The 144,179-nt window shown below is 34.8% G+C and overlaps 1 protein-coding gene across 1 annotated transcript; it reads right to left on the bottom strand.

The window, feature by feature from the left end:
• Positions 1-23,314: 23,314 nt before the first annotated feature.
• On the bottom strand, positions 23,315-63,247 carry RGS18 (regulator of G protein signaling 18). The gene is made up of 6 exons (XM_002809685.5): positions 62,960-63,247; positions 52,122-52,247; positions 51,548-51,649; positions 50,430-50,491; positions 27,852-28,018; positions 23,315-25,016 (listed from the first exon to the last, which is right to left on the bottom strand). The coding sequence occupies exons 1-6, from the start codon at positions 62,971-62,973 to the stop codon at positions 24,759-24,761; spliced, it is 729 nt and encodes a 242-aa protein (XP_002809731.2). The 5' UTR covers positions 62,974-63,247; the 3' UTR covers positions 23,315-24,758.
• Between the last annotated feature and the right edge of the window lie 80,932 nt (positions 63,248-144,179).

Consider the following 144,179-nt stretch of genomic DNA (forward strand, 5'->3'; position numbering starts at 1 on the left):
AGGGACTTACCTCAAAGTAATAAAAGCCATGTATGACAAACCCCCAGCCAACATAATACTGAATGTCAAAAAGTTGAAAGCCTTTCCCCAAGAACTGGAACAAGACAAGGATACTCACTTATATCAATTCTATTCAACATAGTACTGGAAGTCTTAGCCAGAGCAATAAGACAGGAGAAAAAAAATAAAGGGCATCCAAATTGGAAATGAAGAGGTCAAACTGTGTCTGTTTGCTGAACATCAATTTTTCTGATGGATCTAAAAAGGATTGTTGATCTTCAGTTCATTTAGATTTTTCTTGTTGTGGGTATGGAAGCGATGATTTCCAAGATCTTTATATATCTGCCAAGAAACCAGAAATAAGATTTATACATTTTAGCCAAGTTACTGCTTTCTCATTCCTCTGCTATATGTCGAGTGACCCACAATGAAATGATACATGGAGAAAGAAGTGCTGAGAACTAAAAGAGAGGGAAGAAAAATAGGTAAAGTATTTTTAAGTTGACCTTTTCATTATTCTTCAATTGTTAAATTCTATTTTCATGTTGGTAAGCTTATAATATGACATATAAAATATTTATCCAATTTGCCAAATATACTCCAAAACTTAGAGATCACACTTCAAGAACTTTGTTTAAACGTTATTTATCAGAATAGAACCATGGATATTACCCAGTGCATTGAATAAAGATAGTTCACACTTTTAATATCATAATATCATATGCTTTACCTAATCCCACAATAACCTTACAGTTTATTGTGTATTTTTAATATTTTTGATATTTTGTTCTAGTAACAACAACATGTAGATGATAAATATAATTTTTGTCTTGAGCATAAGAAAAAAATGTGTAAGTTTTCATTTTCCATTTTCTTGCTGCAATATAAAATGTCAAAACAATTGAAATTAAATAATGTCCTCCTTGGCTGTAGTATTTCTCTCTCTTACATCATATTCAGGAATGACAGTCTGCTTCTGATAAATTTCCTTTTGCATCTATATATATGATCACTGCTTGTTTTTAAATTGAAAGTGGAGAGTAAAATCAGACAGAAAACTGACATATAACCTTCCACTAGGGAGAAGCTAATAGCTATATTTAAGATTTTTTTTCTTCTGAAAAAAATTATACAAGTGATGATTTATATAACCACAAATTAGATTAGAAACAAATATTCCATAATAAAAAGAAATGTATTAAAATGTCTAAATCAGAGAAAATAAATTTATTTAGCCCAGGTTGTTTGGGGAGTTTTGTGTACCAATTGTAAAGATCCTATAATCAGTTAAGCCTTTTTGATAACATGTGTTTTATGCCATAACACTGCTGTTCACATTTTCAAAACACATCCTGACTTTATTCTTATGTGTTAAGTCCTGCTCATTGTATTTGGAGCATTTGACACTGTGAACATTTTTCTTCTTTTAGCTTTACTTCTTTGAGGACCAGGCACATAGTCCAGTATTGCTATAGATCATAATCCATTCACCTCTTTATGACACTTAAGTTTTTTGTCACATATATCCTACCAAATGGGAAGGCCGGTAATGTTATGTAATTGCAATTTTATTTTAAAGTCTATTTCTACAATGTAAAAACATCTAATTACTTATTTTTTTATTTGAGTTTTCATTTATCACATTTTTACTTGGATGGAATTTAGATCTCTATAAATGAAGTTAACAAAATGTTCTCAAAAGAATAATTATTTTAACATGTGAAACGGAGCATATGCTGTTGTATACTTCTAACTATAAATTCCTCCAGCTAAAAAGAAATAATTGAGGATGAAATATAAGTAATAATTAAACTTACATAATAGAGTGATTAGTGTGCGTAGCTCTTATGATGGGGTCAGAACTTTAAAGAAAATGTAAGCAGTTTCTCAAAAATTGGGAAAAAAAATAGTACGTACAATTTTAAACGTATTTATGGGCTGGGCGCAGTGGCCCACACTTGTAATCCCAGCACTTTGGGAGGCTGAGGCGGGCTGATCACAAGGTCAGGAGATCAAGACCACGTTGGCTAACACGGCGAAACCCCGTCTCTACTGAAAATACAAACAATTAGCCGGGCGTGGTGGCGGGCGGCTGAGGCAGGAAAATGGCGTGAACCCGGGAGGTGGAGCTTGCAGTGAGCACAGATAGTGCAACTGCACGCCAGCCTGGGCGACAGAGCGAGACTCCATCTCAAAATAAAATAAAATAAAATAAAATAGCAATAAAAATTAAAATAAATAAAATCAAATAAAAAATATTCGTGACTCTCCCAACCAGAGGAGATCAGAACCTAGAGATGTTACCTGGCCACTTAACGTTTCATGGATTTCAGGGGATTACAACACATAATTGTTATGAACTCCATGTTTGCGTTTCTCTAAAATTCTTATGGTGAAACCCTACCTTCTAATGGGATAGTATTAGGAGGTGGGACCTTTGAGACGCAATTAAATTTAGGTGAGATCGTGAGAGTACAGCCCCAGGATGGAATGAGTACCCTTATGAGAAGAGAAGGAGACTTGAGCTTGCTCTCTTGACCATATAAAATATTACAAGAGAGAAGCTGCCTAGAAAAAGTCTTGAAAAAGTTTTATGTAACTCTAGTATTCAACCAATGAGTATATTGATGTCTGCATTATAATATCCAGGGGCTATTCAAGACAAATTTTTAGATATTGTACAAGCATCTTATAGAAAATTTCCATGTTCGTGTTTCAAGGGAGTAGTTGTAACTACCATGGTAAAGACAGATTCAAAAAGCAAATATTGTGGAATCTAAAAAAAGGCAGTCGACGATGATCTACATCTGTCCAATAATAACTGTGTCTTTACTTTTCTATTGTTGTTTCAAAGCCTTATCTCCATAATGACTATCTAAAACCTAAAAGTAGTAACCCTGCTTTGGGAGGCTGCGGCGGGCTGATCATGAGGTCAGGAGATCCAGACCATCCTGGTTAACACGGTGAAACCCCGTCTCTACTAAAAATACAAAAACAAATTAGCCGAGCGTGGTGGCGGGCGCCTGTAGTCCCAGCTACTCGGGAGGCTGAGGCAGGAGGATGACGTGAACCCGGGAGGTGGAGCTTGCAGTGAGCAGAGATCGTACCACTGCACTCCAGCCTGGGTGACAGAGCGAGACACCATCTCAAAAAAAAAGTAGTAACCTGTTTTCATCAAGTTCTCTTAGTCATCCTCTGTTCTGCAGTTCTTCATCCTTGTTATTCTCTTGGTAGGTTTAATTTACAGTGGTTTTCCATTTTTACCTTGGGTTTGGAACATTGAAACTTTTATGGCAGAAACAGAATTGCTTCTGAATGCCCCTCGTAAGCAGAAAGAACAGAGAATGACACAAAATAGCCATTGGTAAAAGAAATCGGAAACAAAACATCTACCTCCTAAATCAACCTCCTAAATTCTGAAGGTAGATACTGTTCCAACCTTTGTTATATATGCGACCCAGTACATTGAGAATGCTTAGTGAATTTTAGTAATGGCAACAACGTCATAAGTGCACAGTGCCTATGTTTTATTTCTTCTTGGTTAATTCATTCTTATATTTTTACGGCCAAAATAGCTTGCTCTTAGATTAAATCTTTCTCCTTTGAAAGAGTATTAAATATTTATTTTTTTCAGCAGTTTGTGCCTATTAGCATATTTGAAATGAAAGAGAACTGTGTGTTGTTTCCTCTGATATTGTAAAAAGTAATTAGATTATTTGCTAAGAAATAAGAAATTACTCTTACGAATTAACTCTGTTTGTGGTTATTATTTTTCCCTTCGGCAGAACTTAACTCTTTTAATGGGCTTCCAGTACCTTTGGCAACCATATAAAAATTCTATGGAAGAATGAGTCAATGTTTGTACAAGTAAAACTTTAGAAACTGAGGGACAGTTATATATGAATTTTTGGAAATTGAAATTCTAGGAAAAATCCTCTTCTTAAATTATCCTTATTATTTATAGGGTGCTGCAGTTCTCCTGTGGTGTGAAAGGATGTAGATTTTTATTAGCTCTCTAAACTGAGAGTGAGATGCCATCTGTACAGGGGCATTGACAGAATATTATTGATTCTTTCTGTAATAAAGCCAAGTCAGGGCAACTATTGTGTGCTGAGCCACCTTGCTCTTCCACTGCTGCTAATTGTTTTCCTAGAGAATTGGGGTATAAAGTTGATCCTTATTAAGATTTAAAATTAGCGTAGGCTTTTTTTTTTTCATTTGTTAAAATAAACTGCCTCTGTGTCTTCCACACTAGCCTTCTTGACCTGACCATCTTTTGCCCTTCTTTTTCTACTAAACATATGAAATCCTTTTAAGAGGAACCATTTTCACAATTATGAAAGAGAACGAAGTCCCTTTACGTTCATAAAAACATATACTATTCCTTGGGATAGAGTAGTGAAACTGAACCCAGGTCCTGTGCAACCCGTGCCTACCACAACTGTGAGATGTTGGTGGAAGCTGTCTGGATTTTTCCTGAGCAGCTGATGTTGCAGAAGTGTCCAGTTGCTTCTAGGATTTTAAGCATAAACTTAGCTTCAGGAGTACAAGTATTGAAAAATTGATGTTAGCAGGGTGTCTTCCTCAGATGTGTCATCAGTCTTAACATTTTGGTCTTTCTAGTGTCATCTGTGGATTAACAACTTGGCTTCTAGGTAGACATGGCTTTAAAAATATAGGTGTCTTCATGCACACAATTTCCTCTGTGCTTATTTCACTCTCTAACCCTTCAGCATAATTCAAAGTATATTATGCTAGCTTATGAAAGATTTTGTGGATTTGGATGGGAGTAAATATAAAGCTTAGTGTTATTTACCTTCTCACTTTGATACTTTTTTTTGACTGCCATGCAGAGGTGTGGGTGACATTTAAAGTACAGTTAACTGATTTGGAAGAATCTTTTTTAATATAATTCTAGAGGCTTTTAAAAGTATGAGTGGGCTTTGCATAGCAGGTGGTGAATGACAGCTGTTTGGGCAGAATACAAATGAGAATATGAGACACCTCCACATTATAAAAGTTTCAGAAACAAAATATGTTGAGTCTGATATACGACAATGCATGTAAAATTATATTTGCTTTTTTCCTTTCTTTTTAAAGTTCTGGTTATTTTTTCTTTAGTTTTTATTTTTTTTAAAAATAAAAATGGTTTAAATAAAATTAACCATTTGAATTGCAAACTCTATAAGATTTTTCACCAATAATATAATTGTGGCTTTAACTATTTCAAATTTTGTACATCTAATTTGTTGATTTTGTAAGAAAATAAGTGGAAAGCATTGTAATCAGAAAACCTGAATTTAACGTTTGGATCTGACTTCTGATCTCATTTCAATTACTATCATTTTAAGGGAGTTAACAGAGGTGAATATTTAAAACTGTTTTTAGTATAAAGTCTTAAAATCAATTTCTTCTTTTCAACTGATATTTATTCATTCATTGATTTTTTTCCAATTTCTGAATATATATGAGACCGCTTGTATCCAGCATATGGTCTCATATAAATCATGTTAAAATTTTCAGTGAGCCTTTCATCCTTGGAGAGTGATAGTATGTGATATGTTTGACTCTGTGTCCCCACCCAAATCTCATTTCAAATTGTAATTCCCAAGTTCAGGGAGGAAACTGGTGGGAGGTGATTGGATCATGGGGGCAGATTTCCCCCTTTGCTCTACTCATGATAATGAGTGAGTTCTCATGATATCTGGTTGTTTTAAAATGTGTAGCATGTCCCCCACATGTAAAGACATGCTTGCTTCCTCTTTGCCTTCTGCCATGATTGTATATTTCCTGAGGCCTCCCTGAGCCATGCTTCCTACAGAGCCTATGGAACTATGAGCCAATTAAACCTCTTTAAAAAAAAAATTACCAAGTCTCAGGTAGTTCTGTATAGCAATTAGAGAACAGATTCATACAGTATGTAATGTAAATAACTATAAATATGTGTAGAGGATGATTGCATCACAATGTGGTCAATGTGTTTTTAGAATTTGGAGCATTTCTAATTGCCTGTAGTTGAAATGTGGAATTGGGAAGATACCTGTACTGTATTTTGAGGAATGGCTATTATTTCTACAAAAGAAGAGTTGGGAATCTTCAAAGAATGGTTTAAGCAAAAATTTGGACAATGGAAAGTATTGAGTATGTGCAGAGCAGTAAAAGATGCTTAACTCAGCAACAGGGATTGTTTAACAAAAAGCGGTTGATATGGTTTGGCTGCGTCCCCACCAGAATCTCAACTTGAACTATAGTTCCCATAATCCCTATGTGTCAAGGGAGGGGCCCGGAGGGAGGTAATTGAATCATGGGAGCAGTTACCCACCCATGCTATTCTCACGATAGTGAGTGAGCTCTCACAAGATCTGATGGTTGTTTTTTTGTTTGTTTTTGTTTGTTTGTTTTTTGAGATGGAGTCTTACTCACTCAGTCACCCAAGCTGAAATGCAGTGACAAAATCTCTGCTCACTGCAACCTCCACCCCCACGTTCAAGAGATTTGCCTTCCTCAGACTCCCAAGTAGATGGGACTACAGGTGCCTGCCACCATGCCCAGTTAATTTTTGTATTTTATTAGATATGTTGTTTCACCATGTTGGCCAGACTGATCCTGAACCCCTGACCTCAAGTATTCCACCCACCTCGGCCTCCCAAAGTGCTGAGATGACAGGCACAAGCCACCGTGCCTGGCCAAGATCTGATGGTTTTATAAGGGGCTTTTCCCCCTTTGATCAGCACTTTTCTCTCCTGCTGCCTTGGGAAGAAGGATATGTTTGCTTCTCATTCTGCCATGATTGTAAGTTTCCTGAGACCATCCCAGCCATGTGTAACTGTGTGTCAATTAAACCTCTTTCCTTTATAAATTACCCAGTCTCATGTATTTCTTTATAGCTGCATGAGAATGCACTAACACAGTAAATAGGTACGGCAGAGTGGGACACTACTATAAAGATACTGAAAATGTGGAAGTGACTTTGTAACTGGGTAACAAGCAGAGGCTGGACTAGTTTGGAGGGCTCAGAAGACAGGAAAATGTGGGAATGTTTGGAACAATCTAGAGACTTGGAGGGCTCAGAAGACAAGAAGATGTGGGTAAGATTGAAACCTCCTAGAGACTTGCTGAATGGCTTTGACCAAAATGCTGATAGTGATATGGACAATGAAGTTCAGGCTGAGGTGGTCTCAGATGGAGATGAGGAACTTGTTGGGAACTGAAGTAAAGGTGACATTTGCTATGCAAAGAGACTGGTGGCATTTTGCCCCACCCTAGAGATCTGTGGAACTTTGAACTTGGGAGAGATGATTTAGGATACCTGGTGGAAGAAATGTCTAAGCAGCAAATAGTTCAAGAGGAAGCAGAGCATAAAAGTTTGGAAAATTTTAGCCTGATGAATGTGATAGAAAGGAAAACTCCATTTTCTGGGGAGAAATTCAAGCTAGCTGCAGAAATTTGCATAAATAATGAGGAGCCAAGAAAATATATCCAGGGCACGTCAGAGACCTTCGTGGGAACACCTCCCATCACAAGCCCAGAGGCCTAGGAGGGAAAAATGGTTTCCTGGGCTGGACCCAGGGTCCCCCTCTTCTATGCAGCCTCAGGACATGGTACCCTGCCTACCAGCTGCTTCAGGTCCAGCTGTGGCTAAAAGGGGCCAATGTACAGGTCAGTCCCTTGCTTCAGAGGATGCAAGCCCCAAGCCTTGGTGGCTTGCATATAGTGTTGAGGCTGCAGGTTCATAGGAGTCAAGAATTGAGGTTTAGAAACCTCTGTCTAGATTTCCAAAGATGTATGAAAACACCTGGATGTCCAGGCAGAAGTTTGCTGCATGGGCGGAGCCCGCATGGAGAAACTCTGCTAAGGCAGTGTAGAAGGGAAGTGCCCCAGCAGAGCCCCCACACAGAGTCCCCACTGGACCACTGCCTAGAGGAGCTGTGAGAAGAAGGTCACCATCCTTCAGACCACAGAATTGTAGATCCACCAACAGCTTGCACCGTGTGTCTGGAACTGCTGCAGACATTCAATGCCAGACTTTGAAAACAACCAGGAAGGCTATACCCTGCCAAACCACAGGGGCAGAGCTGCCCAAGGCTGTGGGAGCCCACCTTTTGCATCAGTGTGACCTGGATGTGAGACATGTAGTCAAAGGAGATTGTTTTGGAACTTTACGTTTTACTGACTGTTCTGTTGGATTTCAGACTAGCATGGGGCCGCCCCTTTGTTTTGGCCAATTTCTTCAATTTGGAACAGACCTATTTACCCAATGCCTGTACCCTCATTGTATCTAGGAAGTAACTAACTTGATTTTGATTTTACAGGCTCAGAGGTGGAAGAGACTTGCCTTGTCTCAGGTGAGACTTTGGACTTAGACTTCTGGGTTAATGCTGGAATGGGCTAAAACTTTGGGGGACTGTTGGAAAGGCATGATTGTGTTTTGACATGTGAAGACATGAGATTTGGGAGGGGCCAGGGGCAGAATGATATGGTTTGGCTATGTCCCCACCCAAATCTCATCTTGAATTATAGTTCCCATAATCCATACATGTCATGTGAGGGACCTATTGAGAGGTAATGGAATCATGAATGTGGTTACCCCCTTGCTGTTCTAGTGATAGTGAGCAAGTTCTCATGAGATCTGATGGCTGTATAAGGGGCTTTACCCTTTTTTCAGCACTTTTTTCTCCTCCCGCCTTGTGAAGAAGTTTGTGTTCACTTCCCCTTCTGCCATGATTGGAAGTTTCCTGAGGCCTCCCAGCCATGTGAAACTGTGAGTCAATTAAAACTTTTTCCTTTATAAATTTTCCAGTCCTGGGTATTTCTTCATAGTAGCATGAGAATGGATTAATACAATAGGACTGATACAAAGGCTAAGAAAATAGGGGAGTTTTACCAGTACATGGCAAAGACAAAAATCAAGAGATGAGAGGTAGTTAAGACAATTTAGAATGATTATGATAAAATTAAAAAGCTTTCTTTTACTAAGTACTTTGAGTCTTCAACAGGGCAGATATCAAATATATGTTAATTGGAGAAATGTGTTCTTATTTAATTACCCAAACAATTATGTGTGGTAGAAATAATTTTCATTTTATAGGGAAAACTGATGAGTGAAAAACAATTAGCAACTTGAGAAAATCCTAAATTTAAAACAACAGTTAAGTTTTTGAACTGAGATTTAAAGTCATCTCATTAGACTCCAGTTTTTATGCTTATAACTAACATACAATCCTGTGTGTTCCAGAAAAGAATTCAAATACAGGCACTCATTGGCTCTAAGATGTACTTGTCATTAAATGACTAGAGTCCAAAGCAGAGAAACGATTTGATAGAAGTGATGTTCCAAATTAGTTGTCAGATCTACCACAAGAGTGGCTTGTGGCAGAGTTGATAATTCATTGATCTGAGGTTGCCATTCCACCTATTAGTCATAGCTAAACTCTGGGGTAGGAACAATAAGCTAGACAGGCAATTGTAACAGCCACCATTATTACAAAAAAATTCACATTATGTTCATTAAATGTGTTAATTTATATAGCAATAAAAGCTTGAGTCATTATTCCCTAATGGATTCTTCTTACCTGGTCTGTTCAATATACTCTTAACTGATCTGTTAGAATCCACCTAGTCTAGGTGTAAACCTATTATTTCATCCTGACTCATGACTTTCAAAACAAAACAAAAAGATTAACTGAGATAAATAGAATCCATGTTTTGAATAAAAAAAACCCATGCTTTAAATAAATACTGTCTATTTAAACAGTTAAATACACATAAAAACATATGTATATACCACATATAATTGTTGTGCAAATGAGATATTATTCGTAAACGTATGTATAAAATCTCACTATGTACATCTCAAGCCACCACCCTCCCCATCTGAATGTGGGTCATTTTAACTCAGTTACCAATATCTCAATACAACATGTTCATAATTCTCTTGATATTATTCAATAATATTAATGTTAAATAGAAGCATGTGTATTTTGTTTTAAATAGGCTACTCAATGAAATATATGATTGGGGAAATCTTCTTAGTTCTAAACATTGAGCACAAATGAGCTGCTAAAATTCAAACCACATAACCTGATTCTGATTCCCCACCTTCACCAATAAAACAACAACAACAGCAACAACAACAGCAAGAACAACAACAACAAAAACAGTATTTCAGCAAATGCTTTTATTTCTATATAAATATATTCTGTGTACTCAGGTGACTGATATTTACTTTTTGTCAGTATGAGTTTTAGGCACTATGGTAAGCTTTTTATATATATTATATCATTTAATTGTCATCTATTTTAAAATTATAAATTTGAAATCTCAGTATCCTCTGAAGCAACCTGTGGCCATATAACACAGTTTTGGCCAATGTGGTCAAGCAGAAGTCCTTTGGGAGGAGTCTGTACAGAAAAGAGGATGGTGCCACTTTTTGCACTTTTTCATCAACTCTCCTCTCTGTTGGGAAAGCAGACATCATGCCTATAGTTGATGAAACGTATTTCAATCACGAGAACAAATGGCACACAGGAAAAAAAAAAAGCTAAACCATTAAAGGCATCCAGGCCACTGATGTCATATGATACTACCAGAGCAACCCTAGTCTACTTATTATGTGAGAAAAGTGATGCTGTAAATTATTTTTTGAACTTTTGTGCTGTACTTTTATTTCATTTCATTTAAAAAAAATAACAGCTTTATTTAGATATAATTCACATATCATACAATGCACCTATCTAAAATGTACAATTTTAAATCGTGATTTTTAGTAAATTCACAAAGTCATGCAATCATTATTATAACCAATTTTAGAAAGTTGTTATTATCCCAACACCACACACCCACCCTTGTACCCATTAGAAGTCACCCCCACCCCCACCCCTAGGCGGCCACTAAGGAACTTGCTGTCTCTATAAATGTGCCTATTCTGGACATTTTGTATAAATGGAACTATATAATATGTGGTCTTCTGTGAGTGGCTTCTTTCACTTTGTATAACATTTTCAAGTTTCATCTATATTGTAGAATAAATTAGTATTTCATTTTTAATCATGGGATAATATTCTATTTTATGGATATGCCACTTTTGTTTGTCCATTTATACGTTGATGAGCATTTGGGTTGTTTTCACTTGTTGACTATTATGAATGATGTCATTGTGAACATTCATGTACAGGTCTTTGTGTAGACATATATTTTCATTTTTCTTAAGTATATCCCTAGGAATTGAGTTGCTGGGTCATATGGTAACTCTGTATTTAACATTTTGATGCTGTAAATTTTTAAAGTCACTGTTAATTTTTGCTTAATAAAATTACCACAGACAGGAAGTTAAGGGTTAGGATAAAACATGGGTATTAGTGACTACAAAGCCAGTATTTTTTTCTTATTTTGCCAAAACTGTCTGGGTTCATATCCTTAAGGAACACATGGATTTCATGGAAAGGTGAATAAACAGCTAAAGTAATAGTAGCTTGGATATCACTACAATAATAATTATAACTTCATTAACACTTTATTTCATGTAATTCTTCTTGACAGCATCCTGGATTTTGGAGAGCTAACCTTGGCAAAATTAATTTGCCCTTCAACCACCTTTTGATCTCTCTGCACTCATCCTCCTAGAATGTGTCTCCTAGAATGTGGGAGAAAATGTTTTTCACAAAGCAGGAAAATGTTAAAAGAAAAACTAGAGAAAACATTGGCCATTACATGAAAGATATTTTCTTTCTAAATTAACGTTTGTTTATATTTGTTTTCAGAGGTCATAAAATTATTTAAAGTGTTAATAATTTTAATATGTATTAAATAGTTGTTCAGAAGTTTAAGTGTTTAGTGTCACACAAACTGCTTATAAAACAGTTTTTACTCGGCATCAATCTGCAAATCACAGTGGCAGTAGATGTTTCTGGAAATGTCAAATGCTTTCTGGTTTAAAATCACTCCAGAACACCAATAGTAGCTCGTCATTGACATTTTACTATTCCGCTGCAAGCTAAAGACAGATGGCTCTTTATATGTGTTATATGAAAAGCAATGTTCTTTTTAAAATCAAGTCATAGTAAGGTTTCACTCAACTTTTTGAAAAGGTGTGTGACTTCTTGTTTGCATGTTTTCCATTCTGAATTGCCACATAACTCAAGAGTTTTGCTTCTTTCAGTCTTGAAGTATGGCAGAAAGCAATTAGAAATAAGAATTTCAATATAAACATCATATCTTTTGGAGGCCTATTGGAATTAGTGGTAAAGCAATAATAGTGATTGGGTTAAACAATACTACAGTCTGTCGCCTGTCAGGGGAATTCTAAGTTTGAATATTAAAGTTTGTATTTTAATGTACTATACATACTACTTGAAAGTATAAAACTATAATTAACTATAAGTGTGACATCTGTTGAAATTAAGGTTAAAATGATGCTTATAAAATGTCATTGTTTTCCATTTTTAAGCACAAATCATTGCCTAGCATGTTTCAAAAGATGGAGGAAGATATTTGATCTGGTAAAGTAACTAAAAGTTGTCAGTTTTTAAATAAATAGGACACCATGGCAGTATATTTGGAGAGGAGTGATTTTGTAAGTATGATCATTAAAGTGGCTTTGTTAACAGCAATCCTCTTTTGCATTTGCAAAGTATGCTTCCTTCGAGAGGCTTAGAGTGCTTTTTTAATATCTTTGTACTGCTTCACAGTAACTGTGAAAAATGAAGCAAATCTCTCCAAAAATGTCATTGCAAAAAGAATTTTCTCTATGGGAATAAATGACCTAACATTGAATAAATAACCAAAAAAATCTATTGCTACCTTTATCTATCTCAAAGTGTGTAGTCAGATCAATGGTCCCATTGAACTTTGCATTAGTCTGAAATCATTTGATATATTTGATCAATTTTGGGTGTAACATTTTAAAAAGGAGTTGTCAATTATGTTTAATTTATCAGTTTGTGTATTCTCAGTACTTCTTATATGTGCATGATATATAAGAGTTGTTTAATACCTGAATTAAAATCAGATGATGACTGTATACATGCAGTAAGAGATGCAGAGGTTTCTTGAGGTTTAAAAAATGTATTAGTTTTCTCTCTATTGTTGTGTGACAAATTAATGCAAACTTATTGGTGGGCCAGAATTCTGGGCAGGGCTCAATTTGGTTCTCTGCTCAGGGTCTCATCAGGTTGAAATCAAGTTATTGGCCAGGGCTGTGTAACTATGGGAGTCACTATCCCATCACAGTTTGCTATGTAATATGACCAAAGCAAGCATGTGACTACCCAAATATGCACGTGTTAAGCCTGCACTCAAAGATATATGGTTGTAAGTCCTATAAACCAGGGAATGAGAATCCTGAGAAACTTGGAGGCCATCTTGGAATTCTGCCTACCATAAGAAGGACACACACACACATACACACAAACACACACACACACAAACACACATACACACATGCACGCACGAAGGCCGCATTTGAATTTTTTTTTCTGTTTCTTCACTGTTATCTCTTATTAGGAATAGAGATAAGGAAGAGGATTAAAAATTCTCTGCTAGTTGTAGTTCAGCTATCTGAAAATTGACTCCTTTGATGAAATAACATCTAACATGGATTGAATGCTTGTTATGTGCCAGACACTCTTAAATTTTAGCTACATTAGCTCATTTAATCCTACAAAAACTGTGTAGAAAATGTAACATTATTGTAACCTTTTTCATAGTTGAAAGATGTGAGGCACAAAAAAGATTAAGTTGTTTAATCAGGTTCAGAATGCTGGTGAGTGGCAACGATAGGATAATATGCCAAATATTTATTATATGCTCAATAAATGTAGTTATTATTTGATTATTATTTAGGATCATTAGAAAAGGAAATAGTATAGAATAACCTAAAGGACACAAACATTTTGCTAACTAGCACTGTTGGTCTTTTATATTAGAACTAGTGGAGGATTGTAGTCATCCTCATTCCAGAGAAGTACAAAATCAAGTTTGAAGAACTTCTAGTTCAAAATCACTTCTGTTTAGCAGTGCCCATGACTTCTGTTTAGAAGTTCCAGCACTGCCCACCTTCTCAGTGTATTGACTAAGGAAATGCAGGGAAAAAAAGACAAAATCTTATAATGATAAAAAAGAATTAAAACAGTATGGCCAACCACCACCAGGTAGAATCTTCATTATATTTAAGAAAGAAGAATGATGATGAAAAGCCTTCAGCCCAGGTTTGATTCAGTGGCATAACCTGACTTTGACCTCATGGAAAAAAGCTAACAAAAATAATGCGAGATGTGTTGTTTCTCTCAAAGCTTGATTTTGGTTTTTCCAAAATAAATAGCCACAATACTGTTTCTTTTCCTTGACTTCTACCCCGCTGTCCTCTGCCCTCAAATACTGATTGTATGGACATATTATGTTCATCTAAGCAGAGATAACAAAGCCCAACAAACAGCTAGGATTTGGAATCTGAATCAGGGTTGCTCTAGGGGGTGAAGAGGGCTGTAGAAGGAGAAAAGAAGCTGCAGCAGGCAGAGGTGTAAGAAATTTGATGCCCAAGACCCAATGCTACAGGAAGAAACCTGAGAGCAGAATATAACTTGCAATGTGGTTTTTCATACATTGCAGCAATTCAGATCAGCAGAGAAACATGCTCATGTCCATGAATTATTATAGGACTCATCAGAAAATTTTAAGACACTCTTTCACATGCTCAATACGGTTTCAGAAAATCTGACTTTCTTTGTCAAGAAATCAGAGAATTGCTACTTATTTTGATTTCAGGAGAGTAGGTTAGGTACCAGTTGAGACTGTAATTCTATGACAATTTTACTAAAATATTTTTAAGATAAGCAATGGATCAGCAGATGTCTGCTACACTATTGTGAATAAGAATGAAATTTTAATCTTGTTCAAATAGGTAAGCATGGGACATAGTCAATAGAGAAATGTGTATTGGTTGCCAGAGTTAAAAAATATTACTCATACAATTGATGAGATGCAAAGAGATAGCATAATTATAAAGTCGACTTGGAATTACTGGATTAGTAGAACTATTGGAACTGTGTTTGAAGTTGAAAACTTGCACTGATACATTTTCTGAAGCCAATTAACATATTAATGAGGTAATACAAAGGATTGTTAATTCTTAGAGTTTGTTATTATTCTACAGAACTGTCTCTTCATGTCTCTCAGAATGAGAGCATATTAGTTGACATCATCAAAGAAAAAGTTTGTTGTAATTGTTGAGTCATTCCTTATAATAATTGCTTTTATAGCCTTGAGGTTGGCTTTAAAAGCTTGAATTATGAATATTTCATATTATATTATTTTCATGTTCCATGTGCATAGCTCATGCAAATTAATTTTCTTATAGCTTCACACTGACCTTTACTTCACTGAAGGAAATTAAATTGTAAAATGAATCTGCTTGGGAAAATCTTTTTCAGGAAATATCCCTTCCTCTATTTTTGTAGAGGTTTAACAGAAGCCTTTAGCATTCCAAGTTATCAATCTTATTATACAATATAATGAAATAAAAATCTAGATATTTAATAAAAATATTTTTTTAAAGATTAAAATGAAATACTAATGTTTAAAATGTTGGAATACAGCAGAAATGAAATGTAGCTCTTACAATTAGCTCTTAATATTTTCAGGATATGAGGGTAATTTTCACAACATATACTGGCTTATTTGATGTTTTTCTAGGCTGTTTAAAATTGATAAAATACACATTAACATAGATATTCCATAAATATCTAAAAATCTTTAATTTGTATGTCCAATAATATATTTACTATGAAGAAATTAAAATATACCTTAAACACCTAGAAACAAAGCAGACATATTTTTTACATGTAGTTATACACAATAAGCTGTTTTTTGTCTTATCTGAGGATGGCTTTGAAGAACTTTTTACATCTTTGATGATTTCAGAGAGAAAATAGACTGAGGATTGTGTATTTTCTGTTCATAAAATCTCAACTACCTACTAAAATTCACAAATGTAACCTTACAATGGCTGGTGACACTGATGTCTTGTATACAAAAGAAGGGGAAAAACTTCGAGCTTCCCGTGCATCATTTATTTTAAATTCACTTTGCACTTTATTTTCGGAACTCTAAAATCATATTACATGCACATTGCCTCCTTTATCTAAACATTATGATTCAATTTTCATATTAAAGTGTTTTTCAATGTAACATTATGCATGGAACCAAAAATAGAACTCTGGTGTTTATTCTTACACCAAAGAATAGTTTTTTTTTTAATAAGCCAAATTTAAAGAGAATATGTTTATAAAGAGAGAGTCTATGGATTTTAGAATAATCTCAATAAACAATTAGTTTAGGAAGATGAAGCCTGAGAGATAAAATAACCAAATCCATAAAATCACGAGTATGAACACAGACTTGTTTACTGAATCCAAAGTAAAACAAAGACCTAATTAGTTCTTTAAGAAATTTCAGTTTTAAAAGAAGTAAAAGAATAATAATGTCTGAGGTAGTAAAACTGTTAAACTTGTTAACTTGAGGAGCTGTCAAATACAAAATATAAACATCTAATAATGGTTTAATAAAGTCTATGATGTCAGTTACATAAAATGTGTTAAAACACGTACAAAATTCTTTCTTATTTGAACACATTTTCATAGGGATTATAACTTACATTCAAATACTGTGCCAATTCTCTGGTTCTCCCAAAACCTCCCATCCCTACCCCAACCTCACTGTAGTATTTCTGTCAAAGCTTAAATTTAATTCTCTATAATTTGTTGCTTTGCTATATTTTCATAATTCTTTTTTATGTAGCACAATTTGAATTTTAAAAAAGAATGTTTATAAAAACCTGTAAAAGTGTCATCATAATTTTAAATTTGATATCAACCTTTTTTTGTTGTTGTTGATGTCAAGTCTGGTCTAAATCATTACTTACCCTTTGAAGGTACAGATACAAACCATTCTGTATCTTTGCCAAACAGTGAGCCATATAATGTGGAAGGGAAAAATTAACCTCTGTGCTCAAACTTACTAATATAATTTAAATGTTCACCTTTTATACTATTGATTTTAACCAGTGTTAGTAATTCTAGTATTTATTTTATAGATGAATTAGAATCTTGGAAACAAGCAAATACTAGATACTTTTCAGTATTTCAGTATATGTAGCATATATAAAACATTAAAGAGAAGCAATGAGGCATTTTATAAAACAAAAAAATAGATTAGCAGTGCCCATTGTTATAAAATTATTTAACCTAATATCTAAAAATGAAGGTGGCTTATGGTTATAAATGAACATAACAGACATATGAATACATATCTTTGGCTTTTAAAGCCAAAGACAGAAATAACTTGGTATTTAATAATTGAGTATTTATTCAATTAAATATGCAATTTTAACATAAAATGTATTATTCAGTATCTAAGTTCTTATAAAACTCTGAAAGTCTGAAATTATATGAACAGGACATATGTGTACGTATGTGACTAAAATTTTAATACGGTTGTGTGTCATGCATTATGTCTTACATTCAAATACTATCCTAATAAATATAATTAATTTACTTCATTTTTTCATGAAATAAAATTCTCTAAATGTTCACTCTCCCAAAGATCAGCATTCAGTTAAATGGTAGTGTTCTTAGTGTTTTATAAATAAAGTTTAAAAAAGTTAATTTTAATATAGTTTGCATTTCTTTCAATAATTATGTACGTGTATGTTTATGAACACATATAAGCATAACGTTAGCAAAAGTAAATTTCGAGGAAATAATGTAGTTTCATGTTGAGTTTTGATTAATGTTTAATTTCCATTAAAGTAAATGAGATAACTCTTGTGGCAGGATAATGAACATATCTAACATTTTGTTTTATTAGAAGAGAATCTTGATACTTTGTGGGTACTAATAAATTAATGGTTGATGAGAGGAATACATAAATGATATTGGTTGATATCTGAGTGACATTTGTACTCAAATTCTTTCTTTATTAATGTTTTAAATTAGTCTAGAAATGACTTCCTTATTCTGCTCTACAAAATGTGAAGGTTTGTTGGGACATGAGCTCTAATTTCCTTCCAGCACTGGTGTTTAAAGATGAAATAAAATTTTTAAAACTGCAGAGTGTCTTATTCAGCTCCCAGTAATGAAGTAGATTTCCCTTATCAGTAGAGTGGCATGCTCTTAATAGACAATTCAAATATTGCAAAACTTTTATTATTCAAAATATACCACAATGTGCATTATTTGTAATGAAACACTGCATTTTAGAACGATTACTATATCAATATTGTCTGTCAGTTTTTGGACTCTATTTTTTCTCATTCTTTATCTTCATATCTTTTATAATCCAATTCTTTAATATATTCTGTCTAGGATTTACCTCGAATATATAATCACTTTTCCATTTTGAGATTTGAATATGTTTTATTCTTAACTTCGATCTAGTTCTAGTGCATATTGATACCATACAATACATTTTAAAAAATAAGTATTTTTTCACACATTAATACTATCTTTAAAGCTTAATTTTTGTAATTAATATAATTCTATGAAAATTGATATTCATATTCATAATCCATTGTTTCGATGACAAAAATTTGTAGATTTTTAAAATATTAGAAGAATATAAATGTTAAAATGTTTATTTCTAGAATGAAAAATTAGACTTCTTTTTTAGTCAACTTATGCTCCTCATGTTAACTCTTCAATATGTACACTGTATAACCCTTTATAAAAACCATGGGATGATTTTAGAGTAGAGATCGTGGTTCAGAATATTTTCACTTTTCTGTAATCTTTTTTCCAGAATATATACTTTTTTTTATTGCCAATATATATGTCCTTGAAATTAAAGGATTTTCCCCATGTAACCTTTTTTGTTACGTTAAAGATCATTTAGACATGTGTCAATCATTTGTTGAAAAATTAGCTTTGAAATATTATCATATGCTATAGTAGTTACTTAACTCTGTCTCTAGAGATGTGTTTGCTGACTCAGCCATTCAAGAAAATGGGACTTTCTATCTAAAATACTCTTAAGTTTCTAAAGGCCTCAGAGACTCTGTATGAAAAATGAGAAAAATGAACATGAAATGGCTCTCTCTTTTTCCTCAGAAAGATAACGGCAGTTGCTGGAGTGAACTCCATCAATAATTTGCAACATTCAGTGATCAAAATAATGCTTATTTTTACGTGATTTTAGAAGCACTACAACTACTATTTTATTGATTTCTCCAATTACTATTATCAGTTATTTATAATCCCAGTTTTCTCATAAAAGTCTTCTGAATGATATAAGTGTTGTCTTATTACATCACTCCAAACACTTCCCTAAAGACTTTCTTTAATGAGGAAGAAATACTGATATTCCACAGCAGAGAAAATACACTCTTACCCAATTGACTAAGAAATGATTATAATAATTATATATTACCTTTCAAAAATCAAACTCTGCGTGTGTGTGTGTGCGCGCGTGTACGCGCGCACATGCTCCTGCGTGTGTAGCACACTGAAAACTTCTTTTATTTACAAATTTTTGTCAAAGTAGCTGCCTGGAGAAAAGATAAAACAGACAAAAGACAACAGAAGAAAATATATGGTGAGGTGATTACTAAATAAAAAATATATAATGGGACCAAACTGCAAGATTAGTGTTCCCTTCATGATCATGCAAACTTTTTTAGATAATGTGTTTATTATATTTTTCAATAGAAGTGTTTAAGAATAATACAAATAAATAGAATTTCATGAGTTGAATCATGATTTTCCAGTGAACTTATTTAGTTGTCTCAGTTATCATACATATATAATCTTTTGGTTGATACTCATTTATCAGTATCTCTTAATATTCTTTCACAATTCCATCAAAAATTTACTTCCAAAGCCTCTATGTTAAATAATTTTCTGTTAGTATAACTTGAATACATTTCTGGCAGCTTGCATTCTAATGTGAGTGATGCTCATTTATGAGATCAATTCTGGTTTCTAGAGATTATTTTAAAGCAGATTTGAATATGAATATAGCAATTTAATACCTAATCCCATACTATAAAATATACTCATACATATTGTGAAGGCACAGCAACATGACTCTGCTGTTTAGCTACGTTGCATGAAGTTGTCTTGCCATTTCTTAGACACAAGGATGTCAAGATATATATGAATGTTTCACATGTCACAGTGAAATGACTGATTTTTGTGTTTGCCTACATAAGAACACCATTCATTGTAATACTACAATGATAGCCTTTACATTATTTTATTTGTCTTTGTGTCACTACTGTTCCATATAGTGACTGGGACAGAGGTGAAGCATGGCAAACATTTGTTGAACTACAGGACTCTACGATTAAATAATGATAAATGAAGTATAAGATATTCCAAACTATGGATTATTAAATACATTTATTCCTGCTATCATTGATACTGATTTGATCTCACTTGGATTCATGTTTCTATATTTCAGTTTCTTCACATGTAACAACAGTTCCATGTTGAAAAAATGATTGTTGGGTTTTACATGTTGATGGCAATCTTTCCTAATGTTTTTTATTCACTTTCTTGCTCTAGTAAATAGCACCTAATAAAAAGAATTTTGACATTTTTTAGTGGATCAAAATTTAACAATGATTCAGTCTTTATTTTTCCCACAATTGTTATCTGTTTGTTACAGATAGATAACAAAATCAGAAATAATAAGACTGTAGACAAACTATCTAAAATTTAATACTGTTATTTTAGCAAATGTCTGAAGTTTGAAAGAGCTGCTTTGCTTATTACTTCTAAAAGATTCATTTCTACTCTACAAAATTTAGTAGGTAAGATTCCAGGTAAATGTATATATTAACTATTAAATAATTATGTCTTTAAAAACACAGCTCAATCTGATTTTTAAAAAATTTTCCAAATGTAATATTTTACTACCTGTGCTGCTAAATTTGTATTGTTTCCCAAGTGATTTAATTTTTTAAATGTTTCTTAAAACTTGTGTTTTTTCATCTTCAAAAGATGTTTCTATAATTGGTTGATTTATAGGGCAACATCAATAAAATGAGATGACCAAAAAATCCAAACCCATAATAAAATGTATTTATATATACGTACACTTTCAGTTCTTCTTTTGTTTTATAAAAGATGCACAAAGATATGTAAGTTAGTGAATCTTTTGTATTGTCCTTAAATAAATGAGGAAATTAGTTACTTAACTCCTAGTTTCAAAAGATAAATGGTAATCTGCACAATTGGTCGTAGAAGGATTTGGTATTTGGGATACATAAGAAGAAAAGTTTAAAACATGGCTTTCAGCTGCGTATTGCAGAATGCAAACTTTATCAGAGAATATACCATGAAGAGAGTTTTTCTTTCTTTCTCTTTCCCTGTCACTCCCACTGTTAAATTCACTTTTGAATGCCCAGAAGCTAGCAGTAGCAATCACATGAAAGTGTTCAATAAATACTTGTTCATTTATTCAAGTTATAGAACATGAGTTTTGATAAGTTGTAAGAACTTTTACTTTCATTGTTGAAAAGGCTTCAAATGACATAGCTAAACAAACGTGGTTACATCTTGGTAATTTTTTTTCTTTTTTAGACAGATGATAAAGAGCCAGGAAATTAAATATAAGACCAGTCAATGTGGCACAATGAAAATAAATTAGTCTTTTTAAATGTAGTTAATGCCACAGCTAAGGCTTAGCATCTGATGAGGTGGGACGGGGAGGGTATACATCTTCACCATGCTTTGCCTTTTTTTTCCTCTTAAAGAAGAGCTGCACTGCACATAACTAAAAAGCTAAGGGTTTTTTTAAAAAAGCTTTTTCTTTAGAAAAATGCTTATGCTTAAAATGTTCCCATATTTTAATTTAGCTAAAATATCATTTTTATGAAGTGCAAATTATAAAAGTTTTGATGAGAGCAATAGTCATCCCCATACTTTAGTCAAGAAAAGTCTCATTATTCTCAAAGATATTTTTTGATTTGTAACAAGACATTATTAGAAAAATTTATATTATAATTAAAATGTGGTACTTAAACACAGGGAATAATTTCTAAAATCCATCCACACAGTAAAGTCAATTAATACTGTGGTTGGCACTTTGCAAATATTTACAATTTAATCACCATAAGAACATTGTGAAAATTTTATTCCAATATTACAAATAAAAATTGAAGATAAGAATTTAGGTAGCTTTCTCAACAAAGTACATTTGGTAGCTAGTAGAGATAGAATTCAAATAAAAATGCACCACATATTGAAGACTTTACTCTTTGCTGAAATACTACTCTGACTTCCTTATAATACTTCCTTTTGATTTCACTTGACTTTGCGGTCACTTATTGAGCTTTTATTATGTACATAACTTGACAGCCTAGGTATTTACTATTGCTTATGGGCTTCAAAAAATGCCCCAAATTATCTAGTTCAACCCAATTTTATTTATCATCCATTACTTTAAACACATTGTTATCATACATTTGACTGGTCAAAAAAAAATCAAGCTCTATTTCCTGTGGCTTCTTTCCTTTCATCTATTTCTGGGTTTTCTATAATCTTGTGCCCTATTATTAGACAAAAATCCCATGTTAATTTTTAGTCTTAAGTTTTCCTTCATTAATTATACTTATTTGCCTCTTTTCCTTACTTGGATACAAGTCAAGAGTTGCTTCAGAGAATATCAAGTGAACAAATTAGAATTAATGAGTGTGGAGACCATAAAGAATACTAGAAAGTGTGAGTCTAGATCACACTTTCTTTCAGGATTTCTAGAACACTAGAAATCCCGAGTCTTTATCTTAAAACGAACGTGGATGGAAGAGTCCTTAGAAGTTATATAAACTTTTGAGGATCCCACATCCAATTAGGGAGCTCGCACACTGGGCTTCCAAGTCTAGTTTCAATTTGTATATTTTGCCATCATTCAGCCAACACTCAGTGCTTTCTGTGCATCTGTGCTTGGCTACTTTCAGTTGTCCAATTATTTATTTTGTTTCTGTATTTGTCCATGTTGTCTCCTCCAGAGAGTGCAAACTTTTTGAAGTCAGTCATTAATTTTATGAAGAAGTCCTGGTGTGTTTTTGAAGCATCTCATTGAATATTTCATAATTTAACGAAGAGATCAGATGATTTTGAACAGTATTATATACGGAAAAGCTACATGATACATATTTGTGGTACCAGAACAATGCTATTAAAATCAGCCCATGTTGTTGCTGATGAGATTGCAAAGTTTGTATCGAGTCTTAAGTCTGTATATGAAACAATTAAATTTTATGGAAAGAGACTGCCACAGAAAAAGAAAATAGGAATTAATTAAGGAAAACATAAAAATCACCTTTTTAGTTGATTTTTGAAACACAAGATACTTTGTTTTTTTATTCGCAACAATTTAAACAACTGATATAGCATTAAGATCAATGATACTATAACTCAATTATTACTTTCTATCCCAATATTACTCTAAAAGAAGAAAATGTTTATTCCTTATTACATAATAGGAAGGATAATCAACATTCGGTCAGAGCTTTTATTGTCAGATAAAATTAACTATATGAATGAAGTTAAAAATATTTATTACTACAAATGATCTAAAGTTTTTACATTTTACATTTCAACTAACATTATATTTCCAAAGCCTAATGCATGGCATTTTTAAATACAAATATTTACAGACCATGTAACACACATTAAAAATTAAATATGTCTTTAAAACAGTGACATATAGATGTGTTAGTATAATCTTATTTCAATAATAATTACTTAAGGAGATTTGTTTAACAAGAACATAATCAATGAGATAACACTTTCTGAATATGAACCAATGCGGCAGATGCCCAAATCGCCAGGGCCTTAGACTCCTTGCTTCTTCCCCTCATCTCATTTCTGATTTCTACCCCAATTTTAAAGGGCCAAACATGAGACATCCTGGGCAAAACCTCCTCTGGTTTTTATTCTAGCCATTGATGGTGTAATAGTTTAGTAGCAAGTTTTCTTAGCAGGTGATAAGGTAGTCTACTCAGTTACCTACCTGGAGATATGCAAAATCTGGTCATGTTTCTGTGACCAACAGAAGTACTTCATATAACTGGGTACATCCATGTTCACTTAGGAATGAGTTCAAATGTGGATCTTATTCTCAGTCATTAATCTAGATTATATTTAATCTGAAGTTCTGTAGAGATGAATGTGTCTTCACAAAAGTTCCTCTTGCTGGCTTATAACTAGAAGTGATATTACGATATTACTATTCTTGGGACAGGGTTAGTAGTAACCCAGTAATAAATGTTCTTCCTCTCCCATTGTAAGAACCAGATCACTTCTACACTATTACCAAAAAAAAAGAGAACATTCATTATGAAAAATGCTATCTGAACATTTGGATATCTGAGTATTATTATGTTTATATAACACATATTATGCTGCTTTGGTAAAAAATCCCAACTAGATTTTTGTTTGAACTTTTGACAACTTTGCAAAAGCTTAACTGTTACTTAACTCTACAATCTTATAAAACATTATTACTTTTTTTGTACTGCCTTTTGATTAAGAAATAAGTTTTTTTGATTATAAATGGAATGACATCAAATAGAAGGTTTTACAGAATATACTGGCAGATACTGTATATATTTTGTTAGCAAAAAGTTTTGTTTTTACATTTTTAAAATAATTTCATATGACATATTTCAGTTTAAAGGATGGGACCAAATCTTAACATAAACATGTGATATGTTAGAAGCATATGTATAAGTTTGTCATAAAAATGAGCAAAATCAATTTTCTTTATAACCAAATGGCAACATCTGATTGTACATCTTGGAATTCATTGCAGGTAAATGAGCGTGATCGTCTCCTAAGATTTATTGGTCTCTGAGGTCTTCCTTCCATCAAGTCTAAATAGATGTCAGATTTCAGAAAACGTGTATAACTGTCTTGTTCCATGAGCTGATACACTCTGCTTTGTGCAGCATCAAAACTGTGGAGGGTAGGTTGAGTAATGCTGTTTGTAACGACTTCTTTTGTGTGAAAATCAAGGTTAACCTGGATAAACAGAAAAAAAAGTGTGATTATAGTTAATATGCTTATATAAACAACTTTGAGAAACAGCACAGGACTGATGCAATGTCGGAGTGGGCATAGTGGGCTTAGAAGCTCATATAGTTTGGATGTGTGTAGCCTGCCCAAACCTCATGTTTAATTGTAATCCCCAGCATTGGAGGTGGAGCCTGGTGGACAGTTATTGGATCATGGGGGTGGATTTCTCATGAATGGTTTAGCACCATCTCCTTAGTGCTGTCCTCACGATAGTGAGTGGCTTCTGGCAAGATCTGGCTGTTTAAAAGTGTGTGACACCTCACTCTCTCTCTCTTTTGCACCTACTTCTGAAATGTGAGATAACTGCTCCCCCTCTGCCTTTTGCCATGATTGGAAGCTTCCTGAGTTCTTCTCAAAAGCAGATGCTGTTAGGCTTCTTGTATAGCCTGCAGAACCATGAGCCAATTAAAGTTATTTTCTTATAAATTACCTAGGCTCAGATATTTCTGTTTTTTAGCATGTATCAAAAACTTTATTCTTTCTGTGGCTGAATATTCCATTCTATAGGTACACCACGTTTCATTTATCCATTCTTTTGTTGGTAAACAATTGGGTTGTTTCCACATTTTGGTTATTGTGAATAGTGCTGTTGTGTTTGTTGCAGTGCAAGAATGTCCTAATATAGATGCTTGGGTATTTTCCTCTATTCTTGACTAGCATTTCATCTGTTTCTTCTCTCCTGGAATTCCTGGTCCTTCTTACTCTCTATGAATTTAGAATAATGGAATATTGAACTGCTAAAGATCATAGAAATAATTAAAGCATAACTCATTTTCAAAATAGGTAACTAAACCTCACAGAGGTTAAATTATTTGAGTCATGGGAAAAATGAGTTGGGGCATCTTTGAGATTTTAATGTGGGGCTTCTCTTTATTTCAGTGCTCATTTCATTATGTTATGATGATTTCCTCCAAGCAAACATATGCTGTAGTATGAATGTCTTTTAAAGATATAAAATTCTTTCATGCCTTGTATCATAGCACTGCATATATATCTGGTTCTGATGGTGGTTAGGTTTTCAGGTAGGGGCTTTCTTTCCTCTTGTCCATAACACAATACAACTAGCTGCCTTTTTATAAAAAAACTATGTAAAACGTTGGTTTTTGGAGAAGCACTATTTATAAAACACGTATTAGAAACTTTGAAGCTCTACTTAATTAATATTTTAGGGCAGTCAAGTCATATTTGCTAGTCTTATACCCATTTTAGCAATTGTATCACACAATTACTTCACATTGAGTTTGGAGTAAAAGAAAATCTCAATTGTTTTCCACTTGAAAACTTTGCTAGTTAGGTTTACCTCATCTCTCTATTGTAAGATTTTTCTTTTAACCTGTCTTTAAAGTAGCCCTAAAGCAAACAAAACTCTGTATAAATAGATGAGCCAAAATTAAATTGGTATATGATGCAAACTTCTTGATGTCTCTTGACTTCATCACTTATAGAAATCTTTAGTTTCTATGAGAGGTTGCTTGTGCTAAAGTGATTACTATGAATAAGTGAATGAATCTAAATGTTGCAATTTATCATATTCACTCTTAGTCTAGAATGAAAATAACTCTGAAAAGTGACTCTAATTGTACTTTTCCTTCTGTGATAGTATCTTACAATGTCTTCCATTTGTATGGATAAATATGTATAAATAATTATCTTCCCTCCAGCAACATCATGAACATTCTGGTAGAATGTATGAGGGTACAAATTTGATAAAGACAGATTATCTAAAAAATTTAGCTCTGAATTGACATTTCTCAAAAACCACATAAAGTGCCATTTTGGACAAAATATTCAACATCATTACCCATCAGGGATATGCAAGTAGAAACCATAATGAGATACTAACTCCCTTCGGTTAGAACGGCTTTTAATGAAAAAGACAAAAAATGACAAATGTTGGTGAGGATGTGGAGAAAGGGAAACTCATGCATTGTTGGTGGGCATGTAAGGTAGTTCAGCCATTATAGAAAATAGTATAAAGGTTCCTCAAAAATTAAAAATAAAACTATCACACGATCCAGCCATTCTACTTCTAGGTATACATCTAAAGGAATTGAAATCAGCATGTTAAAGAGATATCTACACTCCCATGTTTATTGCAGCATTATTCACAGTATCAAAGAGCTGGAATCAACCTAAATGTCCATCAAAGGATGAATGTATAAAGAAAATGTGGTACATATGGAACACTATCGAGGTATTAAAAAACAAAGAAACTCAGTCATCTGTGGCAATGTGAATGAACCTGGAGGACATTATGTTAAGTGAAATAAGCCAGGCACACAAAAATAAATACTACATGATCTGACTTGTATGTGGAATCTAATAAAGTTGCTCACATAGAAGTAGAGAGCAGAATAGTGGTTACCAAGGGCTAGGTAAGGTAGGAAGGATGGGAGGATAGAGAAAGGATGGGTCAACAGGTACAGAGATAGACAGGAAGAATAAGTTCTGGTGTTATATTACCTAATAGGTGATTATAGTGAATAATAATACATGGTATATTTCAAGATCGCCAGAAAAGAACATATTGAATATTATCATCACAAAGAAATGATAAATGTTTAATTTGATGAATATGCTAACTCTGATTTTATCATTATACAATGCATACATATATTAAAACATCACACTGTATGTCATTAACATGTATAATCATTACATGTCAATTATAAATAAAATTAATAAAAATAAGTTGGGAAAAATATCATTCACAATTTAAAAATAAAATTATTAAAAAATTTTGAAAGCAATTATGCATTTTTACAGTTATCTTTACTGTACCTCTTTTGGAGCATCAGTCTGTATAAATTTCTCATATATTGCTTTTGCTTTAAGGTGAATTTGTTGAGGTCCCTTGCTTTTCTTGAAATCTTCACAGGCTATCCAAAATTCAATATTTTCCTCACTGAATTCAGTTTTAAGAAATCTGGTAAAAGCCTCTAGTCCATCTATCAAGAAAAGAAATACTATAACTATAAAATAGTATTAATGTTGGAAACATTTACTGATTGATAATAAAACATAATTGCAAATATTAACAGAAAACCTACATCTTCCCTCTAATGCAGCACTGCAGCACACATCTTGCACAATATACATGAGAGACCCTCATGTAGTTTTCACAACTATAAAAAGAAAGTATTATTCCCACTGAAATAAGGCCAGTATCTCACTCAGGCTTAAGTTTGACTTTAGGCCTAAGAGTAAGAGGGACCCCCTACAGTGGACCTCACTTTATGTCTCTTTTATCCATTCCCCTCCCAGAGTGTGAGGGGTGATTCCACAGAGTCAAGAAGCCATTACAGTTGGAACAGATCCTACCTACTTCTACACCATGCCTTTGGTATTCAGGATCTTGAGATTCCCTGACTAAAAGCTCTATGCTTCCAGCATTTACACAGCCTTTTCTCCAAGTCCATCTACCAAAAACACACTGACTCACTGGTATTTATACCCTTAGGCCCAAGTATGAACAAGGCTTCAATTTGCAGGCTGGAGTGTGTACTCAAATGTGCAAAGAGCTGCTCACAGTGTGAAACCAAACCATGGGGGAAAAGAAAAAGGTGGTAGGTCATGTTTATAGAGTGGAACCGTTCAGTGTCTGAAAATTTTAAATTCAAACATAATCTTCCAAGTGGCTTACAAAGTATATTTGTCAAAGCAGAAGGATAGCAAATATATTTTAAAGTTATTAGTTTCTATAGCTCCTAAGCATTTAGACATACAGCATGGAACCTCTTTTTCACTTTTTGTCTTGCTACATAAATGTTAGGGGCAGGTATCAAGTCTTGTGGAAGACTGTCTGGGCTCAAAATAGTGTTCATTTAGTTACTATGTGGCCCTGAGCATATTACCTTTTCTTTCTGTGTCTTAGTTTTTCAGTATTTAAAATTAAGATAATAATGATCCCTACCTGATAGGGCTGTTGAGAGAATTAAATGTGTTAAAATACACCAAGTGTTTGGAACAGTAAGGGGAACATTAAAAACTCCATAAGGGTTTTAGTAATGGTGGTTGTGATGATGATGGTGATCCTGATAATTTTTATTTAAGGCTCACTAAGATGACATTTACATAACTAAAAAAGTGGCAGACTTTGGATTCAACCTTAAGACAATGTGACTTCAAAACTGGGCTCTTTCAACTATCTTTTTTAACTCTATTTATTTTTAAGCCTTGTAAAAGTTAAACTTTTTTATTTTGAGAAAATTATAGATTTACATGAACTCCTAGGAAGTTCCTAGGAGAGACCCCATGTACTCTTTATCCAGTTTTCACCAGTGTAACAACTTGGAAAACTACAGTGAAATATCACAGCTAGGATAGTGACATTAATTAATGTAATCAAGATACAGAAAGTTACAAGTATAACACGTTGCCCTTTTACAGCCACATGTACATCTCCCCACATGTAATTTTTTTTAACTCCAGGGAACCACTAATCTGGTCTCCATTGCTATAATTTTGTCAATTCAAGAATGTTATATAAATTAAATCATGTAGTATATGTTGTTTCAGATGTTTCTATTTTCCACACAGCCTGATTCTCTGGAGATTTATTCAGGTTGATGAATGTATCAATGGTTTGTTTCTCTTTGTTGCTGTATTATATTCCATGATATGGATATACTATCATTTGTTTAACCATTCTGCCATTGAAGGAAACATGGGTTATTTTTTTTTCAGTTATTACAAATAAATCTGCTATACACATTTGTGTATAGTTTTAAAAAAATGAACACAAGTCTTTATTTATCTGGAATAAATTCCAAGGAGTGAAATTGCTTGGGTGTATGGTAGTTGCACTATAGAAATGTTGAGGGAAGGGAAATATGTTCCTAATGGATTTTTCAGATAAACTTTCTCAGAATAAATCACATTTGAGTTGGATTTAAATGAGTTTTAGCAATCTTTCTTTAGATTCACTCTCACTCTCTAGTTATAGCCCATTTCTCTTTCTGCTCTCCTTATGTAAGTTATTGCATAAGGAAATATCATGAGTCCCATCTGGACTTCCCACTTGGCAGCATCTGATAATACTGACCCCCTCCTTTTTCAAATACTCTTCCACATAGGATTGTAGGATGCCATATCTCCTAGTTCGTACTGGGTGATCGTTTCTTTGTGTGTTGTCTGTCTAGGTTTAACTCCCTCTGTTCCCCATTAAATGTGCTATTTGCTAAAATTCTGTCCTTTGCATTCTCCTTTTCCTTCTTCTTTCCTTTATCTTCCCTATTTGCCCATCTTCTCTGACATTTTTCCTGAACTCCTTTTTTCTGACCTTCAACTGTACTTTGTGCATATTGTTAACACCTGTAGACAAAATGAGGCATTAGAAACAATTCTGAAAAACAATAAAGCTTTTGTTTTACATGTTGATATCATTAAAATATTTTAATCTTCTTGCAAGAAATTATTTTTGAAATCATAACTTCAAATATTCCTCTAGCTACTGACATATCTTTTCTCCTTACAGATATAAAATCTTTGATTAAGTTTTCTACACTTAGTCTCTTAATCCCCTCTATCTCATTTACTTTCCAACACACAAAAATATGGTTTATATTCAACACTTTACTTAAATTATTTTTGCCAAATTGACTTAATGTTATAGTTAGTGAACATTTTTTTTCCGTCCATATGTTATTTCATCTCTCCACAACAGCAGGCACGGTAGAGAATTGCCTGTAATTCTCCTCAATGGCAGCTAAACTCCAGAGTTTCCTATTACACCTCTTGACTATTGCATCCCCAAATCCTTCTCAGTTTATCCTTCTTCATCTTTCCCTTAAACTCATTTCCTGAAAAATTACTTCAACACCCAAATACAATCAATATGCAGATGATTCTTAGAACTTATCTCAGTAGTCATTCAGGAGCAGGTTGTTCAGTTTCCACCAAAAGCAATGGCAACAAAAGCCAAAATTGACAAATGGGATCTAATTAAACTAAAGAGCTTCTGCACAGCAAAGGAAACTACCATCAGAGTGAACAGGCAACCTACAAAATGGGAGAAAATTTTCGCAACCTACTCATCTGACAAAGGGCTAATATCCAGAATCTACAATGAACTCCAGCAAATTTACAAGAAAAAAACAAACAACCCCATCAAAAAGTGGGCGAAGGACATGAACAGACACTTCTCAAAAGAAGACATTTATGCAGCCAAAAAACACATGAAAAAATGCTCACCATCACTGGCCATCAGAGAAATGCAAATCAAAACCACAATGAGATACCATCTCACACCAGTTAGAATGGCAATCATTAAAAAGTCAGGAAACAACAGGTGCTGGAGAGGATGTGGAGAAATAGGAACACTTTCACACTGTTGGTGGGACTGTAAACTAGTTCAACCCTTGTGGAAGTCAGTGTGGCAATTCCTCAGGGATCTAGAACTAGAAATTCCATTCGACCCAGCCATCCCATTACTGGGTATATACCCAAAGGACTATAAATCATGCTGCTATAAAGACACATGCACACGTATGTTTATTGCAGCATTATTCACAATAGCAAAGACTTGGAACCAACCCAAATGTCCAACAATGATAGACTGGATTAAGAAAATGTGGCACATATACACCATGGAATACTATGCAGCCATAAAAAATGATGAGTTCATGTCCTTTGTAGGGACATGGATGAAACTGGAAATCATCATTCTCAGTAAACTATCACAAGAACAAAAAACCAAACACCGCATATTCTCACTCATAGGTGGGAATTGAACAATGAGAACACATGGACACAGGAAGGGGAACATCACACTTCGGGGACTGTTGTGGGGTGGGGGGACGGGGGAGGGATAGCATTGGGAGATATATACCTAATGCTAGATGACGAGTTGGTGGGTGCAGTGCACCAGCATGGCACATGTATACATATGTAACTTACCTGCACATTGCTCACATGTACCGTAAAACCTAAAGTATAATAATAATAATAATAATAATAAAAATTAAAAAAAAAAGAACTTATCTCAAGCCTCTTTTTCCTGAGCTCCAAGTTCATATCAACCAACATGTGAAAAACATCATTGAATTGACCACTGAATTAGTCATATGAACGGTGCATTTATCATCTTTACCCAAAACCTTCCCTGCATACATTTTCCATTTAATGACGCTATCCACTCAGGGATGTAAACGGGAACCCTGGCATTTATTCTCAGGGATATTTAATTTTCCCCTTATCTCACACATAGCTGATAATCAAATCTCAAAAAAAATTCCCCTTTCATATATCCTACATCTGTCTTTTTATTTTTGTGCAATCTGTAATTACTTTTATTTAGACTGAAACTATCTCTGACACAAATTATTATAAAAACCTCCTAACTGGTGACCCTGAATTTAGGTTTTCCTTGTCTCTTCCTCCAACCTCCAAGAGTATTATCCACATTCTCATCAGTAATATCTTTCTGCAGTACAAATTTTATTATGATTCTTCACCATTTAAAATTTCCCAATAGTGTTCATCTCTTCCTACTATGTTTTTACACTGATTTAAGCTCCACTCACAGAGAAACATGTATAGTTGCATTCATGTGCCATGTTCCTGAATCTCTTAGTTTTAGCTCCTGTTGAGAATACTTTCCCTTCCTATTCTAAATTCATAAAGCAATTTTATTAATCTAATCCATACAGCCTATATTCATTGAGGTTGAAATTACATTTCATCTTGTCTGGAAAGACTTCACCAATCTCTAAAGAACGAGGTGGGTGTCCTTCATATATGGCCTTCTACTGTGCCGGGTAAACTTAAAATATTGTACTGCAGTTGCCTGTTAACTTTTGTTTTCCAGGCTACACTGTAACATATATAAGATTCAGACCCTTGTCTAACTTGTCACCAAATTTCTAGTACCCAACATGAGAAATAACTCAATAATTATTTAATAATACTAAAATAAATTATCAACAAATAATTGAATTAATTATAAAAATACAGAATTATATTAAAAAACATGAAACAGCTCTAGGAAATATTTTGTGTATTAAATGAAATATCAGACCTATCATATTTACAACAGATATGGATGATCAGAGCTGGTAACATAAAAAAGCAAAAAAAAAACAAAAAACAAAAATCCACAAAATTTTGTCCTATTGTGAATATGGACAAAAATATGTAATTAAAAATATACTAGTTTATTAAAAAAGTTAATTCTTAGCTTGATGACATTAAACATTTAATTAATATTCTAATTTCATGCTTGGCAAGCAAAATTTTTAATACATTTTGGCTGCTTCTTTGGTCATATGAAAAGGTAGAGAAATGGCTATCGGTGACAGTTTTATTTGTGAATCTATATTATTAGTTTGGAATTTAACCTCATGAGTTTTGCCAATGTGAGCCTTCTACTGAGAGATGGGTCCTTCCTGGCATGCTAACAAGATGACAGCATCAATTTTGAGAACATGTGAAGCTGGAGTTTGTGGTAAATGCCAGTCTATATAACTTTGGACAAGCTGACAAACGTTTCTGGAGGTACACTGCTCTCTGTTGGATATCACTATGAGTTATTGAAACATATAATGTATTCCTTACTTTGTTCAACTATTTTATTAAATATTTTTGTTTGCATCCTGAACTCCCCACTGAATAACTCATTAATTCATCGAAACAATATTGATCACATGCTGTGTTCCAGACACTGGTCTAGGTACCAGAGACCAGCAGTTTCAGAAGCGGACAAAGCCCTTGATTTGATATTTAATCTATAGAGCACTACCTTAAATAAAAGAACATATTACTACTAAACTATTAAGAAGAGGAGAGTCATTACAAAGTAATGAGAACCAGACTTGTCCTCCTACCACAAATAACAATAAAACTAGAAAAAATATTGAGGCAGTAGTTTTCTTTTTTTTTTTTTTTTAAATTGATTTGTTTAAATGAGAATAAATGCTATTTTTCGCAATTCAGTATTTCTTTTTTTCTTTTTTTTTTTTTCAAATTTTTTTTTTCTTTTTTTTATTATTATTATTATTATTATTATTATACTTTAGGCTCTATGGTACATGTGCACAACGTGCAGGTAAGTTACGTATGTATACATGTGCCATACAACTGGCAACAGATAAGAAGAAAAACACATGAAGTGAGTGCTAGGTTTGTTCTGGCTTTCTACCTGGGGGCATTTTTAAGACTGGAATGCATGAAGACGGAGCCTAACCACATGAAGAAGCCTTGCTGAATTGAGGAGGCAGAGATAAGAGTTTGGGCATTATGATGTATTTGGAATTTGTGGGTCAGGCTACTGAAAAAAGGAAACATGCAGAAGGGTGTGGGACAGTTTGAGTGACTTTGTACCAACTTGTTCCCTCTTTTTTGTCACTTGTAGTTCTCAAAAATAAATGTACAATGTGCTGACAATGCAACACCTGAGATAAGAGAAACTGCCCAGAATAACCCTGCTCTGTTCCTTTGTCACCCCAAAATAGGATCTTCTTTGACACTTTAGCCCAGGGATACCTGTAGTCCCTCGGACATAAAAACCAGGACAGGCTGCTTTCTGGGATCCCTCAGCTGCCATGCAATTGGAACATCATAGACAAAATTTAATTCACTCTTAGCAGCTTTCCTGAGTGTTGAGGGGGCAGCTCATTATGAATACTAGGCTTCTAGTATCCCTTGCTGCCTATTTTCAAGTACTAAAGTTGCTTTGCCTAACTAGTTGTATCAGTGTTCTATCACAGTAGATTTGTGCAAGTAATCAAAATTGTAGCCCAAGATATAGGGGGCTTAATTGGTAACCAGTGCAGAGTGAATCTGCTTTATAAGGGGACCCAGAAGCCTGCATGCAGTTTTCCTGCAGAGCCTTGACTGAGGGCTAAGCTGCACATGGGCAGGGCAAATTTTGTGAAGTCTAGAAGAAGACAGATGCTATGGGACTGAGGTAAATGGAGATATGAGAGTTTTGATAGGTTTGGATGACTTTGGATTTCTGGCTCAGCCATAGAAGAGATACCAAAGAAAGGTCATGTTTCTGGTATAAATACTACGTCTTGTCCTACTACTAAGAAAGGTCTTGTCCTCATACTAAGACAATTCTGAGAGATACCAGCCTTAAAGGATCAAACTGATCAGAAAAAAATCAAGAGGATACAACAGTGATTTAATTCACTTCCAGAAAAATGATTCAATACTCTATAAGGGAAGACCACATAATTTAGACTCCTATGTCTTCCTCCATACTCACATACAAAAAAAAATTAGTGATGTAAGGAACTTTTCATGACTTATTATCAATATTTTGTTTGTTGATAAAATATCAATAAAAACTGACCATGCGGTATCTAAAATGTTGGAAACAGCAGACAAAAACTTTAAAAAAGCTCATATAAATTTTTTGAAAAACACAAAGGTTAAAAAAGACCTAAGACAAAATTTAAACTATAAAAAGTAATTAAGTTGAAATTCAGGAAATAAAATGTAAAATATTAAAAATAAAAAAATATTGGATGGTCATGGCAACAGATTAAAGACTGCAGAACGGATGGGTATGTTAGCAGACAGTTGGATAGAAGAGAGATTTACTTAATCTAAATAAAGTAGGAAAGGAGGAAAAGAAAACAACAACAAAATTAGGAAACAAATAGAAAATAAATAGTAAGATGTTAGATCCAATCCCATATATATTAATGATGAGATAACGTTTAAATGAGCTAAACATTCCAATTAAAAGTCAGAGATTATCTGAGTGGGTTAAAATGTAAAAACAGACTACATATTGGCAACAAGAGACACATTAAATGAAAAGTATCAGGAAGATGAAGAAAACGGATAAAAATGTTACACGGTGCAGAGGTTAAGCATAAGAAATCTGAATAAAAAATCTTCACATGGCTTGAAAAAGTAACTTCAAAATAAAGAGTATTTCCATTTTGTAATTTTTAAGTGACCAATTATTACTAGTACATAACAATCCTAAACATATATGAACTTAATTTAGAGCTTCAAAATACATGAAGCAAACTCATAGAACAGAAGTAGAAAAACTCAGCATTTTGGTATAGATTTTAATTCTGCTTACTCATTAATTCATAGAAAAAAGTAGACAATATCAATGACAATATATAAAACTTAAACATCATTAATTCGACTGAATTGAAAAATTACAAAATGATCTACCAAACACATCTTTTCAAATGCACAAGGAATATTATCCCAGATAAATTCTTTGTTAGACTCATAATATGAGCCTAAATAAATTTCAAAAAGCTTGATACCTTACAGATATGTCCTTTGCCCACAAGGGGTTTGAATTAATAATTGACGCTAGTAACATAGATAAAAACAAAACAAAAGCCAATATTTGAAAATAAGCACACAATAACCAGTGTGTTTGTGATAAATATGTAATAAACACAATAACCTACATGTTAGAGAAATCACAAGGAAAATTAGAAAAATATTTATACTTGAATTATAGTGAAAGTACAGCAGATCGAAAATTTGTGAGATGCAGCTTAAACAGTGGTTAGAGGGAATTTTATTGCACAATAGTGGTCTAGTAAAAAAAAAAAGAAAGAAAAAAAACAGGAAGGGTATAAAAATTAAGATCTAGGTTTCCACCTTAAGAAACTTGAAAAGAAGAGCAAATTAAATACACAGTCAGTAGAAGAAAAAATAAAAATAAAAACAAGAGGAAAAATATATGTAACAGAAAAACTACAGAGATTAACAAAGCCAAAGTTGGTTCTGTTAAAACATTAATAAAATAAAACCCCTAGCAAGAGTGTTTCATATTAGGAAGCAAACCATAAATATTAGTATAGATCTTACATATATTACAAAGAAGTGAATATTATTAATGACTTAATGTCAGTAAATATAATTTGTATGGCATAGGGAAATTGTTTAAAAAAACAATAAACCTATACCCAAACTGACACTTGAAGAAGTGGAGGATCTGGTAGCCCTAATTCAATTAATAGATTTTATAATAAAACATTTCTCTCCCCCTAAAAATACCTGGGACCAAATTTAGTAAATTCCATCAAACATTTAAGAAAAAAAAGGCATTTTAATCTTACATACTTGCTTTGAGAAAATTGAGAGGAGATGAACACTTTCCACCTCATTTTATGAGACGAGGATAACTCTTAATACCAAAACTTGACACTCTGCCCCATAAAAAAAACAAGTAAAGACTAAGAAAGAAGTGAAGAAAATTACACAATATCTCTCATGATTATAGAAGCAAAGATTCTACACAAAGTATGTTTTAAAATCCAGCTATGTATAAAGAAGGTGCAAAAATTCTGGCATTATGGCTGAAAAAAGTTGAAATAAATGTTGTAGCTTTGTCTGTTCAACTCATTTTAACTTAGATTACCACATTTTTTTAAATGTTTACAGCTGTCTAGAACTATTACTCATGGTCAATGACTATTACTAATATAAAAAGTTCCATATAAAATGAAACAAGAAGAATAAATTTCTATTGGTAGAGTTATGGTAATAACTAAGAGGTTTTGCATTTATAACATGTTTAGAGGTTTTGAAGGTTAAGTGTTACTTATATACATTACCTCATTTAATTTTTATAACAGATACATGGAATATGTCTTATATTCATTTTCTTAGATGAGAAAACTGAGATTCAGATAAGTTCAATTGCCCCAGATTTCATACATATATATATACATGCATATTTTTCTCAGGAAGGCATTGTTTCCTTTGGTAGGCAGAGAAATAACCCTCCAAAGGTGTTCATGCCCTAATCTCCAGGACCTGTGGGAAAAAGGAACTAAATATAGTTCAGGACCTTGAGATGGGGGAGATTATCAAGGTAGATCCAATCTGATCACATGAGTCCTTAAAAGTAGAAGAGGAAAAAAGTAGATCACAGAGATGTGACCTAAGAAGGACCTGACTCTGCTGCTGGCTTTGAGTATAAAGAAGATGGTCATAACCCAGGAAATGTAGTGTATTCTGGAAGGTGGGTGTCTTAGTCTGTTTCGTGTTGCTATAAAGGAATACTTGAGGCTGGGTGGTTTATATAGAAAAATTTTATTTTACTCACAGTTCTGCAGGTGGTATAAGAAGCCTGCTGGCGTATGCTTGGCTTCTGGTGAGGGCTTTGTGCTGGGTCAAAATATGGTGAAGACCAAAGAAGAAGTGGGCATGTGCAAAGAGGGATCAAACCCGAGGGGCATCCTGGCTTCATAACAACCTACTCTGGAGGGAACGAATCCATTCCCCTGAGAACTAATCCAGTCTTTCAAGAGTGAAAACTCACTATTGCTGAAACTGCACCAAGCCAATCCTGGGGGAACTTCACCCATGATAGAAACAAGTCCTCTAGGTGCCCCCTCCCAACATCACCACATTGAGGATCAAATTTCAACCTGAGATTTGGGGTGGGGGGGAGAAACAAACCATATCCAAACCATAGAAGTAGGAATGAACCTCAGTTTGCAGCCAGCAAAGGAAGGAAGTAGTTGGTCTGTAACTGCAAACAGCTTAATTCTGCCAGCAATCCAAATGAGCAGAAACGGGATTCTTCCTTAAACCCTCCAAAAAAAGAAAGCCTGCTGACATCTTGATTTATTTTGATCAAACCCATACTGGACTTCTAATACAACTTTAAGAAAATAAAATTGTGTTGTTTTAATCACTGTAGTTGTGGTAAGTTGATATAGCAGCAACAGGAAACCAATACAATCCTCAAATTACTCTTTTTTTTTTTTTTTCCACCTTATAGATAGTTTCTTTTATTTGTTTTAAAATCAAGCTAGTTTATAAATCAACTATTTTACTCATCATCTAGCATTAGGTATATCTCCCAATGCTATCCCTCCCCCCTCCCCCCACCCCACAACAGTCCCCGAAGTGTGATGTTCCCCTTCCTGTGTCCATGTGTTCTCATTGTTCAATTCCCACCTATGAGTGAGAATATGCGGTACTCTTTTTATATCACCATTTATTCCTCCTTCATATAGACCTTATCCTCTTTGTCATGAAGCATCGTTTTCTAATATTGTAAGCAATCTTTTTAATGTATTAGAGTTCGAGGAACTTACTGTTTAGGAAATCAGTAGTTAGACAAAGACATGACAACCTACAGAAATTCCTAAGCTTTATAACATGGAATGATTTCAGCCACGACCACGAGAAAAGGATGACATAGGTCTCTTCTGCACCACGGCCTCTTCATTGGGATGTTTTCAACTGGACAAAGGGAGATCCTGCCATTTCTTTTCCTCAGTAAATTTACCACGAGCAACAGATGTTAGTAGTTACATATTAGTTAACTAACTAGAGATACAAGGGAAGGTTGGGCTCAAAAAGAATTTGACAAGGCATTGTAAAACTGACAAGCAACTACAGAACTTGTCTGCAGTCCTGAGATGCTAGTAAGGTAATTTCTAGTCAAACACAACTCTCTGATGAAGGCCTTACTGCTAAGTGATTCTTGAATGAGTCAGCAAACTCTGACCACTGAGAAGCACAAGTGATCAAATTGCTCTTCTTTCTCTAGCTCAGTTAGTGTATTCTTTTCAAGATTGATTTCTCACACTGAGCATATGCTTTTCTCAGACTGTAAAAGGGAAATATAAATGAACAATGGTTCTTTGAGGCATTTTGATACATTGTACATTTCCTCCAAACACCTACAAATATGTAGGTTTTCAGAGTAAAGTTAATGGTCTAGCTACAAAATAATTGCCAAAGTGAACAACAGGGCATCAGATGTGCTGGTTGTACTGTGGCTTCTTAATAAGCACATAAGCACCCATAGGGATTATTGTTCCTTAGAACGTTCCTATTTGATTTTCCTTCCCACAATGCCTTTCACCACCTGCATTTGAGAACTTGGACTTGTATAAAAGCAGTGTGTGTCATGAATTGTCCAAGACTATATTCCCTTAATTTTTGCAAGCTAAATTGCAATATCCTCTCAAGACTTCAAGTAAACCTGGAGCCTTATGATGACTTTAGGAAATAAGCTGAATAAGTATTGTTTGGCTGCTGATTGACAGCAGCTTGATAATTTATTTCTTTTCATTGTGTAACTGGAGGGGTGGTTTTATTACTTAGTCTATGGTTTTACTTGTCTTTTTTTTTTTTTTTTTTTCTAATTTTGACCCCTCTGTCTTCTATAATGATCTTGGAATAAAATAAGGAGACTGAGACAAAACATGCTAACATGTTATGTTAGTTCATTTTGCATTGCTATAAAGGAATACCTGAGGCTGAGTAATTTATAAAGAACATAGATTTATTTAGCTCATGGTTCATCAGCTCTGCTTCTGATGAGGCCTCAGGAAGCTTTTACTCATGGAGGAAGGCAAAGGGGAAACCAGTGTATCATAAGATAAGAGGCAGTGAGAAAAAAGGCAGGTCTCAGGCTTTTGCAAACATTCAGCTTGCATGTTAACTGAAAGAATGATAACTTGCTTATTACTGCGAAGACAGTACAAAGCCATTCATGAGGGATTCGCTCCATGACTCAAATGTCTCCCACTAGGCCCATCTTCAGCTTCAGAGGTCACATTTCAGCATGACATTTGGATAGGTCACACAACCAAACGATATCACATGCCTTTCAAACCCCAAATTGTAATTGAAATACAATTTGAAACGTGGGGCAATGTTTAGGTCTGCAAAAGAAAACCACCACAAAAAAACAATAATCTATGCACCAACTGGCCTGAACTAAACTTTCGGCAGTTAGCCGTAGCCTCTGCCCAGAACTACTTAAAACAAATTCTTCTTGAGAACTTTCCCCTTAATAAAATTTAAGATAACGGAAACCAGCTATTTACCACCTATACTTACTTATTCTTTCAAATTGCTAAAGTATTTGTCCTTTTTCTAAGTTAATATCCATTTTTTTACTAGACTTAACTCTAAAAAACATTCTCTTAATTTATCTCTGATAACTATCTTCAGAGCCGATAGATTCTTTCTAATTTTTTAATAGAATTCTAAAAGGTCTTATTTCTTATTGCAGGGTCAGTATCTTAGTATGCTTTGCTTAATAGTTGCTATAAAGTAGATTTCTGAAGAGAATTTCTTGGCTAGATATTAAGAAAAAACTGGAAGCAGGACAACAAAATAATTGTGAGAAGATTTTCAGGTTATCTTAATTAAAAAGAAAACAAAAAGTAGTCATATGGAAATGTGCCTTCTGCTGATATTAAAAAGCATACCATTGGGTGTTATTGATCTGTTTGTTTATGATATAGGTCCTGCCTTTCCCCATTTCACAATAAGAGGCATTTTATCTTGTCCTTCCTTGTTCCTCAGTTACTATTTAAATGGAAATTAAAGCAAAGTTGGCAAAATAAAATGCCAGTTACATTACAAGGAAAGAACAACCTGTTTCAAGGTCATATTTCCAAAGAGGAAAGAAAGTATGTTTTATTTGGCTTATAAATAAAGTCGCACTGACCCAGTGAAAGCATAAACGTTTTCGATTTTAATCTACTGCACTCTAGCCACATGTTATGCATAAGCGTGGATTGATCAGTTTTTAAATATCAAATTATTCCTAAAGTGAGTTATTAAATAATTTTCATGATTTCAGAAGAATATGACCATTACTTCTATAATTAACAAATCAGGATTATAATAAATTTTTTGTACTGCCAGCTAAAAGAAAATGCCCAGAAGCCAGATAGCTGAAATTGTTATTTATTAAAATAACTTTTTAACTTATAATTTTTAAATCAGTAATTTAAAAAAAACTGAGTCTGAACCTGAGAACTGTGTTATATATTTAAACAGTATTTACAAGTTAGGAGTTTTGAGTGTTCATTAAGGTCTTAGCACATTGCTATATGCCTTTTATTGGCACAATTCCATTTAATTTTCACATCAGCCCTACGGAGTAAGTCTTGTTATGCTCATGTTTATAGATGAAGAAGTTGACGTTCAGAGAGTTAACTTGCATTAAATCTTACAGATGGTAAATGATAGTGTAAGTGCTTGAACCCAGGTTCATCTTATTTAAAATTACAGGACCTTTACAACTAAACTGCCATAAAGAAAACAAAGTCCTTACTGTTGAGGAATATGGAGATTAATGGGCAGGACAGGCATGTATGAGCCAAGGACTGAGGAAGGACAATTAAAAGAGTGACTTATTCTGTTCAAAGTAGCAGAGGAAAATCAACTTGCATAAAATTCGAATAGAAGTCTTCCAGAAAATAACATAAACATTATTTCAAATAGAGTCCTTCACTAATTCACAAGCATGAGTGTCGACTCTGTGCCATCTGCTGTGCTCTGAAATATTATGCAAAAACCCTTTGTTACTATGGTTAGTCTTGTGCTCGATACAGACATTCTAAGTGAAGTCAGCGTACTAATATCAAGAAAAGTGCTATGTATGTTCTGAGTGCTCATGTTGCATTAACTAAAGTGAATGAATTTTGTTGGCATAATATGAATATAATAGTAAAGAAAAAATACTAATTCAAGAAATGAATAAAGGATGAATGAGAAAGAAGTTTATTAATTAAAATTTTAAGTAAATAACTTTTTTAAAGTAATGTGCAATGCTCTACAAGATTATCCCAGCACATTAGTTACTTCCTGTTTCTCTTACTCACTTTGGGCAGCTGCATTAAGTCAGTTCACAATGGAACCATTTCTCATACAGAGGCAGTAACTTACTAAACAGTCCTTTAGAAGGCGGCAGTGGTGAATGCAGCTGCCAAAAGTGCTTGATAGAACCTGGGATTAGAATTCACACTGGAAGAAGCTGGCTCAATGTGTCATACAAATATGAAATGCTTGTAATTGCATATTTCTAAATTGAAACTCTGGCATCTGTTGGAGTATTTTTCTGATGCCAAGAAACCAAATGAAACAAAAAGTCAAGAAAATCTGAAGTTGGAAACCCAAGTACCGTATAATATCCGAAGTAATAAATTGCATTGTTTCTTCTGTAACATTTGGCTTTGTAGCTCTGATTTGCCATAGAATGTGGTTTCTTTTGCCATAATAAATGATTTATGTGATGCATTATAATTAGGACTGGGTTTTATGTATTTTTAATCTTTAGATAAATTAAGAAATTGAGTGCTTGTTGGACAGGCATGGTGGCTCATGCCTGCAATCCCAGCACTTTGGGAGGTCGAGGCAGGTGGATCACTAGGTCAGCAGTTTGAGACCAGCCTGGCCAACATGGTGAAACCCTGTCTCTACTAAAGATACAAAAAATCAGCCGGGTGTGGTGGTGCGCTTCTGAAATCCCAGCTACTCGGGAGGCTGAGGCAGGAGAATCACTTGAACCCAGGAGGTGGAGGTTGCAGTGAGCTGAGATTGTGTCATTGCACTCCAGCCTGGGTGACAGAGTGAGATTCAATATCAAAAAAAAAAAAAAAAAAAAAGGTTGACTGCTTGTGCTTGTTATGGGTTAACTTGAGTTGGAAATTTAAATTTTTAGAGCACTGAAATTCTTTATCTTGCAGAAAATTGGTAACCAAAAATTAGGAACTGTAACTTGAAAAGCCACAAGGTGAAAAGTATAAGAAAAAGTACTCATTTCCTCCCCCAAAAGTGAAGTATGCATTTCCTTTTAGTCTTTACTCAAACTTAGTAATAAGTATTTTCCAAAGTATAGTCAGTTTTTATTTTTAAATCCAGGATGTGCAATGACTTACACATTCTATTTCCATCCTACATGTTACAAATTGTTTTCAGAAGTTACTTAGAACCACAATTCAGAGTGTTAAAAAGTTCAAGTAAATAGTTATTAATACAAAGGTTAAAACTATTGTAGTTTTTAGCAATGACTGGATAAAAGGGTACACACGGAAAAGGAACAGTTATGTAGTAGTGGAAAGATTGTCTAATTGATAGAAATTCCCCTCATGAGATATAACATTTTCATTCAGATAAGCAATTATCAACAATGTGAGCTGGTTAGAAAATCTCTTTCTATAAGTCAGCCTTCCATATTTTAGGTGTGCCTTACAAAACCCTGCAAAACTTTTGATAAGGTTTACCACGGACAAAAAATGTTCAAACTCTACCCTGTTCTGTTTTTACAAGTCTTGTTCATCCTCCTCTATTTCACATCTATTACAGACATCATTATCTTCCTATTATAATAAAAATGAAATCTAGAAATCTTTGGCTCAGCCTTCTTTTTTGTTTCCTATTCCTTCATCTTCTTACTCTATAACATACATACACATTGATTAAGTCACTAAGTTTATCCATTTTTTCTTCTAAGGGGGTCCTTACTTTGAATTTAGCTTTTATATAGCAACTTTGTAGGTAGTCTATATTACATGCATGGAATTTTACCTTTCTAACCATCAGAGTTATCTTTTTAACACACAAAGGCTTCCAAAGTTTGTTCCCAACTTAATTATATAATGTGTTTATTATTCTTTGCCTCAGAGTAAACTTACTGCTTTTCCAGATCATGTCAAAATCTCTTAGTACTCTAAGTGTTTCCTTGCCTTTATCTCAGGAATTACCTTTTCTTTTGCCTGCTGAATTAGTAATCTTCTAAAGCCTACATGATATACTGCAAGTTCTATATAATATTTAAAAAAACTGTTTAGCAAGTTATTTTAGAAGTTATGTATTATGCAGCAGTATCATTTTCCTTTCAAAGGTGCCTACACAGAGCCATATACATATATGTATACAAATAAAAACACATATGTGTGTATAATATATCTCTATATTTTATTGGCATCAACTGATTTTATAAGTTCAAACTGATAAAATTAACTTTTATAAAGCCAGTGAGACTGATAAAACTCAATTAAAAATTTATGATTATGAATGACAGATATAGTTTGATATTTCATTTTTGATTTATTACTACTTTTTAAATTTAAATAGCCCTTAGAAATTACTGGTTTATATACATCTAGTATTAAATTACAAATTTTTATTATTCATTTTGAAACTTCAGACAAGTTTGACAATAAATAGAAATAGCAGAAAAAAATAGACTAACAGCTCCATTGAACCAAATAAGAAACAGAATTTAAATTATTGATGGACTTCATTGTGTTAAAATTTACTATGTAACATTCCTGGGATCATTTTCTAAAGTATTTTATTCTTCAATAGATTTAGATTTACAGAAATATTTTGCAGAAGGTATCAGGGGAACCAGACCCCAATATTTCAACGTAGGTTCTTTTCTATTTTTCCCTAAGTGTCGGCCAGTCTGAGAAATAAAGGGAAAGAGCACAAAAGAGAGAAATTTTAAAGCTGGGTGTCTGGGGGAGACATCACATCATCAGGTTCCATGATGCCCCCTGAGCCACAAAACCAGCAAGTTTTTATTAGCAATTTTCAAAGGGGAAGGAGTGTACGAATACGGTGTGGGTCACAGAGATCACATGCTTCAAAGGCAACAAAAGATCACAAGGCAAATGGACAGGACAAGGTCACAAGGCCAGGGCAAAACTACAATTTCTGATGAAGTTTCATGTCCCACTGTGCACGCATTGTCATCGATAAACATCTTAATAGGAAAGAGGGTTCAAGAGCAGAGTACCAGTCTGTCTAGAATTTGCCAGGCTGGAATTTCCTAATCCTAGCAAGCCTAGGGGTGCTGCAAGAGACCAGGGAATGTTTTATCCCTACCTACAACTGCATTAAGCAGACACTCCCAGGGCAGCCATTTTAGAGGCCTCCCCAGGGAATCCATTCTTTTCCCAGGGCTGTTAATTATTAATATTCCTTACTGAGGAAAGAATTCAGCAATATTTCTCTTACCCATTTTCGGCAATAAGAGAAATATGACTCTGTCCTGCCAGGGTCCCAGGCAGTCAGACCTAATGGTTATCTCCCTTGTTCCCTGAACATTGCTGTTATCCTGTTCTTTTTCAGGGTGCCCAGATTTTGTATTGTTCAAACACACATGCTTTACGAACAATTTGCACAGTTAACACAATCATCACAGGGTCCTGAGGGGACATATATCCTCAGCTTATGAAGACGGTGGGATTAAGAGATTAAAGTAAAGACAGGCATAGGAAATTATAAGAGTATTGATTGGGGAAGTGATAAATGTCCATGAAATCTTCACAATTCATATTCTTCTGCCATAGCTTCAGTTGGTCCCTTCTTTTGGGGTCCCTGACTTCCCGCAACAAGAAGGTAGTACAGAAGGTGGTACAGATTTAGAAGAAGGTAATATGCACCCCATTCAATTTCCCCCTGTTATTAATATCTTATGTTGGTATGGGACATTTGTTGCAATTACTGAAACAACACTGATGCATAATTTTTAACTGAAGTTTATACTTTACTCATTTTTTTTAATTTTAAAAGAGTTAAACTATGTGACTAAAATTTGAATAAAATAGAATTATCAGAACACCTCCTTGAATCACTTGATTTCTGTGGAATAGAGCAAAAATCAGTGACCTTTCTGTTTTGGTCTCATGGATATATTGTCTGTCACCCTAAGCCACCATCCCTTTTCAAATTGTATTTTTCAGTAAAGAATTATTTTAGTTTTAATTCCCTAACTAAATTATATTGTTTAACGCCCCATTCCTATACTGATTCTTTGCTTGGATGGTCTCCTTCTGTCCTTGTTCAGCTAGTGAATTTTGATTAATCCCCTAAAATCTAGGGTAAAAACCATCCATCCTATGGTTTCATTCCTAAAACTGCTAATAATCGGTTTATGATGGTTCTAATATTAACTGTTTTTGTCAAATTGAATACCCAAATTTCCATTGTATCTGGTTTGATTTATCACTTCATTTCTCATTTGACTAAACTGAATAAATGTTGTTTCCTTTTAATAGACATAACATACAGAATTTGAGAAAAGTATGCATTTTATAAAATTTTATAAAAGAAAATTTTATAAAAGGAAATTTGATAAAATTTGATAGAGCAACGTCTTTCTTGAAGTGTGTATGTGTGTAGGATCTTTCTCTTTAAATATATATATATTCACACACACACACACACACACACACACACACACTTTTCTACTAGAGTCAAATAAATAGAAATAAACTGATTTTAACCATTGCAAACAAAAGGCTTGTTTTAGGTGATTATAAGTTTTACAATTTAATATTATTATAAGCATTGTAATAAAAAATACTTGGATTGGGGAGATTGAGTAAAATAATACTGATAATATAAATTCTGTGAATTCAATATAATATATTTCGCATTGTAATCATGACAGGTGATAATATCTAGTGGGTCAGTGCTGATTTCTTTAAATGTGTCTCTTCTTGATTTAAATTGCAGATAGTTTACTGTTCTTCAATATTACCAGTAAAGAGAGAGTAGCAAATTCGATTTTGTCCTTTTGCTTTTTACCACTTTTAAAGAAGAAAGGTTACAGAATGCTAGGTGAGGATTTTCTGTACGACAAATCATCCTGCTAAATCTTTCTACACTTTGAATGAGTAATGAAAGTATGATGAAATTATTATATATTAATCCATTAAGTGAAAGAAATCCTGTCTATATGTTATTGTCAATTGAAATTTTAGCCCTCTAATTGATCATCATCCAGTTGTAAGTAGACTGGAAACAGAAAAAAAGATTATTAAGCTGGTTAGTAAATATTATTTTTTATAATAGCAGCAATCATTGACATTTCTGTAGTGTCCAAGATTTATTGGTTTCTTATTCATCATCTCATTTAATCCTGACAGAAATCTATTTCTGTTGGAGCTAAAAACATTATCTTCATTTACAGTCGAGGAAGCTGAAAGTCAGAGTGATTAGGAAGCTTAACTAAGATTATACAACCATTTATGTTTTAGGACAAAACTAAAACTCGAATTTCACTGGAACTCTGGACTAACTTCTAGAAACAAATTCAGTTATATTCTTTTCCAGGGGATGCGCTAAGTTTAGGAATCCACAGATGAAAAGACGTATGTTTCCTTCTAATAAATACTTATATTATAAATAAATTAATCCCAGTCCTCTTTTTTTTGTTGTTGTTGTTTTGTTTTCTTTTCTCCTTCTCTGACTGGTGAAGAGTCTAAAGGGCAGTGCAGTACCAAAATGTTGAATATAAGAGGAGATTTTAAAATAAACACATTTGGGGGACATGAATTATGGAAGCAAGTTTTACACAAGTTATTGTAATTAATCTATAAAGAGCATATCTGAAACTGAACCAAAACAATGGGAGCAGGAAAGTGAGTACGGGGCAAGTTTGACATAGATTTGGCAAGAATTTTAACAATAGTTTAGAAATTGTTGTATACTGGGGCTGGGCACAGTGGCTCACGCCTGTAATCCTGTCACTTTGGGAGGCCTAGATGGGTGGATCACTTGAGGTCAGGTGTTCCAGACCAATATGCTAAAAATACAAAAATTAGCTGGGTGTGGTGGCCTGTGCCTGTAATCCCAGCTACTCCAGAGGCTGAGGCAGGAGAATCCCTTGAACCCAAGAGGTGGAGGTTGCAATGGGCTGAGATTGTGCCAGTGCTCTCCAGCCTAGGCTACAGAGCAAGACTCTGTCTCAAAACACAAAAACAAAACAAAACAAAACAACAAACAAACCAAAAAAACAAAAAAGAAAAGAAAACAAAAACAAAAACAAACAAAAAAGAGCAAAAAATTAATTGTCGTATACTGGAAATGAAGAAAAGTGAGTACGGTAGTTGAGGAAGGCTGTTTAAGTTACTTTTCCCAAAAACAGGAAGTGATAGTAGCTAGTCTTAGAGTGAAATACAAGGAATAAAAGTTAAACTTTGTCAGCACAAACTTTCTTACCACTACTCTCCATTCTCATTGATTACACCCTTAACTAAATTTAAGCCTTGATTTCTCTACCTATAAATATTACAATTCAGAGGCAGCCATCTACTTTCATTGGCAGAGGGAAAGTTTTCAGGTATCATCTACAGATATAGAATTTTTGTATCACTAAATTCAGAAGAACATGAAAAGGTCACCAAGACCTTATAAAGAGTTGGACAATTAAGGAAGGGAACAAAACAAAACAAAAATATGTCAGGAAAGAAAAGTTGTTGTTACATTAAATGGAGCACAGTATTTGAGGGTGAATTACAAACATTCCACTCCCAACTGTCCTGGCAACAGGAATCCTTTCTTCCAGTAGACACCTTAAAATTGTGAAAGACATGGGCAGTGCTACAAGGAGTAGTTAGAGTAGTCTGGCTGATCTCATCTTGGAAGGGTCTGGGAAGAGCTGGGAAATGATTGTATTTCAGACAAAGACTAAGGTGAGAAACTGGACAAGTTTAAGGTGCAAAAAAAAAGCTGTGGGCTTGAGGTGGATGTTTGGTAATGATAAAGCATTGCTTTTTTAGCAGACTCTGACAAGTTCAGGGTGGAGAATAGTAAATCTGTGATTGCCTAGCTGCATCACCTGCTCAGTTCAGTCTTTCTATCTGAAAGAAAGCATAAAATGAATAAAGATAACAAAGTTCACTCACTTGCTACCTTATGTAAATTGACCCTAAAGAGTGGCAATCCAGAGAGCCTGCCTCCTAAGCCATGCTGTATTACCAGTGTTCCAGAGTCAAATGAAGCCTTGATGCTTGTCCTTACCCTCCATCTCATAGACAAAGCTCCACCTTAAATACACACTCGATTCTCAACATTTCTACAAAATTCTGCTTTAAAAATAGACAATTGATATGAATTACAGAATAAAGAATTTATAAAATTTTTTAAAAACTGTGTTTATGGGGCCGGACACGGTGGCTCACGCCTGTAATCCCAGCACTTTGGGAGGCTGAGACGGGTGGATCACGAGGTCAGCAGATCGAGACCATCCTGGCTAACACGGTGAAACCCCGTCTCTACTAAAAATACAAAAAAATTAGCCGGGCGTGGTGGCGGGCTTCTGTAGTCCCAGCTACTCAGGAGGCTGAGGCAGGAGAATGGTGTGAACCTGGAAGGCACAGCTTGCAGTGAGCCAAGATCGTGCCATTGCACTCCACCCTGGGTGACAGAGCGAGACTCCGTCTCAAAACAAAAAACAAAAACAAACAAACAAAAAAGCTATGTTTATGTGGGTTTCCTGTATGTCCATCAAAAGAATTACTTTATATTTTTAATCCTGGAACAACGAAACTAACATGAACAGTTTGTTAATCATGAATTTGATAAAACCAAAGATTTCATTAAAAAATCAGAAAAATTTAAAAACTGAAACTAGCTACAGTGTAAATAACTAATATTTCATCCACAGTAGGTAATTCTAAACAAAATGAGAACTTTAAAAAAAATTTCCATTATTTGACTTTTCTATTATTTAGTTCTGTTGATCAGAAAATTGAATTACTGAAAATTAACAATCAGACAAAAATTTTGTGACCTATTGTTTCGGATAATTACATGCATAGTTTGTGTAATTTTCCATTAAGCAATAAAGTATTTGGTGAAAGTACCACTAACCTCTATGGGAAAGCAGTTTGTCAAATGATTCACCCCATTTCACTGCCTCTTCAGGGGAGACTCTGTACAAGAAACAAAATGTTTTATAATGGAGTGTGCAGAAAGTCTGTTTATGATCTGTTCTAACATATGCTATTGTACTGCTCTTTTCAATTATATTTCACAGTTTCTCCTTTGATTATAATATAATGAAAATTGTATTTACATTAGAAACTTTGAAAACATTGTTCAATTTTCTTTTGGAATTTGTCTGTTGAATAATGTGTTAAAATAACACTAATTTTTTTCTCATGGATATGTGAGTTGTTTTATTTTTTAATTAAAAATTAATCCTTTTTTAGGTTAAAAGGCACAGAGAACAAATATAAAGAAATCAGGTCAACTACCTGTTTAAATTTAGCAAGTAGAAAAAAACTAAACTCACAGTATCTTTCAGTTAAAAAAAAATTATACTGCAATTTCCTTGAAGCTGTAACCATACTAGGCTGCAATTTTTTTTTAAACGGATACAGGAAGTTTGACTAATAAAGTTTCAAAGGGATAAGAAATATAAGATATTTTAATACAAAAAATATTCTAGAGATGTTGATAATGTAGAGAATTGAATATATTTTCTCAGATCTTTTTTATTATACTCTAATTTGGAAGAATTTGTATAAAACTAGTATATAAGGTTTTTGCATTTTCTTTTTGAATTAAATAATTGCTAAGTATTAAAAGACATTATTTGTGCTTCACTTGCTCTAATGGGGGTGTTTTTTCAAACTACTGAAGAAAGAGATGAATAGCTCTCTACTATGACAATATTGCATTGTGAAAACTCTTAAATTAAGGAGCATTTTATCAGGTTATAAAGAGTAAAATATATCATTTAAAACTGACAGGTATATAATTTTAAAAGAGCAGCTTTAAGTGTTCATATGATTGTTCAATTCAAGCGATTTAATTCAAGTGATTTAATTTTATGAAATATTTCTAGTCTCTTCAAATGAAATTTCTAACTTTCCTTATATTACTGTGTAATTTTCAATAAATCAGAAATCCCTAACTGCATTTTTCTTTAATCTTTAATGATAGAATCAGCAAAATTTTCCTCAAAATACTGAAAATTTTTTCACCTTGTTTCTCTGGCCAAGTGCCCAGATCTACTGGAGCAGGTGTCTTCATGAAACTCAGGTTTCTGCACAAGAAGACTTAGTCTATTTCTTTTTTCCTTAGCTCTGTAATAAAAAGGCCTTCATGTCAGGACAATTTAGATGACAGTTAAAATCTCTCCTGCTGACCACCAGAAAATTTTGTAATTGGTAAAAACCCACGCCCACCCATACCCATTCCCACACACTCATGAATCCCATTTAAATACTGTATTTGTGGAGGAATTAGGGTAACATATGAAAATGTTTCTCCTTTTGCTCACCGACAATCAAGTATTTGAGATTATATTTCAATAAAGATTGTACTAGTTCCTCTGTGTGGCTAAAATTATTACACTTTTTTTTTTTAATGAGAACACTTTAGATTTCACAGTTTGTTGTTTAAACCTAAGAAATAAAAAGGTGTTTTTTTCCCCAAATTATAACAATACAATCAATATATTTTCCACCCAACAGTTGAAAAACAAGAGGTAATGAATCTTCAACCTCAATTATACTTTTAAAAGTATAAGGCTGACTTAAAATTGTATAATTTTACCTGATTTTGGCTTCTTTGCTTGTTTCTTCTTTTCCTGAACCATGTATTAACTTGAAAAAAGTTTTTTCTTTTGATTCACACATATTTATTTGAGAAAAGAAAAGCAATGTTGTTTCCATCTTCCCTCTAAAATGAAGAGATGTCTAATTTATTACATCCTTCCCTAGTTCATTTATTAATACTATTCCATACATATACATAGTAGAATAAAAAGTTATCACAACTCTTACAGTAATGTTTACAAAAAAGAAGTCAAGAGCTGTGTTTCTTTCTGTCTCTGCAGAAATGCAGAACTGAGGAAATGAAGTACAATTTCATCCTAAGTTGTTTAGGGAAATGATACCACAAATTTGCAAAATGACTCTTGGTCTCTAAGATAAAGACTAGTCTTACCACAGTGCAACTTCTCGTTCAAGTTTGCGCAACCAGAATGATGCTTTAATAGACTCAAATAACACTGTCATTTCCCACAGGAACTTTTCAAAAAGTTTTTAAATGTGTGGACTGTGTGTTAAAATGTGTTATGGCAAAGTATTATATCAAACATTAGGAGATATTTTCTCCAGTTCTTAAAAAAGTATTTTTCTTACTGTTATTATATGAGTTAAGAAAATCACATTTAACTGACATAAGATTATGTAATGTTAATTACATTGGCTTAACATATTGTAACAAAATAAGACAATAGATCAGAATTTTATGGTTAAAAAAGATTGTAGAAAGCATTTAATTTAACAGTTCTGGGCTGAGCACAGTAACTCATGCCTGTAATCTGGAGGCTAAGGTGGGCAGATTGCCTGAGCTCAGGAGTTCAAGACCAGCCTGGGCAATACGGTGAGACCCCATCTCTACTAAAACTACAAAAAATTACCCAGGTATGGTGGTGTGCACCTACAGTCCCAGCTACTCAGGAGGCAGAGCCAGGAGAATCCCTTGAACCTGGGAGTCAGAGGTTGCAGTGAGCTGAGATCGTGCCCGCTACTTCACTTCAGCCTGGGCAACAGAGCAAGGCTCTGTCTCAAATAAATAAATAAAGTTTTAAGCACAGATCTATAGAATGATTTTAGACATTTTTGAAATTTTTATCAGTCTGTGATTAAATGGAAAAAATAATATGAAAATATTTTTTCTTAAAGCTTTATTTTAATTCCTTTGATATAAAGGACTTTGCTATTTTGCTCTCCTGACTCTTTTGTTGTTAAAATGTTCTTTATAATGTAAAAATGTTCTTTATAATGACATGGATTAAGTAGAGATGGTAGTTTTTATGTTTTTTAATGCCTTTATTAAAAAAATGTTGACAACTCCAAATTGGTTTAGCCTCCACTTCTTTCACTGTTTTATAGAATACAAAAGTCTTACAAATGCAGTTCTAGTCCATAATTCAAATTTTATTGAAAAATAAACCAAAGTTCACAGGTATTAGGTAATTTAATCTTACAAAGTTTCAGAGACAGGCCAGTGGAAAATCTGGAATTATCAGAGCCATTGATCACCTACTATGTGCTTTAGTCCTTCCAAGAATCTTTGATCTCCAGTAATGAATGCTTTAATCTAAAATGGTATATATTGAAAGCTAAGTTATACAAATCCAAAAGAAAATTTTATTTTCAGTCTTTTTGAATTATTGTTTTACCAAGACAATTTATCAGGGATACCAGCTAAAAGCTCAAAACATTTATCTATATGAAGTTAAAGAATATCTAGTATATATTTATACATATACCCCCGATTCCATGACTTGTACTTTGAACATATTTTAAATCTCTCACCTTGGCTGATAATTGAAAAATATTATGTATTATGTCATTTTGCATTGAGCTTCTGCTGGAACTGGATGCTGATAATGCAAATTATGTTTCCACACTGCTGTCCCCTAGTAATGATTAGTATCCACTGTGTTTATATCAGTTTAATTCCGTGAAGGTGAATGAGCGCAAGAGAAAATCATGGGAACATGGACATCATGCAGTCACTAGGACTATAACTTAACTGTTAACTCAGAGAAGCTAAAGACATAAAATCAATATATTATTTTTCATAAGATATGTTAAATTTATGTGTGAAGTGTGCTATACACAATGCTGATAGAACTGTGGAGAAAGAAATTGTGAAAATATGGGCACAAGTTGCCGGGCATGGTGGCTTATGCCTGTAATCCCAGCACTTTGGGAGGCCGAGGCAGGTGGATCATGAGGTCAGAAGTTCAAGACCAGCCTGGCCAAAATGGTGAAACCCCGTCTCTACTAAAAATACAAAAGTTATCCGGGCGTGGAGGCAGGTGCCTGTAATCCCAGCTACTCGGGAGGCTGAGGCAGAGAATTGCTTGAACCCAGGAGTCAGAGGTTGCAGTGAGCTGAGATCATGCCACTGCACTCCAGCCTGGGCGACAGAGTAAGACTCCGTTCGCCACCCCCAAAAAAAAATAAAAATAAAAGAAAATATGGGCACAAGTGAACTACTCCACAGGTCTGTGTAAAGGTCTGAAACAGAATTGGAAAAGAGAGGTTTGGCTCTACTCTGCGTATGTGGTCACTTAGGAGCTGGAACCAGAGAGGAAGAAAAAGGTGGATTCTGAATGGTGACATCAGTTAAATATCATTCTTTTGGGCATGGTCAGTTATTATTTAAATATGTATACTTTTAATGATAAGGATTTATATATATGTGTGTGTATATATATATCTATATATACATATATATACATATATATGTATATATATCTATATATACATATATATACATATATATGTATATATATCTATATATACATATATATACATATATATGTATATATACACATATATATGTATATATATATATATATACCCACGTGTTTCCCTTTTCTAGCTCTCTTCACTCCTTTGTGCAGGCCTGGAATCCTTTTCCATTAGCAAAAAGACCTGTCTTCAACATTTTCTACAGTGCATATCTGCTAACAATAAATATATTCAAGTATTGATTTTCTGAGAAAAAATTTTTGTTTTGTTTATATTATGAAATGGCTAAATCAAGCAATTTAACATATGTATTGTCTCACATACTTATTGTTTTATGGTGAGAAAACAAAATATATGATTTTATGAACAATTTTCAAACATATAACATATGAAAAAAGTATCTTTTTCCCCATCTTCAGTTGGAGAATATTTTCACCAGAAAGAATTATAGGGTGATTTTTCTTTTCTTTAGGACTTTAAAAGATGTTACACTTTTGTCTTCTGAACTCCATTATTTCTGTTGAGAAATCAGTGCCAGTTTTCTATGTTCTAATAAGTCTTTCTTCTCCTGTGACTACTTTTCAAATGTTTTTATAACTAGTTTTAAAACTTTGATTAAGATATAAATGGTGTTTGTTCTACTTGAAATTTGTTGAGCTTCCTGGTCTTGTGGGCTTTAGTTTTTATCAAAGTTGAAAACTTTTAGGCACTAGTTCTCCATTTTTTTAGTTTCTCTTTCTCCTATCTTCAGATATTCCAATTACAGTATGTTTGACTCTTTAACACTGTTCCACTGGTCATTAAGAAACTATTCCATTTTTTTGGCCTCTTTTCTGTCTCTTTCTCAGGTTAGACTGCTTCAATTGCTGTGTCTTCAAGTTCATTAACCTTTTCTTCTCCAATAGCTAGTCTGCTATTAAACTTGTATAGTAAAATATTCATTTCAGCTACATAAGTTCCATTTTTATAGTTTGCATTTCCTTCCTTATTATATTCTTGTTGGTTTTATATTCAAATACTTAAAAATATTTATAATAGTTGTTTTGAAGCCTGTTCTGAAAATGTATTTCTGTAATTCTGGGTCTGCTATTATTGACTGATTTTTCTGCTAATGATGGCGTATTTTCCTGCTTCTTCAGATCTCTAGTAACTTTTTATTGGATGCTGGGCATTTTGAATTTTATGATGTTAAATATTCAGGATTCTTTCATTCTCCATTTAATGATGATGAAGTTGGTCTTGGCCAACAATCAATTACGTATCATCTCTGTCTTAAAGACCTGTGTTTAAATTTGTTATACTGGATCTAGGGTAGTTTTAATTACTAAGGTATAATGATTCTTAAATCTCTAATGCATTCCCAGGGTGTTCGATAAGGCTTTTCTGCTTTGGATGATAAGAACTTAAAAGTACTTGAACCCGGTATAATCTCTGTAAATTAACCCACATCCCTGGTGGGAATCCTTTGTCAGTACTCATGCAGTTTTGTTTTTCATCCGAGCTGCTTGATATTCAGCTAGACTCAAAAGTACTCTTATATAGTATTTTTAGACTTTTTCTAGTACTTTGTCTGGTAAATTTCAGTCCTCTCACTCTCCTTGAATTTAGATCACTATTTCCTCAACTCAAATTAGTGTTTTCGCTCTATTTAAGGAGTATCCCTATAAACTTCTCAACTTCTAAATTCTAAATTTGAGATTTATGTTCCTTCCCTGCACTATAGTCTTTTTAAAGGAAAGCAGGGCTTACTTTCTCTGTCTCTCTTCTGTTATGGATCACAGTTCTCTATGCCTCTCTATGCTTATTTTCAGTGGCTAAAAACCAGTGTATTGTGTATTTTTACAGTTTTCAAGCTGTTTATGGCAGGAAGTGATGTATCATAATAATCATGGTCATCTTTAAACATATAATAATAATAATCATGGTCATCTTTAAACATAATAATAATAATCATGGTCATCTTTAAACATATATATATAATATTCATATACAATTTTTGTATATGAATATTATACCCTGTTACCTGAATTCCATTAATACTGTTATTGTTCAACAAATTTATCAGTTTTAAAATTAATTTTCCTATATTTCTCAAAAGGTAATTAGATTTGTATGAATATTATTAATTTTAACAACTCTTTTTCAGTTATCATTACTTTATTTTCTAGCCTAATATCATTGGTTTACAACTTGAGTACAGTAAATTAATAGTTGGAATCCTTGTCTTCTTTTCCTTAGCATTAGGAGAAAGTAAGGCCAACTAAAATGAGGCTAGGTTTCAGATTTATATTTTGTGTATGTGTGCATTCATATAGTTATGTTCCTTATTCTCTTATTGTAACACTGCATAGAATTTGACCTTTGTACATTTCTATTATTTTTCATGTGAAATTAATTTTTCTGTGCTTTTTTGAATGATGTGGATTTAAAGAAAGTTTCTTTGGTTTAATTTATTTAATTTTAGTAATCACAATGGTAATAGTACTAGTAATCTAAAAATAATTTAAAAATGAATAATTAGTGACAGTTCTAATTTATCATATTCTGTGTCCTTGAGAAAAAATAATTCTTAATATAGAAAAAGGGACATGCAAATGCAATAGAGAATAGTTTAGTTAAAAGCACTTTAGTCTTGGAAATTTGATTGCAAGCATCAATGCAAACAGAAAATTGCTATTGTGTTGGTCATTGTTTCTAGTCTTTTATAGTGGACAGATCTGGGATATATATAATTCCTGCCTGTAAATGTTTTCTAGTCTTTTCCACTATAAACACTTAGAAACAATGACTAATGCAGTAGCAATGAGACCTAGATTGTAGTCTTGAAATGTCACTTCTCACTCCAAGAAAACTAGGTTTGCTAAAGATATCACTGATTCCAGATCTCAGACAGGACATAGCAAAGCTAAGCCTAGCAAATATTGTCATATCAGTTAGCAAATAAGCTGTCAAAGACTGATAAATTTAAAATTCTTCAAGAATTTGGTGGGTTTTTCACTAACCAAGATGACACCATTTGAACTTCAATAATTTTAATAAGTGCAATGGATTGAACAGATCAAACTTACTTATATCTATGAGTGCAAAATGCTGTTAGAAAAGAATTGCCTACTTTCAGATTATCAATAGAAACTAATCCATTGTTATTAAAATTGTTTAAGAAAGGAAAAAAATTAAGCAGGTAGCCTGCATTTTTTATTAACTCTATCATGGGTAACAAAATACTGGATGAGATAAATTTTTTTAATAAAAATACTCTAACAAACACATAAAAATAAAATAATTGCATTAGAATCTCATCATTTTAACCCCTAACAAATGATTAAACTTAGGTATTGTGATTCAATGGTTGTTAAGATCATATAAAGACATGGCAAAATTATGTGCTTTTTATAGCCTTGCTATACCCTACTTATAGGTTTTTAAAAAGACCAAACTTAAGTCTGGTTCATTCTCTGGACCCAGCTGCCAATGAGTAGAAATGACAGAGGATGGAAGATGGAAGAACATGTTGAACTGCACCATAAATATGCAATCACCAGAATCCAGACCCTGGGGGCAACTACAGCAAAGTTCTTCAACAGATAAATTGTAAGAAAGAGAAGCAGATTAAAATAAGAAGGAAATAGAATTGTCTCTGTGGATCAAGTGAAAAATGTAAAATTATGAACCAAATAAATATGGCTTTACAAATAAAGGACTAATTGCCTAATGAGTTCTGCCGGAAAGTGTGAATGTTTGTTTTTAGGTAGGAAACACCCATGTTCCGATACCTATCAAGCAGTCAAAATCAACATAATGTTTTACTAGCTATTTTGAGAATAAATTTCATAAAGAGCACGAGGTAAGGGAATATGAAAAGAATTTATATACCAGAAACCAACCAAGTCTCCCTTTTCACGGTTATCCCCAAACTACTCTCAATCATAGTAATTTAATTTTCTTTTTTCTTTTTAACACAGCGACACTGCAAAGCCTGGATCACACTTGTCTTCCTAAATTTATAATACTCCAATGGGGTTTCACCATGTTGATCAGGCTGGTCTTGAACTCCTGACCTCAAATGATCAGCCCACCTTGGCCTCCCAAAGTGCTGGGATTACATCCATGAGCCACCGCGCCTGGCTATATCTTTTTAAAATACAAATCCGATCATGTTAAAATAAAAATACTACTACTAAGAGTAATAGTAATGAACCAAATATAACAAAAACCAAATGCATTCTTTCTGTAATGCAAAAGTGAAAAGGACACACACATTCCTAACATCACACAATGAAAATGTTAAATATGATTTTTTAAGGTAACTCACAGGCAGAGAAGCAGCAAAGCACATCCTTTCTTTCACACTTGCATCATTCCACGTAAAAGGCTTCTCATGGGCACAGGTGTGTATGACATAGCATAAAAGGGCTCCAGATGAGAGACCTTACCTCATCCATTCAAAATATTTATAAGTAAAGACGGATAGGTAGCATCTGTGTAACAACAGGAGTGTCCTGGATTAAGAAAGGGAGAACTCCAGAGTCCACTATTAAGTTGGTGCAAAAGAAATTGCGGTTTTTGCCATTACTTTCTCACCAACCTAATACATTCTTCTACTGAGCTATGTCACAAAGTGTTAGGCAAAATTCTTCCTAAACTACAGATAAAGAAGAGGAAATGATTATCAGGGTTATCCAGATTTGCCTCTGCTCATTCCCTAATGACAAACAAAATAAAAAGCTTCACTCAGCTTCCTGATGTAGACCCTAACCATCTTTTCAACCTCTTTTCTCACCCCATCCCGTCTATCATTTTAACTCCAGCTGTTCCGCATTCTTGCCCTTCTTAGGATGGGTCCTGCTGTTTTGCAACACCTGGTCTTTGTGCTGACGAAAAAAATTATTCAAATACTTCGAAAGGGAAAAAGATTGCTGAGGGTCCTATCCGGTATGCCCTTTGAAGTTATTTTCTCTTTTCATTGTCATTTAGGTATTTTATAGTTCTATAAATCAGTGAACACTGATAATAATGAGCATGCTTCTTCACGTAAATGCAGATTTGTTCAGCAGGGAAATATTTGGTTATTTTCCTATGGATACTGATTAACTTTTTATTTGTTTGTAAACTTATTTCAACATTTTTGATGACCAATATGTGTCTGTTTACAGATTCTCTTTTGAATTAGCTATAACGTCTTTTTTTTTTTTTTTTTTTTCTGAGATGCCTCCCAGGTTCAAGCAATTCTCCTGCCTCAGCCTCCCGAGTAGCTGGGACTAAAGGCACCCACCACCACACTCAGCTAATTTTTGTATTTTTTAGTAGAGACAGGGTTTCCCCACGTTGGCCAGACTGGTATTGAACTCCTGACCTCAGGTGATCTTCCTGCCTCGGCCTCCCAAAATGCTGGGATTATAGTCGTGAGCCACCGTGCCTGGCGAATTAGCTATAACATCTTACTGATTCTCTCATTAATTAGTGAGTTAAATAAAATTTTATTTTATGTTATTTCATTTTATTCTTCGAGATGGAGTTTCATTCTTGTTGCCCAGGCTGGAGTGCAATGGCGTGATCTTGGCTCACTGAAACCTCCCCCTCCTGGGTTCAAGTGATTCTCCAGCCTCAGCCTCCCGAGTAGCTGGGATTACAGGCGCCTGACACCACACTCGGCTAATTTTTGTATTTTTAGTAGAGGTAGGGTTTCACGATGTTGGCCAGGCTCGTCTCGAAATCCTGACCTCAGGTGATCCACCTGCCTTGGCCTCCCAAATTGCTGGGATTACAGGCGTGAACCACCGCACCCGGCCCAAATAAAATTTTAAATATTTAATGTCTGCAAGAGAGTCATGATTTTGTCTGTAAAGATATACTTTGACAAAATAACCCATTCCTTCTACATTGCTCTACCTTCTTGTCTATTGGATACAGTGATTACTCTTTAAATATTAAGCTTAGGCATTGCATTATTTCTTTTTTCATATTTATTTATTTATTTATTATTTATTTTTTATTATACTTTAAGTTCTAGGGTACATGTGCACAACATGCAGGTTTGTTACATATGTATACATGTGCCATGTTGGTGTGCTGCACCCATTAACTCGTCATTTACATTAGGTATATCTCCTAATGCTATCCCTCCCCCTTCTCCCCACCCCACGACAGGCTCCGGTGTGTGATGTTCCCCTTCCTGTGTCCAAGTGTTTTCGTTGTTCAATTCCCACCTATGAGTGAGAACATGTGGTGTTAGGTTTTCTGTCCTTGCGATAGTTTGCTCAGAATGATGGTTTCCAGCTTCATCCATGTGCCTACAAAGGACATGAACTCATCCTTTTTTTCTCAAGGATCTAGAACCAGAAATACCATTTGACCCAACCATCCCATTACTGGGTATGTACCCGAAGGATTATAAATCATGCTGCTATAAAGATACATGCATTATTGGGGCACTATTCACAATAGCAAAGACGTGGAACCAACCCAAATGTCCATCAATGATAGACTGGATTAAGAAAATGTGGCACATATACATCACGGAATACTATGCTGCATTATTTCTTTTCAAAGCTGTCTATGATTTAGCTAGGCAAAACTGACCACCCCATCCACTGGGCCTCATTTTATCCAATGTAATTTTATCATAACAATTGCCGGATTCTGTTGCAATCATTTTATCACCTATATTCTTTCCTACTTGATTCTAACCTCTGGCTATAAGAAATTTTTTCATATTTGTTTTTGTAAATGGAGTACATAGCACTCTGCAACACAGGAAGATTTTAGTACACATTGTAATACAAAAAAATGTTGAAAACCACACAAATGTTTGCTATAAAAATTATTATAAGACTAGCACCCTTGTAATTATTACCCAGGTTAAAAAAAAAAAAAAAGTACTTTGCCAGCCACCCAGAAGACATGTGTCCCACTACAATGACAAATCCTCCATCTCTCCATGGGTAACTATTATCCTGAATTTTATAATGATCACTTCATTATTATAGATTGTAACCCAGATATATATCCTTTGATATATTTCTCCTTTCCTTTTTTTTAACTTGATGTGACTTTTAAGTCTCTCTTTTTTTTTTTTTTTTTTTTTTTTTTTGAGATGGAGTCTCGCTCTGTTGCCCAGGCTGGAGTGCAGCTGCACAATCTGGCTCACTGCCAGCTCCGCCTCCTGGGTTCATGCCTTTCTCCCGCCTCAGCCTCTCGAGTAGCTGGGACTACAGGTGCCCGCCAACACGCCAGACTATTTTTTTTGTATTTTTAGTAGAGACGGGGTTTCACCATGTTAGCCAGATGGTCTTGATCTCCTGACTTCGTCATCCATCCGCCTCGGCCTCCCAAAGTGCTGGGATTACAGGCGTGAGCCACCGCGCCCGGACTTAAGTCTCTTTTAATAGCGCCCTATCAATTTTTTTCTTTTTTCTTTTTTTTTTTTTTGACAGTCTCACTCTTGTTGCCCAGGCTGGAGTGCAATGGTACAGGGTCTTGGCTCAATGCAACTTCCACCTCCTGGGTTGAAGGGAGTCTCTTGTCTCAGCCTCCTGAATATCTGGGATTATAGGTGCATGCCACCACCCCCGGCTAACTTTTGTATTTTTAGTGGAGATAGGGTTTCACCATGTTGATCACGCTGGTCTTGAACTCCTGACCTCAGGTGATCCACCCGCCTCAGCCTCCCAAAGTGCTGGGATTACAGGTGTGAGGCACTGCGTCCGGCCCAATTTCTTTCTTTTTCTTACAAATTAACTGTTGATGAACAAGGCTGTAGTTTCCTGTACAGTCTGGATCTTGGTGATTGCACATTAATGGTGCAGTTCAACATATTTCTCTGAGTGACTCGTCTGAATGATACTTGCAAGTAATAGCCTATTGGTATGGTGAATATTTCAGGAATTAAAGGACTAACTATTTGTGGTCATTGCAATTGACTATATGTACATACATTGTAGTTGTATGATAATTTATTTCCTACCACATGCAATGACTTGCCAAAATGAGAATTTAAAGCATATGTAATACCCAAAACTATTCTTACTTCCTTTTTACATTACAACATATTTTAATTATTTATGTAGTTGTCAAATTTGATACTTCATTGAATATATCCAAAAAGATTGAAAAACTTACCTTTGTAAATTCATAGAATTATGTAATCACCTGATGGGTTCTTCTTGCCCACTGCACAGATAAAGCTGATTCAATGGGACAGTGGTATTCCAGTAGAAATAAAGTTTAACAACTGCAGGGCTAGCCAAGAAGAAGAATGGGAGTTTATTACTCAACTCAGCCTCCTGGAAAATTCAGAGGCTAGGGTTTTTCAAGGATAGTTTGGCAGGCAGGAGCCTAGGTAGTGGAGAATGCTCGTTTGTTGCACCAGGGATGAAATCCTAGGGAGTCAAAGCTGTCTTTTTTTTCACTGAGTCACTTCCTGGGTGGGGTCACAAGACCAGTGAAGGAAGTTTCTTAGTATGAATTACTACTCCAGGTGGTGCTACATGGTCCAACAGAACACAGGGTCTGAAAAATACCTAAAACACAAATCTTAAGTTTTACAATAGTGATGTTATCTATAGGAGCAATAGGGGAGATTTCCAATCTTGTGACCTCTGGCTTCATGATTCCAGAACCATAATTTTAACCTTGTGGCAAATTGGGTTAATTTTACAAAGGTGGTTTCAGTTCCTGAGTAAGGAGTGGGTTAGTTTTGGAAAGGGGCTGTTATCATCTTGGTTTTAAACTATAAACTAAATTCCTCCCAAAGTAAGCTTGGCCTATGCCCAGGAATAAACAAGGGCAGCTTGGAGGTCAGAAGCAAGATGGAGTTATGTCAGATTTCTTTCACATTCATAATTTTCAGAAAGGCAGTTTTAATCACAGCTGTGGATGAACGTCATCCCACAATTGAGAGAGTTAAGAATGAGAAAAATTAAATGACTTGCTCACTGTCAGCATATTATTAGCATGGTTGAAACTGGAATATTTTCATAACTCCAATCCTTTCCTAAGCTTATCTGCAAGCGGCTTAAAACTTTTGGCTGAGAAAATGTTTTAGTGGTTTCCCATGTTCAGCATCTCTCCTTTTGCTTGTGACTTTGCTAGACCTTTATGAGGTTCCTTTTCCTCTGCCATTGAAGTTTTAATCTGCACCTGGATAAAAGATATGAATGGCCAACCTTTCTCTCGGTTTCTGACAAATCTCCCACTCTCTATGCCCTACTATCACACAGTTTCATGGTGTCCCTCCTTACGTGCAGTCCTGTGAAGGATTTCTTTTCTGATACGCAACTGTTAATTTTGTTAGAACACAAGTAATATATCTATATTTTTAAACCCAAGTAATATGTATTTTTAAAGCCAATCAGAAGTTTATCTTATTTTTATTAAGTTTTCATCTTAGTCTGTTTGGGCTTATATAACAAGATACCAAAACTGGGTGATTTATAAACCACACACATTTGTATCTCACAGTTCGGGAGGCTTTGAATTTCAGGATCAAGGTGGCAGCAGATTCAGTGTCTGGTGAAGGCCCACTTCCTAGATAGCTGTCTTTTCATGTGTTTTCACATGGCAGAAGGGATGAGGGAGCTCCCGGGGTTCCCTCTTATTAGAGCACTAATCCCATTCGTGAGGGTTCCGCCCTCATAACCTAATCACTTATCAAAGGACCTACTTTCAAGCACCATCACATTGAGGATCAGGTTTCAGTATATGAATCTGGGGGAGCATAAACATTCAGTCTATAGTAGCTTTTTTTATTTTGTAAAAACTATGCATTTACTGAAATGTTATAAAGAGAGTATGGAGTTCCCATATGCTCTAGCCAGTTACCACCATTATTATCTTCTTAAATAATCATGGTACATTTGTCAAAACTAAGAAACCAATATCAGTGTCTGGCTATTAATTAAACTGTATGCTATTCAGATTTCACTAGCTTTTCTGTTAATGTCATCTTTCTGTTCCAGGATCCAATCCAGAATTCCACATGCATTTAGTAGTCATGTCCCATTAGTTTCCTCTATCCGTAATAGTATCTTAGTATTTTTTCATTTTTCATAACCTTGGCAATTTTGAGGAATTTGGGTCAAGTGCTTTCTAGAATATCTCTCAGTTTGGATTTGTCTGATGTCTTTATCATGACTAGATCGATGTTATGGGTTCTGGGGAAGAATACTACAGAAGTGAAGTACCCATTGGACAATATAAAGGCGTACATACCATCAGCCTGACTTATCATTGGTGAAGTTGGCCTGAATCACCTGGCTGCAATTGTGTTTGACAGGTTTCTCTCCTGGGAAGTTACTTTTCTGACCCTTACATACTATATTCATGGGAAGCAAGTCACCAAGTTCAGCCCACACTCAAAGGGGAAGAGGGCAGAATTAAGGTTCACCTTTGAAGGGGAGAGTATCTACACATATTATTTCTAATTTTTATAAGGTAGAATTATCTTTTTTCCTCTATTTGTTCAATACTTTATCAGTAGAGACTCATATATACTTATATTTTGAGTTATAATCCAGTACCACATTATTTATTTTGGTGTTCCAGCCTTGGACATTGGTAATTCATTCAGATTGGCTCTTTGTTGCAGCAACTATTAAAGCATGAAAAGTAAAAAATTATTAGATAGCAACAGGTCCTACAAAGAAAATTTTAACTTACTGTGATGTATTTTGCTTATTTAAAAAAAAATAACTTGAGAAAAAAGTAATACATTTTTTTTTTTTGAGGTAGCGTCTCACTCTGTTGCCCAGGCTGGAGTTCAGTGGCACCATCTGTGTTCATTGTAACCTCCCCCTCCCAGGTTCAAAAGATCCTCACACCTCAGCCTCCCAAGTAGCCGGGACCTTAGGCACATCCTAACACACCCAGATAATTTTTGTAGTTTTATTTTTTTATTTTTGCTTTTTTTTTTTTTTTTTAGAGAGGGGATTTTTCTGTATTGCCTAGGCTGGTCTCAAACTCCTGGGCTCAAGTACTCAGCCTGCCTTGGCCTCCCAATGTGCTGGAATCACAGGCGTGAGCCACCATGCCCTGTCTACAATAAAATTTTCACTGCGTTTTGAAAGTAGATAGAATAGTATATTGAGTCTCCATACAAATAACTCCTGCTTTTAAAATTAGCAATGTTTTATTATACATTTTATACTTTTTTTGATGAAATATTTCAAATAAAAATCCAGACATTAATATTTATCTTTTAAAACTTTAGGTGAGCACAGTGGCTCACACCTGTAACCCAGCATTTTGGGAGGCCAAGGCGGGTGGATCACGAGGTCAGGAGATCAAAACCATCCTGGCCAACATGGTGAAACCCTGTCTCTACTAAAATACAAAAAATTAGCCAGACGCGGTGGCGCATGCCTGTAGTCTCAGCTCCTCAGGAGGCTGAGGCAGGGGAATCACTTGACCCCAGGAGGCAGAGGTTGAAGTGAAAAAAAAAAAAAAAAAGAAAGGAAAAGGTTGCAAGAAAAAAATAACACAAAGAACAACTTTAATATGTATTTGTGAAAGATATTTTCTACAATGCCATTATTATACCAAAAAATTTAATATTCTGATACCCAGTCCATATTCAAATTTCTTTGATTACTCAAAAATGTCTTCATATAGTTTGACACAGAATCTTAAAATATGTCCAAACACTGCCATTGTTATGCTTCTTAAATCATTTCTAAATAGAACATACTTTGTCCCCTCACTCCCCCTTGTTTTTCATGGCATTAATCAGTTGAAATAACTGGGTGACATACAGATTTGTATCCATTGCCTGTGTTCATATAAATGAAAGTTAGAACTAAAGGCTTAATTGCATTGTTTACCCCTTTTTAGGTAAGAATGTTTCACAGATGGTGATGTTCACCTAATAATGTATCACATCAAGAAGAACATAATGACTGGAGATCCTAAGATAGTTAATTGATTGCAGGAGGCGATAGCAGGGCTCCTTCATTGTAACATTATGATTGTTTCCTCACTGGTCAGCATGTAATACTTTGGTGGTATATGAATATTATTATCATTTACCAAATATATTGATGATCATTGCCCAAATCTATTATTTAGATAGCAATCACAAAATCATCTTTTCTAATTCTGTATCTTCCATTTGATTTACATGGATTTTTTAAAATAACTTTTCCAAGCTGGGAGTGGTGGCTTATACCTATAGTCTCAGCTACTCAGGAGGCTGAGGTGGGAGGATTCCTTGACATTAGGAGTTCGAGGTCAGTCTGGGAAACATAGTAAGACTCCATCTCAAAAGAATAAAATAAAATAAAAAGAATAACTTCCTCATTAACCAGGACTTTTTGTTTATTCTGACATACAGTTCGTATGAAGGACCAAATAATTTTTCTCCTATAATTATTAATTTTCATGGTATTGAGTTGTTTCTCTAATACTCGTGGTATTTTGTCTCTGTTTGTTTTTATTTGCTCTCTTGCTTTTTGACTATCATTATGACTTCCTGGGTTTTTATATAGTCAATGTGTTAGGTATCAATTTCAGTTATTTCTCTTCTTAATACTCAAATCGCCTTATCCTGGCCCAGGTGAGCAACTTCAAGGTGGCTCCTGGGTCATTAAGGAACTAACCCATTAGCTTTTTTTATTGTTTCATTTATTTCTGGCACACCCAGATATTCAAGCTCATCTGTACGTTTCTTGCCCCAGTCCTAAAATCAGTCATATTTCCAAAGAGCTCTAATCCATTTAACTTGGAAATAATATTTACAATCCAAAATGAGGGCACAATGGGTGTTCTTTGCTGTAGAGTTGTCATTGCTTCTAGAATAAAATATGTATTTTGAAAAGAAGTAAAAAGTTCACACTTTGATTTTATGACTTTACATGGGAAGTTATTTCCTAAAACCCTTATTATTTCATATATCCTACAATGCACATAAAATGGTTTAGCATTATCTGTAACAATGTTACCACTAAAATAAGGCTACTGAGTAACATTTAAATTTTCTTTGTTTTTCCTTCTGTTCTTACAATATATTCCACCAAGGATATGTATTCAAAATATGTGGTTCTGATTTTTTCCCGATATTGTTATGTGACTTGGTATTACTCAAAATATATAACAATATCAGGGAAATATTACTTCTATCCATGTCATCCTTCTCTTTTCATTCTTTTCATACATACATACTATGAATATATATGTATATATATATCTTCTTTATACAGATATATATGTATCACTTCATACAGATATAGATATATGTTTCTTCTATATCTATAAATAAATATATATATAAAACTCTTTGGTTTACAAAAATAAACCAAAGAATAATAAGTATATGTATTTTTTTAGTGTTTTTTTATAAATATAAACACACCCACACATATTTAAAGTTTCCTACCTTACGATACAAATGCAACATACTATCTGTATTTCTCATCTTACCATTCAAAAGTTTCCATACACAAACTGTTCTGTAAACATTTTTATTTACCTTTCTACTTTTACTCAACAAATATATGCAGGAGATCATTGCATATCGGAAAATAGGAATCTCCATTATTTCTTTTTCTACTAACTTATATGAGTATTTTGTAGTCTAAGGTTATGTGGGTTGCTTTGAATCACTTGCCAATACAAATAGGCTGTAGTCAACAGCCCTGTGCTATGTCATTTAATTTTTGTGCCTGTGTATTTTGGGGACAGATGTAAGTTTGATGAATTTAATGCTAAATAATAAATGCTGTGCTGAAAATCTCCCTCTCTAAAGGTATTCTATTTTATGTTCTCACCAATAATGAAGGAGAGTGTTTGTTACCCCAGGGCTTCACCAACAAATTGCGATATCAAGCTTTTGGATTTTTACCATGTGATAACTATGAAGTGGTTCTTCATCACTTTGTTTTGTTTTGTTTTAGTGTTTTACACTTGATTTTTGTTTAAAAAATAACCTTTTATTTGGAAATGATTATACATATAAAGAAAGATTGAAAACATAATAAAGTGAATTTTTATATACCTTTCACCTAGCTATCTGTAAAGTTTATATGTCAAATAATCATGGCACAATTATCAATACAAGGAAATTAACATTGGTGGAATACTATTCACTAAATTATAGGCTCTATTCAGATTTCACCAGTATTTCCAAGAATTCATGTCCTGTAATGTCTCTAACTGTGTATTTAATTTCACCGTCTCTTATAACCGAGGGTGACTATAGTTTCACATATTTAAAGTCCATTGTATTTTATTTCTGTGAACTCTGTTGCATAGCTTTTGCCCATTTGTCCCTCAGGTTTTGATCTCTCTCCTTTGATTTGTAAAAACTCTCTAAATGCTGGAGATGTTAGCACTTTTTATATGTTCTGTGTTCTATTTGTCTCACAGTTTGTCTTTTGGCTTTTGCTGATGGTTTTCTGGTGTATGTTTTAATAAAATTCTCTTTTTAATATAGTCAGATTTATCAAGTGTTTGAGTTTATTACTTTTGGATTTTGAGTTATATTTAGGGAGATTTCTATCTTCCATGAGGTCTGAATGAAATATGCCCAAGGGTCCTGTTAGCACTTGTATAGTTTCATTTTTAATATTTAAATCTTTGGAGCATTTGGAATTTATTACCTTCTAAATACAAGGTAAGAATCTAGATTAATCTTTTTTTTAATGGTTATTCATGTGTCACACCATAATTAATTTCAAAATTCCATCTTTCCCCACTGATTTGAATTCAACTTTCTTTTCTTAGATATCAAATTTCTCTACATATTTAAATCTATTATCTTATTGGTCTATAAAAATGCAGGAATGGTATGTTTTAAGTGGTGGAGACTATAATATGTTACATACTTAAAAAACTCAGTCTTCTTCCTTTTGTGTCACGATTTTCATGGCTATACTTTTTTATTTTTTGTTATTGTTTAAGTCATTGTCTGGTACTGGACTCTGTGGTAGGAGCATGGCAAAGACATTGTATCTTTACTTAGATTTTATTTATGTTGTGTCTTATTTTATTTAATATTATCGTATTTAAAATTGTTCTGTGTGTATTTCAAGTGTGTTTTAAAGTTTTGACTCAGATGAACTTTACATATTTTTGTTATTTTGTTACCCTTTCAAAGAGGGAAAAATCATCTCTAAATGGGAATGCTGGAAATTGTATTACTGTAGTAATGCATGTATAAATATGGTACTAAAAAATGACTTGTGACTTCCAGTTTCAGCCCCAACAAATAAAATGCTTAGAAGTCATCATTTCCATTTTTACAGCAACAGTAAAATAACTGAACCATGATGTCTTGGACTCATCAGAGAAATGAGGTCACAGGGCAAACCACCACCTGAAAATCTGGAGAGACAAGTGCATCTAGAGAGAGATAGAAACTGGAATCTTCTTACCTGGAACAAAAGCTGCTGGAACTATGAACTGATAGGAATACTTAAGTGGTAATTTTGATGAACTGCTGGAGGTCAAGTGAAGACTAGTGTGAGGATGAGAACCTCCTTGGGGCTACAGTCTTAGGGAGCCCCCATATTTCTGTGGGCTTTCATTCCAGGAATGCCACCAGATTTTTATGACGAAGGTCCAAGAAATATCCCTTCTTGGCTCTGGCTAGGGAAGGAGAAGACTAACCACTATGAACACGATCATAGCCTTCTCCACAACGAATTTTTATTTTCCAAAGAAAAGGATTTTGCCAGTGCTCAATTCTGAAACTCTCTCAGCTGAAGGAAGATAACTTCCTTCTGCCTTCCTGTCTTAAGTGGTGGAAAAACATAAACATCAGGAATCAAAGCTTCACAGAAATAGATTGAGAATGGTGTAGCCAGAGAAAGGAGTAAGGGGCTGAAGATAAAAACAAAACAAAACAAAAACAAATGAGCAAACAAAACCTCTACCACTGAAGAAACACTTGTTTTTATTTTATTTTTTGAGATAAGGTCTCACCCTGTCACCCAGGCTGGAGTGCAGTGGCACGATCATGGCTCAGTGCAGCCTAGATCTCTTGGGCTCAAGCTATCCACCCTCTTCATTCTCCCATGTAGCTGGGACCATGGATGCACACTACCACTCCTGGATAATTGTTTGATTTTTTATTTATTTATTTTTTATTTTTTTTAGAGAGGGAAGGTCTCACCATGTTGCCCCATCTCATATCAAACTCCTGGGCTCCAGCAATCCTCCTGCCTCAGCCTCCCAAAGTGTTGGGATTATGGGCATGAGCCACAGTTCCCAGTCTGAGAAATACGTGTAACATTTGTGAAGGTCACAGCCCCAAGATCACCTAACTACCTCATCAACAGGGTATAAAATAATCATAAAAATCAATTATTCCTGAAAGAGCTGCAGGATCCAGACTTTTGAACAAGAGTACTTAGGGAAGCCCAAAGTCAAGTGAGGAGACAAAAACAAGGACAGTAGAATAACTTGATTTTAAAACTCTCTCATGTTGTCTCATCATGTGAGATGCCAGATATGACTTTCTCCTCTATAGAGTAAAAGCTCTTCATGGGCAGATACCGTATTGTATCATCTTGGCATCTTCTGTTCTAAGAAAGAATAGGCTGTCAGCATAGCTTTTAAAAGTGAGAATATGGGTAAATAAAACACTCATGATTTCATATTTTGAGAATTTATACACGAATGATAGAAAACCCAGAGACTTAAAATCCTGATTCTAGTATATTTATTATTGCATCCAAAATATCCATTTGTAAATGTTGATATTTCTTCCTGTACACATGGTTCACATTTACTATAGATGAGTGGGTAAATCAGAGGAGGCCAGTAATGACTAAGTGTGTACTGTAGCTGGCATCTCTGTTGGAAAGTTTTTCATAATTTTGTTATTTTTAATTTTACAAACATTTCACACAGAGTCTTGGAGTGTTTGATAATGAAATTCCCTCCCATCTCCACAGGCGCATGTTCATTCACACCACTCTTTTTTAAAGATAAAGATGGTTGCTGTTTTGGTGAGGTTTGTACATTTCCCTTCTGGTCTTGATTGAACTTACTGACATTTATCAGTAATTACCTATGACTCAAAGTTTCCTTCAGTGATGAGTTACTGATTATTCTTAGGAAGTGTCTGAAAGGGATGACTTTTGAGAAAAGTTTTAGTGAAAACCTTCTTTGGTTATAGCTTTTATTCTGTTCTTGGAACCTGGCAACTTTCATGCCTATTTTCCTTAAATGATAGTCAAAAAGATTTTGTTTATTTGCTTTAAAAAACACTAGAATATACACAGCTAAAAGGAGGTATATTTAAGTTACAGTGCTGATGCCAAAATTAAGGAAGGTAACTATCAATAATCAAAATATGTGTGTGTATGTGTGTGTGTGTGACAGAGAGAACCAGAGAGAGAGAGAGAGATTTTCTTCAGAAATGCTTTTGTTTAAAATATTGCTTCTAAGTGGATTATTAACGAACACAGGAGATCCTCAAATTCCACATGACTGAGATTTATCTTTGGACATAATAACACTAAAATTTTTATATTTTTATATATATACACACATATATACACAAATACATATATACACATATATATGTATTTGATATATATATACACAAATACATATATACACATATATATTTGATATATATATACACAAATACATATATACACATATATATGTATTTGATACATATACACACATATATATGTATTTGATACATATACACACATATATATGTATTTGATACATATACACACATATATATGTATTTGATACATATATACACATATATATGTATTTGATACATATATACACATATATATGTATTTGATACATATATACACACACACGTATGTGGTTTTTTTGTATTTTAAACCTGTTTCATAATTTTGTATTTAAATGTTTCATACGAAGTTCACAAAAACGATTTAAATACTAAAATTTGACATTTTTGTTTTCATTTAGTCCAAACAATGGAGAGAAATAGTATTTCAAGTGACATTAGTGCTCTGCTCACTGGAAAGTTAGATTTAGATTTTGTTCAAGCATAGTTCATCACACATTTTCATAATCTGGATAAAATAATTTTTGAGGCTGCTATGGTCTGAATGTCCTCCAAAATTCATCTGTTGAATTTTTTTTTTTTTTTTTTTGAGATAGGGTCTTGCTTTGTCACCCAGTCTGGAGTGCAGTGGCGTGATCTCACTCACTGTAACCTCCTCCTCTCCAGCTCAAGAGATCCTCACATCTCAGCCTCTCAAGCAGCTGGGACTACAGGCATGAACTACCACACCCAGCAAATTTTTTAATTTTTTGTTTGTACTTTTCAGTTCTAGAGTACATGTGCAGGTTTGTTACGTAGGTAACTGTGTGTCATTATTATATCACCCAGGTATTAAGCCTAGTACCCATTAGTTATTTTTCCTAACCTACTCCCTGCTCACACCCTCTACCCTCTGATAGGTCCCAGTGTGTGTTGTTACCTCTATGCATCCATGTTGTTCACATCACATAACTCTCACTTACAAGTGAGAACATGTAGTATTTAATGTTCCTGCGTTAGTTTGCTAAGGATAATGCCTCCAACTCCATCTACATCCTTGCAAAGGACATGATCTTGTTACTTTTTATGGCTGCATAGTATTCTATGGTGTATATGTATCACATTTTCTTTATCCAGTCTACCATTGATGGGCATTTAGGTTGATTCCATGTCTTTGCTATTGTGAATAGTGCTACAGTGAACATACACTTACATGTGTCTTTATAATAGAATGATTTATATTCTTTTGGGTATATACCCCAGTAATGGGATTGCTGAGTTGAATGGTATTTCTTTCTTTAGGTCTTTGAGGAATAGCCACACAGTCCTCCACAATGTTTGAACTAATTTACATCCCCACCAACTGTGTATAAGAGTTTCTTTTCCTCCACAACCTTGCCAACATGTTATTTTTTGACTTTTTGGAAATAGCCATTCTGACTGGTGTGAGATAGTATATTTTTGCATTTTTCATAGAGATGGGGTTTCTCCATGTTGTCTAGGCTGGTCTCAAACTCTTGAGCTCAAGAGATTCTCCTAATGTACTGAGATAGCAGGTGGGAGCCACCATTCTGGGCCCATGTGTTGAAACTTAATCCCCACTGTGGTGGTATTAGAGGTGTGCCCTTTTGAGAAGTGATTAGGTTATAAGAGCTCTGCCCTCATGAATGTCTCAATGCCTTATAGAATGGCTGGGGGAAACAGCTAAGGCACTTTTAGCCTTTCCATTCTTCCCACCATTTAAAGACACCTAGATGGTAGGCTATCTATGAGGAATAGACCTTCACCAGACACCAAAGTTGCCAATGCTTTGATCTTGGAATTCTCAGCCTTCAGAATTGTGAGAAGTCAATTTAAATTGTGTCTAAATTACCTAGTCTGTGGTATTTTGTTACAGCACACAGATAGACTAAGGCAACGCTCCTCTAATTCCTTTGTTCTTTTTCTTTGCCCATTGAGCAAACGCGCTTTCAAACAACCTCAGTTGCTGTGATACTGAAAAGGATACGCTCTTAGCAGAAGACTCAGGGAAGAAGTGCATCTTGTTTTGAACACATAAATTAGATTTCTGGTTTATCTCTTTTAAGTGTGGTTGTAGAAGTCAGTCTTCTAGGGCCTAATCAACTCAGAGGGTACTGTCAAAATTTGGTTCCTCACAAAATGTATATCAGACCTAGGAATGAAGTTACCCTGCCCCTGTAGGGGCTCTGTACAAGCTACTGGCTAACCTTCCTCTATGCTAGGGGTCCTCAGGTCCCTAGTCCCCGGGCCATGCACCACTACTGTGACTGTGGCCTGTTAGGAATCAGGCCACAGCAGGAGGTGAGCAGTAATCAGTGTTATCACCTGAGCTCCACCTCCTGTCAGATCATCTGTGACATCAGAGTCTCATACGAGCGCAAACCCTACTGTGAACTGCATATGCGAGGGATCTAGGCTGTGCACTCCTTATGAGAATCTAATGCCTGATGAGGTGGAACAGTTTCATCCAGAAACCAGCGCCCCTGCCGACATGGAAAAGATTGTTTTCCATGAAATTGATCCCTGATGCCAAAAAGGTTGGGGACCATTGCTCTTTGATGCTCTTTTCTGCTCTCTGCTCTCTTTTTAGAGAACAAAGGTTTCTTTTATATTTTTCCCCTCTTGATTAATCGTTAATCCATTAAGAGAGACAAATTTAAATGAAAATCAAATGACTAAGCCTTTTTCTACACTTGAATATATGGATCTTTTTAATAACAAAATTATAGTTACTCAGAGCTTCAACTGCCTTTCCCAGCATAATTTATACTTTTATTTGTAACTTTACTCATCCACCAAAGATTTCTTCTCTGTCAGAGAGTCCCAAAATCCTTCATAGATCACTCACACTTTCCTATAAGCCATGTGCTTTCATTAGTTCTGCCCACCTCTGTGCAGAATCAGGGCTGTAATGACCAAGTCAAAGGCCCAAGTGGTCCTGAAATGACCCTCAATTAATCCCACTTGGTAAAGTACTTTTGCTTTTCTACATCAACCTAATGCACAGTTGTACACTTCTGTCTCATTTTTACTGGCTTTTTTTTTTTTCCTGAAGAGAAGCAAGGCATCTGTGCTTATTATGTATATGATGGTCAGTTCCACTATAAAAGCCATTATGTTTAACAATTACGTGAGAAGGGGCTAATTTATGATTTCACTTGTATTCATTCCCTGTTCATGAAAATTTACATTTATCAAATGCATATAACTTAGCCCACTGTATTAGTTTCCTATTATAGAGAGGGCCAAGGTATATTATACAGTGTGCTAAGGTATATACTGTAACAAATTACCACAGATTTAGGTGTTTTTTTTTTTGTTTTTTTTTTTTTTTGAGGCAGAGCCACACTCTGTCACCCAGACTGGAGTGCACCATCTTGATTCACTGCAACTTCCACCACCCAGGTTCAAGCAATTCTCCTGGATCAGCCTCCCGAGTAGCTGGGACTACAGGTGTGCATCACCATGCTTGGCTAATTTTTTGTATTTTTAGTGGAGACGGGGTTTCACCATGTTGGCCAAGCTGGTCTCAAACTCCTGACCTCAAGTGACCCACCCACCTCAGCCTCCCAAAGTGCTGGGATTACAGGTGTGAGCCACTGCACCCGGCCAGATTTAGTTTCTTAAAGTAATACGAATTTATTCTCTTACAGTTCTGGTGGTAAAAGTATGAGATATGTCTCATTGGGCTGTAATCAAAGTCTTAGCAGGGCTTTTTTTTTGTTCCTGGATGTTCTAGGGAATAATCTATTTTTCTTTATTTTTTCTTTATTATTATGATTATTATTGAGACCAGGTATCACTCTGTAACCCAGCTGGAGTGCAGTGGTACAATCACGGCTCACTGTAACTTCAACCTCCCAGGCTCAAGTGATCCACCTGCCTCAGCCTCCTGAGTAGTTGGGACCACAGGTATAAGCCACCATGCTCGGCTGATTTTTTACTTTTTTTTTTGTATAGATGAGGTGTCACTCTATTGCCTAGGCTGGTCTCAAACTCCTGGGCTCAAGTGAGTCTTCTGCCTCAGCCTCCGAAAATTCTGGGATTACAGTGTGAGCCACCGTGCCTGGCCAAGAATGCATTTTCTTGCCTTTTCCAGCTTCTAGAGGCTGCTTGCATCCCTTGGCTCGTGGCTCCCTCCCAAGCCTACACTGGGAGTTTCCATTTTTCTCCCATGGCATCCTTTTAATACTGACTTTTCTGCCTCTATCTTCCATATTTACAGACACCTGTGACTACATTGATTCCACATGAATAAACCACTATACCCTCTCTTTTAAGGTCAACCAACTAGCAATCTTAATTTCATCCATTACCTTAATGCCCCTTTGCCTTGTAACTTAACATACACATAAATTTTGAAGATTGAGGCCTGGATGTGTTTGGAAGGTGATTCTTCTTATATCAATTTATAGCACAAAAAAAATCAAGAAAACAGTGTGGGGGTAACATTAAATCATGTTGATAATTGAGATTTTGGTTGAATGATAATGTGCCACATCCAAGGTAGAAGTGATTTAGAGTCTACATGCATTTTGTTTTTCAGACAGATTTCTGCTATGGTCTCTCTGACTGATGCTTACATTTTAGAATTCAGATCTCTAATAAAAATGGAATTGTGGAAAGAAGAAGAATTTTTTTTTTTTTTTTGTCTTCACAAGTCATTTATGTCCTTTACCTCCTCACTCCTGGTACAAAGTGGTTCTTTTAATATAGTGCTATATTAAAGTTATTCTCTGAGTCACAGATGAGTGATACATTCAGGAAAATATGACTAATTTGCCTGTTAGCAACAGTCTTTCAGAGCAGTTTTTCCCAACTATTTCAAACACAAATATGTTTTTATAGTATCAATATAATTTTACACCATGCTTGTTGTGGTACTTTCAGCATCTGTTGGTTGAGAAATACACCATGACAAAAACTACAGTGATTTTAGTAATGCTTTTAAGTAAGTATGTACACTATTTATCATGGCATATATGTGTTTCAGACAATGGAATATATAAGTGCATGATGTAATATTACATATTTATTTTACATCCATGAATTATATGCAAAAATATTCACCTTCACTTTGTAATCACTCTGCACTTCAAAAATCCATGCTATACCAGATTATAAACTCCTTCCTCAAAGTTAAAACCACTCAACTCTATCTCTCCAATCCTCATCAATGATTATGTTTTTGTTTGAAAATGCCATTGTCTTATTTTTGACATGTAAATAGAAGAAGCAAGATCCTAAACCTACATGGAAAAAGTGTTGAAACTTCTAAAGAAGTATGCAAGTAAATTGATTTTTCATTCTTATCTCTAGTAGTTGTCTTGCATAAAAAAGATATAATTTTAAACTAATATACAAAATTAAATAAGATATTCTCATTAAATTATACTTAATAGTTTAGCCCACAGCTCTCAGAACAAATCCTTAAAAACTGTTGAGGCAAATGCATATTCAAATTTTACACCTGATCGAAGCCTTCAAGAAACAGGCTGCCTACTTTTGATAAATCCAACTTCCATGAAAGTGGGATTATTTTGTAGGCATTTATAATAATATTAAACTCTCCACCAGAAACCTGAAACGTATTGTTTCATTGAGTTCTCTATACTGGAGAGATTGCTTTGATTTATGGGAACATAATTAGAAAGTAACTTTTAAAAATAATGCATTTGATGAGATTCATAAATTCATAATTATCAATGAACAAATACTCAGTGCATTTTCATAATCTTCTCATTTAATTTTTCTTTTTTTCTGCTTTTCGTTTTCTGCTAAAATTACTATTTACTAGAATATTTATTGGAAAAAATACAGAGTTAAAATTTTAAATAATCGTCATAATACAAATATTTCTTGTTTGCTTATTGAGATTTACTTAGAATAATGTAGAGAGTAAATAATGTAACTAAAATAATTGCATAAAAGAGATTGTTAAAAATTTAGGTTAGTAGAAAGTAAAGGTCAATGTTAAATTATATGGTTTGGCTAGTAAAATAAATCACTTCAACTTGTCCCATTCATTTTTCTTTTATATAATGTCTTTAGAAGTATTATCTTTCCATTGAGATTTGGCCTGAAGTTCCTAGATATGTAAATGGTTCCCAAGTTTACTTAGATGATGCATTTAAAGTTGTTTTTACTTAAATATATCTTGGAAGTAGACTGCAGGCTTTTTTGATCAGGTGACAGTGGTATTATTTTATTTTGAAATAACCATCTGGATTTAAGATTATTGTGGGCCTACTAATGCAGATATCATGTTAAAAATTTATAACTTTATAATAGTTAAAATTTCCTGAAATCTGATGGAGAAAGTGAATTATATAAGAGAAAGCTACTGGCATATTTCCATTGCTAGAGGCTAAAGGCACAGAACATTTACAGATTAAATAGTGCGTAAATTTTAGTTTATGTGCCTATTATAGCCACTGTCGACAGGAAACAGGATGCATGCAGCATGAAACATGGCTTGCAGTGCCGCTGGAGGCTTGTTCTCTGAAATTCACCGAGTATACTGCCATTAACAGCATGTGTACTAGCAGCCTCACATTTTGGGTTTATTTACAAAGCTAAACAATGTATTGAAAGTTGATTATCGATCATAAATATTTTCATAAACAATCATTGAATTTTTTTCTCAAGAGAGGATTAATCACTAAAAACCAGTAACAGGTAAACAGAGCATCTTATTTTTCAGACCGTCAAGTAAACTTTCTAAGTAAATTTCTGGTACACCAGGAAATCTACACTGGTTACTTAAAAGTCATATGATTTTTTAGGAATGCTGTGATAACAGTATTTTATTACCAGTGCTTTTATAAATATCACGTGATTTGAGAGTGAATTTTAGTTTCTTCCTTTGAAAAATATGTAGAGACACAGAACAGAGTTTAGCCCCGATTAAATACCAAAATGCTAAAAAATTGTGTGTTCTATGATTAGATGTTATTGTTTAATATTTAACTCGAGAGAAGCAATGACAGGTAGCTTTGAAGAGCATAGATTTGAGCCTCAGCCTGTCTTGGGCTCATCAATTGCTAGTTAAGTGAACTGCAGGTCAGTTAGCTTCACTAAGTTTCAGTTTCTTAATTTTTTTTTTTACATGGTGATACTAATAGTACTTACCTCAAAAAGTTTTCATGCAGATGGAATGAGTTAATACAGGTATAGCACTTAAAACACTGCCTGACATCTTATAACTGCTTTTTGAAAAAAAGTATTAACCCGTTTATTATTTTCAGTGTCTACTACATGATAGGTAATGTGCTACCCTGGAGTCCCAAAGCCAAAGCGTTCTGGCTCCTTTTCTCAAAGAACTTACAATGCAGTCTAAAAGAAATACCATTTGACCCAGCCATCCCATTACTGGGCATATACCCAAAGGATTATAAATCATGCTGCTGTAAAGACACACGCACATGTATGTTTATTGCGGCACTATTCACAATAGCCAAGGACTTGGAACCAACCCAAATGTCCATCATTAATCAGACTGGATTAAGAAAACGTGGCACATATACACCATGGAATACTATGCAGCCATAAAAAAGGATGAGTTGATGTCCTTTGCAGGGACATGGATGAAGCTGGAAACCATCATTCTCAGCAAACTATCGCAAGGACAAAAAACCAAACACCACATATTCTCACTCATAGGTGGGAATTGAACAATGAGAACACTTGGACACAGGGTGGGGAACATCACACACCAGGGCCTGTTGTCGGGTAGGGGGAGGGGGGAGGGATAACATTAGGAGATATACCTAATGTAAATGACGAGTTAATGGGTGCAGCACGCCAACATGGCACATGTATACATGTGTAACAAACCTGCACGTTGTGCACATGTACCCTAGAACTTAAAAGTATAATAAAAAAAAGAAAAATAAATAAAAGAATGCATCTTAATAGATCATCTCAATATAATGTGTTAAGGGTTCTAACACGAAATTTGTGCTGGTTGCCATGGGAGAAGCTTGGCTCTGTTTTGGGTATAAGAGAAAGCTTTCTGGAACATAATATCTGAGCTGCTTTTTTGAAGATAAGAAGTTATCTGAGTGAAGAAGCAGAGGAAGAGCATCTCAGTCAGAAAACAGCATGATAGAAGACACAGAGGCATGTAATAATCTGATGTATGCAAGGAACTTCAAGCAATTCCACATCAGAGAGATTAATCACAGGGACCTACACCTGGGTGTGACAGCACCCTCCTACCCCCACCCTGCCTCCTCCTCTGTTTGGTATAACTCAAATGCTTTCATATTGGACATGGATGCTCCAACTCAACAGGGTGTTTACTGCTCATTTAAGGTTAAGTAAACCCAGGAACGAAGAGTTAGGGACAGGTACTTTATGTGAGAGATGGTCCAGAAAACAAAAGTAAAAAAATGCTGGAAAAGAAACAGTAAGGAAGAAAAGGAAACAAGGTATGTGTTAATAAATGGGTGTCTATTTTGGGCATCAGGGGTGCAGGTCTGCTGGGGCCTTATGAGGAACCATGTAGGACATACTTCCAAATTGTTCCCCGGAAAGATGTAGAGGCTAGGCTATTGAACAACTTCCACTCTCCCACCTCATTCCCCTGACAGACACACCATTGGTTGGATGTTGTGCCTTGAAGCAGTTACTCCTCTGAACTTCAGTTGCACCTGGTCTTAGCCAGCAAGCTTTCATGGGACTGGAGTTTGCTCTCGTGCAGATGAGAAGACAGATGCAGCGTTTAGAGTGGAATGTTATCAGTATGGCCACAACTGTTTTCTACAGCTGAAGATGAATTCAGAGGTGGAATTAGGAGTTAGGGTTTTAAGGACCAACTGTGGGCACACATTTCAGTGAACTCTTAGTCTTCTAAATACGTTGATTCTGTGGACCCTGGAATAAGGAAGGAGGCAGGGGCTGATTGGAGAACTGAGATACAGGTGGATAAGTAAGGACAGAAGACATCATTGAGTATTTCACAGATCATGCAATACTTGCAATTTGTCTTGTATCCTGAAGAAAGACTTTTAAAATGATTTCAACAGAGTGCAAAATGTTTCGATTTGCATTTTGGATCATTTTCTTAGGTTGTAAACATCATTGTTAACTAGAAAATCACATAAATTTAGTTATTTGGTTGAATATGATATAAAAGTGGGTCTTGGCCCACACATGAATATCTAGATTTAGCAAAAGAAAAAATATTTGAATTCTGTATTATAATTTCTATAGAACTAAACTTACTTTTTAACATATTTTAAATGAGCTTAAAAACTAAGTAAACCATAGTGTTTTTAAAAGCATAGAGTAATATTTACATATTATAGAATTTCATCAGTCTCAATCATGATGTCATATACTGAATAAAAATGCAAAGACGCACTGCCTATATTAACGAATCAGTGCATTTAGAGCCACGTGTTATGCATAATACCTGATGAATGCAAGCAATTTACCTTTTTAATTTTTACTATAACCATATGCTATTTTGTGTACAAGCAATTGGATAAGATAGCTTTATAACATGAATTCTAGGTGTATTCCACTTACTCTTCAGTCTGTGGAGACACTCCAGAGAAATGACTGAGAGATAAAACATAAACTACTTATTTCTATACAATGTAGCTTCAGTTATAGGATTTAATATCAATTTTATGCCAACAATTTTGTAGGTTAAATGAAGGAGTAGTTGCTTTAAAAATGATTTTTAAACAAAGGAATAGTGATTTGTAACCAGTGTGACCAAGTTACTTGAAGTCAGTATTTTGAATTTCTGTTGACAATCCTTTTAATAACCCTGCTGTTTTCTATGTTATAAAACTTCTGTGTACTGCTTTTTAATATTAAATGCAAATGCTTTGACAGGGGAAGAGATTGCTCTGTGCCTTTCCCGTTGACATGTTTTAATATGCACATTAACCACATTAAATAATTTCTTAAGGTGGAGATAGCTTAAACTGGGGAATTCATAATAAATCAATCAGAATAAGGCTGAACATATTTACTAAAATATATTCAGTTATATCAGACCAGTTATATATTTGTTTACATTATATTTAAAATTTAAAATAGTTGCTGTTGAATTCTTAGCAAAAAATGTTATTTCTCTTAAATGTTCATGAGTGTATCATGTACGTATATGTCTTGGAGTGTGCATTAATGTGTGTGTTATATGTGTATCTATAGAGAGATACGTACTATTATTATTTTGGAAGATAATTTACTTTTTGAGTATTTTTATGGTATTTAAAAAATTCTAAGTAGATATTATTTTCATTGACTAATTGTTGAGAGCCATTTAAATACTAGACTTTGACTAGAAAATAAATACACTTCCTAAATTTCCATATGGTGGAGGAGGATGTAGCTCTCTGCGTCTCCAACTTATTAGTGGCACTGCATGTTGCTAACATGTAAAATGGAGAACTACCAAAATGGGAGACAGGTAGATTCTCATACTCTTCAGTGTAGTGTCTATCAAAACAATACATGCGTCTTTATAAAAATTACTCTTTCAGACACTTCAGGAAAATTAACACACAAGCAAAGTTCAACTATAGGTTCTCTCGGCGTCTGTTACATAAACATTACACAAACACCAACGCACAGTGCAATGGCAGTGGGTTGCATGACATTACAAATCAATCTCGCTAAGCTATAGCACTTCTTAGGCATATAATTTATTATCTCAACTGGGCTGTTCTGATGACAAAGCATACAGACTGGTCTTAAATTGTTCAAGTAATTTTTCAACAATATCATTGCTTATCCTTTTTTTTCATTGTTGGATAAATGAAAATTTCATATGGAACAGAATTGTTCTGTAATACTTCTCTTAGTGTTTACATGCTTAGATTCAGAGAGAAAAACTACTGCTCAACCAATGATTCTTTACCATTGTCATTTTCTCTGATTCATTCAGGCTATCTCACTCATTTTTATAAGAGACTCTACTGCTTTTGGTCTAATATTCTAATGAAGGTAATTTGTACTTTTAGGAGAGTTTGGGACCCCATAAAGATTGACTCGTGTGAAACATGTGTCTGCTTTCACTCAGACCAATGTTTATACAGCTTGCTTTGATTTACTTACCTTTCTACAGTAAAACCATCCATGTCCCTCAGAAAAGTCAATTTCTTCATTAAATGTTCAAGACGTATCTCACCAACTAACTTGTTGTATGAAATAAACTCTGTATTTATAAATGCATTTTTATCCATTTTTTTTTCCATGATTCCTGACACTAAGATTATTCTTTTCTCAGAGCAGGGCACGTCACATTACCCGCAAGCCATGGCCTATCAAAATGGAAGTACAGAAGGGAATGTCTGGCATAGTTAATAAAGGAAATCAGGGACTCTTTTTAGCATATGAACATACCAAAGTTAATGCTAAGTGGTAGACAATCTTAGTTATAATGAGATATGTTTGCCTTGCAGTAATTGGATTTTAAGTTTGGACTGGGAAGATATATATATATATATTTCTCTTCCCACTTTAACTGACCTAGGCCAGAGCCTGAGAAAAAGTCAGATCCTGGAGGAGATTGGAGGAGTTCAGAGATTAAAAGTACCTTGAGGGGAGCACAGAGGAGGAAGAGTGGTACCCTGGGTTCACTTTTATGCCAGTTTAGTAGACTGACATAAAGGATAGGCAAATATTTATACATGTGACAATATGTATATATTATTTTACTAAATAAAAATAAAAGATCAAGGTGAGAGACAGCATCTGTTGTGCATATTCACATGCCACCTATTTTACATATATTTTTATGCAATCTTCAAGCAACATTGAAAGAAAAGTGCTACAACCAGCCCCAGCTTGCAAATGAAGAACATGTTGCTGGGAGAGGTTATGTAACCTGCTCTAAGTCGGCAAATAAGTAAAGCAGTAAGGATTCCCACACTGGTCTCTCCCCTAATTGCTTGAATTCAAATCTTTCAAAAACAATTTTTGGGGGGGAGATAAGCTTATGCAAAGTTTCTTATGTTATAAAGTGTATTTTCCTAAAGGCAATAATTTTAATTTTCTTTCTTATCCCCGAATCCCACACCATTCAGTTCTATTTCATTTGTACCAACGAAATTACCAATATGATTTTGCTAAGCTAGCATATTTAAATGCAAGTTAAATGGCTTCGAATTAAAAGATATTCATAAACATTTCCTGAGGTATTTTAAAATTGCATAAACTTTCAGTTCTTTACGGATTTGTGAGAGGGTATCATATTTACTAAGCTAGGTTCTGTTCTTATTAGCAAAACAAAGTCTTTTCTCTCTCACCTGCTTTTTATATTAAAAAAGAAAATGCTGTACTTAAAGACTACCATTGTTAGCCCACGTCCTGTCTTTCCAAAGGCTTTGTAAAAAATGCTGAAGCAGCAGAAATAAATACCTGGGTAAATCCTGTATGTAATGAATAAGTGTAAAACTGTTCAATTGCTTCTTACTCCTCTCATAAGATCCAAGAGCTACCTGTAATAGCCAGTTTTTGATGCTCACAAACCCTGACATAGACAAAGTCTACTCAAATAATAATATACTGAAATAATCCAATTTTAGAAATTTTACTTTATTTCCTGATTATGCTAACTTTAATCCTTCAAAAAATGGTTTTTTTATATCAGGGAATTATTGAAGCAATCTTCAGAACACCTTGGAATTTAATCATAAATGTAAGCACAAGTTTGATACCCTGCTGTATACAAATCTTAAAGAATAATATTTACTTAACTAAGGATGTAACTTTTTAAAAACTAAATTTCTCACTATCTTTCAAAGAAATATTTGCTATAGCCAATACCCAGATAGGCACTTGGCTCTATTTCTAACACCTATATATCTGACATCAAATTAATTAATCTTTCAGTTTGACAGTGTGACCTTTCTTATCTCATCCTAGAACAATGTTGATCACAAGTTACATCATACTATAAGCAAGATCGGCAATACAATTTGTGGAGCCCAGTGCAAAATAAAAAGGCAGAACTTCTTGTTAAAAAATTATTAAAAATTTCAAGATGATGACATCAGAGCATTAAACCAAATGCTGGTATTTCTAAGCACTGGGCTCTCTGAAACTGTATAAGCCCCTAGGAAGCCAGCTCTGCCTATAAAATTTCAGCTACTTGATTTGTTACCATGTTAATTCTTGCTAATTATCTCTATTCCAGGTATTCTATAAAAAAGCTGCTTATAATAATATGTGCATATGTATTAGATTTTAAGAGCACTCCTGAAATATACTCATGGTAAGTAAACTTTCTCTCTATTAGAGTTGGTAGTATAAAGAACCAAAGCAAATATTATGATCTATCAAACTTATTTTGAGCCTTAACAAGTAAAAAGATGACTGGATGCTGAACGTCTTTAGGAAAATGCCCTTTTTGTCATAACTATACTAGTGAATGTCTCTAGCATTCTCTACAAAATGAAGATGTCATTTTCTCAGATTTCAGGCTGACCATCGGGATGTTATTTTCTATTAGAGTATCCCTGACACATACTATAAGGATTATGACTCCTGATATTGATTTGCTCTTCTCATCTAGTGTGTCTCAATGTATATTTTTCATATGTGAGGATACATAGGAATCATTTTAATGATTTATTCCAGACTAGCAATTGTTGAAGTGTGATTCCTTTTTCTTTTTTCTTTCTTTTTCTTTTTTTCTTTTTTTTTTTTTAATTTTTATTTTTTGAGACAGTGTCTTGCTGTGTCTCCCAGGCTAGAATGAAGTGGCATCATCACAGCTCACTGCAGCCTTGACCTCCTGGGCTCAAGCAATCTTCTCACCTCAGTGTCCTGAGTATCTAGGACCACAGACATGCACCACCAGGCCCCAGTGATTTTTAAAATTTTTCTCTAGTGATGAGGCCTCACTATGTTGCCCAGGCTGGTCTTGAACTCCTGGTCTCAAGTGGTCCTACCACCTTGGCCTCCAAAAGTACTGAGATTACAGGAATAAACCACCACGCTCAGCCTGAGTACTTCTTATTACATAATTAGTATATTTAATTTGAAGGAAAATAGAAAATTCAAGCATAAAAAAGATTAAATTGCCCCTCTGACTTACCAGGTTTTGTTTTGTTTTGTTTTGTTTGAGATGGAGTCTCGCTCTGTCACCCAGGTTGGAGTGCAGTGGCGCCATCTCGGCTCACTGCAAACTCCGTCTCCTGGGTTCACGCCATTCTCCTGCCTCAGCCTCCCTAGTAGCTGGGACTACAGGCGCCCGCCACCACACCCGGCTAATTTTTTTGTATTTTTAGTAGAGACGGGTTTTCACCGTGTTAGCCAGGATGGTCTTTATCTCGTAACCTCGTGATCCACCCGCCTCGGCCTCCCAAAGTGCTGGGATTATAGGTATGAGCCACCGTGCCCAGCCGACTTATCAGGTTTTAATATTGGGATATGCTCCTCTATTTTTTCCCTGGTATTTAAAAAATGGAGAGAATACTCTATGTATTTCTTTAAACTTTTTCTATTAACAATGTATCAGGGACATCTTTGTAAATCAATAAATGTAGTTTTATATCATTTTTAATACTTGGATTTCATTCCATTATTTGGTAGAAGTGGAATTTACACAGCTCACTTTCTGTTGCTAGAGAGTTGGGATCTTGGCTACCAACCTTTTCCCGTCCTTTTTTCTCAAACTATCTGTCTGACCAAAGTACTCTTATGTCTTATCTTTCAGCTGCAGCCTTCCCTTTTCAATCATCACTTTATTTGTAAGAAAGCCATTGCACAGTTTTAAAAGTTCGTTTCTTATATAAGGCTGTTTCTCTCTCAGTTACTTCTTGGGTACATTTCACTCAACTGGCCTCCTGCCCCTCTTCACCGACTATGGTGGCAGTTTCCAATCTGATGTATACTGACTTCACAAAAGGGCCCTTGTTCCCTAAGGGGTCACCTTGCTACACAGAATATTAGTATTTTTAGGAAAATATAAATCCCTGATGATTTTTAAAAATTTGGTGTCATCTACCCTTTTTGCCTCTGGCCCATCATTAGCCATCATTATACACTCCCTTACCTATGGATTTCTACATAGGTTGGCAATGTAGAAGAGTTAAATTCACATTGATGCTTGCAATTAGGAGAATCTACTTCTGTGCTTTTAGATTTGGAGCCTGTAGTTGGAACCACTATTTGCTTTCTTTGTCCACAACTTCTGAATTTGTCCAGCCCATCTTTCTCAATCAACCACTACAAAAGTATCTCTTTGTGACTCTGAGTCAGCTGCCTGAGATGATATCTACCTCTTTCTCTTCAGTGCCCTAGTTACCCATAAAGTGACTTTCATGTATGCTACATGGCCTATATTCCAACATACCCTCCACGTTTGATGAAAATCCATCTTCAGTGTTGTTTTTGTGTGGCAGGGGTCTATCACCTTCCTATCACTTTGAGGTATTTCTCATGTCTCTGCAAAATAAATTTTGTCTGTGCTACATAAATTATACTCTTCAAAATATACTCACATTTGATGAAAATCCAAATGGAATTTTATGTGATATGAGTACAAATTTCTATGTTGGTAAGTATATTTTTCATTAAGTGAATACCTTCCATGCAATAATTTAATTTTTAAATTTTCTTGACATTATTAAGAATTTTATCATAAAGGATGTATCAATTTTGGTATGTGTAAGAAAGCTGTGACTCCTCTTATTCACCTCTTCCATTCAAATACACTTAATAATTAATTAATTCTACCACTTAATTGTTAATTAATTAATTATTAATTATTAACAATTTCTACCAGGTAACTTTTCTACAGATATATTAATAAGCCATATGATAATGTATTTGTGTAATAAGCATTTATTTAGTTTCCTCTTATAAGGCACCATTTTTGGCTCTTGGTATGCATCAGTAGAAAAAAATGACAGAAAAAACTCTCCTTATTTTATAGGAGGCAAATGGAAAATAAACATAAATAAATAATTTTAGATCACAAAAACTGTTGTTAATAAATGTAATCAGGCAAATGAGTCACTTTACCTCAGGCTGGCATGAAATGCCTTTCTTAGGAGGTGATGTCTGTGCTGAAATAAAAACAGCCATGCACATATCTGGAAAAAAGCAAGGAGAATATCAAGTGCAAAGGCCCAGAGAGCACATAAGATCATCAGTAACGTGACAATTGGGAGGCAGTAATGCAATGTTTTAACAATCACTGAACAAAGGCTTGAGAAACAAACTCATGCTAAGAATCAAGACAGGGATGTGGATGACTGGATGAGGTCAAGTAAAAAAAACACAGATTTTTCGAGTTAATGAGGCTAAGAAACTGAGAAGCCAGGATGTTAAGTAAATTGTCTTCACTGATAATGAAGACTCCAAGAATAATGACAAAAATATTGGTAGAGAAGTGCATCAGAATTAGATGTGGCTGCTAAACCAGAGACCTGAAGGCTTCCACTTATATATTTCACCTGCAGAATATAGTCAGGTTGCTGCAATATAGAATAAAATCAAATATCTTACTAAAAGTGAGGGGAGAACAGATGTTAGGGAGGTAAGGGTAAGTTCTTGGCTCATTGTCTTTACTATAAAGTATGAAACTTCAGAAAAGCCTTCTACACATTCATCAATAAGTTTGATGAAAAAATTTAAAGTACTGATTTGTGTCTTGATATTGTTTTATCTCTACTTCAAAGTTAAATCCTGAACCGTGGGTGATCTATACCTATTTATAAATAAAAGGATCAATGAAAAATGGTAGAAGGATCATTACTTATCAAACTTAAGAAATCTCTACTTCAAATTTCCAGTACTCTGAAAATTCACATGACAGTATTCTTACACCATCGTCATACACAGCAATTGCTCAATGCAGTAGACAGAGCATAGACAAGCTAGATTAAATGCTAACTCCACTACTAATAACCAGTACGATGGAAGAGAAGTTATTTAACCTAAAAAAACCTTGAGTTTTCTTCTCCTGTGTAATCAAGATCTGTGCGAAACACCTAGAAAAATTTAATGGAAGGTAAACAAAAACTCTAAAATACTGCCTTCTCATATCACTGGTTTGGAAGCTATGTTATCTATATTTAAAAGACGTGGGTCCTTTAAGTTAATCATATCTACACATTTTCTAATTGTAGGCTATGTAGGAGTCATTGACTAAATGACAAATATTCTCACAAATATGTTAGGATTGCAATTTATGACCTACTATGGTTTGGTGTAGCCTTGAGAGTAGTTCGAGCCAATGGGTTGTGAGCAGAAGTCAGTTCTGGGCTAGACATTGAGTGTCAGGGCAAAAAACTTGCAAGTTCTCACGTTTCATTTTATAATGCATGGTAGGCAGAAATCTACAATCCATTCCCCTAAGATTCCTGCTGCTTGTGTAATTCCCATAGATCTTCCCCTCCCTGTGATGTAGACAAGATCTGTGAACATGGTGGGATATCATTCCTGTGGTAGGTTATATTATGTGGCAAAGTTGATGGGATTTTGTAAATGCAATTAAGGTCTCTAATCAGTTGACTTTGTATTAACAAAAATTATTCTAGGTGAGCTTGATCTACTCACGTTATCCCTTAAAAGATATGTTCTCCTGCTGGCCTTACCTTAATGAAGTGAGTTGTAATTTTGTCCATGAGAGAGACACGTGATAAAAACTGTGAGTGACACTTAGGACCTAAAAACATCCTCTGTCTAGCAGTTAACAATCAAAATGGGGCCTCAGTCCTCGATCCATATGGAATTGAATTCTTCCAACAATGATATGAGTTTGAAAGAGGCCCGTGACTCCATAAGGAATGCAAGTCAGCTGACACCATGACTGATATCTTGTGAGACCCTGAGCAAAGAATGCAGTTAGACTGTGCTCAGTTCCTGACCCACAAAAACTTTGAAGCAACAGAAGTATATTGTTTTAAGCCACTGGGTTTGTGGTAGTATTTTGCAAAGCATCAGAAAACTAATAAATAATCATCAGTAAACTAATAAATAAAGTATCAGTAAACTAATAAATAAGGTGAACAGCAATATTTAAGATTTGTCTGCTCTGGCAGACAAATTTCCTCAATGAAGATTATGTGTACAACACTCTTGCCAAACCACAGTATACTTATAAGAAGGGAAAAAAGACCAAACCACTCTTTTAAAATATTGAGATTTATAATTTTTATCTTTTTCTTTTTTTCATCTATAGCCTAAAGTAGCCTATTCTAACTGATACAAATTTGGCACCACAAGCAAGAGACTATAATAACAAAATAACGTATTTTACATTGCTTTAAGTGATTTGCTTAGGTGGTGAGAAAGCTGTTATTAGTGACTAGAAAGACACTTATTTATGTTGTATAGTGGAGAAACACATGCTAAAACTGTCAAATGTGATAATTTGCAATGTAGATAATTTATCTTCTGACCCTGCAACTATAGGAAAAGTATTTGAGAAATAGAATGTTAGAAATGTATGTTGGTTACTGTTGGCTGCATTTGGGTGATAACACAAGAAAGAGATGGATTCAGAAAATAATTGGGCTTGTTTGTAAGCAGGAGTGAAAGTCTAAAGAGAGTCCAACAATGTGAGAAGTCATAGGATTGGAAAAGGCAGTTACTTGTCAACCCTGACCAGTAGAAATTAATATAGAGAAATTCTCTGAATAAAAAAGATCGATTACAACAGCTATGCAGCAAGAATGCAATTAAGGGTTTTGCTATCACATTCATTGTTGTAATCTCTTTGTGGATTAAGATGATGAGAAGTATATCCATTTGAATGGACAAATGGTTTAGCAAAAAAGACTAAGGGTATGACTTTCTCACTAAGCCCAAAAAAGGCTCAAAGTACCTATAGTTAAATTGAGAGAGAGGCATATTTTGAAATTGAGTCTGACTGTAGCTCATAGCACACGGAACTGGCTGTCATCAAGTAGATCTGAAGCTAACTTTTTGAGAGTGTTACACTATCAAAGAAACTCTGACCCTAGGCTAAAAACATTTGTGACTATTTAAAAGTTAACTCTTGGGTCCCCGACTTTCTACAAAAGCAGGTTAAGAAAGCTGATTTAGCCCCTAAGGAAGTCAGACTTCTCAATGCCCATTTCACATGTAGTGAGATAACAAAAGAGCAAAGATATGTTTGGAGGCAGAGCCAAAGATCAAAGAGACAAAAGACCGGAACTTCCCAAGACTAGAACCAAGGCCTAATTGAGAGAAATTGACCACAACGAATAAAGGGTCTTCTCATGAATTTTGCCCTTTGAATTTTAGAATTGATGTAGACTAATAACATCTGTGTATTTCCTTTCTTCCCATTTGTGAATGGGAGGCTTATTTTTATCAATCATTGCATATTTATCTGAGGGAAGGACATAAAGTTTTGTAAAGTATGTCTGGCTCAAGGTTCAGGGGTCATATCTCGACCCAAGCAAGTGACTACTGCTAATTGGAAACATGGACTTTGAGGTTTGAACATTTACTTTATGAGACTTACCTTCCTTTGAGAGGGAGTAGGTATATTTTGCCTTGGAAGGGGAAATGAGTCAAACAGATGGCCAGACAATCAACTGTCCAGCAAGTAATACTGTTCACAAAATATTTCTGTCTCTGTATTCCAGGCTTACAGCAGGATTATGTTTTATAGGTCACTGTTGTTGGGTATAATCATGTGACCTTTTATGTCCAGTGCCCTGTGGGCAGAAGTGGCGTATCACTCTATGGATGAGCAGTTGATTCACAGTGTAACAAACTTCAGAACTCATTGTATCTTTAGATAGAAATATAGCACATTGCTATTATCAATAATGACTGGAAACCTCCAAAAGGAAAAATAATAAATAACTCCGAAAATGATAAATCAGGTATGATGGAGCTATGGAGTTAGAGATAGGAAGAGAGATTGGGAGCCATAAGGAAGAAGAAAGACAATTAAACAGAAAATTAAAAAAAAATATATAATGCATCTGGGGAAGAGGGAGGTTAGGTGAGCAGTGCTGTGGCATTATTCCCAGACAGAAAGAGCAATTGTGATGAGGTGGCTCTATTGGTACAGGGCCTGAGTGGACTGCAATGATCTGAGCCTTATGTCATTCCCCTTACTACACATGTAGTGCAAACTAACACTGTAGTATTTTGGATTTAAGTCACTGAGGTTTGGGAGTTACTTGTTACTACAATATAATCTTACCCATTCTTACTAACACAGAAAGAAAGTCTTAATTACTGCCCCAAACGTAGCTTGTAAGAAAATATATCATCAGATAACTTAATATGGTGTTTAGAATCCTTCAAAAGTTGATGTTTGGAATGGAATTTTGACAAACTAATTTTAAACTTCTTTTTACAAGAAATCATGACTCTTATCCTGTTGAAAGTTCTACAATGAAATAGTTATTAAATATTATTACATTTAAATGAGAGGGGATTGATATTGCCAGAAGTAACATAGAAGCTGCTTGTTTGATGTGACTCTATTCATATTATTAAGAAAGATTAGTTTAAAATTTCATTTTAACTTTGATGTAAGTTGAAGTACTGAAAGTTAAATTTACATGTTTTGAATTAATTTATCTGTGAATTAAGTCTAGTACTCATAGGAAATGTCTCAGCAATTTATCCAAAATCACATGAATATTCATTTTAAGTTTAATTCTACTAAAATCCTTAATTATGCCAACACTTTTATGATGATATGATTGTGATGAAGAACCAACATAGCATCATTTTATTTGTCACCAGAGAAAAGCTATGTTTGTCTCATCAACAAGTTTCAGGGCAAAATTTTTTTTTGAAAGTTTAACTAAAGGAAAGATTATGTGGAGTTGAAATTAAGCATTTTTGCAAAGCATAGCATCACTTTCAGTTAAATCTTTATAAATATTTTGTTGTAGTGGCTTGATTTTTTTTAAGTGTAGTATGTTTTAAAACTATAACATTTATCATATTACAATTTAGAAATGATGTGGTTCTCTGAGGAATGAACCATATGCTAGGCCTGTCAGTCATTTTCTGGCTTGGTGAGCTTGAGAAGGTAATTTGACCTCTTTTTCTTCTTTTAAATCTTTGTAAGTGGGAATAATAGCTTATGGGAATGTTACAAATCATAAACAATTTTTACCTACCTGTAGCATTTTATAAGGAAAAAAATAACAAGTTAAATTAGAAGTTACATTAATACAAAGAAATGGATTCAGCTATAGAGAATAGTAATGACTGGTTTTACAAGTAATGCAGAATCAGGTGAAGAAATAAATGTAGAGTGGCAGTATCAGAGGCAGATCCGCAAGAATTGGGATACCTGCATCCTGAATGCCAGTTGCTCCTTCAGCTGCTGAGAGGAACACAGTGAACTTCTCAGACACATTTGGAAGCATTTAAGTGGAGGGATACTAGAGAGGATTAAAATCAAATAAACCCATTCTTACATTAGATATAATGGAGAAATATAGGTAGGAGTGACAGAATGGGAATTATGAAGGAAAAAAATAAACCAGGGAAAGGGTAAGGAAGAGAATGCAACTGAGCAGGAGACAAGAGAAGTACCTCGTTAAATAATTTTGAAGACCTTTTGAGAAAAATTTATAGTGAGAACTTATGCTGCCAGATTGTTCTTTCTACTTTTTATTTCAGTTAGTGTAGAATCAATGACAATGTATTATGTTTGAAATCACTGGAAACAAGGAGGTCTATGAGCACTTAAGGTCTACTGAAAAGATGAATCTGTTTTGGAAATCATATTAATAAAAAGGAGGACATAAATATTAAAACTATTTCGTAGCATTTTGTCCCTAAAGTTGATGCTAAATGACAATTCTCACTAAATATGATCTATGGAGAGAAGGAAAGGTGATAGAATTGCTCAAAGAATTTTGTGACTATTCATGATTTCAGTGAAAGAGACATATTTGGACAAGGAAACATGGTGATTAAATATAGTGACAAGGTAAAAATGAGAATAACCACCCCAAAGGTGCTTTTTATTTAGGGAGAGAAACTATTGATGACATAGAAAATAACCAAAGATGTATTATGGAAGTCTACACAAATTGAGTATAATGTGAAGGTGGGTAGAACATAATACTAAGAAAGGAGGATAAGAAATAAAAGTACTTTAGGTTTTACACTTAAGGGAGGAGTAATGGTGTGTAAACATTTCTGGCTGGAAGGAAGTTCTCATATCTATGCAAATCGTCAAAGACAATGCCATAAAACTGCAACAGGCGTTGCTAAGAAAGTCAAGTGCCCAGAAATAAGTGCAATAAAAATCTTTAAGAGTAAATCTTACACAAATAAATGAGAAGAATAAGTTTAGTGTAAGAGAAGAGACTGAGAATGATCATAATAGTAATATTTATCAATACTATACCTCCCATTTGTTGAGATGGATAGCTTAGTAGTCAGGAGAAGTTTCTCTGGAGTCATACTGCTTGGATTTTTACCTTGGCTCTATCACATACTATCTGTATTAGCCTATTTTCATACTACTAGGAAGAAATTCTCAAGACTGGGTAATTTATAAAAACAAAGAGGTTTAATGGACTCACAGTTCCACATGGCTGGGGAGGCATCACAATCATGGCAGAAGGCGAAAGAGGAACAAAGGCACATCTTACATGGTGGCAGGCAAGACAGCATGTGCAAGGGAATGCCCTTTGTAAAACCATCAGATCTTGTGAGACTTATTCACTATCAAGAGAACAATATGGGAAAAATCCACCCCCACGATTCAATTACTGCCCAACGCATCCCTCCCACAACACATGGGGATTATGGAAGCTACAATTCAAGATGAGATTTGGGTGGCAAATCATATCACTATCTGAGTATGACTCTTCCCAAATTGGTTAACACTCCCTAAGACTGTTTCCTCACCTAAAAATGGGGACACAAATGTTACTTATCTATAAGATTGTTATGAGAATTAAAGTTACTCTATATGTATTTATCCTGGATTAAACATGTGCATAGCACTTAATCATCTGATATTCCCTTTATTTATATTTTTTTAAAGTTGTATATTATCTATCTCCACTCGCTACAAAGTAAGCTAGATTGTGTCAGGAATATTATCTATCTTCTTTATCACTAATTCCCTAGGAATTAGAATAGTCCTGGCTGACGACAGGTGCTCAATATATTTTTGAACAAATAAGTGAATGAAGGCTTACAGTATTGGTTACATTCGATTGGACAACAGGGAAAAATTGAGATCAACTCACAGGAGAAAGAAACTCATGTTTTGGGCTGAGATAGGTTTAAGAGAGAGAATGAAGATAAAAGCAAGGTAGTGAATATTACGGTAAAGGAGCACCAGAATAAGTTTTGAGACAAAAGTTCCTTCATTTCTACCTTAGAGCCAACACCCTGAGGTACAGGTGGCTGGAAAGATCCAAATAGGTGTGGGGGGATGTACAAATACTAGTCTGTAAGCAGTTCCCACCTTTCTTCTCTTTCTCTTTTTCTCTCTCCTTCCTTCCTTCCTTCCTCCCTTCCTCCCTCCCTCCCTCCCTCCCTCCCTCCCTCCCTCCTTTCTTTCTTTCTTTTTCTTTCTTTCTTTCTCTCTCTCTTTCTTTTCTTTTTTTTTCAGAGTCTCAATTTGTCACCCAGGCTGGAGTGCAGTGGCAAGATCTCTGTTGACTACAACCTCCGCCTCCCGGGTTCAAGCAATTCTCCTGCCTCAGCCTCCTGAGTAGCTGGGACTAGAGGCACATGCCACCATGCCTGGCTAATTTTTATATTTTTAGTAGAGACGGGCTTTCACTATATTGGCCAGGCTGGCCTGGAGCTCCTGACCTTGTGATCTGCCCACCTCGGCCTCCCGAAGTGCTGGGATTACAGGCGTGAGCCACTGCGGCCGGCTCCTTCCTTCCTTTCTTCCTTCCTTCCTTCCTTTCCTTCCTTCCTTCCTTCCTTCCTTCCTTCCTTCCTTCCTTCCTTCCTTCCTTCCTTCCTTCCTTCCTTTCCTTCCTTCCTTCCTCCCTCCCTCCCTCCCTCAGTTTTTCTTTTCTCCTTCCCCACTCCCTCTCTTGCTTGCTTGCTTTCTTCTTTTCTTCTATGTTTCTTAGAAAATTCTCATGTTAGGATGGTACTGGGTTCAAAATCACACAAGATTAATAGAATAGCAATTGCTGAGGAAGATAGTTGGGCTTAAGGACAACTTTACAGAATCCTTCACCCTAGTAGATAGTATAAAGAAACCAAGTGAACATTTTTGGACCTTCATGATATTCAGAAGTGGTGAGACAGTGGGATGGAAGAGTCTGGAGTTGGAGCAAGTTAGCGGCAGATATAAAGTTTCCAGACCAGGGACAGTGAGAAGGCTTGTGATTATCAGTAAAATGTGTTGGGATTACGACAAAATATCCAACCCTGACAAAGAACAGCTAAGCAGATACCATACTAGAGAGGTTACTCAAGGAGCAGCTGGATCCCTGCACATTACAATTTCTTACAGTCAAAGCTGACTTTAGTACTTTCCTTAATTTTTTGTGTTCCTGACTTTACATAGTTTTTGGCCCCAGTAATTTTTTTTTCTTTCAGATTGCACATTAGTTTGAAAATTAAAATTTTATTTGGGATTTTGTTGGGATAATTGAACCAGTATACAATCATTGTACTATTGGAGATGGAAATGGAAGACAACTTTTTTATGATGTTTGGCTGTGAAAGTAAGACTATTTCACAGAGCTGAAGAGAAAAATACGTAGGTGAATATCGGGCAACAAGAAATAAAAAAACACATGGAATAACAGACAGAAGAATTGAGTAATGCGCTCAAGTGCTTACAGAGTAAAAAATGCCTCTTCATCTAATGGTCCTGGTTATGAACAACGACTTCTAGGGCTTTTGAAATGAAGTTGTCCTGCTTATTTTAGTGATATATCAGAAGAAGACGCAATAACCAGTACAGTGATACAAGGTGTGTTAACAGTGGCATTTATGATATGAGAGGGAGGCCATCCAAACTGCAGCCTCTGACATTATTCAACACTGATTTAGAAAATTTCTATAAAAGTTCTGCTGCACGGGTTGACAAGAATATCAGAGGCCAAGATTCACCAACACAGTGATATATCACAAGTAGCCAGAAAATTGCAGACTATTTGTTGAAATTTAGGAAAATAAATAAAAGCATCAAAGTAGTTTAGAATACTTTTTCTGATGTTTATAGAAAGTTTGTGCTTTTGGTCCGACAAGTCAAGATTGTTTTCCTTCTAATTATGCAAAAATAGGCTTTTCCAGGAGGAAACTACTGGAAAAATAAAGACAAATGCATTGTGCTTAGAATACTGTTCACAGGTTTCGAAATGGATATAAGAAAAGAACATAAAATAACAAGATAGATGAATATAGGCTGCCAATATAATTCCTTACTATATTGTATTTAGCACAAACATCCCCTTCAAAGAGGGGCATATCACTGTTTATATGGTATTAGATGAAGAGCATAATAAATCTTCAGTGAGTTTAAGCCCGATCTGAGTAGCTCAGATATTTATGTATATGTCAGATAATCTAGACGGAGAGTTAAAGAAAGAACATTTAAATGGGAAAAAAAATTAAAATTCAAAGACATTGAGGGAGCAAGCATAATTTCTAGTCATAAAAATCTTTTACACACATATTGACAAGGAATAATGTGTTTTTAAAAGTGGGAAACAAATATCAAAAGATGAATATGTGAGGTTGAGTTTAAATGTTTTCACCAAAAACCTAATTTTCTTTTGCATTAGTTGAACAGTAGTTTCCACAGAAATACTGATAATTTATCTAACAAATTCCTCTGGATTAGCCTACGGATTAAAAAACAAATAAGTGTGTGGCCACACATTTCTTGTAAAAAGAAAGATGAAGTATAGATTACTGAAGTGTGGATCACAACATTTTAGTTCGGCTCTTCTAAGCCCATTTTTTTAAGTAAGCCTCATTCTTGGGCCTGTCTTCAACCAGATCAGGCTACTTTTAGGAAAAATCCTGCTAAGTCAGTTTAGTAAGAATCCCCCCACACCTGATATCTGATCACTCTAGCCTGCTTTCAGCAAGAATTCCTGTAAATCAGTTGAGCTAGGATTCCTCTACCCTTGAAGTCTCCTTTTAATAATTTTCCATCCACTGACCACTTGAGTATGCTTGCTATCTATAAATCTCCACTTGTCCTTATTGTTTTTGTAGTTGAGTCTCATCTTTCTCCCCTATTGCTATAGTCTTGACACTATTGTAACAGTCCTGAATAGTCTTCTTCAGTGTTTTAAGAAGTGTCAGTATAATTTTTCTTTCAACATTATATATAATTCTTTTATCATATAATACTATTTCATTAAAATAAGACAACCAATGAGGTAAGTTGGTAAACTGACAGGGAACTTTCCAGTTCCGCTGCCCACATGTAGAAAGTATGGGCAAGGGAGTATTCTACTGAAAAGAGATTTTCTATTATATCAAAAGATGACCTATGAAAAGGACATTTCAGATTGGAGGATAAAGGTCAAAAGCCTGGGAGTCATAACCTAGAAATAATATTAGACAAATGTCAGCATTCTGTTGAAATAAATGAAGTGAGGATGAAGCCAATGGATAACGATGCAAAAAAGGTGAACTGCGACATTTCAGGCCTGTCATGGGAAGGCTTTCTCTGAAAGACTCATAGTTAAACCCAAAAGTGAGGAACTCAATTCAGCGGTAATTCACCCATAAGAAATAAAGTAGACCCATAAATTTTTTAGGGATACAGATAAAACCTCCATAGTTTGACTCAGTGTTTAAATTTGAATAGATCACTTATCACATAGTCTCATAGTATTTTCCAAATAGATTCAGAGACCATTTTCATTAAAAAAATCTAATATAGCATTTATTTAAAAACTTTAAGAATCATCTTTAATTATGTTTTAACTTGATCTTTGCAACTGAGAATTCCACAACGTATTTCAAGGGTCATATTTTTTTTTAGTGCGCTCTTCTTGCTTATAAAAATTCAATCATTTAACTCTCATCCCTCTAGTGCACAGGTTACATTGTTGAATAATTTTATAATATTCCCTGCAATTCATCAAATACTTAGAGGGCCTACATAATATATTTTCATGAACTTAAAGCTTTTAAAATATAATGACAGTGAGTACCTGTAACTGCTGTTGTTGCATGTAACTTCCAAGAGGCAGATACTCTGAGAAATAGATTGTGATTAAGCAAAAATAAATTTACATTTACAAAACAACCACAACAGAGAAAAAGCCTTCAGAGTAAATCTGAAATTCTTCAGCTTTATATCCCAGGTCCTTGTGAATTACTTTCTCTTCCTTCCTTCTCACCTCTTGCCATCAGACCATACCTTCCCTAAACCTCTCTCATACTAAATACTGCAGTTCTTTGTATTCTGTCTGCCTCTGTGGTTATGCTTTCATAACTGTTCTTCTCTGCCTAGAACACACTCATCACCATCTTCAACTGCATATGAATTGTGCACACAAGGGCAATTGCCCCAACAGAAATTAAGTATGTATTTTTTTTCTTTAATGAGAGCAGCTGTCAAATATCTCACAGAAATATCACCTTAAAATTACGGAATTTCCCTCTTTTTTTGAGAATTGTACTCTTTGGCATTAGAGAAGATAGAATTCCTGAGTATAGGGGCATGGGTACCAATTGTTTTAGAAGAATGTATCAGTATTACTCAAAATAGGATTATTGGTTTTGTGAAGAGCAGACCTCTGTCTCAGTTTTCTCAAATGCAATAACTACCATAAACTGGGTGGCTTAGATACCAGGAATTTATTTCTCGCAGTTCTAGAGACTGAGAAGTCCAAGCTGACTGAGAGTCCTAGTGAGGACCCTCTTTCTTAATCTGCAGATAGACACCTTTCTGTATCTTCACATGGTGGAGAAAAAGTGCTCTGGTCTCATCACCCCCTTATAAAGGTAATAATACCATTATTGGCTCCACTCCATGACCTTATCCAAATCTAGTTATATTATCTTTAATGAACTTGATGCTTGCCAATTTTCTTTTCCTTAAGAATACTGCACAATGTTCTCATTAGGCAGATGTGGCACCAGTGGAATGGAGAATTCAGACATGACCCTTTATTATGGGTTGAACTGTGTTTCCCAAAATTCATATGTTGAAGACCTAATTGTCACCAGTACCTAACAATTTGACTTAATTTAGAGATAGGGCATTTAAAGAGGTAATTGAGGTTAAATGAGATCATATGGCTGAATCCTAATCCAATATAATTGGTGTCCATAGAAGAGGGGATTCGAGCAAAGATACGCACAGAGGAAAGACCATGTGAATGTAGAGAGGGGAGACAGACATCCACAAGCCAAAGAGAGAGGCTTTGGAAGAAACGAACACTGCTGACACTTTGATCTTGGATTTTCAGCCTGTGAGACAATCAATTTCTGTTGTCTATGCCAACCATATGTGGTGCTTTGTTTTTGTTGTTGTTGCTGTTCTTTTTGAGATAGAGCCTTGCTCACTCTGTCTCCCAGGCTGCAGTGCATTGTCATGATCTCAGCTGACTGCAACCTCCCCCTCCTAGGTTCAAGCGATTCATGCCTCAGCCTCTTGAGTGACTGGAAATACAGGCCTGCACCACCACACGTGGCTGATTTTGTATTTTTAGTAGAAATGGGGTTTCACCATGTTTGGCAGGCTAGTCTTCAAATCCCAGCCTCACGTGATCCACCCGCCTCGGCTTCTCAAAGTGCTGGGATTACAGGCATGAGCCACCATACCTGGCCTTGTGGTACTTTGCTATGTTAGTCCTTGAAAACTAATACATCTCTGTACCCAAGACTTAACACTTTGATAAGGCTTCACTGAAGTAGGCAGCAACTGCCTGCCCTAGGAAGTTGTCAGAGCCTTATCCTACACTTCTGAGGCACTTCACAATCAAGAAACATTCCTTAATCCAGTCTATCATTTTTGGACATTTGGGTTGGTTCCAAGTCTTTGCTATTGTGAATAATCCTGCAATACACATACATGTGCATGTGTCTTTATAGCAGCATGATTTATAGTCCTTTGGGTATATACCCAGTAATGGGATGGCTGGGTCAAATGGAATTTCTAGTTCTAGATCCCTGAGGAATCGCCACACTGACTTCAGCCAAAAAACACATGAAAAAATGCTCACCATCACTGGCCATCAGAGAAATGCAAATCAAAACCACAATGAGATACCATCTCACACCAGTTAGAATGGCAATCATTAAAAAGTCAGGAAACAACAGGTGCTGGAGAGGATGTGGAGAAAAAGGAACACTTTTACACTGTTGGTGGGACTGTAAACTAGTTCAACCCTTGTGGAAGTCAGTGTGGCGATTCCTCAGGGATCTAGAACTATAAGAAAATGTGGCACATATACACCATGGAATACTATGCAGCCATAAAAAATGATGAGTTCATGTCCTTTGTAGGGACATGGATGAAATTGGAAATCATCATTCTCAGTAAACTATCACAAGAACAAAAAACCAAACACCGCATATTCTCACTCATAGGTGGGAAATGAACAATGAGAACACATGGACACAGGAAGGGGAACATCACACTTCGGGGACTGTTGTGGGGTTGGGGGAGGGGGGAGGGATAGCATTGGGAGATATACCTAATACTAGATGACAAGTTAGTGGGTGCAGCGCACCAGCATGGCACATGTATACATATGTAACTAACCTGCACATTGCGCACATGTACCCTAAAACCTAAAGTATAATAATAATAAATTAATTAATTAATTAATTTTTAAAAAAAAGAAACATTTCTTTGACACTCAATGGCCCGGAGAACATGCTACCTGAATCCTTTCGACCTCATGTCCATACGGCAACAGAAACTTGATAGACCTTTAACTCAAAGGGCCTAATTAGGTGTGAATCTTTCCATAAGTGTTACACTGTGGAGTGAATGACTTTCTTTTCTGATTCCCTAATACAAGGGGTGAATCTGCGTTAGCACATTTGGACTTTATAGAGGCCAGGAACTTTGTCAGGGCCTCTCCTTGCCAAGCATCAGTCAGAATTTAGTTTTCTTTTTTTTTTTTTTTTTCTTCATTCACCTATGTAGAAGTGAACTGGACCAGACTGACTTTCCTCCAGAGACTTGTAACTCTAGGAGAAACCCAAAATAATGGATAGAAATGTTGTCACTGAACTACTGTCCTTCCTACACTTATTATCATGTGCAGATTCAACTACACTTACAGAATGGATTGGAGCTGTACTATTTCATCCACTCAAGCTGTGCAGAAAGACAGTCTAGTTACATTCCTTAGTCTTAGTTCACCATTAATATAAGCTCTATGAGCACAGAAGCTATGTCCTTTCGTCAAGTCCTGTTCCCAAGTTCTGGAATAATGTATTCTGGCACATGGTGTACTTAAATAAACATTTTTAAGGGTTAAAAACTAAATATAAACCAAAATATTATAGCCTTTGTTTCAGATACAATATACTTATACCTGTAATTTTGTATAAAATCAAGCACAAATCAAGCATGAACTGGTAAACATCTACAGAAATTCTTAAATATTTTGAGGAAGACAAAAAGATGCTTTGAACTCACAAAAAAATTGTGGGTTTCTTTTGTTTGTTTGTTTCTTTGTTTTTTGTTGTTGTTGTGGGGTTTTTTTGTTTTTTGTTGTTTTGGGTTTTTTTGTTTGTTTGTTTGTTTTTGGAAAAGAACTGTACCTGCAAGACTGAAGTAAGAAGAAATGGAGAAGGGCTTTGAAAAGCATGAAGGAACATTCTCTTTAGTAGAAGGTCACTGGTTCTTGGTGGTTACTACGGACCTTTGCTGGAGACTCTTTAAGGCCTCTCCACTACTAAGCCTCAGGCTCAGATCCCACCTTCTTTTCTTCATTCCTGTTTTATATTTAAAGATACAGTCCTGGGACTCACGCTGTGTCTGTGTCCTCTTATGGTCTCCAGAGATGAAATGCAATCTTCTTTTTCTATTGTTACAGAAATAAGTCTCAGATGGCCTCTGTTTATTGGCCACTATGCTCTCTATTCCTTCACTTGCAAGCTGAAGCCCTTAGCTCAAAATTCTGCCAGTTCTAAACTCAAATTTTTACACATCTAATTATTTAAAAATAGCCCAAGCAAGCAGATTTTTAGCCATTTAGGGCCTGCCTGCTTTACATATCCTGCCAAACCTCACCACCACCCCCATCCGCCTGCTAGCAATGGATAAGATAAACCCCAAGCTTTGTTTCTACACTTCTGGGGCTCTGTGACCGAGAGACTCCCTACTGTGCTGCTGAGGGATATCACCTGGAGAAGTAAGCCTCCTCTCTAATTCCCACCTTCCATAGGAACTCCATTGTCCTCCTCCTCTGCTGGATGGTGGCCTTCACACTGTATACTTCTGGACAGTCTCTTGCTGGGAGAGACGTCACCTGTTATGCAACCATGTCTAAGTGCCACCTGCCTCATGGTTATATCTTTTTCCTGGATCAGCCCCTCAATCACTTGAACCCCTGTATACGTACTCCATTTCAACTCCTTTTTTTTGGCACTCTTAGCTAAATTTTTAAAAGTAAGATAGATTAGCCTTTTTACCTTTTCTAACAAGGCATTTATTACAATTGTACAATAATATTAGATTGGAGCAACTCATGTGATAGTGGAAAGTTGTGTGCTTTGGCATCAAATTCAGTGGTCTTCAATAGTTTTTTATAAATAGACTATCCATCTTTCCAGGGTTTAATCTTCCCCTCTCTAGATACATAGCCAGTTTTAAATTTCTCAGATGCAGTCCAGGCCAGTGGTCACAGATAAACTATTCCATATGGCCTTGTTGGTCTGAGACTTGTATATTCTGCAAAGAGGCCTGAGTAGCAGGGACAGTCATGAGGGCAAAATCCAGGGTAGAATTTTCCACTGATCAAATTAAATCAAAATTCTTCACTAATAGTACATTTTTGGATGGGCATTGGTATGTGTATGAGAAGGATGACGAGAGAGCAAGAGGTGAATATTAGCAATAGCTTGTTGCTGAAAAATACACCTCGTTTAACTAAAGAAATTCCTTTAAAAAATAAAAAGATTTGCATGTAAACATTACAAAGTTTTTCATGTTTTTCTAGCTCTTTCAATCTTGGTCCATGACCTAAAATTCTGACCTATTTCTATGACATGAACCAGAGATTAGACTTCCATACATACTATTTTTCTAAAGCATATCTCTTCACAGTTCTTACTCCAACCCCATCTTTAGTGAAATATATTCTGACCTTTATCAAGCAGTAGGTCTGCAGAACTCAGTTTCTTTTGGGAAGACATTTAGATTGAGGGGCATTCATTTCTCTGAGCAGAGTCTATACACAATCAATTTATTTATTTCCTCATAAGAGGTAATGCTAATTAGAAATGACCTCTGTTAGGAAAAATATTTATGAGACAATATGGTAGGTCACATGTGTATAAGTGTATTTATTAAAAAGCATAATGGTTGTTTTTAATAATGGTGCAGTTTGCTATGAGGTTTCTTCTCTGACTGCAGTCAGGGAATAGCTTCACAAGGTCATATATGAGTAAAATTTTAACAGATATGGAAGAAAATACTATAAGAAAAGAATCAAAGACATAGATAAATAAAACCAAGATGGTTCTAGAAAAATGATGAGTAGCTCAGGTCCCCTGGAACAAATGGATTGTAAAGGAGAGTAGCTGGATATAGCAAGTGTGTCTTCAATTGAGAACACTTGTGGTTATTGACCTTAATTTTATGGTGGGAAAATACAGAGAAATATAAGGAAAGATACTTTTTTATAAAACCTAGAAGAACTTTGAAAGAATTTTATGCATTTCAGCAACATAATTCAGGAGCTATATTTTTCACACAGTTTAACAATCTTTCCCGGTGTCCATCAGTGTGCACAGCTTAATGAACATTTATTGCATGCCAACAACATTTCCTTCAGACAGCCAAAGTGAAGGTTCCTGTGAACTAATTTCCTATTCACTTTGCACCGTATATTTTACTAGATATACCCTGTGTGGAATATATTCGTCTTGTATATGGAGACATAACCTGTGTATTAGTCTATTCTCTCGCTGCTAATAAAAATATATATATGAGACTGGATAATTTATAAAGAAAAGAAGTTTAATTGACTCACAGTTTAGCATGGCTGGGGAGATCTCAGGAAACTTACAACCCTGGCAAAAAGGGAAGCAAACGTCCTTCTTCACATGGAAGCAGAAAGGAGAATTGCCAAGCAAAAGTGGGGAAAGCCCCTTACCAAACCGTTAGATCTTGTGAGAACTCATTCACTATCACGACAACAGCATGAGGGTAACTGCCCCCATGATTAAATTACTTCCCACTTCGTCCCTCCCATGACATGTGGGGATTATGGGAACTACAATTCAAGATGAGATTTGGGTGGGGACACATCCAAACCATATAAACCTGCTTGCTTCCCCACATGGCTCTACAAGGCAGAACTATAAACCATGAGTGGAATTTGCAAAGAAAACGATTTTGCATAGAATTTTCTGATATATAAAGCTGGCCACAATGCAATTATGAGCAGTAATACAATAAACAGCCCTCACAATTAGTTTTCACAGAAAGGCTAAAAGATGTTCTGTCACTGCAATTTGAGAAAGCTGATATAGATGGGTTCCAGGGCTTTTCCAAATATAATTTCTTTTGAGTGGTTTGACTGTTATAAACACAGAATCCTGGGAAACAGGACCTATTTCTACAGGTTTCTCTTTTGCTGTCTCCCTGTTATAGCCTGTTAAACTCAAGATCTTCTTTCTGACCCTGAGGAGAAAATTATTCCTTGAGATGGTTGTTAACTGCCAGAGATACAAAATAATCACTAAATTTCTCAGCATGTGCATTATTCTTCGTGGTAACTGGAGATTAAAAAGTAAAAAGTCATATTCTAAACAAATTTATTTTTACTTTGGTGCCTTTCTTTTTCAAGAACTATCTTATTCTATATGAACTAAAGAACATCTACTTGTGTAAATTTATCCATATCAAGAAAAAAAACAAAGAGTTGTTTTGTCAAGTTTACCTACTCACTATTATGTTTGCAAAGGTGTGGTCTGGTTTTCTAGAAAAAGGAAGGCACTCTATAGAGCAAGAGTGTACCAGTGGAAGCTATAACATAGGGAAAAGCAGGAACTGAACCAGGGATCAAATAGTTACCCACTTCTGCTTGAGTCTTGCCTTGCAGGTAATTCTACTAATTGCTGTTCATCCATCAGGCTTTCTCAGAAGCCCTGGCTCTAGTATAGATCTCCTGTTACCTCTTTCCCATATTCACCCAGACACAATCTTGGAAGGGCAAGATCGGAAGGAACCGTATTAGAGCTTTCTGCTTCACTGGGAGGCCTGAAGGCTCTGAGCGGCTTGAGGAAAAAATACCAAAAGTACTTGTGCAAGCAATAACCATCCTTTGCAATGTCTGTGAAAGGAATTTAAGATGAGGACATGATTCTGCATTCTTTTTTAATTATGCTCATTTCCTGAATGCCAGTTATTTAAGCTGTTTTATGTTTGATTAGTTTGAAATTGCATGCCTTTTATATGTGTTGGTCAATTTATCTTTAGGAAACTGATGTTTCCCCAAGGTCACAGCAAATATATGCTGTTTTGTTTGCAAGGATGTGTTGCTGAGAGCAAAACGTTAACATCAGTCAGAGATCACCCCATCAGGGTTTATTCCTGAAGGTCTGAATCTCCATGCTAGCTGCACTAACGGCAATAACAATATGTTGTTTTCTTATATAACAACAATAAAATGCAACTTAGTACAACATTATACAAGCCTACTTAGTTTCTAGTTTCTTCTGTAATATCCCCCATAGCACTGTGTTTTTCCAAGCCTAAGTTCTGGTCTATTGCAAATATTAATGGAAAATAATTACACACAACTCTGCCAGATAGACCATTACTTTTAATTCCCTTTGACTCATTTAGACAAAATAGAATGGATCTTTCTTGATTATTTAATTATTGGGTATAATTACTATAATTACTTAAAATATGTAAGAGGTCTTCTTATGTTCACTGAAGAAAAGATAATAAATCAAAAACTAATCTTTAACATTGAGTATTTTCCAAGATTAACATAAAGATAAGAAAAAATAAATCCTGTGATAAGCATATTAGTTGCAAAATTCCTTACAAAAATTTACTAGATATGAAGGTAAGATCTTTGCTTTATTAACTGCTTCATCAGCAGAAACTTGAAGACTGACATTTAAAAGGAATTCATTAAATATCTGTTGAATGAATGAATGAAATTGATTTAAACAAATGCTTAAGCCTGCTGTTTAACACAATTCAGAGTTTTTAATATGAAACATAGAAGTGGAGCTTCTAGAAAGGAGTTTGTTTACTGTTTTTGCTTTTGATTTAACAGTAAAATGATAGACTAAGTTATGTTTTTAGCAGCACATTTTTTGAAATATCTTTGCTAGTTGTGTTATGTGTTCAACAGACTTATAAGATCCAGAAAGCTGAGCTGCTCAGGGTACTTGTATCACCTCATCAACAAGCAGACACTAAATATCTACTGTGAATTCATTTCTAAGAGAGAAAAAAAAAGAAATATAAACTCTTATCTACCTTTAAGGAGAATGCCGTTCAATTGGAGAGAAGTGGACCATGACATGGATGAAGAACTACCGAACATTACAAAATAGTATAATGTGAAAAGCTAAGGTATTTAATGAATTAAAATCTTATCTTAAAAATGCAACACAAAATGTTTTCTTGTTCAAGGACAGCAGAAAGGACTTTTGTAAACCAGAGGTAGCAATTGGCTGCCTGCAGGCAAGACGACAGACTTCTTTTGCTTTGCCTGCACAATGTTGTAACAGAATGAATTAATATTTAAATATGGAAGATTTTAGGTTAATATATGTTTAGATTTCTTCTATGAAAATAATTTCAGAAAACCTGGTATCATTAGACCAGCCTTTTTTTTTTTTTTTGTAGATGAACAGTGGCCGTCACCCTTTTAAGCAGATACCTTCACACTGAATGATACTACTTTATTCATTCTTGTTACTTTCTTTGAGAACATATGAGTTTGCTAACTCTAGTGTTAACTCACAAAAAGTATCTCCAGACGCCAATGTTTCATTTTAACTTTTTAATACATAAGACATGGATGCCTATGATCTCCTATTTCAGGGCAACCAGAGCAACAAGTTTTTTAGGAAGGTAGGTTCTTAAAAGTGGAGTGTGTATTGGACACCTGTGCATTCTAAGTAGTAGAATAAGAAACCAGAACTAGAACCATCGTTATTCATCCAGTGCTTTGCATTCTGTGACTTTTCATGTTACTTCAGTTTTAGCAGTTCATCATTTTATTAACTTACAGAAAATTGATTTTCAAGGGGAAGAGTCATTTTTTACAGTGGACATTCTGTTTTGGTGGTGTTAAAATTCTAAGGGGTTGATAATTTAAGCTGGAAGAATATTTCTTTCATTTGGTCATATCAGCTTCTTTTCCAAAGGCATACAAGCCTCACCAGCATTCTAGATATCACCACAGATTTATTTCCTCTACCATTTTAATTTTTATATTCTGTAATTTTTTTTGTCATGAAAAAATTTGTTGAAATAGAATTGGTTGTAAAAGATAAACTTGTAAAATAAATGTGGCGGGAAAGGAAAGGGAGGAGGGTTGGACTTCGGTGTGTCCTTTGCCAGCTTATGATTTTCTACTATATGCAACACCTAGATTTGCTTTTGGAGACTTAACTTGCCTTGTTTCCAGTAAAATATACACAGGAGAAAGAGAAAACTGAAATATGTTCCTTTTTTTCATGAGAGAGCAGTGTACTACAATTCAGGTTAGTGCGGCTTCATATCTCAACAATATCCCAAAGATAAAGTAGTACATGTTTTACCATCAGGAGGTGAGAAAACTGAAGTCAGCGGTATTTTACTGTTTGGGGAATTCTAACATTCAGAGGAAGCCATTCAAGTTCAGTCAATCAACGTAAAAGTGCTTTCCCTCTATCTCTCTTTACAGTTATAATATTGTTGAAAGTAAGAAGTACTTCCAAACCTTCTAGTGGCTTTCAATTATCAAAGAAACACAGTTAATCAAAGCTACAATCACTGTGCTAGATGTTGAGCCATAAACTGTAGACTCTATTCTGAAGAGCTCACATCCTAGGGAATATACAAAAACTAAGCAGGGAAATTAAAAACTAGTTCTCTCTCTCTCTTTTTTTTTTTTTTTTTGTTTGTTTGTTTGTTTGAGACGGAGTCTTGCTCTGTCACTAGGCTGGAGTGCAGTGGCACGATCTCAGCTCACTGCAACCTCCGCCTCCCAGGGTCAAGCCAATTTCCTGCCTCAACTTCCCGAGTAGCTGTGACTACAGGGGCACACCACCACGCCCGGCTAATTTTTGTATTTTTAGTAGAGACGGGGTTTCACCTTGTTGGCCAGGATGGTCTTGATCTCTTGACCTCGTGATCAGCCTGCCTTGGCCACGCAAAGTGCTGGGATTACAGGCATGAGCCACCGCGCCCGGCCACAAACCAGTACTCTAGGTGGTAATGAGGGAATAGAAGAAAAAAAAAAAAAAAAGAAAGAAAAATAAACAAAAACAAAACCCAGTATTCTCAGTAGTAGAATAGATACTAAAAGAACATAGAGGAAGCACACATTACTTGATCTTGAGGTAGACACCAAAACTTGCTGGAATTGCATAATATATGCATTATAGCTCAGGATATTAAGCAAATGTCAAATGTTGCTGCGTATGCTGAAGAATATACTGTGCAGTTGATAATAAAGAAGAGTCAAACATCTTATGATATTTGAAATTTTGTTTGTAAGAAAAAATTTTCTACCTGACAGAGCAGGAGCACTGTCATCTTGGACCAACACCGCCATTTTAAGTTCCAGCTTCCTTTGTAACCCCATGCATTTCAAGGAAATCACTTCTCTTCTAACAACAAACAGCCAGAAAGAGCAGACAGCAAAACATGGATAAGGCAGCTTGGCACAGAATGGGGAGGGAAAGTCTTTTGGGTAACCACCAAACTTCATACTTACACAATGGGCCCCAGTAAAACAGTGGGCCCTAATAAACTCATTCCTTTTCCTTTAGGTGCACTAAGATAGGGAGTGGGACCTAATAAATGCACTCCTTTCCTTTTAGGTGCACTAAGATGGGAAGATAAACGCAGACTTTGGTGGTATGCCTGCAGGTGCAGAAAGACGTATGGGAACAGACACAAAACCTCTCCCTCCCAGACAAACAAGACAAAGAGACACGGACTAAAAGTTGACCTATGTGTTTTGAGAATGAAGTGAGAGCTGATGAAAACTCTGCTCTATACAGACAGCACATCTGGTCCTAACTGAACCGTGTGGCCCTAGGAGGATAAGGCATCCCCTCCTCATGAGCCCCTGAACCCTTAAATACCCTTAGTCTGTAAAAGAGAAGGCTCATGACCTAACTGGGCCAGAAGGCTCTCTCAAGTTTATTCTGTAAAATAAACCTGTTGAGCAGCTTTTCGTGTTTCTTCCTTCCTTCTTTAACTCTTACACTACCAGTCTTGACAACTTAATGGATGTGGAATGAGATGGAGACTAAGATGACTCCTAAGTCTTTGAGTGGCTTTTGGTAAAATCATCTATAAAGGAGATTGTGGAAGAGTAAAACCTGCATTTAGTGCTTCAATAGCAGGTGTTCAGAGCAGTAAAGATCAGAATTTCATCCTTGCATGAAATGTCTATGAATTTCAGGTGGACACGTCTATGAGAATGTTGGAAATAGGTATATAGAGCTCATGAAATGATCACAGTTAAAAATGTAGACTCTAACGCAATCAGTATAGAGGTAATATCTGTAAAATCACTTAGGGGTAGATTCACAGAGGAGAAGAAGAGAAGAAGAATGAGTTTAGGTCTTAGAATCCACAAGAGCTAAATGAAATGGCTGAAAACTATGTCATAATAGCCAAGAAATATTTAATAGTCAATAAATCTAGAGAAGAGAACAATTTAAACAGAGATTTGAACATTATGTAATGAGTGTAATACTGAGTCACTCATAATCTTAAGAAGGTAATTTCAATGAAGTGGTAGGTGACAAGTTAGACTGCTCTAGTTGAAGGTGTTAGAGTGAAACAAGAGTGTGGAGACTGCAAGTGCTTACTTCTTCAAAGGAACTTGGTTAGTCCTGAAGAGTGGAAGGAATAGAAAAGTAGAAGGAAGAAAATAGTGAACTAAAAAGAAAAAAGCCTTGAAGAAAGGTGGTTGTAATTAGTGTCTTTGGTGTGTAGGGAACAGGACTGTCCTTACTTCTCCTGATCTCCTTAGAGCTGTGTACTAGTTTTCTAGGTCTGTAGTACAAAGTACTACAAACTGAATAGCTTTAAAAAACAGATACGTATTGTGTCCCAGTTCTGGAAGCTTGAAGTCTGAGATCAAGTTGTTGGGAGGGTTGGTTCTTTTTGAGAGCTGTGAGGAACCATCCCTTTCAGCAACTATGGCTCTCTCCTAGCTTCTGGTAGTTTGCTGGTGATCTTTGATATTCATTGGCATGTAGAAGAATCACCCTTATTGTGTTTATCAGGTGTTCTCCCTGTGTGTGTTTCTGTGTCCAAATTTCCCCTTTCTATAAGGAGATTGTGTCCTATTGGATGAGGGGGCCAATCCACTCCAGTATTCCTTCATCTTAACTAATTGAATCTACAATGAAAGTATTTCCAAATAAGGTTACATTCTGAGGTACTAGTGGTTAGGACTTTAACACAGGAAATTTGGAGGGACACACAAGTGGAATGGTTACACCTGGATAATCGTAGGATTAACAGTGAAATCTGAAACTTAAGAAAGAAAGTTCAAGAATATTAATGGAATTTAATAATAATAATTATTTAATAATGATTAAAGTGAATTTCTTAAATTATTTAATAATTAAGTTATGTCAAAAATTATTGAATTTCTCTTAATTCTCTAAGATATTTGTCTATTTTCCTAAATAATCATAACTTACTGCTCTACTCCTTTCTCCTCTCTATAGAGGTAAAGTGAATTGTTTGAACTAGTCACACAAACATCTTCACTGTGGGCTATTTAGCTCTCTTTCTTTTTTCTCTTCCATCTGGGCACAGACAGGGATAATAAGGAGTTATCATACCTGTTTGGGTTTCACTGCCATGGCACTTTTATAACCTTTTTCAGTAAATAAGCTGTTGATAGCAGTTTTATTTCTCAACCTAAATTTCTAAAACATACAGAATAGAACAGAGTGTAGACACATTGCCATTTCCTTAATGCTACAACCACTGTTTTTCTTTTTTCTCCTTCTCCTTAGCTTTCTAATAACTGCTGTTTTTTAATTTTTTTAGATTGCACAGTCAGATGCTCACTGTGGATATCTTTCTATTTAATAAAATGATAGACTTTTTACATCTCTGTATTGCAGTATATAAATCCTTATTTCAAGAGGATTTTTTTTTTTTTTTTGGTGCAAGGTAACTGTGTTAACTCACTTATACCCTTATCTACTCACTTATTCAACAGCTATTATCAGTATTTTAGCTGTCTAATTCTGAGGAATTTTCTAGTTAATGAGTCTAGGAGAAAAGTCATCCATTTGCCTTCTCTGTCCCCAGGGAGCTGAGGCATATGCACATGGCCTAAGGGTGACTGATTAGAAGTAGCCCCTGAGATTTCAAATCTAAAGAAATGGATTCAAAATGAATAGAGCGAAGAGTTGCTTCTGCAAGTAAGTAGAGTGGCAGCGATGTCCCTTTCCATGGGTGGCAGGGCCAGCAGTGATAGTGACCACAGCTTGGGGCCAGTAGCACCTGTGCGGACCCAGCCTCAGGTTCCAGGGTGTGGTAATGGCAGCAGGCAGTAGCACTATCCCAGAGCTCTATATTTTGGCGTGATTTTTACTCTGATTTTGACTGTATAGCTTTCCTTTGCAGATGCTCCAATTTTCCAGCTTTCCCTGAAATCTTAGAAACTACTAAATACCCAATCCAAACTCCATTTTTGCTTAAATCACCTAAGATTTGTCTTTGTTGACTGTAATTTAGTATTATGATTAATCTGTGATGATATGTAATAGTACTGATAATTAGTGCCAAACATTGTGTTAGCTACTAAGGAAATTTAAAAATAGAGTAAGAGTCATGATCACAAAGAATTAACAAAATCCAAAGATTCCCTCAGAAAGAGTTTATAGCTTAACATTCTCAGTCACTATAAAGAATTTCTGTAAATTGTTGTGTATAAATTTATAAAGCCTGGAAGATGAAACATTCGCTTAACTAGATCAAGAGATTTTAACAGAATTTTGAGAATTAGGGTTTTCTGAAGGGCTAGAGAGAAGCCGCTACATATCACTGAACAAACTGCAGCACCATAGATTCTTCAAGTGACCCCTAAGAGACCATTTCATCTAAGGGCCTACCTGACTCATGAAACTTAAGAAAACGTTTGTAGGCTCACATTGCAGGCTGATAATTACCAGGATTATGACATATTACTGTTTCTTGGTTGTTGCCTTTTTTTAAAAAAAAAATGAGCACAGACACTTTCTTCAATATGTAACATTTATAGAAAGATTCCACGGTAGTCTTTCAGTTAGCAAGACTAGCGGTGGAGCAGTGCTTCACTGGACGGACATTTGAGCGTGGAACAGAGTGACTTAAATAGCTTAACTGCACTTTGATGCTTCATGCTGTTTTTCACATATCTGTGGTTTTGATCCCTATAAATATAATGTACATTTTTTGAAATGACGATACAAGCCAGCTCAACTTAACCACTGCTCTTCATCTCAAAGCTGACATAATAAACTTAATCAAGGTATTCTTGAATAGTCATGACATCTATATTTGTTAAAAGGTGAGGATGAAGACAAATTCAATTACATTGACAGGTGGGAATTAATCTCTTCTGTTAATCTTAAAAATTTCTACATTATCTTTGGGCTATTATTGCAAAAGTACCTCTGGTTTTGATCCATAAGCGATTTTCTAGCAGTTATGGAGAAATTCTGACTATTTCAAGCATTGCATATATGCTTCTGGAGAAAATAGTGAATTCATCAGTGGTAATGTTTTGTTTCATTTGCAGGAAGAAACTTGTTGAACAAGAAAGTTATCCTCAGGTAATAACTACACACCTGGGTAACTCTTGTATTCCTTGAAATGCTCACTGCTTTACGGCTTCTAGACCATTAGTTTCAGAATATTCTTTCTCATTGTAATGAACACTGTAGGAATAACCTCAGTGGCTGTGTTTTTAAGCTAATAAAGCTGCAATCGCTTGAGTTGGAGCTTATTATTGTGCCAGATTCTCTGCTAGGCACTTTTTGTGTATATTACTTCTTTTAAAGGTTGTCAGCTGGTTCAGGCACTTATTTTTCAAATCATTCATCTAGCTCAGGTCTAGTCAAACTCAAATTCTATCCGTTCATTATTTCTACTAGTTTTCCCATTCTTCTATTCTATGTCCATTGCCTTTATTATTGGAAATTTAAACACAAATTGTAAGAAAGAATGAAAGTCACTTTCTAAAAATTTCACAAAATAAAACCTACCTTTTCACTGACATACCTGGCATCTGAATATGTGCTTTTTAGTTTCTAGAACAGCATTACTCTACATACACAGAGCAGTAGTGCAGGGCAGCATAGAACTAATATCCCCAGATGGAAATACAATACAGTTATGTACCACATAACAACATTTTGATCAATGATGGATTGCATATATGACTATATGACAGTGGTCCCATATAATTATAATACCATATTTTTACTGTAGCATTTCTACATCTAGATATATTTAGGCACACAAATACCACTGTGTTATATTTGCCTACAGTATTCAGTATAGTAACATGCTATACAGGACAGTAAACGCAATAGGCTGTGTCCTATAGCCTTGCTGTGTAGTAGGCTATACCATTAGGTTTGTGTACGTACACTCTATGATGTTTGCACAATGATGAAATCGACCAAAGAAACATTTCTCAGAATGTGTCTCTGTTTTTAAGTGATGCATGATTGTATATGGACATTTGACCCCAGCTCAACTGAGACTGTCAACCGAACAAGTCACTTTAACTTGCTATTTAGATAGGTGTTTATGAAAAATGATACAATTAAAATAAATAATTTCTAATGTCCCTTCGATCTCTAACTTCTATAATTCCATGATCCCTCCAAGACGTACATCCAACCCTAACATATTTTTTGTATTCCAGTTGTGTTTACCCAAGTGTCCGAAAGTGTCTACTTGAGAAACTCAGAGGCATCTCAAGTTGCAACATAATCTAAAACAAACATTCTTTCCATCTAGATCCAATCCACGATTCCTAAACTTATTCTTGATAGAACTGCTTGCCTTATAAAAGAAGCAAGAATTGGATATATCCTAGGACTTTTTCTCCCTCACTCAGAGCATCAAGTTTGTCACCAAACCCTGCCAAATCAATTCCAAAATCTCCCTCAAATCCTCTTTAGTAACTTCTATCCATTTTCACTTTCTCTACACAATTCAAGAATCTCCAATTCCCCTCCTCCCCACAAGCTTTATGACAGCAGCCTCCTACTCTAATTCTCCCTGTGCCATGCCTTCTCACTTATTTTCACAATGTTATGAAGATCAAGTCTCTCCCCTCACATGTATACAGTCTCCATTAATCTGCCTGTCAATATCCCACATCCTTCCTACAGTACGTTATATTGATTAATGTAATTTCACTAAATTTCTTACCATCAGCCCCAACCAGTCAAGATGATTTTTCCTTTTGTTTGCTCTATATCTTGGACTGTCTTCCTTATCCCTCACTTTTTCACCTGGGTGGTTGAAGATTTAGCTCAGAAGTAGCTTCTTCTTGGAAGAGTTAACAGGCTATCCCAAGGGCTCTTCATCTGAATTCTCACAGCATCCTCTACAAGTCTCTACTGTTATCCTTATCGAAGTGTTTGTTTACTTACTAAGCTGAACTGTCTTCATTCTTGATTTCCAAACTTCTTGAAAATGGAGATTTTTCTCTTTCATCCCTGTCTTCCCAGTGCTTAGTACTTGGTAGTTTCCTAATAAAAATACAGTTTTAAAATGAAAATGTAATGAATATCTCAAAGATCTTAAAGGAGGTAGGGACAATAATAGTACATTGTTGAGTTATTCAGTATCCAGAAATCTGAATACAAAACCTGGTGGAGAGTTCCCAATCCACTGCTGTGATCAGCTTCAGCCCATCCCTGCCACTGATTACAACTGTAAACTCTGTGACTCACAAAATCAATTACATGAGGTCGTGCAAACATAAACAAAAGCAGGCAGATTGTGGAGGAGAGTAAAACAAAAAAAAAAATCTCAAGATTATGTTCCAATAGTAATTCCCAGTTAGGGAACCACATTCTGATAGAGGTAAAAATGTTGATATAAATTATGTCATTCTTAGGGCCAGAGAAACCAAGGAAAGGAACCCATGCAGATTGGAGAACAAACAGGGAAGAGTAGAGAAAAAAGGGAGAAAACAAGATAAAGAGATCCTCTACGTCTATATACGAACACACCAGTTCCAGGCTAGATTCTCATCCATACATGTATGGGTCAGACTCAAATCAGTGTAGCAAAGACTTAAGGTCTGAACTGAGATTGGAACCAACCCACATAAAAGTGACACAGAATTGAGAGGGTAAACCCAGCAGTATTCTCTGCCTTCTAAAACAACAACCTCAGTGATTTTCAGAGGTTTAAAACAGAAGCCAGAGTATACATGATATTGTATTTGATCATGAAAATATAATATTATATTTGCTCAGGGAAATGTGAGTTATTCTCAAGAAAAAGACAATAACAATATATCATCTACAAGATAATCCCAGATATTGAAATTACCAGATAAAAATTTTAAAGCAGATTTTATAATTATGAGACATGAAAATTAATAAAACATTAATGAAAAATAATTTGAAATACATGAAAAGATAAAAAAATCAGACTATAAAAGACTATTTGTTGTCTCTTAAGTTCCACAGGTCTCCAAGTTGATAAGCGTATATTTGTTCACTATGTTCCTATATTAAGCTATGAATCTTCTGTTACATTTGTAATGATTTCTATTTTACATTCAAAACTGTATTTGTATGTTCTCATTCTTTGCAGAGACTCAGCCAACTTAATGATCTTTCCTAAAAATTAGTTTTTTAAAAAATTTGTTAATTTTCTGTATTGATTTGTTTCTGCTTGTTGTTTATATTATTGACCTCTACTCTTACAGTTATTATTTTCTTCCTTCTGTCTCCTCTGGGTTTGCTCTCTTGATTTTCCATCAACTTTTAAAATTAGAGATTTTGATAATTTTCTAGAATTCATCTTGCTTTTTGCTAAATATATGTAAACTCGTTTATTTCCTTATTAGTCCTATCTTGTCTGCTGCTCCTTATACTTTTGAAATGCAGTGTTACCATTTTTATTTGATTCTAAGATTTCAAAAATAATCTTTATGATTTTATTTAAAAATAATATATATTTAATAAAAGCACGTACATATATGCATGAAAGTTCATACTTTACATTTACAGAATTATGTATAATTTATATGTGTATATTTATATTTAATTATTTCCATGTTTATGTCATTGTCACCATCAGAAAAAGTTGAAGTTGCTAATTTTATCAAATTTGTTGAGATTTCTTTCTGGATAGTGTACAATTTTGTTTTTTTTCCAAATATACTCAAAATTAATTTGTGTTTCTTTGAGAAATGAAGTGTATGTATACACAACACACATGGATATATTTAGAGATTAATAGTACTGTTGACATTTTTTATACCTTTAGTTAGTTTGATAGATTTCTCAAATAAGTATAAGAATATCTGCAAATACATGTACTAACTTATCTATTTTTCCTGTGATTATATCTGTTGTTTTATATATTGTGAGACTCTTGTTATTTTTAATATGTATTTGATTTATTTTCCTTTTACCTATGTGATGCAGTCCCTCTTTTTCTTTGCTTTTACATTTAATTCTTTTCTACCTGAAGCTTTCCTTTATTTATATTTTCATCTCTTATTGTCAACTCTTACCTAACTTTTAATTTATCTCTTCCAAGGTAAAATATTGCTGAATTATTCTGTGTAATGATCTGAGTCTGTTTTTTTTAAATATATGAGTTTAACTCAACAATTTTGAAATTACTGTTATATTTGAACGTAATTTTGCAATTTACTTTTCATATTTTTATTTATCCTATTTATATCTTATATTTTTTCCCTTTTCTTGGCTTTCATTAGATGGATCAACATTTTATGCTATTTTTAAAAATACATATTTTATATTTCTACGCATACACTTTTATCTTTTTCTGTTTCAATCTGTTATGCTCATAACATGTGCTCTTCTCTCTTTGTTTTCTTCTTTATTTACCCAGCTGTGTTACCACGTGCACTTTAGTTCTGATTATAATACATGTATATTTTGTTTGATGGTTTTCTTTTCCACATGACAATAAACTGAATTAAACTATTAATTTATTTATACTTTTAATATATTTATATAATCCCCCTTGATTTGCTTATTTTCTTGTTGGAGTAGTTTATTTGCATTTGTAGGACCACGCTATTCGATATGAATTTTTTGCTCAATATCCAATATTCACATATAGATATTGAGCAAAAAATTCTGTACACAGTGCTTTCCTAGAGAACATAGTATTTTACTCTTCCATTGAAATAATTTGTCTGTGTATAAAATATTAGGGTTAGATTTTGTCTTAAATACTTTGAAAAGACTTTTCTTGCACCCAGTGTTGGAACATTCAATGATAGTTTCTTTGTTGAATATATAATCTCACTCACAAAGCTTTTAGAATCTCCTTTAAATTTAAAATTTTAATTTTAAAGTGGTCTTGAGATTATGTTTTTTTTTGGACTGTTAGTCATAATTTCAATACTTTCTTCCTCTCTCCTTGCTGTTTTGTGCCTGGAAGTTGAGGTATGAGAATATTGATATGCCTACTCCTAGACTCCACATACCTGTATTTTTCTTTTGAATTGCCAACCTTTTTTTAAAACATTTTATCTTTATTTCAGGAGTTCCTAGAGGTGATTTTCCAGCTATATGCATTCCGCTCTTCCCCTAGCTACTATTTTTATGGTACTCAAATATGTTTTCTATAACAAGGACTTCATTTGTTTCTACTTGTTATTATTTGCCTTTACCTGTTTTCAGGATATTTTAGACCTATTTATTATTTTTTAAAATCTCTCAGTTACATTAATTCTGTTTTGTGTAATATAAATGATTCAGTTTGTAACCTTACAGTTATGTGCATTTTTGTTCCTTGGATTTCTGATTATTTCCCTTCACAAACTCAGTTTCAGCTACCTTATGTAGCTTTCTTATATGGAGAAAAGGAGGCTAACAGTTTAGTGTTAGTTTTTGTTCTTCTTGGAATTTCAGATAGGAGTTTGAGAAATATGCTCCAGGGCAAAGAGCCCTCAGCACCACCAACAGAACATAACCATCTCCCCATGCAGGTGGCTGTCTCAGTCTGTTCCAGCTGTGATAACAAAATACCATAAACTGCATAGGTTATAAACCACAGAAGTGTATTTCTTATAGTCCTGGAGGCAGACAAATCCAGGGTCGTGGTGCTGGTAGATTCAGTGTCTGATGAAGTCCTGCTTTTTGGTTAAGAGATGGCACTCCCTCACTGGGTCCTCACATGGTAGAAGGTTGAGGCAATTTTCAGGGGCACCCTTTATAAAGACACTAATCCCATTCATGAGGACTGTGCCTTCATGAATTAGTCACCTCCCAAAGACTCCACCTCCAAATACCATTACATTGGTGATTAGATTTCAACACACAAATTTTGAGGGGTTATAACATTCAGTTCATAGCAGTGACATTGCCCTTTAGAATATCCCTGAGCTTCATGCTGGGTGCTGTTCTGTTCCAAAAGGCTTTGCTTTCCCTATTATAATCTTCTAGCCCAAAATATGAGGTGATAGGGTAGCAAGAGTTTTCATCTTCTCTTTCTAGACATATGTTAATAGTTCCTCATTTCGCACACTCTTTTCTCAATCCCAGAGAGACCTGGGTTGTAATTTGCTATTTTGATTCCAATAGTCATTCTGCGGACAATGACCCATCCAGCATATGTACAAGTGAGAAAAGAGCACAGGAGCTTTCCCTAAGCCTAAACCCTGCACAAGGAATCAGACTTCACTCAAAACTGTCCACTGACCCTCTTCCCTGCTACCCCAACCTTCACCTCGGATCACAACTGTGTTAATTGTATGTCTCAATTTGACTGTGTCAGGGGATGTCCGGAGAGCCGGTAAAGCATTATTTCTGGGTATATCTGTGAGGGTGTTTCCAGAAAAGATTGGCATTTGAATGGGTAGATTGAGTGAAGAAGATTGACACCAATGTAGGTGCCATTATCCAATCCATTGGGGGTCCGAATGGAATGGAAAGAGGAAAGGAGGTATTATCTTCCTCTCTCTTCTTAATACGGGATTTTTGTCATTTTCTGCCCTTGAACATTAGAGCTCCTGATTTCCAGGCTTTCAGATTCTGGGACTTATACCAGTGTCTGTCCTCCCTTCCTTCTTATCAGGCCATCAGCCTCCGACTGTATTATACCACCAGAATTCCTGGTTCTTCAGCTTGCAGATGGTATATTATGGGACTTCTCAACCTCTGTAAACACGTGAAACAGTTCTCATAAAAAATCTCCGTGTGTGTGTGTGTGTGTGTGTGTGTGTGTGTGTGTGTCTCCTACTGGTTCTGCTCCTTTAGAAAACCTTGACTAATACAACAATTTATCTGTTTCTTGTTCTTATTTTCACATTAGTTTCATGAACCCACAAGACTATAATTTTCATAATCAAGAGAGGAGAGTCACTCATACATTTGGTCTTTCCAAGAATCATCAGCAAGTTACAAAGGCAGATCTTACACAGAATATGTTTATGAAACTTTAAAACCACATTTTCATGAAAGATGAATGTTGCTTGCTTGGGAGTTTCAGCAATAAACTTATTAAGCCTCATAACTGAGAAGAATGAGATCATTCAATATATACATTAAAATTTGTGGCAATATAAATAAAACACAGTCTGCATTTATATAATTAATTAATTTCTCCTTGTTTTATGTTTGACTTGAAGGCAGATAGCATAATTTAGATAAAATCATGACTTTAGGTGCAAAGCAAATTGTGAGAGATTGCTCAGTAAACTTTTCAACTCAGTGGCTCAATGACAATAGTGACAGGTTTTGCAATTAGTTTAGGCTCTTTGTTTCTTGAGGCCACTGTAAAACTTACAGTCATGTGTTCACTTTCCAACAAAATTGGTACACATCATAAAAATTGTAGTTGAGTTAATTGGTGCATTGGCTGACAGATTCAACAAAGAGGCCAAGCCCTGAGCCATCCAGTTATTGTTTAAACTGCTCTGTTGTAACTATATTGGCTAGGATCATTGAGAAGGCTCTGCTTCCCCAAGGCTTATATAAAGCAAAAATTGAAAACTTTGGTATCTAGGGAAGTCAATCTGACACTTTTCATAAGCGTCAAACACAAATTACAAAAACACAGACATGTTCTATATAAAGATATTTTTAAAATATTAAGTAATGATGTTATGTTGCTCAAAAGTGTGTAGCAATAAAACTTTCTGCTAACTGATGGAAAGATGTCACAGATAACATAAAATTTATCTATTTTTAAAAATCAAACATTCCTTTATTAATTTAATAACAGTTTAATGCTTTAATGTCCAAGGAATTTGGCGTTTCTTCCTCATTTGACCTCCAAGTCCTTCTCATCCACTTAGTGGAAATAAACTTAGAACTTATTTCAGAAAGTTGCCTATTTTAAGTACTCTTGCAAAACAAGGATTCCTGGTGTGTTTATTTACAAAGTAGTTTTCAAAGAACAACAAATGCCTTAGAATAATTATTCTTAAACCTGCATATTTCCCCTTTAGGAGAGCATAATTACAGCTAAAGAAAAATAACCTCCTCACTGATTTTCAAAATCCCCTATTGTAAATGAAAGAGAATATTTCTCAAAATGTACTCAGGACATTAAACATTAAAAAAATGAAAACACTTCTGAAAAAAATATATTATTATATATCAATCCAAACTGTCAAAGTTTTTAAAAAACAGATAATTCCAAGAAACAATATATTTTTCAATTTCTAGACATTGATCATTGGTAGTAAAAAGGCATTTAAAACATTATCTTATTCCCTGAACATAGTAAAATAGTAAGCCATTGAGCATAGCATTAAATGAATTCTAATGTTACATCTAAGCTCTTGTAGAATAATTTTATTCTCTCCCTGATATATTAGATTGATTCACACATATTTATAGCTTTGTGGAGACACTAGCATTTTCAGCTTTTCTGGGAGATTTGGATCTGTCACGTATGGTAACTAGAGGTGGATTTACAGTGAAACCAATGAAGCTTAAGCTTCAGCACCTTCACCTTGCAATACCTTTACATGGGATGTGAGTAATGTGTTCAATGGTCATATGTACTTGAAATTTTGCAAAGGCTGGATATTGTTACTGCATTCAGTCAGGGCCATTGTGTGCTTCCCCTTCAACTTCCCTTCTGCTATATGTTCCTTTATGTTGGGTGGCCCTGGAGGGCGTTACCTCTTTGTGAAATCTGGTTAAACAAAAGTTGAGTTGGAGATACATTTAATTTTACAATTATCTCTTCACTTATCTAAATAAATATATGAACTTAAGCGTATTTCTATAATTTGCATTATTTTATTAAAGAGGATCCCCAACTTGCCAGTGCTTTGGATCCCAAATCCTGGACACATCCCTGACAGAAACCCTAATGGTAACCCTAAGGATGATTTAAATTCATTAGGCTCCTTGCAGTTTTTCCTGTGATCTGGTTTTATTTCCAGCCTCTATGGACTATTTATTTTTTGCTACTAGTGAACTGAATTTCATGTGACCACATAAGTCTTCATACACTGAATATTGACCCACTCAAATACTTTCTCCATTGGACATATACGGTACACTTCTAAAGAAGAAAATCTTGTCATTTATAAAACACTACTGTTCATATCCATAGCATAAAGTTCAAATTCCTAACTATAACTTGTAAGAGAATGGATTTTTTTCTCTCTTTCCTATGCAATCACACTTCCTCATCTACCCAACCTAATACTCTATGCTCCAGGGGTAGGGGAGATGATCTTCCTTTAGCAATTTCTTCCTACAGAAATAAGCCCTCAGGTTTGGACATAATTTTCAAACTTCATGGCATTTCTAACCCATTTAAGGTAGGGTTGGATTGGAAAGGGAATCTGATGACATGGGAATCTGATACCAAATCCAATTACTTGTAATTACATGTAATCCTAGCACTTTGGGAGGCCAAGGTAGGTGGATTGCCTGAGTCCAGGGGTTCCAGACCAGCCTGGGCAACATGGCAAAACCTTGTCTCTACAAAAAATACAAAAATTAGCTAGGCATGGTGGCATGTACCTGTAGTCTCAGCTACTCAGGAGGCTGAAGCAGGCGGATCATTTGGGGCAGGGAAGTCAAGACTACAGTAGCTGTGATTGTGCCACTGCACTCCAGCCTAGATGACAGAGCGAGACTCTGAGGAAAAAAAAAAAAGCTAGGCTTGGAAAACAACGTTTCCACACTAAAGTAAAGGAAAATAGAGCAAAAACAGAGAGAATCAGCTCAAACTGGCTGGGCTATGACAGTCCTTCATGAGGTGAGGCTGGCCTCCCTCCCTACTTTGGATTATGTTAGACATCCCTGAATCCTTATCATACATCCCTCTTTCTTAGTTAGACATAAGTAGGTTTCCTTTTGCTCATGATAAAATGATCCCCACAGAACTGAAGTACACCGGGTTCCCATTACACTCTGTGATCACTTGCCTCCACACCTCTGTCTATTCCTCTACTTAGAATTGGTGAATGGGATACTCCCCATTATCTTCAGTGACGATCTCCACATCTTACCAAAATAACCCCTTCCTAATCATGCCTCTGGACTTGTCTTCAAGAATATCTATCCTGGCAAGCCTTTTCCAAACACTCTAGATTGAGACAATTATGACACCCTCTATTTTCTTGTTTACTATTCTGCATAGACAGTAAGCAATGTGAGGATACAAACTTGTTCTGTTTACAGTCTTATTTGTAACACTTACATAGTGTTTGGTCCATAGTGGATGCACCATATTTGTTAAGAAAGAAAAGAATAGTGAGAAGGCAAAAACGGGAAGAAAAAAGGAAGAAAAGAAAGAACATAAAATAAACGAAGCAGTTCAGTAACTTGTAAAAGTCATGTAAGTGAATGGCCAAGCTGAGGTTTGAATTCAGCTCTATCTGAAACTACAAATAGGTTATCTTTTATACACTAACCTGCTCCACTCTATACCATAAGATGTAGCACATAGAAGGTAATACATAAGTGTTAATTGACCTTTACTTATACTATTTTGCTAGTCTGTTTAAATAATGTAGATTTGTGTAAGAATCACCTTTTATTCATTTCCTCATTCATTTATTGTAAATATACTTTGTATTAGGCACTAAAGAAGTGTAGGAAATATGGAAATATATAGCCTATTATAGTAAAAATAAAAGAAATTACATAATAAAGAAAGCATGTACATCTTTAGCTTATTATATTATCAGATTTTTATTTGATTATTAAAAGGCAAATGTGAATCGCTTCCTGAGAGGCATTCTTGTATCTATAATACACATATTCAGTTGTAAATATTTTCCATATATACTAAAAAGAAAAACCTACTAAACGTCATTGTCATAGTGTCACTTGGAAAAATTATCAGTGCAGAAAATAAGCTCAAGAGTGTGGGACTGGCTGCCAATTCCCTATTGCAGTAGCAACAATGTAAAAGAATATATTCATTTTTATAGATACTCTTTAATAAAACAGTAAGAAAGTTATGTGAGATCTACAAGTGTTAATACTAAATCAATCAATAAATAAATACTGAGAACCTACTTTTTTTCAATCCTTTGTTTGTTTTGTTATGTAGCCTATCCCTTATCTCCAAAACACCTTCAAGGTATTAGAAATCCTTGGAAACAGTCTCTGAGATGGAGATTTGAGTGCAAGAGCTTTACTGGGGAGAACTAGAAAATATTCTCTGTATGGGCATGAGAGAACCAAGATTCATTACAGGTACAAGTTAGGTACAATTTGTTTTAACAAATGCATCAATTAATCCCACAGAGAGCTTTAAACCTAGAGTGGTCATGTAAATCAATATTATGTACTATAGGTGGTATGTGCAATATTGATTGAGAGAATAATAAAAAACTAGGTCTTTATCTAACCTGCATCATTGGATAGAAGTTGCCCCAGTGAAACTGCATAACCTGGGGCAAGGCAACAGCCTTCCACAAAGGGCAAATCTGGAAAGGACAGAGTCCACACTTCTAGCTGCTTGAGAAAAAAGCTCCTCAGTCCAGAAGTTAAACCTGAGCAGCACAAAACAGCACACACTACAGCCAGTGATTTGGTGATCGATTTGCAGTAATAAAACAAACAAGAGTTGATCTAAAAGATAATATTTTTGTGCTTTTGTCTTTAGGAAAGAACTGATGGTACAGAGGCACATTTTCTCACACAAAAAGAAATGAAGAATTGTTAATTAGGGTAAAATCTTTTCTGTTGGGGATAACTAAATAATTTGATGTGCAGTTATCTAAAAAATTGTATTGACTTTTTAATTCAGTCTGGTTGTATGACTTATTAAAGTATCAGTGAGTGCTATGTTAAAGTATACACATATCCGTATACGTATTTTTGAAATACTGGAAAAGGTTTTCTGCATGTTGAAGTTTCAGGGAGACAACATACTTGTCTGGGAGATTACAGACTTTTGTTTATTCTTTTTTTCTTGTGATCAAGGCTTACCATTCACCCCTTAACCAATGGACATCAATTCTAATGAACTAATCAATACAATAACACATTATCCTAATTTAAAAACACTGATTTTTAATCACTTAATTTAGATGAATTTGCCTAATAAACAACTAGATTTTAAACCTGCCAGCCAGGATTGTGTAACAACACTATCTAAGTCACTCCAAATGCAAGGATAATTTTCGGCAAAAAGTCTTCTGATTGTGTTACTCTCAATTAGTTGCCTCTATCTACAGAACTGAGGAGGCATCAGTAACATCTAAGAAAGTAAATCTCAGTGTGAGAATCATTTGCCAGATCACTTTCTTCTCAAATTGCATTCAACAATTACATTTGTCTGCAAAGCCCCAAAATGTACATGTTAACTTAAAATATAAAAGAAGAAAGATGAAGGTCATGAATTACAAACATTTTATATATGCATAGTGATGAGTGAACACTGCTTTTGGTAATGCAAAATTTTGTAACGGCATCATTTCTCCTAATTGTGTGGTTTATATCTTGTCTGTAAAAATATAAAAGCTGCTTACTTTCCCTTATACTCTAGTATGCAAAATATACTGCACAGATGGATTTTAGATTCTTTTTTGCCAGTGGAGCTTCAGTAAGGATCAAAGACAAAGGAAGTTGCACAGTTAAACATGAATCCATTCTTCCTGTTTGCTACTTGGGAAATATTAAAAACCAACATGTTATTTTTGGAAAAATGCTTCTTAATTAATATTCATTTGCTTTAAAATTTTTGTCAAGATTTATAATATAATATATCTTAAGGTCGAGCTCATGTGTAGAAATATGTACTTGGGAAAAAATAGAGTACTTTTAAATTTCTAAAACTTGGTGGGGTGCCTGGCTTTCAGCAGGTGTTTATTGAAGGTGAAAGAAATTAGCTAAGTGATAACAGAGGCCCACTAATTGAGTTTCTGTGTACCAAGTTAATTTTAGTGTTTATACCTATGAACACTATAATGTGATACTCGCCCTTGAAAAACCGTATGTGGAAGTAACTTATTTCATTAACTATGTTTATATAAAATAATACTTGTTTATATAATTTCTATATACAGCATGGATATTTAATTGCTTAAGTAGCATTAAATACGATGGGACATGCATATTATTAAAATGTCCTAGAGGAAGTAAATTACCTTACAAACTTAAATTTCTAGCGATATTACTTGGCATATGTTTCTGGCATCTTTAAACACACTGATAACTAGCATGGCTGCTTGAATCCTGGAACAGAGCTCTAAAAATAGTTGACATTTTGCTGTTTCTATAGTAACAAAGAAAATGGCTTCATACTCTAGCACTGCTCCCACAGAGCTTAATGCTCTCTGTAGATTGCCTATACACTATACTACCGTTATTGTGGTAAAAACTACCATTACTCTTTTCTTCATGTCTTTGCTGTGCCCTGTAACAATCTGATCACTAGTGTAAAAATCTGAGTGTTTACCTGACATGGTCAAAGCATTCCAGTTATTTTTTTTAACTGACTTTTACCTCAAAAAATGCTAAGACCAAGTTAAGCTTTTACATGGTATGATTTGAACTGTACTGGAAGGTTTCAAATATTTGTCTACCTCAATATCTAATATTTTACCAGTGGAAAATGATTCTTTTGGATTAAATAATTATCCCTCTTTTGTTCAATGAGTGGATCACCACTGACTGTTTGGGAACCCCTAGTAAGTCCTGTAATTTAGCGTATATTTCTTTGTAACATTAATGCCAATTCCAGTGTACTTTTTTCCTCCACTGAATTATTAACTTCATCAAAGCGGAGAATTTTCTGTCTTGTCTCCTAAGGAGCCTTCAGTGTTGTGGATAGAGAAAGTACCTAATAAATGTTTTGCCAATTGAGTGGTTAAATACAAATATATTTGCTCTGGAAGTGGGAAATTAATTTCAATATGGCAATTTGCACTTGTTAAGGTTAACAATTTGAACTTGTTAAGGTTAATTAAATTCTAATATGTATCTCTTTATCCCTTGACAAATCAATGGGAGTAGTACCTCAGTTGGTGAGTGTGGTAGGGAGAATAAAGGCTCCTCAAAGAGGCCCAAGCTCAAATTGTCAGAACCTGCTAACATGTTAGGTTACATGCAAAGAGGAATTAAGATACAGATAGAATTAAATTTGTTACTCAGGTGACCTGAAATTAGAGAGATTATGTTGGATTATGCTGTTGGGCTCAATATCATCACAAGAATCCTCAAAAGTGACAGAGGGAGACAGAAGAGTTTCCTTGGGAGAGCTAAGGAGAAGTGGTTGGCAGGACAGTGCTGCCTTTGAAGGTGGAAGAAGGAACCACAGGACAAGAAGAGAAGATGGTCTCTAGAAGCTGGAAAAGGCAAGGACACAGACTGTCTCCTGTAGTCTTCAGAAGAGATATGGCTCTGATTTTAGCCCAGTAAAACCATTTTGAATTTCCAGCCTATAGAACTGCAAGAGAATAAATTTGTGTTGTGCTAAGTAAGCTACTGAGGTTGTGGTATTTTGTTCTAGCGACTGTAGGAAACAAAAAAGAATTTTATATGATAGAAAATGGACCTATTAATAGAGGATTAGATAACTTTGTTTATTGGAAGACTTTGAGTAATAAAATGATTTGAGAAGAGAAAACATACTGCCTCTAGAAAAGTCAAACTCTAAAAATAAAATGAAAGTAAATACATCTTTATAAATTTTCATTATTCCATATTTTAGATATTCTTTTCATTTGCTGCATATTTTTATTGGAAAAAATCCAAGTAGAACAGTTTTTATTGCTATATTTGAATAACAAATGGATTAAACAAAAGCAAGATGAATAAATGAGAAACTAAATCACCCATTTCATTTACTGTTAGAATATGATCCAACGTATTTTGTCCTGTTGATTCACCCTTTATTTTAGGGATTATTTTTGTGTGATGATGTACCACAATTCACCTACTGTGCTGCATTAAAAAAATATGGTTTTATTTCTAACTTTGTAAATAATATTCTATAAATATATATGATACATAAAAGATTTTTAGTCTTTAAAACTTCACCGATATTTAACATCTCATCTTCCACACATCAATACTAGAATAATCACTCCATTTATATAATACATGTTCCACGTTATTAAAACATAGGAATTATATTTTATTTTTAAAGCTAACTTAACCTTTAATACTGTTACACTTCTTGAGATCCTTGAATAGCTTCTCACTTTGGAAAATGTGATGGTGATGCATTTGTTCAACACCATTTATTAAATACTATGTGCAACTCATATGGATCAAAATTTTAAAGAGATAATGTTCTGTTTCTATGGCTTGTGCTTCATAAAATGAGCAGTTGTGTGATATCAAAATATCATTCTGGCCAAATTTTACTGATTCCAAAACTGCTGTGCTTCAGTTACATTCATTTACAATTTTCCTATCCAGATTTGCTCACTTAAAACACTTATTACATGTCTGTAAGAGAACAGGTATCAGGACAATTTTGCAGTGTAGACATTCATATAAATAGATTATTTCTAATTGAAAATAAATAGTTTGCCAAAAATCATGCACATAATACCAGGAGAATACAAAAGATAGAACCTCATCCGACCTGAGTAGAATAAGAAACATTTAATTTTACCTAATTTGAGTCTTGAATTATAATAGGTTATGTAGACAATCAGGAGTAGGGGGAAGGCAAAGGTTTTCTAAAAAAGAAAATAGCATGAACAACAACATTCAAAAGAGAAATACATCACTTCATTAAGAATATGTAATTGGATATATATTTTTTCAAATGGAAAAATAAATAATTTGGAGTGTACATAAGACTAGTGAGTTAGGCAAAATGAACCTGACAGAGAGTATTGTATGTTATGCAAAGGAATCCAGATTTGCTTTGTAAAATTGAGGGCAACATTAAAAGACTTTAAGCAGAGCATTGACATTGTCCAAATTGCACTTTAGCAAGATTATTCTGGCAGGATTGCAGAGCATGCAAATGAAGCAGAATCATGTTGGAAATAGGAACATAATTCAGATAATAATGCAAGACTTTGGGAAGATAATAGTCTGAAGTAAGGAAAGGTAATGGGAGTGTTGTATAATTTTTTTTAAAAACGTGACTGGCCTTTTCCCTGATTTCTGGGAGGAAGCTTCCAAACCCTTGGCATTTCATATAGGCTGGGAGTGCCTTTGTTGTTGAGTAGTCTCCTCAGACTATACCTGAGTTTATGCTAAGGAGGAGATGCATGGTGAGCCCCTAGATAATTTACGCTAATAAGATGTCTTAGGATGGCTGCTTGTCACACCAGAAAAGCCAAACTTGTGATTGGAGCATTGGAACTTTGAGCCACGTGATATCTGCCTGATCTTTCGGGGGGAGAGAGGAGACCTGGAGATTGAATTCAGTGCATGACCAATGATTCAATCAATCATGCCAATGTAATGAAGCCCTAATAAAAGCTCTAGATATCACAGGTTGGGTGAGCTTCCCTCGTTGACAGTACTCTGTACACACTGTTACTTACTGATGTGACAAAAGAGTGATGCATATTGACTTTCTATGGGGAACTCCTCATTTAGGACCCTCGTAGTCCTCATCCTATGTATTTCTTCTTTGGCTGGTCCTGATTTGTCATAGTAAAACTGTAATCATAAGTATAGCACTTTTCTGACTTTTAAGAGTTGTTCCAAAAGAATAACGGAAACTAAGAGGCTAGTGGGAACTCTCAAATTTGTTGTCAGGTTGTTGGAAGTGACGGTGCCCTGGAAACCCCAAGGAATGAGGCTGGTATTTGAAGTGAAGGCAGTGTTATTAGAGCACTGTGTCCTTAACTCATGAAGTTTGACCCAACACTGGGTGGTTAGTATCAGAATTTCATTGCAGGCAGAAAGAGAGAAGGGAGAAGAAAACTTGGGTATTTCAGATATAAAAGAAACTGAACTTGATGACTGGTAAAGCTCCAAACAAAATAAATTACAATTATACCCTACGTTAGGTTATGGTATAAATTATACCATATAAAATATGTCAGATTTTATATAAATTGGAGTTAGATTATCACCTAAAAATATTTAAGCAGATTTGCTATCATGAGTGTCTGGTGGAACTCTTTAAAGTTGACCAGGCTGCATTTTCTATTACATAGAACTAGCTCATAGACTGTAGGTCATCTAGCATAATGGACTCTCCCCACTAAACCTGCTCCTAAACTCACATGATAACCAAAAATGCCCCAACAAATTTCCAAAATGTACTGAGAACCACTGACTGACATAGTGAGAAAGAAATAAAACAAATAAAAAACGATGTAGACAAAGGTAAAATGCTGAGGGAAAGCAAATTCAAGCATGCAGAGAAAAAGCAGGCAAGGCAGGGGCCCAAGAATGAACAGTAAAAGTCATAGAAGAATAAAGAGAATATGATATCATGGAAGCCAAGGGATTTTGTTTAATAAATAGAAAACAAAAATTCAGACTGTTTTTGAGAGAGATATAAAGGACTATTGGTGTCTTTCACATAGTAAGATAGTTTTTACTAACAAGCAGCAGGAAACTTTTCTGACTATTGATCACCTTGCTCTCTGTTTTTCAGCACTGAGAAGTTTTGGCTAAATAATATCTAAATATTTGTGTTAAAGTGAGAAACTCTCTCTGGAAATTTACAAATCCAGATATCTAAAATTAAATGTTTGGTGCAGATAGTGCAAAACACCCAGTATGTCCTTATATCTACTTTGTAACTTATAGGAATAACAAACTCCATTTTTTCCTATATTACTGTCACTTAACAATCAACACAGAAGTCTTCCATGGTAAAATGCGTGGGGGTCTTTCCTCACACATCAAGGAAGCAAGCAATTCTGCAGCAGACGCCAGCTGTGTGTCCTTCAATTCAATTCCAACACTATCTATTTGGAGAGAGCATCAAATCCCACAGGTTGAGTGCTCAGTGTCACAAGATTGTTCCATACTTTCAATGCCAAACACAAGTCTCAAGTTGTTTTACCTATGCTTCTGATCCACCAGCTAGCTGTAAATCAGGGTTCCCATCACCCCATTTATGGGTTTGATTAATTTGCTAGCAGATCATAGAACTCAGGGAAACATTTATATGTATTATACAATATATTTTATATATATGTATGTGCATATATATATGTGTGTGTGTGTATATATACATATATATATTTTTTGAGATGAAATCTCACTCTGTTACCCAGGCTGGAGTGCATTGGTGTGATCTCTGCTCACTGCAACCTCCTCCACTTGGGTTCAAGCAATTCTCCTCCTTCAGCCTCCCAAGTAGCTGGCATTACAGGCACTCACCACCACGTCTGGCTATTTTTTTTTCTTTTTGTATTTTTAGTAGAGATAGTGTTTCAGCATGTTGGACAGGCTGGTCTCGAACTCTTGACCTCAGATGATCTGCCTGCTTTGGCCTCCCAACGTGCTGGGATTACAGGTGTGAGCCACCATGTCTGGCCAGAAAATGCTTATATTTACTGATTTTCTACATAGGATATTACAAAGAATATTCAGTGAGTAACTGATGGAAGAGATGAATAGGGCAAGGTATGTGGGAAGAGATGGGAAGCTTCCATGACCTCGCCTGGTGCACCACCTTCCAGGAATGTCTGTATATTCAGCTATCTGCAAGCTCCATGAATGCAGTCCTTTTGGGTTTTTCTGGAGGCTTCATTAGGCAGGCATGATTGATTACATCATTGTCCATTGGTGATCAACTTAACCTTTAGCCTTGCCTCCCTCCTTCCATATTTGGGAGTGGGGCTGAAAGTTCTAACCCTCTGCTCCTTCCTCGGTGTTTTGAGTGATCATCATTGTGAAGCTATCTAGGGGCTGCCAGCTAGGAATCAACTAATTAGCATACAAAAAGACACCTATGATTTGGATATTCCAAAGATGGTAGGTGTTGTATGCCAGGAAACTTGATGAAGACCAAAAATATATTTCACGATATCAAATCTTATATATATATATGAATATCAGCATATATTATGATTTATGTAAATAACTAGAAAAAATGTGTAATTTGGCAATAATATTTTTCACTCTGAATCCAGATGTTTGGTTTGTGTTTACATAGGACATAAAATATATTTCCAACTTATTACAAACCAAAGATAAATATTCTATATCTCTAGTAAATAAGTAAGTATAATTTTGCGATTTAATTTTGTTACCTCTGAATTCAGAAAAGTCTGTGGCTTTTTCCCTGCTACTAATATAAGGTGATAGCTCAGCATTTTTTTGTGACTTTTATCAACTTTAATTTACCTGTTTATTTTTATTTCAGTATAATTAGGTGAAGAATCAAAAGGAAGCATAAAGTTTTCTCTATTAATTGAAATTGAAGAAGATATGGCTTAGACATTAATTTGAGATGATTCTGGAAAGTCATTTACATTTTATGACTGCTAGGCAGTGCTTACTTAGAAAACTAGATTAAAAAAATTTCAATTGTGTATTTTTAAGTCATGTTGCTAAATAATATTGCTACATATGTGCACATATTGCAGAAAAATGATGCATTTCTTGTAAGAACTATTGTCCATGTATTTCCTAATTGTGTTTCATTCTGTTGTATATTATTTGGAGAATAAATCACTGTTCAGATAGCATTTGCTGTTTGATATGGTTTGGCTTTGTGTTCCCACCCAAGTCTGACCTTGAACTGTAATCCCATAATCCCCACATGTCATGGGATGGACTTGGTGAGAGGTAATTGAATCATGGGGCTGTTTCCCCCATGCTATTCTCATGATAGTGAGTTCTCACAAGATCTGATGGTTTTCTATGTGTCTGGCATTTCCTTGCTAGCATTTATTCTCTCTCCTTCAGCCCTGTGAAGAGGTGACTTCTGCTATGATGGTGAGTTTCCTGAGACCTCCCCATCCATGAAGAACTGTGAATCAATTAAACCTCTTTTCTTTAAAAATTACCCAGTCTTGGGTATTTCTTCATAGCAGTGTGAGAATGGACTAATACACTATTGTAATTGCACAGATTTATCAATAAATCCTTCTACCAAAAATAAAAAAAAAAATGAATTTATGAAATTAACAGATATATTAAATTGATTTACATGAACCATTACCTCATTTGAAATTAATTAAATTTAGGTATATTGATTTATTTTTGTCCTGTGGACTTTATAATGAATTAGATGATATTTATCTACTCCATATCAGTCTTCTGTATGGTTGGTTTCAATGTAACTTTAATAATTTTTAATTTAACTTACTAATATCTCTTTCATTTTAACTTTTCATGTAGTAATATGCTAATATCCTATGCTATAACTCACTCTTCAAATAGAATACATATTATATTACGGGACGGTTTTTCTGTTTGCTTTTGTAGATATAATTTTTCAGTCTATAAACGAGTTTAAATTTTACTAAGTACATGTTTAATCTTTAGTATAGTAGACCAGAAAATACATAATTGAGTACTTTTTGTACATCATGATTTTTTTTAATTAGTTATCTCTTCCTATTTTCTACCTGATATATCCTTCAAGGATTCTAGCAAAAGAAAAAAAGAATGCATTCAAAGAACCCCAGTGTGAGTGTAATTTATTTGTAGATTATTTTAAGAACTTTCAGATGATAATCTAAAATATGTTCCTCTGAACAGACACAACACTTTTTTTTTGTTTTACTAGAGCTAGTAAACTTTGCCTCCAGCCTGGGCAACATAGCAAGACCCCAGTTCTATAATTAAAACAAACAACAATAACAACAACAAACAGGCTGGGCATGGTGGTGCCTGCCTGTAGTTCTAGCTACTAAGAGGATGAGGTGCGAAGTTCTCTTGAGCCCAGGAGTTTGAGGTTACAATAAGCTATAACCCTGACACTGCCACTGCACTCCAGCCTGGACAACAGAACAATGCCCTGTTTCTAAAAAAAAAAAATAATATAATAATAAATTGAAATATTTGCTTTATCAGCACAACAACCAAAAATGAAAACAAACACAGAAACACCAAACATTCATACACAGACACAAGCTCAGAGAGAGGGAGAGGGAGGAGGAAAGTCAGTGGGTGTACAACACATTGCAAAAAGAGAAGAGTGCTTCCTATGTTCTTCCTGTAAATCTGTTGAATAGTTATGGCTTAGTTCTTGCCTGGTCTTTATGCAAATAATTATGTGGCATAATTTTACTTTCCTTGATAGGTGAGTATTTCTTCTAACCCTCGATATATTTTTCCATAATGGGAAATTATATATATATATATATTTTTTTTTTTTTAATTTTTTCCATAATGGGTAATTACTGGGTTTCTAAGAGTAAAACACAGATTTTACACCATTGAAACCCAAATTTTGTATCAGGAGACATCTTTTGAAGACAAAAATGGACTTACTGCCAGAGTAGGAGCGATAATGAAAGCCCCTCATTTCACTGGTTAAAGCAAGTGGGAAGCTCAAACGCTTCATCTGTGAAACTATCCCCTTTGATACCAATTCTTTTTTCTTAACTTATCCACAGGCATATTTGCAATATATAATGCACTGGGGACATCAAGATGAAGCAGGACTGGTCCTTGTTCTCAAGGAGCTGACACTTGGAGGTGTTTCTCATTATGCCCAGCTAATGTCTTCTAGGCTTCTTAATTTCTGCCATGATTGCTATATTCAACACCAGATACTGTATTTGTTCTGAGGGACTTCTCAGACACACCCTCCTCTACCATCACCCATGGGCCTGGTTCTTTCTAAGCTCCAGCATAGATTTCTTCTCTGATTATTTGGCATTAGCACCTTCATCACTCATTAAGTCTAACATCTGAATCCATGCCTGATAAGGATATCTTACTACCTCCTGTGCTGGCCAGATCAAAAAATAATATATTCACTTTTTACTTAGTTTTTAAAATCAGTTTTGGATAACAATTGCTGATGGTAGAACAGAACACAATTCTCACAGTCATTGGGTATTTGAAGAGTAAATACAGACTTTGTTGATTCAGCCTTTAAGCTAATTTAAGACAAAAAGTTTATCTCCACAATTCTACTTGAGATTTTTTGTAACTAATATCTTTCTCCCATTTTTTACTTTTCAGAAAAAGGGTTCCATCAGCTTTCAAAATAATTTTCAGAGGGTTTCAGAGAGGCTAGAGGAAGTACACTTGCAATGAAGCTCATCACTTCCCAACTGATGGGGTGAAAATGAGGCATTAACTGTGAGCTGAACGCCGCAGTCTCAAGTGGCCGATGTGAACACCTTCCTCATAATAGTTGCCAGTTTTAGTGACCACATAAACTGTATCCTGCAGCCTTCAAAATATGCCCACTACATTTTCTGACATTCCTTTTTCACACCAAACTAAAACCACAGATCATCTCTATTCCATAACCCAAAACCTTATCTTCATTTCAGTAAATGATATGGAAGAATTTGAAGGTTATTTCATCTTAAGACTTCTGGTTTGAATGGAGAATGAAAACACTAAATATAAGTACTGGACCTAGTTCAGAATAATTGACTAAAGAATTTCAATTTGTTTTCTAGTTTCTATTTAGACTACAATAAAATATATTATTCTAGGCAGATTTCTCAATTAGGTAAAAGTATACATTATTAATAACAAATCACATGATATGAATTCAGTTTTACTCACTTGAAATATGTAATGCAATGGCCTTACATCTGTGTTTTTTTAATGTAAAAAGCTAGAGGACAGAATATTTTTAAAAAATTATTCAAAATTTTAATGGGTATATAGGTTAGGGAAAACATAGCTCCTAAAAATAAAAATAAGTTATAATTTCAGTTCTTTCATAGAAATTAGATAATTCAAGCAGAATTATACTCATGAGTGAGAATAATACATATAAATTTGTCTTATACATGGTGAAACTAAAAAGAATAAGGTTCGAGGCAGTAGACAGGTCATTGGAGAATGTCACTTGTTTTTATCCTAAGTTTCAAGCTTTATCACTAGAATTTAATGTTTTTTTTTTCCCTTAGGGGAGTAAGAATTTTACTTAAGATTTAAATTAAATAAATTTCAAGGCACTTTATTTCTGTTTCATTTGACCAGATACTATGTTGATCTTGAAATTTTTGCATAGTAATTTTCACACCAAAAGTTAAAAAGCTTATTAGTATTTCCCAAATATTAGACAAGCAGTACTGTTTTTAGCACCTTTCTGAAATATGTGAAAAAGAGTCATAAATGTCCTCAAGTATCAGATCTTAATTTTCTAACTCCTCTGACCTTACCATTGTAGGATAATCGGTGTGGAATATGTTATTACTTTAACAGGTTATGTCTCTATGTTATGTGTTTTGGAAAATTGTTTAATGAATGTTCAGGGTAAGAACTAAGCATCTGTAGTGCTATCCAGTGACTCCTAGTCAAATGTTGCTTGAAAAAATAATAAAAATAAATCATTATTATCATCATCTTAGCAGAGAAGGATAACTACTATAGAAAAATAAATACACCATTTTAATGGCAAACATAATACAATTTGATTTATCATTTGATAATAGTCCATTTTCTGGTTAGGCAGGTCTTCTTCACATGTAGAATCTTTTTGCTCCTTCAGTTACTATCTGTCAAATGGTACCTTATGTACCTTCCATCTTTTAGGGGTTTGTCAAGTTCTGGAACTTTTGTTTCCAGTCCCTGACAAGAAAAGAAAGAATGAAGATTGTATATTTGTTTTGTTTGGTTGTTTGTGTTTTTGAATCAGGTCCAGATGGTGTGTATTACTTCTACCTTTATTACATTGAAACTAAGTTCTACGGCTCCAGCTAACCACAAAGGAAATTGTGAGACACGATCTAACTGGGTTCCCTTAGAACATGGTAAAACAATTAAAATCCAGCCAATCCTTGCCACTATAGATTAATCTGGTCACCATATATCCATGTCACTTCTCCTCTATACATTGGACATATTCACTTCATTCTTAAGTGAACTAACTCAAAATTCCTTCCAATAATCCCATTTAATAACTAGTTTATGTTGTCCACGTGATGAGCAGCTCTACCTATGTAATCTAGATGTTGCTTGTGGTATGAACTGAAAAGTCATGTTATTTAGAATTAAATGCACATCTCATGCACAATATATAATGATAAAGCATGAACGTAATTCAATACAATTTGCTCAACAAGAGCAGAATGGAAGACCCAGAGCAGTCCCTGCTTCAAAGCAGTTATTAAAATCTTCTCAGCATCTCTTATAAAAACTTCTTCATCTGAAATTAGGAAAAGGCTTTGTACACCCTGGGTTTTGTTCTCTGATAAAACTCCCTTTAACAATATTTTTCATGGTTTCTTCCTCTGCCTTTTAGAAAGTGTGTCTTTGTCTGTTATTCTCCATGGCGCTATCTAGAGTGGATGATCGGGAGTATGTCCTCTTTGGGGAAACATAGCTATGGCAGCTCTTTTGTGTCAGAGGCTCATCAAATACCCTTGGGTTATTTCAGCAGAGAGTTTTAAGACTCAGCAAACAGCCATACACTACTTTTAGACAAGGCTTGCAGTTTCTTTGGCAATACAATTTCCTCAAAAACTTAGGAAAATTTTTATCTATTTGCTTCCAGACAGTTCCATGTGCCAGTAAACACAATTTTTTACCTAAAATTATTTCCCAAGCTTGACTCTTTCCTTTATTATCTCTACTCACCTTCTTTCTGATTAATGACAGCCACCGTGAGGCTACATAGAACAAGAGTCTTGAGTAATATTCTTAATTAGATTTTTCCTGCTAAACTGAGTCACTTGGCTTAATTTAAAAGCTTTCTTGAACTTTTGCTGCTCAAGTCTTTTATCCCCTTTTGTTAAAAAATTCTGTCTTTCTTTTTGGGTCTTATCTCTACTTATTTATGGCCCAGAGAAGTTAGCTTTTTAAAACTTCTAATGCCATTGATGGTGAACTTTCTCTTTTCCCACCCGTCTCTCCTTAAAAGTCAGTCACTTTTTTCGTGGGCATCTCACTTTTTTGTAATGACTTCCAAAAAGCAACTTTTAATAGCCAGTGGATACCATTCTGACTCTTTCAAGGCACTATCTTAAAATTATAGGCTCAGTAAGTATGCTTTCTTCATTTTAAGTAATCACAGGTGAATTTTTACTAAACGTTTTGCTAGCCAGGCTTCCAGCCTGCTTTTTCTAGTTCTTTCACCTCCTGCCGCCCAACCACTGAACCCATAGTGCGTAATCGATTTCATTTTTGTTTTTATTACAAGTAACACCATCCCTCTAGGTAGAAACTTCTCCATTTGTAGTGGCAAGCCTCTGTTGCAACAAACAACTCCAAAATTTTGGTAGTTTAAACGAACTAATGTTCCTTGGTTATTCACACAAGAGTCTTACATATTTGTTATTTATTGGATGACCCTCATGAAAAGTTTGCCTCCAAGTCAGTGATTGAGGGACCCAGCTGCCTTCAAATATTGTCACTGTCACACTCTGAGGTCTTAGTATCGATTGCCTCCAGCTTGGCAAATAAAGAAAGAGAGAAAGTGGAAAATCCTGCTGCTCTTTTTAATGATCCAGGTCTATAGGTGACGTTCATGACTTCTACCTATATCTCACTGGGTTGTAAGAGAAAAGAAGTGGTCATATATAACTCCAAAATTCTTGGCCTGAACAATTGGGGAAACTGTGGTTACCTTTTAATAAAATAAAAACTGCTAGCTGAGATGGAATGGGTTTGGAGAGTAAGGATTCAAGGGTTAAATTTGCACATGTTACTTGTGAGATATTTAAAAGGAATTTAAATGGAGATGTTAATTAGATAGTTGTGTGTGCAAGTTTGGATTTGAGGGATGATTTCAGTGTTGGTGATATACATTTAGGAGACATCAGGAGATAGAAGGCATGTAAAGCTAGAGGACCGGGTGAATTCACTCTGGTATTGTGTGCAGGTAGAGAAAAAACGAAGGCCAAAAACAGAACTTTTGCATCCTCTAACATTTAGAAAGATGTTGGGAGAATCCAGCAAGGAAATCTAGGAAGTTGTTAGTGAATTAGAAAAAAAACCTGGAAGATTAGCAAGTCCTGAATTTTAAGTGAAGAAAATGTTTCAAGAAAGAAGTCAATGCTCTATTATGTCAGATAAGAAGAGGGCCAATAAGAGACTATTGAATTTGGTTAAATGAAGGCCCCTTGTAACCTTAACAGGAGTGCATTTTGAACAATGAAGACAAAACCTGGATCTAATTTGGTTTTAGAAAAAATGCAACAGAGAAAGGGTCATTTGCTGGAAGAGGAGAAGATGCGCTGTCTTAAGGAGTGAAGTATGGTAGCATATTTGTAAATGATGCAGTAGAGAGAGAGAAACTGAAAAGACAGTAGAAATGTTATAATTAGAAGGAAAAATAGAATGGAATTTTTGTACATACAAGGAGGGTTTGCTTTAGAAAAAGAGTGCACCTTTTTTTTTTTTTTTTCAAGGAAAAAGATGAGTTTGTGGATTTCTGGTGACGAAAGACTTTTTTTCTGAAATTTTATTTAACAAAAAGAAAGAAGTAGGGTAACCAATTTATAGTGAGGCGTGGGAATTTGAGATGAGAAGGAAAGGAGAAAGCATTCTTCTTAGAAAAGGTTACACTGTTCACAGTAGTGACTCAGGGATTTGCAGGTTTCAGCAGACGCATGAAGGTCAATGGGGAAACAGGAAAGGTACAGGCCTGGGTGGTGGATGAATCTCAGCTGGATGCTCCCCACAAGGTGGGAGGGTGCTTAGCCTGCAGTGCTGGTTTAAGCAAAAGCTTAGTTTTTTCTCAAGCTTGGACAGCTTCAGGGTACAAGCTGCTGCAGCTCAGTCTTGAACTTTACAGATGCAATTTCAGCGAAGGCTGAACAATAGAGAAAGGAGTCTTTCTTTATACCAGCCTTTTAGAAATGAAGCTACTTTTTTAACTTCAAGGCAGCTGATCCCCATATGCCCTATGGAGCAGTGCTTCCTAAACCAGCTTTGGTATAAAAGTGGTTTATAAAATTTTTATGTTTTTAACATCAAATTAATCTTGGACAAATACATCTATAAAATAAATCAAATTACTAATTTAAAAGTTGAATAAAATGTATACAAAATACAAGTCTCAATGTTTTTGTCATTGGGTGTAATAGACATAGCCAAATATACTCAGTAAATCTAATCAGAACAAATATAAAACAATGAAAAGTAATTATAAATTTAAACACACGATTCATTGAAAATATTTTATACATGAACAATATAGAGAATAACTCCTATAGTCAAAACTATGTTATTCCTCAATTGTCAATTAGTAAAATTATACATGAAATAGGCATTATTCATATTAAGCACCTAAAGATACTATTGGAACAAATCTATGTATATTAATATTTAAAAGTTTTACAGTGACAAACATTTTTCTTTGGCTTGTTAACTTACATAATGTAGGATAGATGGATACTATTTACAGGAGATAATGATATATAAACTTGTTTTATGTTGTTTTTCTTTCTCTTTTCTTTTCCTTGCTTTCAATATTCAGTGCAGCCACAAGCCTCCCTAAGTATGTTAGAAGAAATGGAAGAAGAGATTTTGAAGCAATTTCAGGCTGAGAACAGTGGCTTATGCCTGTAATCCCTATGCTTTTGGAGGCCGAGGTGGGAGGATTGCTTGAGCCTAGGTGTTGGAGACTAGCTTGAGGAATACAGTGAGACCTCATCTCAAAATTACAAAAAAAAAAAAAAAAAAAAAATTGGCTGGGCGTGGTGGTGTGTGCTTATAGTCCCAGCTCCTCGATAAGCTGAGGTGGGAGGATGACCTCAGCCCAAGTGTTCGAGACTACAGTGAGCCATGATTGCATCACTGCACTCCAGCCTGGTAGAAGAGTGAGTCCCTGTCTCAATTAAAAAAAAAAAAAAAAAAAAAAAAAGCAGTTTAAGTAAGCTTGGGATATTCATTTTAACTTTTAATCAAAAGCAAATGATACTGAATTTTAAAATTTATCTCTAATCTTTTCCTAGTGGCCAGCTCTATCAATTTATCCTGAAAAAATATAGTTGTATTTAAATTATATTCTGGTGGAAGAATGAATACTGGATCAATTAACTTCTTATTCACATATCTTCATTTGATAGAAATTAAAATTTAAAATATGCTATCAAATTTTCAAGGTGTTAGGTGATAGATTTTCAGATTTGCAATATCAAAATTACAACCTACTTCATGGATAATTGTTGTTTATAGAATACGGCAATAATAATCAGTAGAAACTCTGTTCTTTCAAGCTTCTAACATGCTTTTGGTACCACATCCAGACCTCCTCCCTCAGATTCCCTCGCTGCTGTGTTTGCTTCAACAGCTCACAGTTTTATCCTGTGTGACAATTCACTCCAGAGCACCTCATCAGGTCAAGCTAAGTCTAGACTTCAGCTAAATGCCTGACTTTGCCTAGCTTCCTCCCTAAATATATTCTGCTTTTCTAATTCCCTTATAGCTTTCACTAGAGAGCATACCCTCAATAAATCACTGGGGAAAAAAAAAAAAAAAGACTACATCCCAGGCTCTGCTTTTAGGGAACTTGACCTAAGAACTGGTGACAAGAGCTGTCATTATTCTATATGTTTAAACTTTACAAGAAGTCAGCAATGTTCAATAGCTTAGAAAGAAGATATGCAAAATTAGATTTTTTCTCCCAGAAATAGTTATTGCATATTGGCAAAATTAAAATTCTGCTAGGAAATTTCTCCTAGTTGAATATCAGTTTATAAGTATGATAGTCTGAAAATATCCTGGAGAGGATTGATCTGATACTTTATTCTCCCAAGCCTCTTTTTCCCAGAGACTGCCGAGTCTCTGCTGCGGTCTTTGGCAATGCTAAGTATGAGATTATAGGAAGAGAATTTTGCCTGAGGAACTGCTTTTGGGAAAAGGGTTGGCTTGCTTTTAAGTTTGGTAAGTGTGAGACTGATTCTAACTTAATTTTGCATATGTTATCATTTTAGGTGTTCTTTTAAAGTTTTGTTGACAAATATAATCGTATATATTTATGCAGTAAAATATGATGCTTGGATACATGCAAAGCTGACTGATTAAAATATCCATCACTTTACATACTCGTCATTTCTTTGTGGTGAGAACATTTAAAATTCACTTCTTTAGCAATTTTGAAATACACAACATATTATTGTTAACCATAATCATCTTGTACAATAGATCACCAGTACTTTTTCCTCTTGTCTAACTGAAATTTGTACCCCTTAAACAACATTTCCCCTTTTCCTGCTCACCCTCCCCTTTCACCCCTCAGCCTTTGGTAATTTTTAAATTCCACATATAAGTGACATCATGTGATATTTCTCTTTCTGTGCCTGGCTCATTTCACTTAACATAATGTCCTCTAGATTCATCCATGTTATCTCAAATAACAGAATTTATTTCTTTTAAAAGGCTGAATAATACTCCTTTGTGTATACATACCATGTTTTTAATGTTCATTTACCTGTTGATAGACACTTAGGTTGCTTCCAAATCTTGGCTATTATGAATAATGCTGCAATGAACATGAGAGTGCAGAAATCTCTTCAACATACTGATTTCAGTTCCCTTGGATCTATACCCAGAGGTAGGATTGCTAAATCATATGGTAATTCTATTTCTAGCTTCTTGAGGATCATCCATACAGGTTTCCGTGATGGCTGTACTAATTTTCAATTTCACCAACAACGCACAAGTGTTCCCTTTTCTCCACATCTTTGCCTGCACTTATCATTCATCTCTTCAACAATAACCATTCTAACAGGAGTGAGGTGATATCTCATTGTGGTTTTAATTTGCATTTCCCTGATTATTAGGGATTATTAGGAATGTTGAGCATTTTTTTTCATATATCCATTGGCCTTTCGAATGTCTTCTGCTGAGGGATTTTCATTCAAGTCCTTTGCCCATTTTTGAAATATGGTTGTTTGTTTCCTT

This window comes from Pongo abelii, chromosome 1 (genome assembly GCF_028885655.2).
Source record: "Pongo abelii isolate AG06213 chromosome 1, NHGRI_mPonAbe1-v2.0_pri, whole genome shotgun sequence".
NCBI lineage: Eukaryota > Metazoa > Chordata > Mammalia > Primates > Hominidae > Pongo > Pongo abelii.

What these genes read in the sequence shown, in the direction of transcription:
- RGS18 (XM_002809685.5), bottom strand. An exon ending in AGCAAAGAAGCCAAAATCAG is followed by an intron (nt 51,650 to 52,121) that starts GTAAAATTATAC and finishes TTTTTATTACAG; the next exon opens with AGCTAAGGAAAAAAGAAATA. An exon ending in AGACTGATGCTCCAAAAGAG is followed by an intron (nt 25,017 to 27,851) that starts GTACAGTAAAGA and finishes CTGTTTATCCAG; the next exon opens with GTTAACCTTGATTTTCACAC.